The sequence below is a fragment of the Tasmannia lanceolata genome, unplaced genomic scaffold (assembly GCF_043159265.1).
Source record: "Tasmannia lanceolata isolate RefF3 unplaced genomic scaffold, GAP_Taslan_0.1 ptg000015l, whole genome shotgun sequence".
NCBI lineage: Eukaryota > Viridiplantae > Streptophyta > Magnoliopsida > Canellales > Winteraceae > Tasmannia > Tasmannia lanceolata.
This window is the reverse complement of record NW_027518692.1, coordinates 63731713-63848574: the sequence shown is the minus strand read 5'-3', so window position 1 is coordinate 63848574 and position 116862 is coordinate 63731713. Positions and strand designations below refer to the sequence as shown.

At 38.8% G+C, this 116862-nt stretch overlaps 9 protein-coding genes, 1 long non-coding RNA gene and 6 other non-coding genes across 18 annotated transcripts in view; 12 read left to right on the top strand and 4 right to left on the bottom strand.

Annotated features, from left to right (window-relative positions):
• Positions 1-3699: 3699 nt before the first annotated feature.
• LOC143893005 (double-strand break repair protein MRE11-like) lies at positions 3700-26896 on the bottom strand. 3 transcript variants are annotated; one of them, XM_077397929.1, is made up of 24 exons: positions 26686-26896; positions 26098-26227; positions 25682-25733; positions 25268-25403; positions 19366-19523; positions 18194-18284; positions 17637-17756; positions 17483-17551; positions 17284-17375; positions 16959-17061; positions 16770-16877; positions 16608-16670; positions 16467-16538; positions 16266-16343; positions 13336-13398; positions 13179-13242; positions 10600-10682; positions 10306-10419; positions 10000-10077; positions 9852-9923; positions 9436-9689; positions 7276-7396; positions 6750-6938; positions 3700-3999 (listed from the first exon to the last, which is right to left on the bottom strand). In XM_077397929.1, the coding sequence occupies exons 3-24, from the start codon at positions 25696-25698 to the stop codon at positions 3961-3963; spliced, it is 2184 nt and encodes a 727-aa protein (XP_077254044.1). In that variant the 5' UTR covers positions 25699-25733; positions 26098-26227; positions 26686-26896; the 3' UTR covers positions 3700-3960. The 3 variants fall into 3 exon arrangements, with proteins under 3 accessions (XP_077254044.1, XP_077254046.1, XP_077254047.1); XM_077397931.1 differs by having other exon boundaries at positions 26098-26223; XM_077397932.1 differs by lacking the exon at positions 26098-26227.
• A 2004-nt stretch (positions 26897-28900) lies between these two features.
• Positions 28901-31653, top strand: LOC143893004 (uncharacterized). The gene is made up of 2 exons (XR_013255677.1): positions 28901-29473; positions 31252-31653. It is a non-coding gene; the product is annotated as an uncharacterized LOC143893004 (long non-coding RNA).
• Positions 29344-29488, top strand: LOC143847665 (small nucleolar RNA snoR134). Its single transcript, XR_013235187.1, has one exon. It is a non-coding gene; the product is annotated as a small nucleolar RNA snoR134 (small nucleolar RNA).
• Positions 29753-29839, top strand: LOC143847664 (small nucleolar RNA U36a). The gene has a single exon (XR_013235186.1). It is a non-coding gene; the product is annotated as a small nucleolar RNA U36a (small nucleolar RNA).
• Positions 29974-30059, top strand: LOC143847617 (small nucleolar RNA Z223). Its single transcript, XR_013235144.1, has one exon. It is a non-coding gene; the product is annotated as a small nucleolar RNA Z223 (small nucleolar RNA).
• Positions 30459-30575, top strand: LOC143847619 (small nucleolar RNA Z278). Its single transcript, XR_013235146.1, has one exon. It is a non-coding gene; the product is annotated as a small nucleolar RNA Z278 (small nucleolar RNA).
• LOC143847620 (small nucleolar RNA Z278) lies at positions 30698-30813 on the top strand. The gene has a single exon (XR_013235147.1). It is a non-coding gene; the product is annotated as a small nucleolar RNA Z278 (small nucleolar RNA).
• Positions 31023-31128, top strand: LOC143847645 (small nucleolar RNA snoR97). Its single transcript, XR_013235170.1, has one exon. It is a non-coding gene; the product is annotated as a small nucleolar RNA snoR97 (small nucleolar RNA).
• A 5835-nt stretch (positions 31654-37488) lies between the features above and the next one.
• On the top strand, positions 37489-51819 carry LOC143893001 (external alternative NAD(P)H-ubiquinone oxidoreductase B2, mitochondrial-like). The gene is made up of 10 exons (XM_077397927.1): positions 37489-37680; positions 39658-39934; positions 44109-44315; positions 44574-44824; positions 46698-46917; positions 47090-47194; positions 47768-48040; positions 48218-48339; positions 51164-51283; positions 51453-51819. Exons 1-10 carry the CDS (start codon positions 37592-37594, stop codon positions 51538-51540), a joined length of 1752 nt encoding a protein of 583 aa, XP_077254042.1. The 5' UTR covers positions 37489-37591; the 3' UTR covers positions 51541-51819.
• Positions 51820-53891: 2072 nt separating this feature from the next.
• On the top strand, positions 53892-58014 carry LOC143893003 (sugar transport protein MST3-like). Its single transcript, XM_077397928.1, has 4 exons — positions 53892-54545; positions 54635-54957; positions 56263-56892; positions 57342-58014. Exons 1-4 carry the CDS (start codon positions 54413-54415, stop codon positions 57828-57830), a joined length of 1575 nt encoding a protein of 524 aa, XP_077254043.1. The 5' UTR covers positions 53892-54412; the 3' UTR covers positions 57831-58014.
• Positions 58015-58763: 749 nt separating this feature from the next.
• Positions 58764-63615, top strand: LOC143893000 (uncharacterized). Its single transcript, XM_077397926.1, has 2 exons — positions 58764-59380; positions 63055-63615. The coding sequence occupies exons 1-2, from the start codon at positions 58949-58951 to the stop codon at positions 63412-63414; spliced, it is 792 nt and encodes a 263-aa protein (XP_077254041.1). The 5' UTR covers positions 58764-58948; the 3' UTR covers positions 63415-63615.
• Positions 63616-71514: 7899 nt separating this feature from the next.
• Positions 71515-74691, bottom strand: LOC143892999 (vesicle-associated protein 4-1-like). The gene is made up of 7 exons (XM_077397925.1): positions 74139-74691; positions 73184-73257; positions 72765-72846; positions 72511-72629; positions 72073-72150; positions 71865-71984; positions 71515-71778 (listed from the first exon to the last, which is right to left on the bottom strand). The coding sequence occupies exons 1-7, from the start codon at positions 74395-74397 to the stop codon at positions 71716-71718; spliced, it is 795 nt and encodes a 264-aa protein (XP_077254040.1). The 5' UTR covers positions 74398-74691; the 3' UTR covers positions 71515-71715.
• Positions 74692-79489: 4798 nt separating this feature from the next.
• LOC143892998 (receptor-interacting protein) lies at positions 79490-96066 on the bottom strand. Its single transcript, XM_077397924.1, has 3 exons — positions 95825-96066; positions 95490-95659; positions 79490-79836 (listed from the first exon to the last, which is right to left on the bottom strand). Exons 1-3 carry the CDS (start codon positions 96051-96053, stop codon positions 79669-79671), a joined length of 567 nt encoding a protein of 188 aa, XP_077254039.1. The 5' UTR covers positions 96054-96066; the 3' UTR covers positions 79490-79668.
• A 1398-nt stretch (positions 96067-97464) lies between these two features.
• LOC143892997 (protein THYLAKOID FORMATION1, chloroplastic-like) lies at positions 97465-104001 on the top strand. Its single transcript, XM_077397922.1, has 5 exons — positions 97465-97822; positions 98792-99059; positions 101246-101462; positions 102566-102681; positions 103592-104001. Exons 1-5 carry the CDS (start codon positions 97627-97629, stop codon positions 103683-103685), a joined length of 891 nt encoding a protein of 296 aa, XP_077254037.1. The 5' UTR covers positions 97465-97626; the 3' UTR covers positions 103686-104001.
• Positions 104002-109143: 5142 nt separating this feature from the next.
• Positions 109144-116862, bottom strand: part of LOC143892996 (uncharacterized) — a 16553-nt gene continuing 8834 nt past the window's right edge. The window contains exon 3 of the mRNA XM_077397921.1: positions 109144-109428. The gene's annotated coding sequence lies outside the window, so the exon portion shown is untranslated. The remainder of the gene's footprint in view (positions 109429-116862) is intronic.
• On the top strand, positions 111684-112250 carry LOC143892159 (uncharacterized). Its single transcript, XM_077396605.1, has one exon. The coding sequence runs from the start codon at positions 111684-111686 to the stop codon at positions 112248-112250; it is 567 nt and encodes a 188-aa protein (XP_077252720.1).

Here is a 116862-nt window from a genome sequence, read left to right as displayed (position 1 = left end):
ATCACCAACTAGATAGTCGTTCAGCTAGAGCTTCTATGCAAGTCATCAAAACCGAAGGAACCTCCTCCATGCTATGCTGTATTTGGGACAGTGGCAAGAAAAGGAGAAAAAACTCTAGAATCATGTTCAGGACTTCCGGAGGTTCCCTGGTCGTAGGTTTTTCTTCCACCCGCCGGATACCCACCACCTTAGCCTTATCCCATTTTTGCCACCACCAACCCTTTTCTCCGAACCCAACTATCTTAAAGAGAGAGTGCCTGAATAATGGTAAAAAGTTGTCCGTGAACAGAATAATCCCACAGAGTCTATACCCAATGAACGGCCCGGCTTGAGGCTCTAGCCTGAGAAGCCGTCTTCGAGGGCAGGATGAGGATTCTCCTGAATCATCAGGAGATGCCATATTTCCTTTGCTAATGGTAGCCAGGAGTAAGAGATCCTTGAGTCTCTTCAAAAATGAGGTTGGGGGTACCTTTTAATACCAAACCCAAGACCTTGAAGCCTCTGCTCCTAGAAGAGAGCGCTAGGAGACTAAAAAGACAACTTCCTAACTACTGAGGAAGGTAAGATAATCAATGCATCCATAAACGCTTTAATCGCTATAATCTCCTTCAATCCTAGGGTCCACGGCTATTGAGTTAGCTATAGATGAGACCTATCCTACCAGACTTGGAATAAAATTTTAGGAGCTTCAACAATCTGTTGTTTATCTTCCCTGATCCTGATTTTAAAACCAAGATATTCCCCAATATATTCATAAGGAAATTTTCTTGTGATCTTGACCCCCTGGCTACAGGATTTAATCCATCGTAAGAACCGCCAAGGGCACGATAGTCAAAACTCTTTCTGGCTCTAGGGTGAAGACAAAACGTATTGGTATTAGTGAGAGGTGTAGCCAACGAAATAGTTTTTTGCCTAAGTGCAGGGTATTTAGGCTTATAGTTCTCGAGACTCACCAACATTCCAGAATGGTCTGAATTCCTCTCTTCATGTCCCATCACCCCTTTTTCAAAGCAGACCAACGGCACATTCTTAGGCATCCCGACATGAGGATTTGATTGGTTAGATTTAAAATTTGAATCTCATACGGGGCCCAACTGCTCACCAGACAAAGGCCTGTTACTTGCCGGAGATCGATCTGCCGGCGAAGAAGGATTTCCTTCGAAAGTTGAACCCCAATGGTATAAGTCTGGTTTAAAATTCTAAGCTTAACACCGGAATTAGGGAAAAGCCAGCGGGGGGCTAGAATCTTGGCCGAGACGTAACTCATACGATTCTCGTGGTTGCCTTCCATCTTAGTTTCTACAACCTTATCAAAAAGGCCCCCTAACGCCTCCACCGTTGAAACAGCCCAGGCGTGCAATGGGATGCCATAAAAATGAACCCAGAAAGCTTCATCTCCTTGAATAAATTCCTTTTTCCATGGTGAGAGGGAGAGCAAATGGTTATCCAAGGCCGTAGGTCTCTTAGCGAGGATATGTAAGGCTTGTGATTCTGATTCAAACATAAAAAGAGCTTCATTCTTTGCCAACATAGAAGGACAATGTAAATATGGGATTTCCCAGGACTCCTATGCCCATTTCTAGAGTTCCTGTAGGGTCTCATTATGGTTTTTCTTTTTCCCTATCAGGCAGGCTCTTAGGGAACCCATTCGCACATCCTCTTCCCTGCCCGAGATAGATAAAAGTGGAGTCCATGAACGTTTGTGACGATAATCTTTTCCCGAATTAGGCCAAAGACCACCACCACTGTTGGATTCTACTCTAGATGATGAGCTAGCATGAGGAACCCATTTTGAGGGGATTCTGGTCCTATGACACCAGCGACAATCATCCCAGCATGTAAAGTTAAGATATTGACAGGGAGAGCAAAACCATGCTCGTGATCTATTATCTCGATTATGCTTAGATCTCCCTAAGGGTCTCCCCTCCCCTCCCCTCCCCTCCCCAAGATGTACGGGATGAGGGCGGGGGAGATTCAATCTAGCTTGCGGGCACCTTCTACATCTGATTGCGCCATCCAAAATTATGATAGCGACAAAGTAAGCACTGCCAATCCTCCTTCCTTCCCCGCCGATCATCCGCCATCATGATCCCACACACAGGTTGCAAGGAGGTGTTTTTAATTGCAACCTTGGCATGAGATTGCTGTGAAGATCTTGTTGTGGTTGGGAGCTGACAAACCTAATGGCATTGCTTATGAATGACTTTCGGGTGATATTGGGGATGAAGATTTCAGTATCTCGGAGAACATTGTTGTGGTGCAAAAATCCTACACATTATTTATGTTCGAGAGAAACTCCTTCGATCAAAGGTTGAATGCCTTTTTCAATTAACAGATGTGACTCGTTTTCGACTAACGGACGAACTACAATCAAACAACCGCCCATTTGATTGCGTTATGAAAGCATCCATCTCTCAAAATCAGTCGATTAATGAGAACCAAAATCATCAGAAACGCAGAAGGGGTGTATAGACAGGCATGGAGTTTTTAAGGTTTCCTGTAAAAATAAAACAATAGGAAATGAACAGAGGGGAGAAAATGAAGAAAAAATAGATACGACACCCTACACTATGATTTGGCACATTTGGTCAGAGAGAAACATGAGACTTTTTTAAGACAGAAAAAAGCATCGCCATGATCATATATCAGACATTAAGCTAGACCTCGTAGCTTGGGCAAAATCAATCAATCTTTTGGCATCATATTTAGTGGCCGACATTTTGATAACACTGGCAGCCTATAATATGTGAGAAACGAGTCGAGGCCCGACCTTCACCATTTTGGAAGCCACCCTCATGTGGATAGCTAAAACTCAATTTTGATATTTTCATATTCTGGTCCAGCTGGGATATGTGAATCAAATGAGGCAGAAGCAAGAGCTTTATCGCATGTTCTTATATGGTTCATGACCCACTGCGTGGGCTCCCTATTAGTGGAGGGAGATTCTTCTAACATCATCTCTTGGGCTAGTGGCGAAGCCCCGGGCCCATGGAAACTCAATAACATCATTTTGAAAATTCAGGACTGCTGCAAGGTCATTCGTCCGAGTTTCTCGCATGTCTATAGGTCCACAAACGAAAAGGCCGACGAGCTCGCGAAAGCTGGTGTTGAAAGCAATCTTGTGGTCGAGTGTGCTCCCGTTGCATCGCAGGACAGTTCGGTTTCGGAAAGAGAGTTTTTGTATTCCCTAACACTATTGTTTTGTACCTTAACTAGGGATTGGGGACAACTTGTCCCCTATATTCACATGTAATGCTCTTTCAAATCAATAAAGTCACCTTTCTAAAAAAAAAAATGATGCAATAAATTCTAATAAATAGCCAATAATAGGCCAACTTTGCCTATTTCTCATATAGGCAGCTTGGAGAATTAGCTGCAAGATTACTGGAATAATATATCAAATACTCACTGCAATCACCAATCTGAGTAATGTAGTAAACACCAAAAAATAGCACACAAGTTTTGATAGCTTGCTCAAGAATTTCTAGGGAAGGGTGCACCTGTGGATATTTTTATTTTTATTTTTATTTTTTGGAAATTTCGGGTTTATACTGAGAAAACTGGAAAAATAGAATGTTTAAGATATATAAAAATATAAATTTAAGAAGAAAATTAGAACAAATAATATCGTGAATTTATCGCGATATTTTAACAGTAAAAAGAGAGAATATGGAGATATCTCAATGATTTTTCAAAATCCGGAGAAAACTTCTAGATTGTGTCGTTTTATTAAAAAAACCACACGATACTGTGATCATTTTATTAAAAGATCACAGAATATCACGATAATCTCGAAAAGATAGGAGATATTTGTGACTGGCTCTACAACAATTGATCCTACTATAGAATATTTGAAACCACTTCCACAAAGGTTCCACTATATGTGACATACAAATTACATACAGATCTGTATTTGCATACGGCAGGAGAAACCAACCTCGATGGCCATCATCTGTTCAATCATTTATTCCTCAGAAGAGAACCATAATTTCGGGTTACCTGCAAATTTAGAGACCAATCTAGTCAGGTCCAATTAAGCTACATAACAGGGGTATCCAACTAAAAAGGGAAAAAATAATAAGAAAAATCTCCTTGACACATCAGACATGCATGTCAGACACAGGGGCGCAGGTATTGAGAGAACTTTCATGTCTCATTTTTCTACTTCTTAGGGTTATTGTATGTGTATTTGTATTTAGGGAGATGATATTTTCAACCCCCTCCCCTCCCCTCCCCTGCAGTACGCATGCACCCCCCATATAATATGATTTGACGTGAACAGGGGGCAACTTTAACGCTTTTTGGCGTCAAATCAAGTTAAAAGGGGGGCACATGCGTACTGCAGGGGGTGAAAATATCATCTCCCTTGTATTTATCCTATACAATTTAACTTTATATTATATATTTCCTTCCTTGGAATTTAAAAGTTCATCAACAAGTTAGCAAAGTCTTCTCACAAAGATAGAAAAAATAAATTAATAAAATGTTTTAGGTTCCACAAATGTGAGTTGCATGCTAGTAATGCTAGCTTTAAATTATTTCGGGAAAGATAGCTGTCATTCCAGCTGGAGATATTCATGATCTTGAAACAGAAACAGAAACAGAAACATAAAGAAATGACGTGAGATTAAAAAGATGGAGTTACATCAGAGGCCGAGATTGCCTGATAGCCGCCAACTCGCTAATATTGCCTTAGTGAAGAATAGGCAATGCCATTAAACTCTCTACAAACACGGAAATAGAAATGGGTTTCCCCTGAAATATGCCATTAAGCTAATCCAACATGGGTCGGGTACCAAGTACTTGGGCTCCTATGGTTAGCCCCCGAAATGATGTCATATTAGTCAACTTCAATGTATCAGACCCATGTCAAAGCCGATAAGAAAGCTCGAACCTCAGCCTTATTTGAGTCCCCAAGGCCAAATGGACTGGCAAAAGCCTTTACCAGTTCTCCTTTACCATACACCGCCAACCCCTGCCAACTCTGGATTACAACCATTGAAAGTCAACTTATCACATTTGGAGGAGAGGAATGCCACCTAGCCATCTTATTCTCTTTAGGACGTCTCTTTTAATAATCTCTATCGATTTTCTAAAAAGACCTTTAGTGTTATTTATATAATTTTTGGGAAATTTTCACTAGGTTTTGCCGTTTTGGCGGGCTTTTAACCTAAAATGTGAGTAGTGTTTTTTATTGAGTAGGGAGTTAATTTTAAGAGTTTAATAGTTTTAGAAGTTGGTATTCTAGGTTTTCTAAGACAACAACATGCAATACACTTAATATTTTCATTTTGGGATGCTCTAAAAATAGAAATTAACCTTCATTTAGAATGATCTACGAGCTGAAATTTATCATGGCCAATGATTAGGACTCCTATATACATATCTCTGCATGTGTATATGTGAAGTTTTGATATACTTTTCAAAAGATTAATGAATAATTATGAGATTTCCCCTTTGAGTTTTGGGTTTTACCCAACTTTAATCCTATCTTGATCAAATATATTTTTCATCTTAACTGTCTAGCATTGTTTGTGAAGATTTGTTGGATTTTTTGTGTGATCATTCAATTCTCTACCTTTGGTATATTCATGGGAGTTTGCCTACATCAAATTGGTCTTAGAACAAGGTCAATTCGAGAAACCATTCAAGGATTCGTGATGGCATCGAAGAAAACTATTAATTCACATGGAAGGATTGATCAATTTCAGCAAATTTTCCAAATAGTGTTGCAAAGCTAGATCGGCTCATATCAATTATGGATCCACCACATAGGGGGGAATTTAAGAAAGGAGATGATCAATAAGTGTTGACTGACGACATCATACCCTTTAATTGACATGGATATCCAGTGTGAGTTTGAAGTCGAGATCATGACGATCAAGATTGGAGCAAAATTATGGCGAGAGTCAATTTATTCAAACGCAATAATCGGACCAAGAGTCAGGAATAAAGGTAGAAATACCAGAATTGATAAATTGTGTGGAAGTTTCTCCCCACCAAGATCATATACGGGATGATTCTATTACCAAAAATAGCACAGTTGATCAACCGGAAATCAGGTGAATCAAATGAAGAGTGGAGTGTTGATTAAAAAAATAGTCTTGTCGCCTTCAAAGATCACCAACGAAGTGGCATGACAATGATCTAACATCTTCCAGACTAAGTGCGCCTCATGAGGGAAAACTATGCATTATTATACATTAAGGATCAAATAAATTATGACGAGAGATGGTGGACATTACAATTGAAATAAGCATCCTCAATTGTAGAAGATACAAATCATCAAAGAAGGTGTGGTATTTGTTACTACTCACTGCATAGTTTTGTTTTCTATTGGACCCTAGTACAAATAGAAACTATGGTGTGATGTAGACCTGATGGATGCATGTCACATATTGCTTAGGAAGCCGTGGAAATATGATCAGAGAGAGGTAAACACATTCTTTTGTGAAGGAGAAAAAAATAACAATTGTACCAATGAAGATACTAAACCTAATCTTTTAAAGAGAATTTTAGCCTTCCTCACCACCAAGAAATTTTATGTTCATAAATTCAGTCAAAGATATTGTGCTTATCAACATGCAAACTGCGGCACACTCGTTTTTAAAATATAAAGTTAACGTGGCCAAGGATCATCTACAAGTGCACATTAACCTCTAGGAAAAAGAGTGCCTGCAACAAAATGTTTGGGTCTTAATCTCATGCATTGAATGAATGCTTAAGAGTGCGTAAAGAGTTTCATTTACCCGAGGTTGAGCTTTCTTAAATCTGTTTGACATGTCGTCGTCGTCGTCGTCGTCATCCTTGTTCATGAACATGTTTTGGATTGAAGAGTCACTCGATTTCCTTCCCCGTTTTGTGGATGTTGAAGAGCCTCTGCCCCTACCCCTTGCAACTCTTTTGCGTCCTTTACTTTGTGCAATTTCTTCAGGTTCCTGAAATACAAAGCGGAAAAAGAAACGACAAAATAAAAAAAATTACTTTGAAACTAATAGTACACAAGAAAGAAAAAGATAAAATCTTAACGGTAATAAATGAAAAACTATTAAAAGTAAAACAGGTGACATTTCTTTGATTTTGAGTTAGGAAGGTTAGTGTCAGGATGAAGTAATGTGTGCCAAAATGCAACTGCTCTTTTAGTGTCAAGATTTGCTCCAAGACCACAAGGGTGTCTGTCTATTTTCACCCAATTACCTTTAATTCTTTCAGACATATATAATGGGTTAATGCTAAGAAACCATATGATCTTTGTCCCTATAGGATAATTCATACCGAACTGTCAACGACTTCATTTATCTCATATTTCTCTGATCCATCATTTGAAGCAGAGTCCACATTCTCATCATCAGCTGCAATACTTCGAAGAGAAGCTGACGCAGCAACTGATGGAGACCTGCAAAAAAGAAGAGTGTCAAGGATAAATACTGGATTTAGGTTAAAAGAAAGCAGTTTAGATAAACCTCACACAGTAAGCCCGCATGCATAATTCACAAAGCCACCTGCATATGATGTCCAACAAAGTGACTTACTGGGAGAGCTTTAGATTAGGGGTGCAACTTGGGTCGGGTTCAACCCGAACCCAACGGGTTGAACCCGAATTTGGGTTGGGTTGGGTTAAGTTTCTTTAAAAATTGGGTTGGGTTGGGTTGGGAAAAATCAACCCGAATTGGAAATCGGGTTGGGTCGGGTTAGGGTGTCGGGCAACCCGACCCGACCCGAAACCCGATTTCCAATTCCGATATGTATAAAATTTTTACTTCTATGTTTGTTTTGTCATTATATACCTCAAATCTAGAAAGAAATAAAAAACTTGGTGAAAGTTGTCCTAATTAACCCTATTGTTGGGGAACATCTAATGACTAGGATGAGATGGAAATACAAAAATAAAATGGAGAAATCAAACAAATGGTGAAATCGGGTTGGGTCGGGTTGGGTCCAGTCGGGTTGGAAATCGGGTTGGGTCAGGTTGGGTTGGAAAAATGGGTTCCTCGGGTTGGGTCGGGTTGGCCTCAACCCAACCCAACCCGAGTTGCACCCCTACTTTAGATGCACACTGGAAGCAAAAGACCAAACATAGAAGAATTTATTTTTATTTTTTTGAAGAGCATAGAAGAATTTATTGATAAACAGAAAACAGATGACGAGATGATATATCAAAAAGCCTATAAAAAGTTTGTGGATTATGATAGGGATTAGTGCTAATCATCAGGTAATGGCATATATGTAATTCGTATTAACACCTATAAATTTAGGCATTTTCATCATGTCTACACACACACACATGTGTGTGTGTGTGTCGTGACTCTCTCTGGATATGTGTGTGTGTTATTAGAAGGAAGTGATGTTCACAATGCCTTGTTATAATTTCACTCATCACATTTCAAAAAAAAAAACAGAGAGAGGGAGAGAAAGAGATCGGATGTTGACAGTATTTTGGGAATTGTAAATAGCCTTTGCAAGTTATTTAGAAGAGTGCAAAATAAAGAGAGGAGTGCCAATATTAAAAGAAGGGAGTGCAGATAGCACTACCCATGCTACATATGTGTGGGTGGGCGCGCACGTGCGTGGGTGGGGGGGGGGGGGGGGGGGGGGTTTGCAGTATTTATTATCATCCATCTCTACATATACAAACATACAAAGAGGAGTGACCCCATGCAGTTGGGTGAATTGCATTACCATGCTTCTCTGTTTCTACAAATATGGAGCCAGTCATGATTTACTAAACATTTATGTGGTAGACCTCGCCTTGAATGATTGACTATCCAAGTAATGTCATGGTCGAAGATCCTGACTGTCCAATCAAGATTCACAAAAAGAAAACACAAAATATACATATGCAATGATCCAAATTCAATGGCCAAAAAAAGACATCATTAAAAATATTGATTATTAGGGCCATGGCCAATCGAAGGTGGATCATCAATCAAGGTGGGCCCCATTGCATAGTAGAAGGAAGCATCATAATACAATATATCCAGGTAGCATTGGATTGTTCTCCATAGTATATTGGGAAAGTATATTGTGCAGTCCTATTTTCTCAAAGAACAGCAAGGGCGGATAAAAGAAGAGGTGGGGACCAAAATGATCCAAACAATCACCCACCAGTCCACATGGCTGTGCCTAAAAAATTTCATCCATCTGAAAGATCCTAACCATTATTATTGTGTTGTGTAAAATGGAATGCTCAGAAAATTAAATAACAACGTTACAGAAACATTGAAAAATTGGAGGGTCAGGATTGTTGATGCATGAGATTTTTGGTCTATGACACATTTCATTGTAGGGCCCAGCAGATTAATGGTTAGGATCACCAAACTGCTGGACCCCACATATACTTCTGCTGCCAGTATTTTTCATAGTAAAAATATGCACAGAGATCATATAACTCCTCCGAACTAATTCAGGCCAAATTCAACAATAAAACATACAAACCTCTCAGATCGGCGGATTGTCATAGTTGCATCAAGTGTTGTTTGCTTTAAACTACTAGAACCTCTACCCCTACCTCTCCTAGAAGCTCCGGTTCTTCTAGCTTCAGAGGGGTCACGAGTGGACTTAGAACTTTCATACAACCCTTTTCTGCCTTGACTGACGGACTTTGAGCTTGAGAAAACATTCCTTGTATCTTCGTCGTCACTAAATGAATTTGAACTTCCAAGACCTGCTGTACTTTTACCTCGCCTATCCTACATAAAATTGCATACAGAAGTTCAGAACACAGCATTGGAATGTAATACTGAAGAAGTTTTTTTTGTTTTTTAAAAGAAGGTCTTGACAAAAAAAATCTAAAGATAAAGATCTCTAATAAAATCTATATAGAAATGAATTTAGAAATACAGTAAATTCACCTGTAAGATCTGCGAACTGGATGCAAGTTGCATGGTTTCCTTAGGGCGTACTGATCTTTCCTTTACACGTTCCTGCAGCACTCAAATTCTTTGACTAATAAGTGTCTAAATGTAACGTAAATGCAAGTAAATATCAAAAGCTCCATGCCTGCATGAATTGTTCCACTTTAACAATAAGATCCTCCGCTTCAATCTTTGCAGTATCTGATTCCTTGGAAATTTTGTTCTGTTAAGAATGAGAGAAACTTATGGTCAGCATAGATGAAAAACTTACCGCATCACAGAAAGTGCCATGTGGAATAACTCAAAATTATCAGAATATAGAAATTGTAACAGGAAAACTAATGGTTAATATAGAAGGAAATTTTACCTTATCTCTGACAGCGGCTTTGGAATAAATCACAGCTATCTGAATATTTCATAGAGATTTTAATAGAAGATAACAAAAACTTACACGTGTTTCCTCAAGATTGTACTGCAAGCAAGAGTAGAAAGCCATTTTGTCATCCTTGTTAACAAATTCATGTAATGCAACGTCTAAATCATTAACTGGAAGGATCTCCATTTTCTGCAAAAGAATGGAAGAACAGTGCAATCCAAGTATTATTTTGTTGGGTGTATTCTTTTTAATCATAAGAATTAGAAGTATCATAACCCACTCTTCATTCTAGTCACTACTTGTATCCAATGAAATGATAAAACTGTATTAAGAAAGGAACAGAAAATGGAAAATTTCGAAGTAGATTACCAAATTACTTTCAGCGACTAAAGCCTCTATATTTTGTTGATTTAATTCTTCTGGACGAAGTCGTTCTGAGTCGTCAAGCTTATCTACAGTCCGGAAAGGAACAATTCAAGCATCATGTCTCATTAATCAATATGGATTAACAAAAGTGTCTAGATCATATATGCATTAGCAATGCACATAATACTAAGTGCATGGGAGTTCATTATGTCCTAAAAGCTAGCTAACTCCCCACAAAATGGTAGTCTCCTCACCAATTAAACCACAAAGAAAACTAGGGACTAAATTCCTCAAGAATACAGCAACTCGAAGAATAGTACGAGGTAACATAGGGTCTACGTCGTGTAATTTAATTCTGGAATAAAAACTATATTGACATGGAATAATGGAATATTATAGGTTTTCAAATGCCAAAGCAGAGGAAGATGATGACTGCTACAAAAAAAATGCATGATTTTCCTTTTTTTTTTCCTGATCAAGATAAACATATAAACATTAATACTAATCATGAATATAATTTCTTATAATGGCGTAGAAATTTTGTATTTTATATGAAGTTCTTTACTCCCAGCAAGATATTAGTATTAAACATCCCAATTAAAAGCCAGATCAGAACTTTAGTTGAACAAGAACATTCCAATACTTGATCCATATTCCCTCATCGGTTACCATTGCTATCTTTTCACCAGTGCTGAAAATTTTCTTCCTTCAAGGATATAGAAAAGGCAGAAAATGTGATTTTGGTTTCACTAAAGGCAAGAGATTATGGAAGCTATCAGGCTTGAGGGGTGGGATACAGAAATATTGTAATAGGACTGAGAAATCCATACCTATGCTAGGGTCTTGACAAATACTGTTAGCCACCAGACCCAATCAAGGAAGTTAGGCCTAGAAGCGGTATACAACTAAAGTCTAAAATAAAGATCTGCCCTCATCTTAAATCAGACACATGACAAGGGAGGGGTGGTAGAACGGAACGGAGGGAGAACATAGCAAGGAGTCAACATCTGGCGATGTGCATGTTCCAAGCAAAGAGAAAGCAGAAGAAAGGCATGGGCAGAAAGCAAACTTGAGATAAAAAAAAGGCAAACTTCGAAGAGTACAGAAGGACACATGGTGGGAAAAGAATGACAACAGAAAAGAAAAGGATAGGAAAAACTTCCAGAATGAGAACGGGGCAAAGAGTGATTTCTGAAGAGTTGTAGACGAGATTTTAAAATACAAGTAGATAAAAAGAGTAAACCAACAGGAGACAGTGGATGAAGAGTGGATACAGAAAAGGAACAGGCAAAGAGGGTTCTGTCAACTGTTACAAGTTCATCCTGGCAGAGAAACCAGCAGACATCTCGGAATGGCAACCAGCAGAATCCAAGCCAGTATGGAGAGAATGAATACCAACAATGCATGGCATTCTTGTAGTTATGCAGTTTTCATTTTTTTAATATAATATACATAAGGAGTCATGGGGTTTTACTTTGCTCACGAGCTTTCTTTTCCTCTCCTCTTTCTTCTCCTTCATTCTTCCCTTCTCTCCTCTCTTTCTTGGTTCGTTTTACAGGATTGAATTACAACTATAAGAACTATCACGACCCTTTCATTAGTAAGAACCACTCAAACCAGCTAATAAGTTTACCCATGAAAGATCTATGATAAATTTCAGCCATTCACTACTAAGCTGGGATTTTGGATTTAGACTAGAAGGGGTAGTACTAGAATATAAAAAATAGGTATGGTGTACTTTACCCATTCCATAACAGTATTTCTATCATGTGAGATTCTTGAATAAGTTTAAGTTGCACGTTATATAAGATGAACAAAGTACTCAGTTCATTGTGACCTGAAATCTGCTTATGCACTTCTATATATATGATTAAAAACTTGTTTCTCAAAGTAGCCGATACATTTAAACCATGGTTGTTGAATAGGAGCATAAGTGAACAAAGTTGGAGTATACCAGTAACCAATCCCTACTTTCAATCATTTTTTTCTTAACCCGTATTGGGCTTTGATCTTCTGTGGCTTAATATCATAGCGAATGCCATGTTCTTGTCCCAGTTGAAACTTCCTAATCCTTAGTTCCTTACAAGCATCCTTGGTTCAGTTACTTCATAATTAGGATCAATAGACTAGTAGTGTTTGGTTGAACTTAGTGTCTTACTTTTGAAATCATAGTCTTTTAGGGAGAAAAAATTCCATCCCATCCACTATAATATGGAAATGATCTGCAGTTTCGTGTGTGCCACATCTTCCAAGTACACCATCAAACAGCATGGCTAAGATTTGTTTGTGAGCTCTTCCATAGCACAATGGATCAAAATATTCATAGGCACCATACCTTCTTATTTCCTAAGCACAATAAAAGTATCTTTTAGTTTCTCGTACAATTTAATGATGATGGAAATAATATTTTCTAACGATTCAACCTATCAATTTGTCCCACAATGACCTAGTTCTCTCCATTGAATACAATATTGTTTCGAAAAATGCAAATCATACTACATTCAAAGAAAGCATGATCAAGCATTTGGTAGCAAATGCAATAAATAAACAGTACTAGCACCCAAATAAATGGCTTAGATTACCTTCAGGAAACTGACGCTTTTTTGTGGCCTTTGAAAAAATAAGAATGTCCTGTGGATTTGCAACCTACAGAATTTAAGCATTACCATCCACTTTAGAATAGTATCCTTAGAAAACAGAGACCAACTCCATACACTACTGATCACTGATAGGAGGTACCTTCCCAACATACTTTTGGCCAAACCTTTGAGGATTTATTGTCATAAATCCGGAGTAGTCTACCTGCCAAATCAAATAGAAAAGCTATATTCATGTGGTCGGGGAAAATTTTGACAGTTGTGCACAAAATTCTTTCCCATGGTACATTAAGCTATGTTACAGGTGCAAAAAATAAGCATGCTGGCACTAAGTTTATTAAGTTAGAGAAAAATGTTAATAAAGTGAGAACGAGATCAATTCACAGGTTTGACTGATTGTTATCATAGCTTTAATTAATGTCGTGGTAAAAATGATATTAAATAAAGAACTCCCAGAGGAGAACATATGAGTAAAAACCAAAAGCATGTAGAACAGTGAAAGCAATAAAGGATCCAAATACAATACCCTCGATGCAGGAGAAGCAAATAAAGAGTTAAATGAAGAGGAATGGAGGCAGAGCCGGAAAGGCGAAAAAAGGCGATTTTGAATCTCTCCCTCCCTAGGTCGACAGATGCCCTAGGGAGGGAGGCGCTCTCTCTCTCTCTCTCTCTCTCTCTCTCTCTCTCTCTCTCTCTCTCTCTCTCTCTCTCTCTCTCGTGGAAGCCGGATCTGAAGCCATGGAGGCCGTGAAGCTGGATCTGGAGCCGAGGAAATCCGTGGAGGTTGCCGAAGGCCATGGGTTGCTGGACCTAGAGCCGTGGAAGCCGTGGATTATCGGATCCGGAGGCCGTGGGAGATCGGGGAGGCTGTGGACCGCCGATGTGGCCGTAGGAGGCTATGGTCTTCGGAATCAAGATCGTGAGTGGTGGCTTGAGGACAGGCGTGATGGTCAGTGTTTGCCGATTTCTTGTCGACGGTGGTGGTGGTTGAGATCCCCCCGGCAGAGATAATTTTGGTGGTGGAGACGTAGGAGGGACTAGAGGTGGTGACCGTGGAGAAGGTAGTAGTCGTTGGCGGGGAGGATGACCTGTTGGGTTTTGGTGGTGGTATGAGGTGGAGGCTGCTAGAGATCCGACGATGTTGTTGGGTGGTTGGCTATCGTGCACGGTTAGGGGCGCACAATAGCTCTGGGCTTTCGAGCAGGATTTTTGAAAATCGAATTCGGAATGTAATGGAAAAGTCTGTGTGACGTGGCAGGTCACGATCTTGACTTGGTGGTCCCCACAATATGGCACTTTTTGTTGGATTCGATACAATTGAGGCTAGCAGGTAATGTAAGGGGTAACGGGTTTTTCTTTTGGGCCAAGGAGAATGCTGTTAGGCAATTCATATTATGTAAATCGGGTGGGACTACTGGTCCCCATTGTAAATTTTGCTGGTATGAATATATTTGTCAATTTTCAAAAAAAAAAATGAAGAGGAATGGATGAAGCGTAAACAGCTTGGTTAGTCAAGGATGACATGGGGGAGTTTAAAAACTATGGTTTATTGCATAGTTTCATCGTGGACTCCCCCGAGTTGACTCCCTTTTCCCTTGGCCGTGTTCCACGTTTTGCCCTACAGAGTCAATAAAAACTCCTTTGACGCTCCCGAGTTATGACCGTGTCAACCGAGTACTCAGCCGCATCAACCGAGATCTTGGCCGGGCCGTACCAAGTCGACAAGGATTTTACTCGGCCGCATTTTGACCCGCATCCATGTTTTTAAACACTGCAATAAACACAAAGAAGATAAAGTGCTAGGGTTTCTAGTAGAATTACAATTGACGAGTAGAATTCGGTTTCTACCCTGAGATTGGTAGCAATTGAAGGTTCAAGGACTAGGGTTATGGTTCCAAACAATTTTATGTCTATGGTTCTTAATTAGGACAGAGAAAGAATTAGGGTTAGGTTATCACACATGAATCAGATTAGGGTTACAACTAGGACTGGGGCTAGGGTTTCTACTTTCTAGTGCTAGGCTTAGGATTTTGAAGGAATCATATGAGAAATTTAAACATAGCTAGGATATTAGGGTTTCGGACACAAATAGGATTAGAAGAGAGATGAAATTATGGTTAGAATTGATGGAATTAGGTTTCGAAATAAAAGAAGGGAATATAGGTTCAAATGGAGTTTAGGATTCGAACTAGGATTGGAATTAAGTACTCTAATAGAATTACGAATTAAACAAAACAAGAGCTACCAAGAAAAAAAATGATGGGCAGGCATTAGATTTCGAGTTGAAAGTGATGATTAAATAAGTCAAAGTCCATAATTACATAAAGTGCCACTAGGGTCATTATATGATGGGCCTCACCCTACTAATGTGAATCAGATTTTATTTTTTTTGAACCAACTAATGTGAATAAGATTGAGAATTAACAGAGTTATTCCAAAACATTAATATAAATCTACCTATACTAAATTTAGCATTTTATTTTTTTTGAAATGGAAATTTACACTAACTTTATTGTAAACCCTTTGCACAAAAAAACATAATGTAAATTCTAGTTCAGATATTTTAAGAAAATTAATAAAATATAATGTGTGCTTAAAAATCTGAAAGAAAATAAGTGACGAAATCAACAATATTTTAACATTTTGCATAAACAACATTCCATGCCATTTCGATATAGGCTTAACGTATTTGAAATTTGAGTATATTACACCCTAAACACATTAGTAATACAAAAGATCGAGAATTTACGAATTAAAAATGGGAACATCACCAAATACGTCACCAAAACCAGTGTTTCAAAATGCGGATGTGGATCAAAGTGTGACCAAAGAAAATCCTTGTGGACTAGGTGGGACACGATCGAGTACTCGATTGACCCGGCTGAGTACTAGGTTTGATGTGGTCATAACCCAGGAGAGTTGAAGGAGTTTGATTAACATTGTAGGGCAAAAATGCAGACCCAGACAAGAATATGCTCGGACGAGTCCGCGATGAAGCGGGAGAGTTTTGAAACTATGACCAAAACCATCCACGAAAAGACACAAATAGTAGAAATTGAAGGAAAGAATCACCTTTATTCGAACTAACGGAAGCTTGAGCTCCGATATACTAACAGCCTTTTTGCTAGCTCTGTCGATCAGATTTCTCACCTGAAGCAATTTGAACTAATTATGCTGCAACTAATAACACGTTGCCACCATTTATATTATCAAGAAGCTATCGAATGGAAGTTGAGATTTGTAGTAATCCAAAAAAGAGGAAACGAATCTTACAACTTTGTCCAGGTGTTCAAGAACAGATGCTTGATCATTGGGGTCAATGTCGGCCTCATCCTTTAACACGACCTACAAAGCAGGCATTGCATGGTTTTAAAAAACCCACTAAGGGAACAATTATTCCGTAGACTTCCTTACCTCAGCATACTCAAAAGGCCTCACGGACTTCAAAGGTATTTTAGTTGGACGATATTGACTTCCCTATATACAAAGCGTCATTTGCATTATACACTTGTATGACCATTAATGAAAATGATAAAAACTTAAATGAGATAAACAAGGATCTTTCATGGAAACAACCTTAATTTCTAAAAGAAGTGCATGCTTGGGCTTTGCTTCCCCATCAATCAATGATGTTGCAACAGACGAGCCTGGCTGAGTGATATGAAAACCCATCCCAGGAACTTCCTGTGAAAACAGAAGGTACCTTCAATAAGATGCTTCCAAAAAGAATTTGAATTCATGGACAAAAGCGAATTTATGCGACACCTGCGGGTCAACAAGGCATTCATGTTCGTGCCCCCATACAATAAAATCCAGGAACCGTGGCAGAAAATGTTCATTTATTGCATTTTTGGGATTTGTCTTGATTCTGCAGAACATGGAATAGGGAAAATCAGCAGCTGCAAATAGGTGTGCTTTTTAATTCCCCGTTACAAACATGTAACTCAACTCAACTCAACTAATTCCCCGTTACAAACATGTAAATGCACAAAAAATAGATCTTTAAGTTGCAGAAAGTTGAAGACATGGATTTGTTGCTATTACTCTTTCTTGTTTCTCTAAAGTCATTTTTCAAAAGATAATAAATAACCTGTTTTGATGAAGTACAAGAATGTTGAACCAGTCTGACACATGACAGCCATCTTGGGCCTCAGGGCGCATCCATTGTACCGCATGTGGTGTCTGAGAAACAAACAGTAAATCCCGATAAATATGCTATTAAAATAACCCGAAAATCCTTCCACAAACATTTACCAAGGATCCATTTCAGATTTCAGACCAGAAAAAACCTGAAACATTCTGTTGAGACGTTCATCTCTGATGTTACCAAGGCCGTACAAAGCCACTGATGTTGAACCCTGGAGTCAGATGAAATAAGAGTTCTGGTTCATTCCATAAAGAAGAACGTGCATGCTTTTTTTTTCTTAAAAACAACTAACTGACCTTCCTGATAAGTATTGGATGGAGAGCGATCTGACCAACACCGGAACCACCAAGAACCATTTTTCCAAAATAGTTCACAAGATTGCATGCAGAAAGGATATCAATTGCAGATAGGTTGTCCTGTCAACACATCATACAACACAATATAGAGAGTGAAAGAAGAAAGGATATCAATTGCAGTTAGGTTGAATTACATGCTGGAGAGAAAAAAGGAGAACGAAAGAAGAAAGGAAGAGAGAGAAGAGAGGGGAAAGAAATCAGGGGAAGCTTCCATAGTATTAAGCTATTATAATTCGAAGCCAAATTATTATTTCTACTAATTTTCAATATAACTTATAGTTTTTGCTGAAGATGAGTTCATAAGTTTCCAATGACGATAATATAATCTCAAGGAATTGAGATTAATGAAATGTGCATATTAAGTTGAATATTCATTGAGATGTGGGAAAAAATAATTAAAACTGTTTCAAGGAAAATTGATAAAACATGAAAGAGGGATAATATGGTTGTGATCAAATCAACATAGAGGTACAATATTTTCATTTTTTTAACCATACCACTCCAGCAGGATCATCATGATTGCCATGAATACTGAATACTGGCAAACCAACATTAAAGTGAGGATCTTCATAGTTCACAACACCAAATCTGGAGCACCAAAATGAAATCAAATAATTATTCAATTAATTATTTAAAAAGAAAAATTCAATTAATGCAGGCGGCATGCTGCTAAATAACTTCCCAATTGAAATAGGAAGAAAATGTTAAAAGCTGATAGAGCGAGTCAGTACATCACTAATAAGACACAATGCTGGCGAGCTTAAATGAAAATAAAAGTATTTAAACGAAACCAAATTATACTAATATTTCTGATGATCTAAATATTAAAAAAGTTAAAAGACAAATCAAAATATACTAAAATGTTTGGTAAGCTAAATATTAAAAATAGACATACCTTAATTGAAACCAAACTATGCTAAAACTACCAAGCATCCATTAATACCTTATATTTTTATCCATTACTTTGGAGAACTGAATGTAAAAAGAAACAACAACAGAACAAGGTCTTACTAACTCATCAACGAGGTCCGACTCAAATGGAACACTTGCTTGAAAAGTGAAATGCATTCACGAGATGTGACAAGTAAAAATTTGATCAATGATGAAACAAAACATTGAACCTATCATTTGATAGAGATTATTTGGGGAAGCAAGCAGCTCTACTTATTAACTGATCAAGATTCTGAAAATTGGTTTAGAACGGGGTCTAGTCCTGAGTCAAGCATGTCCCAATTGACTACCAAATCTGTGCAGGAGATGGAATCAAGTTCACTGAGTCAAAAAATCAAACTGAGTTTTTAAACCATGATCTGTGCCATAGTTGTAAATTTCATTTCGGTGGCCATTTCATTTTGGCCACCGACACGAAATTTCGGACAATTTCATTCGAAACTTTTCGGTAAATTTCGTCAAATTTCTATAAATTTCAGTCAATTCCGGTCGATTTCGGTTGATTTCAGTCAATTTCGGCCGAAATCCGGAACGAAACAAAATTTTCGTCATTTCGTTCGGGTTTTCAGCCGAAACCGAAACGTTTCGTCCATTTCGGACGAAACGAAACGAAATTTACGTCATTGTGTCTCTGCAGATTATTTACATCCAAAGGGAACATTTGGTGTAACTTGTAACATTTTAAAGAAGGATATAACTACATAAGCGGGGATTTTACATGTTTGTGAAGTTCACAGTTTGATCACTGACAACTTGGAACTGCACCGGTCGATCATTAAGACAATAGCGACGGAGGATCTCGATGGCTTTTACTAAGGTCGACCTTGAAGGCTTATTCTCATGGAAAAGATCACCACCAAGAAGTAAGAAATCTACCTGCACCCAGGTTAAAATCAGGTAAATGTAAGGCCGGTCAAATGACAATTTCCTAATAAGCAATTTATAATTTATTTCTTATTAAAAAGATATGAACTAAAATCAGGTAAATCCCATAGTTTGACCTATTGATTCTGGATTTGTTGGTTAGGCAGAAACTTAAAGGATGGAAGAATCTATCATCAGGTGTCATGTAAAATTGAATCAGATTAGTAGTTGTGGCCCGAAACTCTTAGCTCTCAAATGAAGTCAAGCGAGATAAAAAAAAAATATTTGGCATGTGTCACAAGACTAAAATAACTCTTTCCTCGCCCCAAGTGGAACTTGTATAAACCCTAACATTCTACGCTCACTACTTTGGTATTTTGGTAGTACCCGCCAGAAGCATGATTTCTCATAAGTCATAACCAAGGTTATCAACACAAATCCCAAGAAAGGACTTGATCTGATACTGTAAGCCCAATGGTTCCCACCTTGGCAATTCACATCTTATTTTGATGATTCCAATACACAAGTGATTTAAGATCACTAATGTGTTTGATTGCCTAAGTTGTAGATCATAAATTGCTTAAAGACAAGATTGCTTGGATTGGAGCCAAGAAGCTCTCATCGGACCACATTATGAAGGCTAAAGACATCGGAGATCCAAGACGAATGAAGACTTGAAGAATCGCAATTGAAGATCGAAGTTATTTTAGAATGTATAAGATCCAATCTTAGTTTAGATTTTAAGAGGCATAAATTAAGTTAATCTCACACACCCCTAAATGATTATGTGATTGTCCTTGTGGTGTTCCAACACTTTGGAACCCTCATAACAATCCCAACTTGGTGTATAATTGGAAGCCCAAAAACCAGAATTGAAAATCTGCTTGACATAGGCTTCTCGGAACTCCGAGAGAATTCTCAAAACTCCGAGATTCGGTCCAGTAGCTTTTTTCCAACTTCTGTTTACATTCCCGGAACTCCGAGAAAATCTCTCGGAACTCCGAGACCACTATTTCGGAAAGAAAAAAGAGCCGTTGGTAACTTTGCCAGATTTATGACAATGCCACCAAACAATCATATTTTAGTTCTTCTATATATATGGGTATTCTAAACTTCCAAACCATCAATCCTAACACTCAAAAACTCCATTTAAACATCCAAAGAGTGATTAAAGCTTGTTTATGCCTCTCTCATCCTCTTGAATTAGGATTTGGATCATTAGGCTCAAATTTGTACATCTTCTACAATTTGTAAACCCTTGTGAGGGATTTTTTGTTTCCTTCTTTCTTATTCAAGAACATTGTCTTCGGGCGAGTGTTCGGAGAAGCGGAGCCCACTCTCCGTGGTGAGGATTGCCACCAAGGTTAAAGCAATTGGAATTGTAATCGGCATCGATCTTCGCCGGAGTTAAGAAGATCAAATAGTGAAGCCATCAACGGGTTTGGTTGGTGGAGTGGAGTAAGCCTCGCGTTTTGAGGACAGAACCACTTTAAATCTCGGGTGCACTCTCTCTTATCTCTTGCTCTATATTTTGCAATTGCACTTAGGATTTAAGTTGTGTGCTTATAACTTCATCTTTGATCTCTTAATCTTCTAAAATTGGGTTAGAGTTTTCAAAAGGTTAAAACTTGTTAGGAACCTAATTTTTACCTCCTCTTAAGTTGTCATTCGGGACCACCCTTGGAATTTCACTTGGTATCAAAGCCTTGGCTCTTAAAAGATTTTCTTTTCTTGAAGTCTTTGATAAATTTGTTTTAAAAATTTAACAAGGGAAAGATCATAATCTTTGGCAACTTTCTATTATGAAATGGCAAATATAAATGGAACCGGACTTCCGGAAGGCCATTCCACAACTAGACCTCATTTCTTTGATGGGTCCAACTATGGACATTGGAAGACAAGGATGCGCATCCATCTTCTTTCGATAGATGTGGAGCTTTGGCATATTGTGGAAAATGGATACACTTTGCCTTCCAAACCATTTGAAGAATGGAATGTTGTAGAGAAAATGCATGCAAATTTAAATTACAAAGCTATAAACTCTTTGTTTTGCGCCTTATCTACGGAGGAGTTTAATAGAGTAGCTCTTTTTTATTCCGCCAAGGTTATTTGGGATACACTTGCCGTTACCCATGAGGGAACATCACAAGTTAAGGATTCCAAAATAAACTTATTAAAAAGCAATTATGAAATGTTTAGAATGGGTCAAAATGAAAGTATTTCCGATATGTATACCCGATTTTCTAAAATTTCTAATGAATTAGCTAATCTTGGTAAATCTTATCCTACTGATGAGCTTGTGAGTAAGTTGCTTAGGTCACTTCCTCCTTATTGGGATCCAAAGGTCACCGCCATCCAAGAATCAAAAGATCTCAAGACGCTAACTATGGAGGAGCTTGTAGGATCTCTTATCACTCATGAGATGCTCCTCACTAGCCGTCAAAAAGAGAAGAAGCCGAAAGAGAAAGTCGATCTCTAGCTCTAAAGGCCTCCAAGACGGACTCATCATCATCAAGTGATGCGGATAACGATGAGGAAGAAGCATTAAGAAAATTTAAAAGCTTATGGAGAAAGAAGCATAAAAAGGATAAAAAGAAGAAGAAAGAAGAAAATGTAGTAGAAGGAGGATTAAGGTGTTATAATTGCAAGAAGAAAGGACACAAGAGACCGGAGTGTCCACTTCTCAAGTCATCTTCCTCAAAGTACAAGGGAAAGAAGGATTGGAAGAAGAACAAGGTTCTTGTAGCCGCTTGGGATGCCTCTAGCACATCGGGCAAAAGTTCAAGTGAAGGGGAAGTAAATAAAGATGACATTTGCCTCATGGCACTCTCCCATGAAGTTGAGGTAAACTCTAACTCCTCTTGTAATTCATCAAGTAGTGATAGTGGAAACATATCTTATGATGAATTGTGCTTAACCTTGCATTCTCAAATTTCAAAAAATAAAGTTCTTAAAAAATCTATTTCAAAATTAGTAAATGAACTTGATGTTTTGAAAAATGAGTCATCTTCCATATCTAAATCTCAAGCACAAATTGAAAATTTTTAACTTGAGATTGAAACCCTTAAGGGTTGTTTGGATGAGAAAACTTGCCAAATTGTTAAACTTCAAAATGTGGCAAGCTCTTCCAAATCTTATGAAGATGAAATTAATGATTTTTTAAATCAAATAACACATCTCATAATGAAAATGAAAGGTTAAGATTATGTCTCCATGGATTCCTAAATGGTGATAAAATTATTGACATAATCTTGAAAAAGACTAGTCATAGACCTAATCATGCAACCTATAATAGGACTAGTCTATCTAACCCTCATGTTAGATGCCATTATTGTGGAATCAATGGTCATTACCAATTTCAATGTGCATCTAAGATTAGGGATTGTGGTGGAACCAAGAAAGCTTGGGTTCCCAAAGCCCCTATATGATTATCTTCATATGTGCTTAGATTAGGGGCTAGCACTTAAAATTGAATATCTTTTTATGGTTTGTTAAATATCCCCTCGTGTAGAATAAAAACTCTAAATAGGGGGAGTTCTATGTATGTCTTTTTCCTTGAAAAAGAGGGAGCTTAAAATTTTGTAAATTTCATCCCCTTGATTTTCTTTTACCCCATTTTTTTTATAGATGCCAAAGGGGGAGAGAAATCTAGTGTAAGGAAATATATGTGTAGGGGTGTAAACGAGCCGAGCCGAGCTTGGCCAGGCTCGGCTCGGCTCGTTAAGCTCAAAAGCTCGGCTCGGGCTCGGCTCGGGCTTGAACCAGGCTCGGGCTCGGGCTCGGCTCGATCAGGCTCGGCCAGGCTCACGAGCCTTACCGAGCTCGAGTTAAATTAAGTTCACACCCCTCATCTTCCCTGGACAGCCCTACTAGTGTAATTTGACTACTTTTTTTACCCTATGGGGGGTGGTCCTAGTAACAAATGGGGTTCCAAAAATGAAGTGACATATTTTGCCCCTCCTTTCACTCCCTAGACAACCTTTTTAATGTATATATTAATATATAATATATATATTTAAATATATTAAATTCTTAACGAGCTGAGCTGAGCCGAGCCTGGCCTAAATCGGGCTCGGCTCGTTAAGCTTAATGAGCCTGGTGAGCCGGCTCGGCTCGTTAAGGATTCGAGCAGAGCTCGAGCGAGCTTCCGAGCCCGAGCCAAAATTGACACCCTTATATATGTGTGCTTTTATTGGAAAATCTATTGTGCTTGTCATCATAAAAAATGGGGAGATTGTAAGCCAAATGGTTCCCACCTTGGCAATTCCCATCTTATTTTGATGATTCCAATACACAAGTGATTTAAGATCACTAATGTGTTTGATTGCCTAAGTTGTAGATCATAAATTGCTTAGAGACAAGATTGTTTGGATTGAGGCCAAGAAGCTCTCATCGGACCACATTATGAAGGCCAAAGACATCGGAGATCCAAGACGAATGAAGACTTGAAGAATCGCAATTGAAGATCGAAGTTATTTTAGAATGTATAAGATCCAATCTTAGTTTAGATTTTAAGAGGCATAAATTAAGTTAATCTCACACACCCCTAAATGATTATGTGATTGTCCTTGTGGTGTTCCAACACTTTGGAACCCTCATAACAATCCCAACTTGGTGTATAGTTGGAAGCCCAAAAACAAGAATTGAAAATCTGCTTGACATAGACTTCTCGGAGCTCCGAGCTCGGAACTCCGAAAATTCCTCGGAGCTCCGAGATTCGGTACAGTAGCTTTTTTTCAACTTCTGTTTACATTCCCGGAACTCCAAGAGAAATTCTCGGAACTCCGAGCACACTATTTCGGGAAGAAAAAAGAGCCGTTGGTAACTTTGCCAGATTTACGACAATGCCACCAAACGGTCATATTTTGGTTCTTCTATATGTATGGGTATTCTAAACTTCCAAACCATCAATCCTAACACTCAAAAACTCCATTTAAACATCCAAAGAGTGATTAAAGCTTGTTTATGCCTCTCTCATCCTCTTGAATTAGGATTTGGATCATTAGGCTCAAATTTGTACATCTTCTACAATTTGTAAACCCTTGTGAGGGATTTTTTGTTTCCTTCTTTCTTATTCAAGAATATTGTATTCGGGCGAGTGTTCGGAGAAGCGGAGCCCACTCTCCGTGGTGAGGATTGCCACCAAGGTTAAAGCAATTGGAATTGTAATCGGCATCGATCTTCGCCGGAGTTAAGAAGATCAAATAGTGAAGCCATCAGCGGGTTTGGTTGGTGGAGTGGAGTAAGCCTCGCGTTTTGAGGACAGAACCACTTTAAATCTCGGGTGCACTCTCTCTTATCTCTTACTCTATATTTTGCAATTGCACTTAGGATTTAACTTGTGTGCTTATAACTTCATCTTTGATCTCTTAATCTTCTAAAATTGGGTTAGAGTTTTCAAAAGGTTAAAACTTGTTAGGAACCTAATTTTTACCTCGTCTTAAGTTGTCATTCGGAACCACCCTTGGAATTTCAGATACCAGATATGATGTGGCCTCCAACTCAGTTAAAAAAATAAAAAATCGATGAAACTGAAAACACCTTCATTGAATGTGGAAATAGTTTGTTTTCAAAGAAAATGTGGAAATAGCGAGTGCATGGGAATAATGACTAATCCCACAATACAAAGCAAAGATGATATTGCTCTCTTTTTTTGATTGGTAAAAGATGAAATTGCTTTCAAGACTGAAAATTTAGAATTTAGTTTTCTGCTGCTACAGCCAAGTAGTTTAATGATAAACCAACCTAATTATTACCTGTTTCTGCTCCGCTATTGAGCATATCTCTTCAAATGCCTGAAATGAATCAAATCGGCGTATTTCATCCTTCTCCATATAACCCAGATGACAATCAGTTGCAACAAGCACTCGAAGTGTATGGCTGGAATCCTCTCTGAAAGTTTTTTTGGTTAATCAAAATATAAAATTGTAACAAAGATTGCCCAATAAAAAATGTCCAACCTACATCTAACTGCCTATTAGACGTATCTTTACAAGCTTTTTTGGCATTGGAACTGTGAAATAGGAAAGCAAAGCTAACCTTGTGGGACAACCAATATAAATTGTGAGAAACAAAAAGTACAAACAGGCATTTTCAAGGTGTAATGTAATAAAACACAAAAGGCGGTCATTTCTGCAGAACCCAGGAAATTTTGAGAAAACGGGCTTTACCTGGATGAGTCTTCCATGTCCTGTGACCTCCACACCAGAATCGACTGCGCACCTAGCAAGACCGTGATATATGTTTTAGTCGAAATCCTCTATTTTAAAGCGTTAGTTGAAAATGAGCATGCGAATAACTCAATTAAGTCCATATAAGTCTTCTCCATGCATTCCTCAAGCATCTAAATATGAACTTTACGCGTACCCATGCCCCACATAACAAAGAGAAGAATTGTCACAATTTCTTTTTCTGATACCATTTTCATCCAATATAATGATAAGATCAACTCAGTTTACACAACATGAGCATATTCATTACTTAAGAGAACATGGTACATGGCTTACTGTGATCCACTAGAGAAGAACATATGAACAAACATAAGATAAACCAATTCATAGAAAAGGGTTTCTTTCTTTACCATTACCTGAAGAATTCTTTCTCAGCAACACTCAGACATGAGAATGTGTGGAAACCAATCGAAGTGAGTTGAACACCTAAGAAAAATGGTATCCCATTCTAATAAACCGGTAAGGTCCCCGCCAAACCCCAGCTTACTTATTAAAAAAAAACGCAATGTTAGATAAGTCTATTCAATCTTCAAACCATTCGACATGGCAATTATCTTTCTGTTCACTAACCAAGAGGAAAATAGACGGGCTCGAGGAATTCTACCGAAAATTGCTTCAGAAAATAAACGGGAAAATAAGGAAAGATTTAAACGAAATCCGACAACTACAATAACAAAACCCTAGAATATACGAAACAGGGAAAGACGAAGTGGGGAAAAACAAAGAAAATTATAAATCCAGAAACTGCAGATTGCGAAGAGAACGAACATGAAAGAACCCATAAACAAAGAAATTAATTCTTATAGAAAAAAAAAATTTAATAATTGAACATCGAATTTTCCGAATGGAGCGGAAAATGGAGAAAAACGACAGATGATAGCTATAAGGGAAAACCAGGAACAGAAAGGCGAAGATATAGAAAAAAAATGATTAGCAGATGTTACCTTTTTTTAATCTTCTCGGGCGGATGGAGAAAACCAAATCGGAGACGATTTTCTGCGACAGGAGGAGTACAAGGGGAGAAACGAAGAACAAAATGCTGGCGGGAATCTAAAAGAGAGGAAAATGAAACTTATATATACTCGACATGCTTTGGGGTCGACTCGCATCGACTCGACCGAAAATAACATGGATCGGCTACTCGGGTTTAGAAATCTTTTTTTTTTTTTTTTTGAAATGGAAACATTAAATATATTAATATACAGAAGAGAGATGGTCCATAAAGATTACATTAGGCAATAAAAAAAAAAAAAAAATGGGTCTTAGGCAGGGTCGGGTTTCATATTAAAAAACCCAACTCAATCTTGATAGAGTGGGTTTAAATAAAAAAATCCCCATACCTAAAACCCGACTCAACTCGTGTAGGTGTACATGACTTTCTTAAATATCTAGGGGTGCAACTGGGGTTGGGTTCGGGTTGAGGGCTTGGGCAGCCCGACCCCGAGTGAATCCCGGCAATTTTTATCATCTTTTATTTTAGCGAGCTTAAAAAGTCAGGTTGGCTCGGGAAAAAAGGGTTCCTCAAGTTGAGTTGGCTCAAACCTCATCAGGTTAAAACTCGGGTTGGGTCGAGTAAATGGTTCCTCGGGTCAGGGTCGGGTTGGCCTCAACCCGGCCCGGCCCGACCGGAGTTTCACCCCTATAAATATCTCTTGAATACTGTATCATATTATTTTCCAATGCACTAATATAATTTTCTTCGTTCTTTGAGGTGATCATGTTTGTGATGTGAAAGTATATTTAACTTCTTGAAATTATACACTTGATGACATAAATTTAGAGATTTTTGGTGTGAATATTTGTCCTTTTTCTGCTGTCTTTAAAATTAGTCACTATCATACACTAAAAAATTAAAAACCGACATTTTTTTTTATGAGCAAGCTGGGGTTAGGCAAGACCCCCACCTAATTAAAATTAAAACCTACATGACCCGGCACGACATGAGAAACTATCTTGGGCAGGGTCGGGTTTACAAATCTTGGGCTTTCTTATAAAAAGTTAGACCAGACCTGATAATTTCTCAGCTCGGGTAAGGTTTTCAAAAACCCAACCTGCCCGTCTCGAGTTGCAACCCTATTGCCAAGCATGTAGAAATGATTGAGTCCGTTGATTCAACAACGTGCCACTCATTGCTATCCACTCCACATTGAATGGATGATCCTAGCCCCCTACTTTAGTCCTCATTTGCTGTTTTATCATTTGGGCACAAGATGGTGTGCGATAGCTGAAAAGCATAAAAAAAAAAAACTCTATTTATTTTCCCTGTATTCACCTACTTCTCTTTCTCTCCTTGTTATTGCCTCTGAGTTCTCTCCTATTCACATCACCCTTGCCCCACTGCCACCATTCAATAAACACAGGGGTGTTAACAGATCCACCTATGCTCATTCACAATCCATTCAAATCTCTTATCGGTCGGATTGATTCACAGGGTTCTTCAAATCCTACTTCCTTTGTGTCTTAGTCACTAGCCATCCATAATTGCACCGTCCAACGGAGTGTCTCAATAGGTCCTACTTACATTTTACACAGTTAAAATTTTCAAAAGTGTGCGAATGACGAGTAGCTGCTACGGTGAGCCGCAACAACTGACAATGCAATAGGCTAGGGATGTAGAGTCAATGGTTTGAGAAGGAAGAGAAGAGGAGATTAATGAAATTTTTTTTACTAAAAACAATAATCTTTCAAAAAGAAAAGGGAAAAATACAGATACACCCCATTGACTTTCTGATATTTTCAACTCTAATACTGACTTTTAAAAGTCACCAACTACACCCCATGAGGTTTCAATTTGTATGAGGTAGAAACTCTCAGATCAAAGGGTTAGGAAGATCCTATGGAGATGATTTTTTGGACACACACCTTATCCATGTTAAGGGCCATCAAAATGAACATTTTGGATCATCCAAACAACGTGGGTTCATTGTGTTTTTGGTAGTGTTTTGATTCCGGTATGGGTTTGGATCAATTGATAATAATTTCGGTTCATACGGTAAATGTGTCCATGGATTCTAGTAACTTGTCTAGATCTCTTTCGTTTTAGGTTCACATTGAAAAAAAAGACAAGCCACAGCAAAACCCTCGTCTGTGTTTCAATATTTTAAATGGAAAGAAAGTAACAAAAAAAACTGCTAAAAAAAGTTGTCTAGGGTACCTTAGAAAATTTAAGGATTCGTCGGATCGATATGGTGTGATTTAGAGTTGTCTAGGGTACCTATTAACCCATTCCAATATCTGTAATTACAAACTCATCCTTATCAAAATTATCACAAAAATAGAAACTAACCAGCTGGCATTTTTAGGGTTAGGGTTACGGGTTCAGACTTAGAGTTCTATAAATACCGAAGCGCTACCCTCACTTCCTTCACGCCTCATTTGATTTCCTTCTCGTTTGGGCCCTAATGGTCTCTCTGATATATGCTTCGTACTCGTTTATACTTTCTCGTGTAGGGTTTATGGTGGTTTAGGGTTTTATGGGTCAGAGATGCTTGGGTTCCTGTGTTTTACCCTATAATTTGTGCATCGTTTCGATCCCGTCAGAGGGTCCAAACGACGATTCCCTCATACTTTCTAAGGTTTCTGTTACTGTATTTTATTCTGTATTGCATGAGCACCCCAGGCTTCTCCTAGTTTTTGATGATGAAGATGAAAGCCCCAATGCTCGTGCTAAAGCAATTCGCCGTTCAGTGTTGCAGTTTAGCATCATTTCTCCAATGGCTGATCTGTGTCAATGTAACGGCTATATTTTGCTCATCCCTCTTCTTTTTTATTTCTCTATGCATCTTACTGCCTCTCCTCACCTTTAGCCTTTTGCGATTTTAATGCACAAAGAGCTTAGTCATGGAGGCAAATATTGAAATCGGTGGGTTTCACGTGGGGGCTTTCTCTTCCTATGACTTTGCCTCTAAAATTCTCCGCCATATCCAAGATTTCCAACATATTCCTAAAATTTCGGTTCTTAAAAGATCGTTTATTTTTCAGATCTCAAAGTAGTACATTTGCATCTGATATTGGCAATGATTAAATATTTATCCGCGCTTCTGAGAATGATCTATGAAGCATAAAAGAAACGATGGTTGAATTTCTTGATATGAGCCAAATCTAATCACTCACATACTTTTTCTTATATAGGATACTGCTGTTTAACTTTCAGCTTGATTTGAACATTTGAAATTCTCTTTCCAATTCTTGTTTTAGGTTCTCTCTCTCTCTCTCTCTCTGCAATGTTTGTGAATTGGCGGTGATGATTTTTACAGCTATGCCAGTTCTGCTTCAGAAAATTCTTGATTGAGAACGCTGATATAAATCTGAGCCATTTTTTCATTTGGGTTCCATGTTATTGTTCCATTTTCCGTTTTTCATACTGCTTTTTGTAATTAATCTAAAATTTGCTAGAAACATCAAACATACATGTTCCTTCTTTCTGTGACTAAATGTCTAAATCAAAAGTCACCAGGCAAAAGATTTTCCTTTACATTTGAAATTAATTGTCCATTTAAGTTAGGGATTCAACTATCGGAAGTTGATAAGGAAGGGTATCTCAATCCCCCAAAACATATTTTATATGTGACATCATATACACTTTTCTTCTTTTATCTTCTATTGCTTGGTTCCAAAATTGGTTTTTTTTTCCTTCCTTCCAAAAAAAATTGTTTTTCCAATGTAATTGTTATTTCTTATCTTCATAGATTGATTTAGAACAAGTTTTTTCTCAGCTGCTGGTGATGATACATCCAAGTTTTTTAGGTGTAGCTGGCTTCAAGCCCCTGTTTTTACAGGGAGAACCTACTTGGAGCTACTACATTCATATGACATCATTGGATCCTTCTGAAGCACTAGCTTTATTACTGTTTTTCATTTTATTTTTACATTCATATGACATCATTGGATCATTCTTGCTTATGAACTAAAAGCTTTAGAGGTTTTTTCACCAATACTCTTTATCTCTTTGTCAATGCCAATGAGGATATGTCCATGTATTTGGAGGTGTAGTAAATCCAAGACCCTGTTTACAGGGTGAACCTACTTGGCCTAGCTACATTTCACTTGACATCAATGGATCTAGCTGAGGCTATTGATTGAAGAAAACCCTTCATACATGAGAACTTTTATGTTGAAAGTTGATTGTATGATGGTGAAATTAGATTTCTTGCTTAAATATAATTCAGTTTTATCCGTACTTAGTTTTTCATCTTGGAAAAATGTTCTTCAATTCAGCTGTATAATTTGCCGTTTGTAAGCTGTTTTCTGTCACATGAGTTTTAACTATTCTTCTGCCCTAAATGCCTGGTGGGCATGAAGGCTGAAAAAACTCAAAATTGCGTGTTGTCATCAGCTTCTTCTCTTATCTATCGACGAGATTGGAGTTAAATAACAGCACTAGATTGTTTAATTAATACAAGTCAAAACTCAAAAGTGCTAATTCCAAAATAAAACCATTGGTGTGCTTCGCCAAGGTCACACCGTTTGTTGTCTGCTGTAAACATTGTTGTTCTTTTTTTATTTTGCAGGTGTGTGCTTGTTAGTCTGTGAGATTGGACCTATTCTCATTCCTTGGGATGAGGCTTTCACAATGATCACTCAACTGTTGGTTCTGGCGAGGTGATAGGAAGAAATTTAGCAATAGCATACTCGGTTATTGCCAGGGTTAAAATCTGTCCTTTACCTTTTAAGAATAAAAATTGACATGGAATCTGCACTGCATTGTAAATTAGTAATATGTTTTCCTTGTAATTTGTCATCGTGACGAATGTACAAATTGTGTTTTTTGCCTTGGAGATTGAATGTACAAATTGTGTTTGTACCCGGGATTCACTTTTTACTTGTAATTTGCCTTGATCTAAGGTGCCTGTTTGGCTTATGATCAAGATCCTGTACTTCGACTGATGCTATGCTAAGTATAATTCGTAGAAGCAATGCTCTCGAGTGCTGTAGGGGAAGCTCTGTAGTTCAACTGATGCTTTGTGTAACGGATTAGAATTAATCTACACCTAACGTCTGGTAGCAGCTGTATGAATCGACTATGTTATAAGCGATTCGGAGTTGGATCAATAGAACGGATAAAATTCATTCCAAATTCTTGAAAGATTGCAGTTCAGTAACCTAGAGTGGGATTCTCAAATCTAGAACACATTTTATGTAGGACTTAGGACAGAATATAACCTGAGAGCACTCAGTGTTGTCTAATAAGGTTTTACAGTTATCCTTCTTAACTTAAAAAAAAAGATTTTACAGTTCTGAGCGAATTTTGATCAGGGGGTTGTGGGGTATTTCTCTAAATGGTCCTTCTACATTCAGGTAATCTGCAGGACTCCAAAAGGATCAGGAAATAGAAAATTCGACAACATGAAGAAACCGTGAGCTTGTATTGGTTTTGTTAAATCTGAGACAAATCTCTCAAAATGCTAGATTGATTTTTTGATTCTTTTTTAATTAATTCTCCTAGGGCTTGAAGAGAATAACCCGACATTTCTGATGAACCTACGGAAGTAGTTCTAATTGAAATTTGAAATTACAAGATCAGTCGATAGGTCTAATGTAGCAGAATTTCCGGGCTGAGAAACAAATCCGGAGATTTGAATGGTTGTTGGATCTTTACTCTCAAGACACATCTTTGTAGAGCCTTTCACAAATCTACTAGATCTAGATGAGAGGAAAACTCAGGAGGGTATTTTGGCTACAGTTTTGAAAGGATTCGAGCCAGGGATTTTGGCTCCAGGTTTGTAAGGATTCGAGGAAGGAAAAAGGAAAAACCTATTCGCATTTGGCTAACCATTATATGTCAGCAAGTTCGGAATTCTGAACTTTCCTGACATGTGTTCTCAGTTTGAACTGATCTGAATTAAAACTCAGCAGAATTTGATTTGATCACATTAAGAACACTTCTGAAATCATGTTAGGAAGCCTCTTGAGCTTCAGATCTGAAAAACACACCACAAACTCAGATATGTACCACAGATCTTGCTATTTTCGTGTATGAGGGAAACAGTAAGCCGTGGAGTCACTGATCTTGCATAGTTCGAGCAGCATTTGCATATAATTTTTCACATCATCTGAACTTCGAATTAAAGGATTGAAGATAACATACAGAACGAGAATTTCCATAGAAAATTCAGTTGAAAGCACCATGTAATCATATTGATCTTGCAACAGGATCTCAATCAAGGATATATTTGCATTGTCCTTGATCCTTGATTTTCTTTAAGTAAGCTTCGAATCTTCCGTGGAGACGCAAGAATGAACAAATATCTGATAAATCTTATATGAAACGAGGACAGGATAGAAAGAATATGAGAGAAAAGGTATGATTTCAGCCTGCCACTCTCTTCTCCAAATGAGAATCAAAAGAAAATTTTGCACAAGCAAAAAGATTCCCTCCAAGAAGGAATCTCAAATCCAACTTCAAACAAATTCAAATCTCCAAAAGAAAACTACATAAATGAAGACTTAAGGGCTTTATATCTGCCCATTACAATACCAAATGACTAGATTACCCCTTTTGTGCAAAATGACCATTAATGACTCTAAACTCTAAAAAATGAACAATTAAACAAGGAAAGTGATATTTACACCCCTTTTGATCACCAGGGACACCTAGCATCAGTGTATCAATGACTAAAAGGAGGCTAATGTACTTGCCGTCAGAAGAATCCAGAGGGTTTGATTGCCATGTACGCTGGCGCTAGGTGTCCCTGGTGATTGAAAGGGGATTGATGCTGTATCAAACTCCCGTTCTTGGAGGAACTCGTTATCAAGTTTCCTACTAGCTCATCGAAGTAGTGTGTCTCCCATGGTAAAAAACATAGATGCCCCCCCATGCTCTGTTTATGATGGTAACTACATAGTAATGTCCGTCTGTTCTAATGCCCACGATGCCCGTGGCCATGGCACGAAATGTGGGTGGAACAAGAATATGCAAATCATCCGTGAAGAACTATAAATATGCAAGTTGCTCCAGGATACCAAAGAAGCTAGATACACCTCATAATACTCCTCCTTGAGGGGTGTGATAGTTGTGGGTAGCACCAAGCCGTGATTATCCTCAATAAAGTCCTCTTCTTTCCTATATGCTCTGTTTTGTTGCTTGTAGATAGCTGGGAGATTAGGAGAAGAAGAAGTCAAAGAGAAAAAGACAAGCAAGGAAGATGGGGAAAAGATTAGAAGGGAGATTTGTGAGCAGTGTTTGGTTGCATGAGAAAATTAGAGGAAGATGTAGGGTGTCGTTATCAAAATATAAGGTGGAAGAGAGAGAAAGAGAGAAAAAGAATAAGACAAGAATCTTCTCCTAATTCCCCACACAAATTTCTCCATTTTGGTGAAAAAAGGGGAGAAAATTATGGGGGGGGGGGGGCATCTCCGCCACGTAGGAGCCACCTAGGATAAAAAGCAATAATGACGTCTAGAAGTTGTCTAGTGGTCAAAGGTTTAAATGACAACCAAACATGCTTAGGGGAGATCTTTGGAAGATCTCAAGCATTTGAAACTCCTACAATCCCCCCAAAATGAGCAACCAAACAGAGCAATAGGCATTCTTGTACTCATCTTCATTCGCTTGGCTAGTCTCAAGTACAGAAGAGTCACGTTCACCTTGAATTTTCATCCTCATAACAATGCAAGCCTTGGACAATAGCTAATACTTTTTGAATTAACTATTGACTGAGTAATAGTCCTACTGGATTGATGGGACCATCATAGGGTTCGTATTTTAATTTTTAATTAATTGTCTTTTAAGCTCCTAAAGTTGTAGGATGGATACAATCTCTTTTCTCGGCAATTGACGTTTAAAAATTGTCTCACAAGTGCATTAGCAAAATATGAAGTGATCAAGGCATTTAAGTTATTTGTAACTAATCGCTTAAGATGATAAGTGACTTCAAGCGCACACCTTGGAACTTAGTGTATTTGTTGTAGGAAAGGTAGTCTTAAGTCAATACGAATTTGAGATGAATTAGGATTTTTTCTGAAAAAAAAGTTGTTTATTTATAGTAATGCGAATATTATTTCTGTCTATATAGGCTATCGAGATTTGTGCCATCATGTATTGATAACGGGCCGACCGACATTGTTTTACACTTCTTTGATTGGATGTTGAGACTTGTTTGGGTATTTTAATAGCCTTTGAGAGCTGGTTAAAGCATATAAACAAGGTGAGTTAATCTCATTAACAAAACATGTTTGCATAGATAGCCGCGCATATAGAGTAGATATATGAATTGTAAATAGAAAAAGGGAAATGAAAAAAGATAGAGGGGGTGAATTTATCCTCAAGCAGTGATCCATTCTCACAAAGAAACCTTGAAAATGTCGGGGGGAATATCATTTCCCTAGAAAAAATGTGGATTGATAGAATATTTTGTACAACCCTTCCAATTGTTATTATGAATTTTCCAAATATTTGCTTCACTGGTTTGTTTCGAAGGAAATTATACAATGAACAAGCACACATGCTCGTATGCATTGTACGGCAGAAGTATCAAGGGCAGGATTATGAATACTAGCATATCCACTCGTTCATCATGTAATTTCTCTTATTTCGGAATCCAAATTTTGAAACGATTGTTAACATTTGGTTGAGCGAGAAAGGTAAGTGCTGTCTAGAAGGGAAGGGGTGGAAGGTCCGAATACAAAGGGCTGAAAAAATGACCCAAAAGCATTCTCGAGTCTCGACATAGGAAGGGGTGGGAGGTACCAAAACTAAAGGGTGAAAAAAATTGCCCTTTCTGTTATATTTTCATTTAAATCTTTTTGAGGACTAGTAAAAACGCACATGCACTGCACGTGCGTGAACAAAGGATTATCATCTGGAAATTATTTTTTGGGAACAATCAATTTATATTGTGGGAACAATCAATTTATATTGTGGCCCATTAATTGGACGGTTTGGATCATCCTATGGTGTAGGCCGTAAAATATTCAGTACAATTTTATATTTTTTGATAGGTAAGTTGGGGTTTTGCAGGGACCCCTACCGGCTTATTAAAAAATACTTCACTACATGGGCTTACACCATATATATTCTAATAAGAATTTTGTGACAAAGTCTGCAAACCAAAAACATATTTCTTACACTCCCTATTAAAAAAAAAAACAGTATTGTATACTGTATAACTTACACCATAGGATGATCCAAACCGTCCAATTGATGGGCCACATCGTAAATAGGGTGTTCCCAAAAAACACATTTCCATGCGATGATCCTTGCCCTGCAGTCTATAGAGGAATGGCATATTTAGGAAACATTTATTGGTTAGAGGTTTGTAATGATCCTATGGAAATGTATTTTGGCACACAACCTACTTACATTGTGGCCCATGAAATAGACAGTTTGGATCATCCTACGATGTAAGCCATGCAGTACTTTTAAAAAAAAAAAAAAAAGGGAAATGTTATCCGCACTGCTGTATTTTGATGAGGGCACTCCTTACTGTATTAAAAGTACGGTATGGCCCGCACCATAGGATGATCCAAACCATCCATTAGATGGGCCACAACCTATTTCACAACCTAAATAGGTTGTGGCCCAAAAATTATTTCCATAGTTTGATCATAACCCTCTGATCTATAGTGGGTTCGGATCAACCCTCTAACATTCAGATCGGAGGGTTAGGATCAACCTATGGAAGTGAATTTTGCGGCACAAGCTATTTAGGCTGTGGTCCATCTAATGGACAGTTTGGATCATCCTATGGTGCGGTCCATACCGTACTTTTAATAAAGTGAGGAGTGCCCCCATCAAAATATAGTAGTGCTGATAACATTTCCCAAAAAAATAGGAGTGCTCTCATCAAAATATAGTAGTGCTGATAACATTTCCCAAAAAAATACTCACTATCAGGAGTTACAGTATATAAAAACTCTCATAACCACAATATTTCCCTGTAAATCATGGGGAAACGGGTCAAACAAGCTGGGTCAAAATCACGGTGGGAATTTTATGGGTCATTGGGCTTGGACCCGCACCTGGCCCGCACACCCGCGGGTCAACCGGAATTTTGACGTTTTTTTGAAGAAATTTTATATATATATATAGATTTGCTAGCCACCTTTGGTAGTCTACTTGTCTGCTTTTAGCACATCCTTTGGAGTTGTGCGCAAAGGTGGAAAGGTGGCTAGCAATAAATAATAATCATGCAAAGTTTTAAATGAAAAATTACTAGAAAAAGTAGGAAAAGTAGCAAAATTATGAAAAAAATACCGAAAGAGTGACTAAAATATGACAATTACGGGAAAAAGTATAAAGAAAATTAACAAATTATGACAATTAGGGCAAAGAGACATAATATCAGTATGCTTCGAGAGCTTTTTGTGAACTGTAATAAACTTTGACAGCTGTTTAATAAATAATAAAACATTATAAGCTAGTGCAATTATCAAAACACCTTAGTGCCAATATCAGTATGCTAAAAAATCAGTTGATTAAACCTTGGTTTAAGCCGGTAATTTCGTTTTGAATTGGAAGCGAAGAATAGGCTCTTCACACGTTAGCGCAGTTGCTCCTTGTTTTTTTGGTTTTTTTATGTTTACAATGGCATAACTACCCTCGAATGCCATGTGGCATGTGGGGATTTGTTCGGTTGTTTAAAAGTAAGACCCTAAACCACAGGTTGGACACGAAATTAGGGAGGAGACGCCCACGTGCATGAACGTGGTTTGTTTAGACTCCATAAAAAAGACGTTGCGGACTTTCCTTACTCTGTTGACAAATCAACAGAAGAAAAAGGCTTGGTGGCCAAGTCACGTCACGTGAATCGTGATTCGCCAACTTCTCGGAGGTTCAGTTGCTACACATAAACCTACCCTCGCATTTCTCTTTTCATTTGTCTTTTCATCTGTTTTCAGACAGAGAGAGAGATGCGTATTTTCTCCTTCTTCGAGCGATCTGCTCGAACATTCCAACATTCCCCTTCATATGCAAAGCTCATCGTCATTTTCGCCGTCAGGTACTTCTTTTTTCATATCTTCGTTTTTTTTTTTTTTTTTTTCTGTAGATCTATCTTCCTCTGTTTCTTACAAAAATCGTTGTTTCTCTTGCTTTATTTGATCTCTTCTTTATGTTTTGATTCATGTGTTTCGATGATATGTGTGTGTTCTGTTCATCTATGTTTTGTCTGAATGGAACTTTTCGGAATTGCATTTTCTTTCTTTGATCTGCTTTGTTGGATTGGATGAGCGGTGCTACTTAGTCCACCACGTCTCATTTTGCACTATTGCTCACTGTTTTACATGTGCCACATGTTTTATGGTGATCCGGACTGTTGATCTGGTGAGTCACCACATGGATGGGTTATGGTCCAAAAATAACAGCAATCGGATGTGTTTCAGATGCCGATCGATGGCTTCTGAATGGACAATCGAGAAAATTTGCGAAAGAACAATCAGTTGTTGCCACAATTCCACATTTATCTGCAGAAAGTCTCACCTAATTGAGTGATTTTTGGCATATGGCCGATTCCCATAGAGCACCATTGGATATGTTAGGACTTAGGAATACACCCTTGGTGCGTTTATATGGATTTACAATTTGTTTCTTTATGATATGTTGTGATCCATTAGCCATAGACTTGATTTTAGCTGCATCAATTTGGTATCAGAGCCTAGGGTTTGCATTATTACTTTACCATTTAATTTCGTAACTGAGACAGAGTACCCTAACGATCACCTTCAAGATTTGATCCTAACAATCATAACCTTGGTTCCAACTTGGCACACGTCTGCGTGTCTGTGTAGTTGGAACGGTTGGTTCAATGCTAAATGGAAATCTCATCTGTATGATCATGATTTAACATCTGGGTGAAACCCTAAAAAACCACTAATTAGTAAAGCGACCATGATTATCAGATCATAGCTCTGGACTTTGTGGTCGTCCACCAGGTTAATTTGGTCATTCGTGGAACACGTGCGGGCCTGCTTTATTGCTAAGAAATCCTAATCATTGGGATAACTATTTTATTTAGGAATCCATACTTTAATGATTGAGACTTGTTCCGTATCGGTCCTTTTCATTGTTTATTAGACATTTTAATGCCTTCGCTGTACATTTTAATGCCTTCGCTGTTTATTTTGTTAAAAGCACAGCAAATTGTAAAACATGGAACCATTTGTTAAGCTGATGAATGTTAGCACTTTTCCTAAAGCTGGTGGGTAGAGATGAATCAAACTCAACTTTCAAGTGCGTATTTCCAATTTGTCATCCTGGGACTAACAGTTAAATCACCAATGACCTGATAATTGCTGTTGATGTATCGAGTCTTGATAAATATAAATGTTACATTTTCTGAATAAAAAGGCAATAAATTGGCATATGTTTTTGTTTGCTCATGACAACTAAATTTGAGTCTATTTCCTTTTTTTTTATCAGTAAGCTGGGGTTAGGCGGCTTGAGTCTATTTCCTGATGTATTATCAATGATATTATTATAATACATCTTCATTGGTCTGGCTGCTTAAAGCCCAACACCCAAGTCTCGAGTAATTGATGACTGCTTGTTAAATCACTTGAAGTGTTACCACTCTCCTGTCTCAGTTTCAGTCGAAGAGTGAGAAACTGTTTTTTGCTTTTTACACCTTCATCTTGCAAAATCTCCATGAAAATACCTAGGAATAGGTGGTCCCTGGTATTTAACATTTTCAGTTGTTCATTATAATTTTGATCATGGATTGGTACTTTGAAAATGCTCAATTGATTTGACTTGTGCTTATCATGAAACTTGTATTTTTTATATTTCATTTTAAACTATATACATATAGTCATCTCCTCCTTTTTCGAGCACTTTATTTGATCTCTCTCTCTCTCTCTCTCTCTCATTTGTTTCATTCGAACTGAAAAATTATAATTGTGTTATTCCTCGTTAAAATTTAGTAAATCTATCATCTTTTCTAAGTGTCTAACTTGTACTTGCTTTGCTGGTTATATTGCAGTGGTGGGGGCCTTGTGGCATATTCTGATGCAAGATCAGACACTGGGGCTTATGATGTCAAATCATCTCAAGTGGACACCAAAAAGAAGAAGGTGGTAGTTCTTGGAACCGGATGGGCTGGCACAAGTTTCTTGAAAAATCTAGACAGTTCCCAGTATGATGTTCAGGTGGTGTCACCCCGTAATTATTTTGCATTTACCCCTTTGTTACCAAGTGTCACATGTGGTACAGTGGAAGCACGCAGCATTGTTGAGCCAATTCGTAAGATTATTAAGAAGGTAAGAATAACAGTAATTGGAAATAATTGATATTACATGGTGTTTATATCTCGTGTGTGTGTGTGTGTGTCTCTGTGAGAATGGGCAGAACTCACCTTGTTTTACACCATTTAATTGGCAGCTGAGATTTGTGTGTGTGTGTGTGTGTGATAATGGGCAAAACTCACATTGTTTTACACCATTTAATTGGCAGCTGAGATTTTTGTTTTTGTTTTTTTGGGATTGAAATAGCTTTTGAAACTGGTTACACAATGTAAAAAAAGGTGAGTCGGTGAATTCGCACCATTATCAAAACATGGTCGGTGGATATCGGTAGCCAATTAAAAAGTGTAAAACAAGGCGACTTCTCCTCGTTATCAAACATGGTAGTGTGGATATCAGTAGCATAGACACGCACACACAAATACGCACGCACGCACACATACATATGCATAGATTTACATCTATACATATACACAGATGACAAATCCATCTATGCATGCATACAGACATACGCACGTATATATTTACACATTTCTGCATTTCACTCTCTCTCTCTCTCTACACACACACACACAATAAATATTAAGAATACTAGGGTCTGATAGAGAAAATGGGAAATCAAGAAAACAATTAAGGAATATAAGTGGGGAAAACAGGAAGAACAGTTGAAGAATACAAGTCCCTCATCGAGACCTACTTCAGCAAGACCTGTAAGAAAACCGATAAACAATTTGTGTATATGATCTCAAGGACTGAAACATTTAGTACCATTAAAAAAAAAACATTTAGTCCTTTATGGGTCAGAGGTTGTGCTACTACCTGACAAAGAACAAGTTTAATGCCTAATAATGAACTTGTGATAATTATTATTTATATTGAAAGCCTTGGCCTTGTAGCATGGACCCACCAGAGTCAGAGTTGAGGTCGATGATATTGTCTTCATTGATGGTGCTAAGAGAGACCGTTTTTTTCTTCTTTGAATATTGAAGGATATTTTTCAAGAATCGCTGAATTAAGCTTCTTTCGAAGAAGCTTACAAGTTGATCGGTATGTAGAAGGTAGAAGAGAATCAACCAATACTTATTAGAGCTGTTTGTATCACATGAGAAGAAAAGGAAGAAAACACAGAGGCCTCTGAACACCTATATAATCAGTCTGTAGAAGGTCTCTGTACTCAACTCAACTCAACTAAGCCTTTGTCCCAAACTAGTTGGGGTCAGGTAATGAATCCTTTAGCTGTAGAAGGTCTCTGTATATGTAAAATTTCAATATGAATAAAAACACGACTCCCAACTCTAAATCCAATCCAAGATACTAGTTTTAGGCATCTTTCCGGACTCAAAAGTCTAAATCAAGCAAGGATTTGGATTTCTTATTCCCCAACGGTGTTGCGGAATTTCTTATTCCACAATGGTGTTGCGGAATCAGGGCTGTAGAATTGATTCAACTATACTTATACTTATTCGGCCATTTAAATAACATCTAAAATGATCCAGGAATCTTGCATCATCATTGGGTTTCAAATTAGTATCTATTACCCATTAAAATGTTGAGCAAAGTGCTGAGTTTCTGTTTCCAAAAAAGTGTTGCGAGTTTCCAAATGATAATTACTGTTGTTGTATTCATGATCTATCTTATTCTCTTATTTCAAAATTTTATACTGTTAGTACGAACTTACTCATAGTTTAGAGAAAAAAATCACCCCTAATCATTTTTATTAATTTTGTATCACATACCAAATTTCATCTTGCCAATTTGTATCCCTATAGCTTGAGTTTGCTCCCACCAAGCTGAAGCATAACTCTGGAGTTCGGTGGTTATGACTTTAACCTTCTCCTTCTATTCTCCAAGGTACCCAAATACTTTCTCTACCTTGTTCAATCAATTATGTACTTCAGTGTGACCATCACCTCAGAAGTATCAAATGTCGCCTAATGCACAACTTGAACATTTTGGTTTCCGACAACCTAGTCTCCACTAAAAATTATAACACTTCAATCCTTTATGACTTTCTCTACCTTAAATTGTAGTGTGAGAAATAGAAGGGTTTCATTAACCCAGGATACTTTCTTTCTTAGAGCTTCTTTGGGACCTTTTGTGTTTGTTGGATCGTCTTCCTTTTCTGAAGAGGATTCCAGTGAGGAGGGAACCTCTTCAGGGTCGGAGTAGTCCTTTGATTCATTCAGTGTCCTCCTCACTCTCTATTCCTTCCTCCTCTCCGAGTATAGCATAGGAATTGCATGCTTGGGTCTGATTTAAGATCTCTATGCCCTCCTCTGGGTCAAAGGATTCGAGAATGTTGGAGTTGTTTCCCAGCTGGGTTTCATTTTGGCCGGTAGAAGATTTGCTGGTCTTGTCAATGTTTTCCTCCAATTTTTGAGTGACAGTCTCTGTTCCTTCTGAAATTTGATCTATTCTGCTTGTTTCATGGTTTTGTATTGCTTCTCCATTTTCTTCTGACTCCAAAGCCTCCTAATCATCTAGGAGACTAAAGGGGTTTGTGAGAGAGAGATTACCTCTTTCCTGGTTGAAGTTGCATTTTCCACTTAGTGTTGCACTTTTGTATCTTTCTGACGATCAGCATTATCACCTGGTGGTGGAATGTGAACATCCCCTTTGCTCCTTCCATCAAGATGCAAAACATCTTTTGTTTGATCTTTCTGATCCATTCTTGCCTTGGATGTTTCTATTTTTTTGATAGGCGCCGATTTTGGACATTTCTCAGGGGAGTGGCTGAAATCCATTGAGGTGTTGCATGCTGATGGCGTCCAATCATACTCAAAACTCTGTATTTGGATTCCAGAAGATGAGTGGATGAGGATTGTGTCCGGAAGGGTTTTCCCTGCAGTGACTTCAATACAAACTCGAGCATAACTTAGTCTGGATGCTTTTGTGGTGGGAGTATCCATATATAACGGTTTGCCAATAATGCTCGGAATTTTGCTGAGGCATTTGTGTGTCCAGTATTTTAGATGAAGCCCTGCGAACCTTACTCAGATTGGAATGTGAGTCAGTTTCAAGTGCTCAAGGGAGTAGTTTGGAAACCATCTCTATAGGATGAGGGGTCTACCTCCAAAGTTTGCAGTAGGGGCTTCTAGAATCCTTGTGCAATCTTCCTCATTTTGGAATTTGAAGAGGAAGAAACCCTCTGGGAGGGCGAAGAGTTGCAGATCTCCTTTGGGGTTCCATGTCCTCTGCAGATGGTCTCTGAGGGCTATGAAATATGGCCGTCGTCCTAAGAAATAGCCCACAAGACAGTTTCTCCATCTTTCTGTAGCTTCCATGTGGTCCTCGTCTTCAATGTGGACACTCAGGGAGTCTTCATCTCCTGGCTTGGGGGAGTCTTCTTCTCCTGGCATGGGGGAGAAAGTATTCCAGATTTGATGACTGGGGTGTTTCAGAATTTCTTGAAAATAGATGACAAAAACTCAGAGATACTTAAATTTGAATCCTGTAAGACCCTTAAAAATCTTAAAAAATGGAAGAGTCTAAAGAAACTAAAATCCAAAAAACTGCCTTTCTAGAGAATTTTCACTTCAATTGGTGTGCCTTGAAAGAACTTGTGGCCTACTTAATTTGGATTAAGGTCAAAAGCATTCATACAACAATAATTCTAGGCTACTTATATCTTCTTCTTTTTTAATTTGAGAAGATAACAGAAATTTATTTAAAACTATTAAAAAACAGAAATTTATTTAAAAAGTGATACAGACCTACACAAGTTACAGAAGTCTTTCTAACATAACTAAAGAGTGAAAAAGTGAAAACCCTCTTAATTATGATGATGCAAAGAGTTGGAAAAGAAAAAATGGGTCATCATATGTCATTATTAGACAAGGAAAGGCACAACATTATGCACCAAAAGTCGAGCCATTACTACCAAAGTACCAAGTGATTGTTTTCTAGTGAAATTTTGTATATTTGGGTGTTCTTGTTAACATATATCTCATTATAATGCTCTATATATTTGTGGTCTGATTCTGTCATGGCCCTGATTGTGCAATCATGGCACTCTGTTCTGTTATCTTGGTTTTGTTTTATTGTTGCTGTGGAAGTGGCAATTCCTTTTTTTCAACCCATGGTTGCAGAAGTAACAACTTTTTCCTTGAAAGTTCTATTGTTTTTCTTCATAAAGATGTGATTTACTCTGGTTATGAAACAGTATCATACCTTCTTTTTGCATTTTTGGCAGAAAAGTGGAGAAATTCAATTTTGTGAAGCTGAGTGTGTCAAGATTGATGCAATAAATAAAAATGTTCATTGTCTCTCTAACCGGGGCATAAATTCAGAACCCCAAAAAGAATTTCTTGTAGACTACGACTACTTGGTGATAGCATTGGGAGCCCAAGCAAATACGTTTAATACTCCAGGTGTGGTTGAGAATTGCCATTTTCTGAAGGTAGAACATCTCACTGTCATTTTTTAGAAGTCATGCATTGGAAGCATTTTATCACTCGTTTATGGTGTTTCCCAGACATTTGTAGATGCTCCAAGTTGTCCTTGGAAGTTTCTATTAATGTTTGGGATATTGTTAGTAGGATTAAAGTTGCTTCCTGCTTTCCTGCATGGAATATGAGTTTTATCATGCCTTCAGGAAAATCCAGTTAAAAAATAAAATAAAATTATGCCTTCAGAAAAATATATATCTTCCATGCAGGAAATAGAGGACGCTCAGAAAATCCGTAGGAGTGTGATGGACTGTTTTGAAAAGGCCAGTCTTCCAAACCTAAGTGATGAAGAGAGGAAGAAAAAACTTCATTTTGTAATTGTTGGTGGAGGCCCAACTGGTGTGGAATTTGCTGCAGAATTGCATGATTTTGTCTCTGAAGATTTAGTCAGGTTGTATCCTATGCTTCAAGGCCTAACAAAAATAACAGTCGTTGAGGCAGGAGATCATATCTTGAGCATGTAAGGAAACAGTACAGTATTCATATACCCCTTTACAATTTAGAATATTGGTAATGTTATGAGATTTTGGCAGGTCCCATGAATCATAATACGTATCTTTTGATATTTCTGTACTTAAGGTATTTTGCTGAAATTTTTATGTTACACATCAAGTTCCTCTTGAATATTTTGCTGATGGTAACTCAAATAATTACATAAACTTCCTTGTTTCTTATATATTATCACAATATAAGTGATATGGTATTCCTGATAATGTTAGGCATGGTCGAGAACCACTTTATTTAGTGCAAGGTCCATCCTCTCTAAGTTGTTTCCATTCTATTAAAAACCAGTGGGTGAGATCTCGTTTTGTATATTTTGTACTTAATGGATTAGTCATGGTATTTGAATCACATGTAATTAAATATTCATTCCTATTCTTTGTTCATTATAGAAATGTACCAGCATTCAAATGCTGGTGCATTTCTATATGGATTAACGGAATTGGAACTTAGTGTTTCAACTTTCAAGGATAGGAGTCTATTGAGGAGAAGTGGGAGCATGAACAGCAAAAGTTTGGAAAATAAGCTATTTTATGACCTTGGCATCTAAGAAATCATGATTAGAAGATTTTGTAACCACACATTGAAGTTGCCAGAACACATGGAGAAACTTTAAAAAATTTTGTGGGCAAAGTTGTTGGCACATCATGAGACAGAGAAAAAATTCTTGCAATTTTGAGGCATGAAAAAAAGTTTGAAGCATGGCCGCACACTCTATGGCCCCCTTGTTTTCTCCCCTTTTTTTATCTGAAGTAGAAGAGAAAGCTTCAAGAGCCCCAAATTGTCTCTCAGCCAATGCTCGTGTCAACCATCGAGTTGCCCGAGTCAAATCAGTCTACCGAGTTCTTGTTGAGTCCACGTTTGGCCCTACTGAGTCAATAAAAAATCCTTTAACTCGCCTGAGTTAATGAAAAAATTACCTGCCAATCATTAACTCACCCGAGTTGACTTGGTTTTATGTTGGGTGAGTTTTTGTCTCAGTCTAAGATTTTGAACACTGATCTCTACCTAGTTAATTTCTTTCTCTCAACTCACATTTTTCCTATCCTTTATTTTCCTTTTCCTTTTTTTTTTCTTTTTTCCATCTTATATTTATTTCCAACACATCTTGAAGCTTTCCCACGTTATCTGAATGCCACAAACTATAGTCAGTGTGGACTATGGAGGCAGGCATCTTGAGCCATACCCAAGTCCACTTTTAATTTGGATCCATTCTTCATTTGGTAGGAGGCTTTCTCTCGAAGTTATTATTCAATAACTTCTTTGAGCATTTAGGCATTCACCTTTATGAAAAATCCTTGAAAGCTCTTGCTCCTCGGTCCTTTCCTCCATGCATTCTTCTGGGTTATATAATCTTAGAAGGATTCTAACTTGTTTTGGAGTGTTCTAGAAGTATCTTAAAGTTAGAAAGTGGGTGGGAGCGGTCTAGTGGTGCTTGTGTGTAGGAGGGGAAGTGTTTCAGAGGTGAAAGTGGTCTATTGATAAGCTGTAAAATACTATTTTTAGGTAGCTTTTGTTAATTATGTGAATTTTAAGTTTATGCAAATTATCTTTTCTTAGGTGTTGGTTTCCAAATTGAAAATAACATGTAATATGCTTGTCTATATCATATTTTTTTTTTACTAAAGTATTTTGTTGTGTATTGGTTGGGTTTGAACGTCTGCTTGTGGTTTTGAGATTTTATCTTACTGGCATTGGAGCAGGTTAATTCCTGCATTAGTTATGGTGGTCAGAATTTGAAATTTTCGAATTAATTGGCTGATTGCATTTGCAGATTTTATTGATTCAATTTACAAATCTTGTTCTTATGCCTTAGAAGTACTCTTTTATAGGTTTGATAAAAGAATCACTTCATTTGCTGAAGAAAAGTTCCAAAGAGATGGTATTGATGTGAAAACAGGGTATATGGTTGTGAGTGTATCTGATACGGCCATTACAATGAAGGTAAGGCCGAAGCAAGAGATTACTTCTGTACCATATGGCATGGTTGTGTGGTCTACTGGTATTGGAACCCGCCCTGTCGTAATGGATTTTATGAAGCATATTGGTCAGGTCCGTTTTTCTAGTTCAATCTCTCTTGCTCACTAATCTCTTCTTTCAGATTGACTGATTGTTAAGATTTGGATAATGCTGTGACTAGTTATTATTTAGGTGTATTCCAAATGTATTTTCTTCTGGGAAAATTATAATTCCTATTGACTCAACTGTCTTGCTTCAAGCACAGACTAATAGGCGCGTTTTAGCAACTGATGAATGGCTGCGAGTTGAGGGATGTGATGGTGTATATGCACTTGGTGACTGTGCCACGATACAACAACGTAAAGTCATGGTATGTTGATCAATCTCCAACTCAAACTCAGAAATGATATTCTAGTAAGTGATACATGGAATCCTAGAGCCAATTGCCCTTTCTTTCTTCGTTTTCATTTTCACCTTTAAAAGTTGAGGAAGAGAGAAGAAATTAGTGAAATCCCCATAAAGTTTTCTTATACAAAATATAGGCAATCCAAGGAAAAAATTGTAAAAATTACCATTGCCACTATGAGGAATTGGGATTCTTCCAAACAATTTCTCAAGCAGCCCGTGGTCCACACTCCCTAGCCCCCTTGAAATGACTTTGTAATGGGGAAATTATAAATCCTACTCTTTGGAATATATTAGTTTGTTCATTTCAGAGAATAAATCTAGAGAATTGATCAAAATCACCATGAGTGCATTTGCTAGTGAAAAGTATCCTCTAGTCTCTACATAGGTTGGTGAAAGTGTGAAATATCAACCGTGCTAATACTAAATTGAGCTTGCTCAAAATCTGATCATTTCTTGCATTTCTTAATGTAGTCCAGCACCTACTTACGGATTAATTTAAATTTTCTGTTAATCTTTTATGTAAACATGTTTTCAGGAAGATATTGCAGCAATATTTAATATTGCGGACAAGGACAAATCTGGTACTTTAACAGTTAAAGAACTCCAAGATGTTCTTGATGATATCTGTGAGAGGTACCCCCAAGTGGAGCTCTATTTGAAGAATAAGAAAATGAGAGATGTTGTGGATCTGTTGTATGCTTCCAAGGGGAATGATAAACTAGAATCCAAAGAACTGGATATTGAAGAATTCAAGACAGCTCTTTCTGATGTGGATTCCCAGATGAAGAATCTTCCTGCGACTGCTCAGGTGACTTTCTTTTAAACTTTTCATTCAAGTAATTAGTTTGGTGGTGAAGCTTAGATTTTTTATATGTTGTTTCTAATACATGTGGAGCAGAAATATAAAGTTTACAGGAATAGAATGTTCTGAAGAACCATATGCTTACATTTTTTTCCATTTTGGTGCTTAACTGTGACATTCCAGGTTGCTGCTCAAGAAGGTACATATCTTGCTAGGTGTTTTAACCATATGAAGGATGCAGAGAATAATCCTGAAGGCCCTCCCCGTTTTAGGGGAACGGGTCGTCATCGATTTCGACCCTTTCGGTAAACTCGACATCGCTAAAATGTCTCTTTGATCTGTCATTTTAATTGCAGCATTTCTTTTAATTTAACTGAGCATCCAATTTTTGGTCCAGTTCCTTAAACTCCCATGTACAACATTGCGCATGACAATGCACACCTTCAATATGTTTCAGCTTTATGATTTTCACTCACCCTTGCCCCTGATGTGGGGTATCGACCTTGTTAGCCATTGCTGAAGGTGGATAGTTTGACATGAGGAGATCCTACGGACTTTGGAAGATATTAAGGCACCTAAATGGAAACAAAATACAATAGTATGCAATTGACACTTAAATAAGCTGATAGAGATTCTAAGACCTAAAGATGCCCTCATAGACAAGATTGACTAATCTAGACTCTAAAGGAAACTAAACTGTACACTTGGTGTGTGCTGGACTAGCTACCTAAAGACTAACAACTAAGGAGAACTCTATTAGAAATTTCACCGAATACTTGTAGGGCTGATAGTGACGGAACCTTACAAGGGATCTAAGGAACCCTACAAGGGATCTAATCTGGAGAACCTTTTGGTTCTCTGATACCACTTTGGTGCAAACCAGGAGGTTCACGAATGAATACTGAAGAACCTTTTGGAGCTCAATGGGTTATTCTTCAAATTTAAAAGTGTTACAACAGTCCGTAAACAAGTTAAGCATTCGATAAACAAACCAATCACACTAGGATGTTTACTTCAAGCTAGCCATTGAGATAGTTCAACAATGAAATTAAAATTCTGCCTAAACATGCATTGCAAATAATGAATCACAACAATCGAAAGAGAATGTATAGATATGGCAGGAATAATACAAGGCCTGATCATAATCTCAAATAAATAAATAATTGAAAATCTTAGGTCCAAAACCTACCAAACAGGGGTAAAAATCTATAGGCAAATGCGTATAAGGTCTAGGGGTCAAAGGGTATGAAGAAAATCAAATCAATGTGGATATGACTGAAAAGTAACCAAGGAATGATCTCACCCAGTAGGTAGGCATGTTGTCCTCAAATATCACATGAAAGGCCCAAGAGGAGTGGTGGAACAGCTGGGAAGTCGATCGGATAAAAAAACTGCAGCCGTCACCAAATAGGAGAGTAAAAAGGCAAAAACATGGTGTGGAGATGATCATGCATCCCCCAGGCAGCAAGGGATAGAAGATAGAAGAGAATCCAATGAAAGTTAAGAACAAAGCAAAAGTTGGAGAAAGGAAACTTTTATGAGGAGCAGCCCCAAAAGTTGCATGGACAACAAATAAGGTATGGAGGAAGAGAGAAAATAAGAAGGAAAAGGAAACCAATAGATTGAGGAGAGGGGAAAGAGAGAAAAGAACTAGAAAAGAGAGGGAAGGAAGAAGAAAGAGACAGAGAAGGAGAGGAGAGATGAGGGAGGAGGAATAAGAGGTAAAGAAAGTAGAAGAGTAGTTGGGGATAGAAGTAGTAGACAAGAAGAAGAAGGATGGAAGGAGAAAATATTCTACCTTGAAAGTTGCGTCAAAATGCGAGGGGGAGGAGTTTCACGATTTATCAAAAAAAGAGGGAGGGAATGAGAAAACCTTCTACCTTGAAAATTGCATCAAAATACAAGGGGGGAGGAGTTTCACTATTTATCAAAAAATTCTGTCCCCCCTCCTTTTGTACTTCTTTTAGCTGGTTAGAGATGGTCCCTAGATGACGTGGACAACCCCCACATCTAATCTCTAAAATAGTAATATACTAAAATGAAAGGTCATAGATACAAAAACAGCAATAAAACCAATAGTCTCTAAAAATAACATGTAGTCATGTTCGGATCACATCATTCTTCTCCTTCCTCTCTCTTCCTCTTTGTCTTCTTCCTCTTCCGAATTGCAGCAGTAATCAATGGTGCAAAGTGGAGATGAACTCAACTAAGCCTTTGCCCCAAACTAGTTGGGGTGCAAGGTGGAGATGAAAAAACAGAAAAAAAAGGTTACAAAGTGAGAAGACGACAAAATGGTATTTTGGGGTACTACGGCACCAATTGGGTTGAAACTACCATCCATCCATAAATTCAGACTCAAAATGTAATTAATTTGTCTTTTTACCTTCTTAATTTTTACCAAGTCAGACAACTTCAGTTTTCAATGGTGTTATTCATATATTTGTGTCTTTTATTTTTATCAAACCATGTCCATATGGAACATTTGAAACATTGTTAAAGACTGTACATAGTTGCACTTACTTTCTGCTCGGGTGCTGATCCCACTCCAGAATCTAATACTGCTTTCCATGGGGCTCAAGTTATTTTCTATTTTTCTTGCTGCTTTTACCTCTGTTCCCACTCCTCTCATGTTAACTAAAATCATGACAAAACGAACTCATAAGAACTTTAGAGATCATATTTTGATGTTTGAAATAACTCCTCCTTTTGGCCAAGTATCTGCCTTGCCTTGGCTTAAATTGTGTGACCCGGGCTCGACCACAATCATTGATTCTGACTGATTTTAGCTGTACAGTGTTATAAATAAATTTTATTCAATGTGATGCTCTCAAATCAGACGGGCTGTGGAATATCACTAGAATAGAATTGGTGAAGCACAGTTGCAACAGATGATCTAACAAATTCCAACACCCATGTACAAACCCCATATAAATAGTTTGTTTTCTCCCGAATGGTAACCCCTCATAAATAGTTAGTGTAAGAAGAAAAAAAAAGACAGTACATCTTCCGCTGATCTATCATTTTAGGCAAGTGATATCATATTACATCTTTTTTTTTCACCATCTATCATTGTGTTCGCAACTTCTCTCTGTGCTATCTTGTGGGGTTCTGACAAATTTCTGATATCAGGTATAGGCATTTGGGTCAATTTGCTCCATTAGGAGGAGAACAAACAGCTGCTCAACTTCCTGGAGATTGGATTTCTATAGGTCAGAGCAGCCAGTGGCTTTGGTATTCTGTATATGCAAGGTATTTTCTGCTTTTCTCCTTTGCACATACAAGTTCCGATTTTCCATGATAGGCCAGCCGGTTTATGTTTATTTGAATTCATGTGTATTGGGGTGTTCTGGGTTCAGATTTTTTGATAGCTGAATGTCTGCATGGATTCTGATTCCTTAAATGCTGTGTATAAATTCAGCAAGCAAGTCAGTTGGCGCACGAGAATGTTGGTGATATCCGACTGGACAAGAAGATTCATATTCGGAAGGGACTCAAGTCGTATTTGATGCAGCCCTGGATCTTGCAGAAAAGCTCAGATTGGTGGCTTTGTCTATCGTTTTCTGCATCTGATTCCTTATGTATGTTTTCTTTATTTCCTATTTGTTTCACGGCCATTTTACGTTGAAAGAAACAGAGCCTTTGCAATTGATTTTTCACCATGATCATTGGGGCTTTTTTTTTTGTTCTCATATGAGTAAATTTTAACAATTGGATGCTTTATGCTTTAATAATTTGAAGAATGGTGTGAGAGTTGATCTCTACCATGGTGCAAATGAGTTGTAATACACTTTGTCAAGTGAGTCTTACACACTGGCACTTAAAACAGCATTTAGAGTGTAATTTTCAATTAATTCTCCTTCAAGCCTTTCTCCTTTAGAACTTAAAAATACCTTAGGGGCCCGTTTGGATGCTGAGAAGATTTGGATTTGGATTTCTCACATTTGCTGCCCTTTTTGCGTTGTGATTTGGATTGACAGTGAAAAAAATAAGATTTCCAAATATGCTGTGGAAATAAGTAATTGGAAATCCACAAATCTGGCAGTTTCATTCACCCTCTTTGCTCCTCAACCTCTCCCCTCCACTAGGAAGTACCCCCTTCCCTCTCTCTCTCTCTCTCCCTCAACATGAGCTGCCGGATCTATTCATTTTGTATTCAAAACTCAATTCTAAATCCAAATACAAAATATGAGGCATCCAAACGGGCCCTAAAAGAGTTCCATGATAACTTTACGTAGAATGCAATAGTATGAAGAACTCGACAAAAGGTTAGAATTATTGGATATCTCTGATAAGAAAACCAAAAAAGAGAGCGAGAGGATGAATAAAAGAAGAAGTATGAGCGTGTGGTCCGGACAGAAAAATGTGGATGGAGCAAAATAAAGTGTTTCTCCTACAAGTTATGGCAAGTGATATATTCGCCCCTCTTTCTTCCCTCCCACCTCACTCTATTTATGACTAGAGGTGGGAGGGAATGTATCATTTCCCTGTACCATCCATGATGAGGGCCCACCAGTTGACAGCCTAAATGCCCCCCTCTCTGTCAATGAGAAATGATTGTGTGAAACACTCGCCGCACCAAAAAGTACCTGCATCTGGTCTTCAACATACTCGCCTAGGAGCAAATCTGCCTAAATCTTCAACATACCCGACCCAATCCAACCCGAATTGGAAATCGGGTTGGGTTGGAAAAATGGGTTCCTCGGGTTGGGTCGGGACCCGAGTTGCACCCCTAGTAAATCATAGCTTTAAGTAAAAGATCTGGTGCCTTTAGCAAACACTAATCGAATAAAACTTCGTCAAATAATGGCTCATTCCATGAGTTAAAAGCTTCCTTCCAATTACATCGAAATTGGAAAAAAGAAACACAGTGTGTATACAGAGCTGAAATATGTGGACTTTATATAAACAAAGAGAGTCAGTGTGTATACATAGCGGCATGTGCGTTTGGATGTAGGTGGTTAAATAGACAGTCATGAATGGCCACTTTGAATAAAACAGTGTGCATATATAGACATGACAATCAATGTTTTAGGAGTCTCGCATTTGCGTATAGCACCGAGAACAATCCTTCAACAAATGAGGGCAAAGTTCACACACACACACACTTGATACTGACATAGCAACTTGATTCTCAAAATTAAGACACCACGTGCGATGCTAGTAACTTTCTTGGGATGGGTCAATGCGGGCGCCTCTTGGTTGCATCACTCCGTTATTAGCAGAGAGAGGGAGAGGATTTGCACAGAACTTCTTTTCAGTTGAATAGAGATTTTATTGGTTCAGATGATTTTCTTTACTAGTTTTTTTATTAGGAAACTGCTATATGGAAATTTTATTGGTTCATATGATTTTCTTTAGTAGTTTTTTTCAAGGTTGCTAGAGCAGGAATAAAAGCGGGAATTAAAACGGGAATCGAAAGCCGGAATCGAAGGCTCCCAAGGAAGAATCCTACTCAAGGTTGCTAGAGCAGGAATCGAAAGCGGGAATCGAAAACAGGAAAGAGAGAGAGAGATTTTAGGGAGACTACGGCAAAAGAGAGATTTGTTTTATGATTTCTGTTTTTTGAAAAACAGAGAGTGCCACATAGAATATTGGGAGTTCTACTTCTGAAAGCATCATAAAATCTTTCTCAACAAACTACTCTCTACCTAGTAAAACCTCCTAAAATCTCTCTCAACAAACTAGGTGTTCACGTGATGTGTGTGTGGGTAAAGTCCAGTATTTTCAGAGTAACAGTGGGCCCACTTTTTTAGGATGATCCAAGCCTTCCATTTGTTGGGCACAACGTAGAAATCTTCTCCGTGGGATTATTGAAACCTCTTCAGTTCGGAGGGTTAGTATCATCCCACGTAGATGATTTTTGGGGTACGGCTTATTTACATTGTGGAAAGTGGGTCCCACTATACTTAATTTCTGAAAAATAATATAATTTACGCATCTACTACAATAAGCTGGAATGAAAAGAAGAGAGTTTTTTCCATTTTTTTGAAAATTACATGAGAATTACACATCACATATAATGCCGCCTTTTTAGCAAAAGGGAGCGTTGACATTGTTTCCAGATGACCAGGTAGGCGATTTGGTTGTTGAGTTGAACTGTTTAACTACTTTATCCCCATAAAAAAGGCAAAATATCTTCTCAAATCAGGATCGATATCGAAATAAGAGAAAAAAACTCCTTATAACTCTCTACTTTCAAACCTTTATCAATTATCATCTTCTTCTAGGCATCAACATAACAGACCCACCATCTCCTTCTGCATTTATCACCTTTTCCTGCACATTGATGAAGACAACATAAGCACACGGACAGAGAAGATCGAGCACAACTAAATTTATCAGTTTTTTTTGTTTTTTTTTTAACCTTCAAACTCATCAATGGCGGGTGGTTTTATTGCCTCTGGCGGGGAAAGGAAAGATTACCCGGGAGGGATGAATGCGTTTTTGCTTTTAACTTGTTTCGTAGGGGCCACTGGTGGTTTAATCTTCGGTTATGACCTGGGAATTTCTGGTAACTATTTCTTAAAATATAGGAAGAATTTCTTTCTTTTTTTCTTCTTTTCTGATTTTAGTGACACAAAACTCTTTTCTTCATCTTAGGTGGTGTTACTTCAATGGATCCTTTCTTGGAGAAATTCTTCCCATCTGTTTATCGTAGACAGAAATCAGAAGTGGACACCAATCAGTACTGCAAATTCGATAGTCAGATTCTCACGGCTTTCACTTCGTCCCTCTATATTGCAGCATTCATCGCGTCCTTCTTCGCGTCCACCGTTACTAGACGTTTTGGCCGAAAGATTTCAATGCTGTTTGGTGGAGTAGTATTTGTAGTTGGTGCGGCACTTAACGGTGCCGCCAAGGATGTGGCGATGCTTATCATCGGACGGCTTTTTCTTGGTATTGGCGTCGGTTTCGCCAATCAGGTATGCTTGGATACAAATAATTCTCTTCTGATTATTTCTTTTATTCCAATTTGATTTGCTTTGGAAACAATTCTGTTCGAATACATTTCACTACTTTTTCTTTTTTTCTTCTTCTGTATTTAGATCAGTTGAGAGTTTTTTTGTATCCTATGATTGTAAGGTAGGAGTAGATCGCTTTCATTACAATTTTTTTCGGTATTTAGATCGGTTGAGCGAGTTTTTTTCTGTGTTCTATGATTGTAATATAGGATTAGATTATTATTTTTCTTGACATTCTTTCTGGATATTTGTTTTTGCAGTTGTTGCTACATAGTTTTCTAATTAGATATCTCAAAGTATGTGAGAAAGGTTCAACGTGAAAAGCAAAGCTACATCTTATACATGTTAATAAAACACTCCCCAAAGTATATAAATTAACCAAACAACACGTATGTAAGAAAGCAAATCATAAACCCATCTACCATAGATCAGACCTTTTATCCATCGATGTAACATAAAACCAGCACCAAGATGATTACCTGTCCATCCAAACTGACGCTTTGTATGTTAGGCTAACAATCTGCCACTTCAACAAGAGGTCTCCCTTCTCTGAAACCAATCTTCTGATTCTTGAAAAAAAATCTAACTCAAAAGACCAATCTACCACTCACAAGAAGAGAAAACAGTTCTTTTATTTTTTATTTGGTGCTTACAATCCTTCTATCCTCTCCATTGGAAATCTAATCACTGGAATGTCACCAATGTCACCCCATCATGTAATAGAAGAGATAACTCCGGGTAGACGGGTAGAAGTAATATAGACCACGCGATTGAAATGCTTGATTCCAGCTGTAATCACATAATCTTCACTCATTCATTTAGGCCCTTTAGGCCCCGTTCCTGTAAGATTATGGCAACCTACTGTGGGTGCTAAAAGGATTATTGGACTCAAATTTAAATGTAATTTTGAGTCCAATAATCGGTTTGGCACTCACAATCGGTTGTTTACGTATTTCACCGGTACACCTTGAAAGATTATTCTCATATTTTTTCCTTTTTTCATCCGTGCTATATAGATTTCAATTTTTTTAGAACTGTAAAATTTCACTGATATGTTTTATTTCCGCAATTTTTCTTACCATAGCAAAACATGCTGTATGTTTTAAAATTTCAAAACCATTTTTTTTCTGCTTGTCTTTATTTCTGTAATTTTTCTTACAGAATTTGAATGGGTTTTTTTTTGTAATTTATTTTTAATACTAGCAAGTCCTAATTTTAAATTCAATCTTTATTTGACATCTCCATTGTTATTGAATATATTTGCAGTCTGTGCCTCTCTACCTGTCGGAGATGGCTCCCGCGAAGCATCGTGGTGCTCTTAACATGGGTTTCCAGCTTATGATCACGATCGGAATCCTCGTGGCCAACCTGGTGAATTACGGCACCAACAAGATCAAAGGCGGATGGGGCTGGAGGGTCAGCTTGGCTGGTGCTGCCGTCCCTGGTTTGATCATCTCCGTTGGCTCGCTCTTCCTCCCAGACACTCCTAACTCTCTCATCGACCGTGGCAAGCCCGAAGAAGCCAGGAAGATGCTAATGCGAATCCGTGGGACTGACGACGTGCATGAGGAGTTTCAGGACTTAGTGGCTGCTAGAGAAGAGTCAAAGACAGTCACAAAGCCATGGCAAAACATTCTCAAGAGGAAGTATCGAGCCCAGCTTGTCATGTCCATCATGATACCTTTCTTTCAGCAGCTGACCGGAATTAATGTCATCACGTTCTACGCCCCGGTCCTATTTAGGACAATTGGGTTCGGTAAAAATGCATCACTGGTGTCTGCCGTGATTACCGGTTGCGTCAATGCTTTCTCAACTCTGATTTCAATCTATAGTGTTGATAAGTTTGGGAGAAGGGCTCTCTTCATAGAAGGTGGGGTTCAGATGTTGTTTTTTCAGGTAAGAACAAAATTCCCATGAACCCCTTCTTCACGTATCATTTCTATTTGCTTCTTTATGTTATGTTTTGTTCTGTAATTCACCTGTTAATTGCGAAAACAACCAATTATTCCAAAAGCTTAGGCGGTTAGAGTTGATGTTATTTAATCAATCATCCTTCAACACTCCCCTCACGTGTAGCCCCTCTTTTTTTTGGGTTGGCCAGACACCTGAATTTTTAATATTTAAAGAGTTGTTGGGCTTTGAACCCTGACCTGCTGGGAGGCAATAGCTCTGATACCACGTGAAAAAACCAATTACTCCAAAAGCTTAATGTAATTGCTTGTTTTCACACCATGGCCCCCTTCTTCATTTCTATTTGCCTTTTTATGTTAGGATTTGTTTTGTAATTCACCTACTAATGACTAAGGCATGGCTTGTTTTCCCTCAATTGCAATCTCTTGTTGCAGATCTTGATTGGAATTTTCATCGGTATAAAATTCGGGTTATCAGGCGTGGTGGGTGGAATCTCCAAGGGGTATGCAGACTTTGTTGTAGTCTGCATCTGTGCCTACGTATCAGGGTTTGCTTGGTCATGGGGTCCACTAGGATGGCTTGTTCCGAGCGAGATCTTCCCTCTGGAGATCCGATCTGCAGGACAAAGTATCAATGTTTCAGTGAACATGCTCTTCACCTTCGTCATAGCACAGGCCTTCCTCTCCATGCTGTGCCACATGAAGTTCGGCATGTTCTTCTTCTTCGCATTCTTTGTTTTTCTCATGACCGTCTTTATGTACTTCCTCCTACCGGAGACTAAGAATGTTCCCATTGAGGAAATGGTGTTCGTTTGGAAGCGCCACTGGTTCTGGGGCAAGTTCATTGACGATGCCGACATTCCAAAAGGGTTGGCCGGGATCGAGATGGAAGGCGGCCGTGCAAATAAGAATGCAGGAAGCTAATCACTCTCATTATTTTTCCTTCTTCCAATAGATACTCTTTTTTTGAATGCTTCTACTAGAGAAACCCTTTGATGCAGTATTTCTTTTTGAATAATATGCAGTTCATTCATTGAAATGAAAATTATCTGATGTGTAGGCAAGGGATGTCTGGTTATGATGGCAATGGAAAAGGTTTTAACGATTATGTGTGCAAGGATATAACGATTGATATGCTTTCTGTTTATATCATCCATGTAGCATGGAGGGAAAATTGAGTAGCTTCCAGCATATCAACGGTCTCGATCCCCACATGCAATGTGGGTCATATCTTAACGAGAAGTGAAATATTCCGCCCCTTTTCTTCCTTGGGCCACCCCACTTTTACACTTTAGTGCGTTTCAAAATAAGGGGCAAAGGAAGACGGTTCTGTGCCGTATTTAATGGTATTTGACTAATGGGGGCGCCCTTTGCCTCTTAGTTTTGCAAGGCCGCCTGTGAATCTAGCATTCCTCTTCCCCCATAATTTAACTTTTAAATAAAATTATTCTTATCTGTTAAGTAGAACATTAAACCAACATTGGAAGACATTAACTGTACCAGCCCTTGATCTAACGGATGAGATTTCCAGTCAGCATCGGCATGCGGGCCCCATCTGACAGCTGTTGCTAACCAAAACGACACGCGGCAAGATTGCCCTCCACCGCCCACGGTGCGTGTCGGTCACGAAAGAACCCACGGGAAGCGATTTCGACCCATCCTCCCGTTAGATCTCGCCACGTTCACAATAAACAAAAAACAGAAAAAAAAATTGGAAGGTTACATATTCGTCCCCTTCTTTTACTCAGAACAGCCCCTCTAGTGTATTTATCACCACACTTTTACACCAAAGGGGGCGGTCTGAGGTTTAAAAAAAAAAAAAGATCAAACACAAAGATTCATATAAAAAGAGAAGCGTTCAGGCCGTTGTTTGTATACTCGTCCTAGGTCGCCTCCTTTCCCTCGCCACCTTTCTCTCTCCTCCACTCCCATTACCTTTAAAAAATAATAAATAAATAAACTCTCCCTTCCTTTGCAAAATCCCAAATCCCTCTCTGTGACATTCTCCCTTCATCTGACCCACCACCACCGTTTCTCCGGCGATGGCGCCCCGTCTCTTCTCGTGTTTCGGCAAGAAACTATCGCCGGAAAACGGGACCACCGATCAGACGGTGGAGGACCAGCGGCGGGGAGGAGCCGTTTTGGTGGAGCTGTTCTCATCGCAGGGCTGCACCACCTCGCCCGCGGCGGAGCTCCTCTTGTCACGGCTTGAGAGGGGAGATTTTGAGCTGGAGATTCCGGTGATTGTGCTGACATACCACGTGGACTATTGGGATTATCTGGGGTGGAAGGATCCTTTTGGATCGAGCATGTGGACCGTTCGACAGAAAGCCTTCGTGGAGGCTCTGCGTCTCGACACGTTGTACACGCCCCAGGTTGTGGTCCAGGGCCGCTCCCAGTGCTTGGGCACCGATGAAGATGCGCTCCTCTCCACCGTCCGATCCGCCACTCGCTTACCCGCTCCCACCTTCCAGGTTCGTTAAATATCAATAAACACCCTCATTTTTTATAACATCCCACAGAAGAATCTATGTACAATCGAGACCGTTGATCTTATTGAGCGCGACCATGGCCAAAGAGAAAGACACGCGTAAAATAAATGGTTAGTGGGGTCGGATAGGGAAACTGATGACATACACGTGGCACAAGCGAGCCAAATCCACTCATTCGCCTCGCCCCCAGCTTAAATAGGTGGATCCCCATTAATCATCTCTAAAGGATGATCCTAAGATCCTAATCTTTTGATACTATAATGTGACGATCGGAGGGTAAGGATCATAGACCACCCCTCCCCAACCTTGGAGCAATCCAAAGGAATGGTTTGGATCTTCGAACAAGGTGGGCATCCCAATACATTTTGAAAAATACGCACAAATAAACATCTTACAAAATCTCCACACTTCTATTCTAATTTTGTGAGTTTTTATTATATGGTATCTGCACGTAGGTGCATGTATTTTTAGAAAATACAGTCCCACGGAATAAATAAGCCAACGTAACGTAAACAAGCTCTGGGCACCCTGTATATTTTTTTCAAAAAAAAGAAAAGACACGAAAATCTACCTCCGCAAACCTTTTTAGAACTCCTATTTCTGCAATTTCTGAATTGGCTCCTTGACTCTATTATTTTTAGGGAAAAATACACTTAGACCCCTGTTAACCCCACAAGTTTTAAAAGTTACAAGCAGTGTGGTTTCAGAGCGTGACAAGTACACCCCCTCCGTCAACTGTCCGTTAGTTTAACCTGACCTGACGGAAAGACTAAAACTAACCATAGTTAATATTTTGAGGACAGAAATACCCTCATTTGCAGAGGGATTACAGTTACGCCATTTCACACCGCCGCCCCTTCGGCTACCGCTTTCATCGCCACCTTCGGCCACCTCGCCATCTCCGGCCACCGCCATCACCTCCAGCACAGACCATCGAACCCCACCCCATGGCTACATTAAACCCACATTTCAAGAAAAAGAAAGAACTTTGATAAAAATAAAAAATAAAGCCCTAAAACATAAGGGTTTTTGTGCAAATCATTATAATTATGTGAATGAAGACAAATAAACCAGGGTTTGAATCAAACCCCAATTTTTACTTTTCAAGTATGAAAACCCTAATTTACGGTTGGGGAAGACCAGGGCATTTTGGTCTTTTTCCCCACACCGTCAGCTCCGTCCAGTTAAAAAAACCCAATAAAACCACAGGAGGTCTACTTGTAACTTTTTAAACTTTAGGGGTTAAGTTGAATGTGTCAGAAACCATATGGGGTCTAAGTGTATTTTTCCCTTATTTTTATTATTTATTCGTCTTTTCTTGTTGGAAAGTTGGCCTCTCAATTGTTTTAAGCTAATTTTGACGTTTCAACTGAGGTTGGTGGCAAGTTACTGTCCCTTAGCTGTACCTTACCTAAGCCTAACCTAACTGTTACGATCATAATGTTTTTACTTATTTATCGATAATATATTTTTGAGTCCGATAGGATGCGATCTAAACCGGTATGTATTAAACTCGGGCCACTGATATTGCCATGTTATCTATCCCGGTATATAATGAACTTAGGCTAGTGATATTAGCATGATTTAATGATTGAAATGATTTCAGCGCTCCAATGTTTTGATAAACATGCGCTCACTTGTTTACCGTGTAGTATTGAAAGGGTTTTAACTTTTAAGCGCTTTTTGAGAAACAAAAACCGCGCATATTTATCAAAACACTGAAGTGCCGAAATCATTTCCCTTTAATAATTGTACAAACTCATGTCGTTTTTTCCATTATTAGACTATTCTGGTTTGTCTATGGCTGTCTCAATCTCGACATCTATGTGGAGATATAATTTCTGCGGTGATATTTCATGCGCCTGCGCCTGCCTTTCAATGTGATGTGTTTAGTGTTCTCGGCAAATCACATTATAAGGGGGCGCATGCATTATAAGGGGGCGCATGCGTACTGCAGGGGGTGAAAATACGATCTCCCTATAATTTTACCCTCTTTTTTGCAAGGCTTCCTATGAGTCTAGCAATCTAGCATTCCTCCTCAACATTATGCTGCAGGGGACTCCATATATCTTAAATCGACCCCATATAGGGCAGCGCGCGCGCGCCCACACACACACACATATATATATATATATATATATATATATATATAGGAAACTGCTAAACTTATGGTGAGCTAGCTTGCCTAATCACATGGGAGCCCACTTTGTTAGGATGATCCAAACCATTCATTTAAAAGTCCCTTACATACATAGATGGGGGGTGTACCAAAAATCAGTTCCATAGGATCATCCTAACCCCTCCATTTGTGGAGGACAAAAATGGACAGACACAAATTTGCCCCATTTTTGTCCTCCACAAATGGAGGGGTTAGGATGATCCTATGGAGTTGATTTTTGGTACACCCCCTATCTATGATAAGGCCTTGCAAATGAATGGTTTGGATCACTCCACAAAATGTGGGACCCATGTGATTGGGCAAGCTAGCTCATCATAAGTTTGGTGAGCTTAAGCTCACCAACAGTTTTCTCATATATATATATATATATATATATATATATATATATATATATATATATATATATGGGCCCACATTGTTTGGATGATCTAAAGCATTCATTTGGATAGTCCAAAGATAGATAGAGTGTGCACAAAAAATCTGCTCCACAAGATTATCCTAACCCTTCGATTTGTGGAGGTTAAAGTGGATGGGTATAAACCTCCACAAATCCGTTCATTTTTAACCTCAAAAAATCGAAGGGTTAGGATGATCCTATGGAGCTCATTTTTTGGGCTCACCCTATCTATGTAAGGGCCTATCAAATGAATGCTTTGGATCATCCAAACAATGTGAACCCACATGATTTTTTGAGCTCTTGCTCAGATAACTTATCTAAGGTATTGCGCAGAAAACGTTCCCTATATATATATATATATATATATATATATATATATATAGAGAGAGAGAGAGAGAGAGAGAGAGAAAGAAATGGATGGATGGATGGGGTCGATTTAAGATATTAGGGGGTCATTTATAACTGCCCTATGTTGTATATTTGGCAAACTCTGAATGAATAAGTCAAAAATCTGAGCCAGTGTGGCTGCTGCATGAGAGAACAGCCACCTCAGATTAATTAAATGAATAAGACAAAATCTGCTTAAAAAATGAATCACACAACCGTCTCAGATTAATTAAATGAATAAGACAAAATCTGCTGAAAAGTGAACCTTCCTGATCTCTCATGCAAAAGTGAGCCGGGAAATGCCTTTTCACGAAATTCCCCAGCAAATCCGATTAAAGAAGAATTTACTTTTACCATCAATGTTAAAAAGGTAAGTTCCTACGATGGGGCATATGGAGGCATGTTTGTGAGATAAGACCGTTGACCTTGTAAAACATCATGATTCATGAAGCAGCCGGCACGATCTTGGTTCATCCGAACGTACATTTCATGCGTCGCATAAAACTTACTTTCTTGCACGTGTGCGAATATCAGCTCAATTTAAGCCCAACTTAGTTCTAATGATCTTAATCATCCAATCAGCTCGACGGTTGGTTTTAGTGGAACTTTGCCTCTTGTTTTCATCCGACGGTTATGATAGTTCCATCAAACATCCTCATCATTTTGATATTTTTCACCCCTACTGTGTAACAGGCGACTTTCCAACGACCTTCACCGGACTCTCTCCAGGTCTGTCTAACGGGAGCCCTGAGAACCAAAGTGGACAGTCATGGCGCGGACGTCATGGTCGCACTCTACGAGAACGGGCTCGTGACTGACTGCACAGCGGGTGAGAATCGAGGGCGTGTTCTTACCAACGATTTCGTGGTTCGGAAGCTGGAGAAGCTGTGCACACTCAAAGACATACCCGCCAGGAAAACGGTAACGGGGTCCGTTAACTTCTCTCTATGGCCCGGATTCAACAGCAGCAAGTCCGGTGCTGTGGTTTTCGTCCAAAACCGGTCCTTACACTCGTTCGGATCCCAACAATTCCAGTTGCCTCAAAATCTTTGAACACTACACTCTTTTTTTCTTTTTTGCGGACTATTTTGTACAGGGCTTTGCTTGGGTTGGAGGGTATTCTGTAGTTTTCTTCCTCCTTTTCCTTTTTTGGGATGTTTTATGATGAAGTGAGGGGAGACGGGGGGATTTTCTGTTCTTGCTTTTAGAATTTGGAATGAAAATACGATTTAAGAGTTTTGATTTTCTAGAAAATCGGTCCGATTTCCACCACTGGAGAAGTGATTGTTGTGCTTCAAGTCATTGGATTTGGATGAAGGACTTCCGACGCTCAACAATCTAAAACCCTAACAATAGAAAATGCAAACCCCGTTTACCCTAATCTTCAGATCTAGGAAAAGCAGAGCTAAATTGCTAGTAAAGCTCAACTCTAAGAAGAAACCAACAGATCTCATTTTATTCCGCAACCATATATTACAATTACAAAAAGTTTTACACACGGAAAAGCAACAAAACAACTTGTGTTAATTACAATTCAACCCTCCCTTCTTCCCAACAATTTCATTCCAGTCCAGAACTCTATGATTCCCAACGCCACGTCTCACATACCTACACTCCAGAATTTCGGGTCTCGGCAGACCTGTTTTTGGCCTTCATCTTCTTATTACTCTGTTCCAACCCTCAAAGTTCCTCGAAAGCATACCCCCCTCTTTCAACCTCCGATTGCCGGCCGATGTATCCTAACTCTGTCCCCAACAACTCATGTACATGACCTTCTGCAGCGATTCGTCAACCTGCTTCCTCTTATCGCCTCTCGTGCTCCCGAGAAATTGACCGAAATCCGAGCCGGAGATCCCCGAAAACGGCAGAAACCCGGCGCAGAGCCGCTTTTTACTCAATTGAAGAGAAGAAAAGCCGGAATTCCAATTGAATCCCTGATCTGTGTTGCCTTGCACCACCGCCACACTGGTTGCCATCCAAAGCCTGCTCAGATAACTCATCTTCTTCTTTTTTTTCCCCCGGCCGTTAGCCAAATTTCGGAAATCCGATGTTAAATTCCGGCAAGATGAAGGTACTAAATTCAGGAGAAGATGTAATAGAGCCACGATATTATCTATATAGGAACCGATGCGGTGTATAAGTGGTTTTGTGAAAACCGGTTTTATAAACCAGTGTTGGTTCTGTCAGTATCGTAGGGATGGTGGTTTGTCCATATCCGAGAAATCGACAGAGCGTGTTGATCGTCAATTTGTCGGAATTGATTGTAAGTTCTTCTGAGATATAAATTTGTTGATGGGAAGTGATACCCTTTTGTTGCCAGAGTCAGCCCCTGAGTGGGCGAAGATTAGTAGTATTGAGAAAAGTGGGGCCTAGTCGATCAAAGATCCAAACTATTTATCTGTCGTTTAGAGGGGCCATGAATAAAGATCTGTCCGTCCATCTAGCCACGTCGATATGGGCATCGTTTTCTACGATAAAATCAAAAACGAGAAAAAGAGATGGGTATGAATGAATGAAATTAAGTAGTTTTTGTCGTGTTGCGATATGGATGGAAACAGGTGGCGAGCTTATCTTCACTCTTCATGACTCATCTTACCTCTCCCAAGACACCTTCTCTAGGGGTGGGCCCGCTCCTATATTATTCTCTTGGCTTTTTTAGATTTTTCTTTTCCTAAAATAACCACTTATAACCTTACCAAAGAGACAAAAGTGATCGGATGTGGCTTTGCACCAATCTAGACCCTACACGTGTAATGTGGAGATTGGATTAGAGAAACAGTATGCTGCGGATCATCATCCACTCATGGCGCAATTGAGCAAAGGCACAGCTATTCAGGCTACAGGCTACAGGCTACAGCAGGATAGGATGGGGTTCCAGTATTCAGGCTGACGCTGACAGTCCCCCAGCTAGCTTTTGCCACCCACAAACAAAAGATGCAAAGAAAAACAGAGAATCTGTATCGATTTTCTATTCCGGCTTGTTTTCCTAATTTCATGCTTTTTAAAAAAATTTAGGACTCTCTATTGCGTTAACAATCGCCAGTTTTTATTTAGGACTATGGGTTTTTCTAGAAACCCCTCAGATTTAATGGGTTTCTTGTTTTTTCATCTCTCTTTGTTTTTTAATTATTAGGGGTCAAATTCCCACTCTTTGCAGTAGTTCATTATGTAAATATGATAGGAGTAGTTCAGGTGCCGGAGTAGTTCAGGTTTTCTTACTTAAAATCTAAGAAACACTGCCGGGAGCAGCAGATCATGACCCTCTTTTACACTGTTTTCAAAGTAAAAACTTAGATTCTAAAGTCTGTGTATCCAAACGGCCCCTTAAAGATTTTTTTTTCACATTCTAATGCAGAGGAATGGCTCAACTATGATGAGAATAAAAGAAAAGGAAGCAACCCTTGCATGGGTACACATTCCACTTGATTTAGTACATGATTAAAGTACAATATCCACTCTCTAGAAGAGTTTCTTATGGGTAAAAAGAGAACCACTTGAACTTGTCTACTAGCTTCAGCCCACATCATCCAAGTGTCTACGGAGAAAATATCCTAGCTTTTATCCTACCTCTTCCTTAGCATTGAATTAATAAACCCTAGCATTAGCAAAGAGTGTCTACCTATCAATTTCATTTCAACGTGACAGAGAGAGAGAGAGAGAGAGAGGAGCATTAAATTAAGTTCAGGGGACCACAAAACGTATCCTTTTTATTATTATTATTTTGAATGGCACAAAACGTATCCTGATCACTGCTGATATTCCATTAACCTGATTAATAACTAACTAAATAAGATTCTCCTCCTAATTAAACAAATCTTATACTACCGTGTTTGCTTTCAACTCATCTTAGAAATGTTGGGACCAGGTATAACTCACCCTTGAAAGGTAGCCGTTAACTGGAGGGCACCGAAGTCATCCACATCCATCCACTTTTCCAATGTGGGATCTTTGCTTTCACGTGGAAGCCCCGCCCAACAATCTTCCCAACAACACAGAAGCAACGTCACTCTCCATCCCAAGGGATTTCTTCCATCCTCGAGGCTACACAAGGGTTACCGAGATCTTCTCCAAGGAATTTTCACAGGAATTTTCACAATCTTAGAAGGCACACAGGGGTTACCACGCAACTCTGATACCACTTGTTGGATCTCACATTCTCACCCTTGAAAGCTACCTTTTAAGGGGAGGCGGTGGCAGACGTGGTGGTTGACGCAGCAAAGGAGGCAGGGAGGTTGTGGTGGCAAAGGAGGGGTGGAAGAATATTATTCAATTAAGTGATATATTTGTCCCCCTTTCTTCCCCGGGTCACCCCCCTTCAATTTATTTATGAACTGCCCTTTTTACACTGCAAGGGGTGGACCAGGATACTCTCTCCACGCACATTTGGACTGATTTACACTATTGGTGTAGTTTCTGCTATACCAATTCGACCAAGAATTTTGTAGGCATCTCAGCATCATGGGACCCAGGCATTTATCTGGCGCTCAACTACTTAGATTGTAAATCATGCACTAGAAAATGTGCCCACAAGAAAAATTCAAACCAGTCAATCATCACCAGATAGATGTGTGTCCCAAGATTTTGGTCCTACATTGCAAATACTATTATTCTTCAAGCCCAAACAAAAAGGCTGACTAGTGTTTTAATGGAAGGAATCAAACACCCAAGTCATCAAACACCCAAATTCTCCACAAAGACCAACGATGATTCCATTAGAACAACAAAGGGAAGTCGCCCTTTGAAAGTACCCAATTGTCGACCACCACTCATTTTACCAGAAACATCCAAAATTAAATCTCAATTTCTATTCAACACCAAAGATCAAATCATTTTCAAAGTCCACAAATTGAACAAAAGAGGTTCTTCAATAACTGGCAATGGAAATAATCGAACATCTGCACGATTAGTTTGGGTGATGTGGAATATATTAAGACATTGAAAAATCTGGTTCTTGGCTGTGCAAACATTCTAATCAGTTCACTTAATCCCACCTTTTTTCTATTTAGTAAACATTGGAATAAGCACCCTCCATGATAGAGGCAGAAAAGCCATAACAAGCTCATTCTAGACTTTTACCCATGAGCAACCCAGCAAGCTATTTTTTTTGTCCAAAGGTTGCAGAAATCAAGAGGCACCCCAAGGAGACCAATAAAAGCCACCAATCAGGACCACGGCCACCTCTCTACCTCTACACCTCCAAAACCTCTGTAGTACACAATTCTAATCTATATTTAATGTCTCTATGCTCAAACTGACTTGGCTTCCTATGAATTTTACTATTTTAATAGTAAGAACATCAGTAACAAGCACTCTATGCAATGATTATTTGATTTTGTAATACAGAAAGTGCTTCATAACATGCAATTCCTATCATTCCCTAGACCAAACCTGGGCATTGTAACTATGGGGTAGTGAATTTAGAAGACAATCTCCAAACCTTGGCCCAAACATGGGAATTATTGAATAGCCAACTGCACATCCTGATGTAAGCAAGGAGCCTGATTTCATTTTTGGTCCCCATGGTAATGTATAGTTAGTTTCTAGTATGCAAACAAAGATTCAATCATGAAACTCAACCAAGCTGCCTGTGTACTTTATGTGAGTTCATGCAGAATTGTGCTCTTCTATCACAACCACATCTACTAAGCAGAACAGATAATATTGGTACAGATAGCTAGCTTCTACTTGTGGCCAGAGCAACATAAACTAACCAAAAACTGCTGGAATATTACATAGCATGCATGTTAGATTTTGGCATTGATGCATGCATGTGTTAAATATGTAAAAATACCATGAGCAGCAACAAAAATCTCATGACACAGAAATTATACTGTTTGCCATGATCCAATGAACGTTCACAACAGTCCTGGCTGCAATAATTCTTTATACAACATGTTTAAAAATTAGTTAATCTCCTCACTTAGAACCGTTCTGCTTCTTATTCCTTTAGACTACAAATGTACCTGATTTGTTTTTTTGTTTTTCGAATTGCCAGTATTTATATATCAAAGGGGTCATTAATCTAAAAATATCAGTAAGATTAAGTTGTCAATTTTACTTCCTGAGCATGCATTACCATAGGAGAAAGGAAACAGAAAGAATGAACAATTCAGCAGTGAAGTCATCAAAACCCCAGTATTGCCTATATAGCCATTTAAATTAGTGAGTTTGATTTAATTTTTCAAACCCAATATTAATAAATTGTCACTACCATAGTTTTACATTTCTACCGGAACCAAACTACTGGAATGTTGCCATTTTCATCCCCACCGAAGCACATACTGAAACTGAAATGCAGAGTGAAACCTAAAATGCATAGTGTACCACTCAAAAATTTTAAAAAAGGTCAGCCCGGTGCACGAGGCTCCTGCCGTTGCGGGGTCTGGGAAGGGTTAAATGTAACATAATTATATTTGGGATTTGCTAGAAACCATCGCACAAGCCATTTCTTGGAACATCTGTTGCATGAGAGAGAAGCCACATAGGCTCACTTTTCAACAGATTTCATCATTATTCATGAGCTGGCTGCTCTCTCAGACTTTCATGCAACAGCCATTCCACGAAATGCCTTTTGCAATGGATCCTAGCAAATCCCATTATATTTATATGAATTGCATGTGAAATGTAATATATGTATTGTGTATAAATATTTAGGGAAAAGGTTTATGAGGTATCGCTCACCCTGAGCAGCCCTCTAAATACACCATCTCCCATAGTTGCTTGAGTCGTCCAACCCATTCATTCTGTAGGTTATAGGTAGGATTATGGTTATGGCTATGGTTAGGGTTATGGTATGGAGATGGTTTCTTAGGAACACCCTATCCATGTGAGGTCCTATGTAATGAATGCATAGGATGAGTCACACAACATGGGAGATGGTGTTTTATAGTGGCTTGCTCTGGCTGCGCGATACCTCAGAAACCTCGCCCCCATAATATTCATATGAATTGCATGTAAAATATGATATTTACTAAATTATCAAACATGCATATGCATGACAGCACATGTCACTATGTATTTGATGTCGTTACACCATTATGAGTAGATATTTTGCCAATGTGATAATTTTTTAGGGTGTGTATTTGTGCTTGTTCTACGACTACCAGAAGTTCCATTTTAAATGTTGCAATCATTTGCATATGTTTCTATAATTTTACAGCTCTATCGAAATTTCCACCTGAAATAGACATGTTTCCAGTGTTTCCATTTTCATCACAACCGAACACACAAAGCAACCAAAATCTGAAACCTTGGCTACTACTAATCAACAAAATAAAAAGAGATGAGTATTTAATAATCATTAAAAAGATAACGGCACTACCAATCAACAAATACAAAGTCACAAGATATGTAATGGTCATTATACTGATGAAACAAGGAATAGGCAGAAAACACAATTGATAGGCACGGAAAGATACCCAAGATGAAAGGAAAAGGCTGTGACAAGGTTTCAAAAACTTGAAAAACTCTGGGCTTAATGACTGTGAAACCTGAATTGATTCAAGACTCACTCAAGTACTCACCAAGTCAATAAATTTCTTCGAGTTTGCTAAAATAGTACAAACCTTACAGAAATAATCACACGCAATTGTGATATGAACTCTAATTGCTTAGTGTATCAGAAATGAATCTTAATATTAGGAGCATTAATGGAATGTCTTGTGCGAGTTTTCTCAAAGCAAAAGTAATAAATTATTGATATATGAAAACTAAGCTCTTAAACTTCAGAGTGTTCATGTGCAGGTGTTAATATCCGGGTTTTTATTAACCTTTTCTTTTTTGAAATGATAACAAAAGCTTTATTAGAAAAAAGGGCAGAGGTTAATGCACACCTTGTTAATTGTCTCAACATATAACAAGTTGTCCTTTAATTCATTACCACTGAACTATTCATTAAAACTTCATGTGCTGCATTTGCTACTACATCTCAAAGTGAAGGAGCTGTCGCATTTAGAGGTTCTAAGCTGCTTCATCTCACTTAAAGCTCCTGAATTACTCTTAGACTTCTACAAAATGTGATGGCTCCAGCACTAGGCACATCTTCAAAGTACTTTGTCAAATATTTCTTAGCTTTTTAACACATCGAGTAGTAGAACTCAGCCAGATTTCAACAAGTTGAATTGACCAACCAGATTGTTTGAAGTTTGAACAGAAAGGAATTTTCAAACCATGGCTATAGCTACGAGAAATCCTTAGTTTATGAATAAATATCTCCAACCTTTTTAACAAAGTGTGTATTCTCCTCTCTAGAGTAAGCTCAAATGGAATGCAGGTAAGCCAAGAAGATTCATGGAGAAACATCTCTATGTGATAAGCGTGATAAATTAAATGAGGTGAGGTGGCGCTCATGGAGCAACCTCTGGGATGTACATAGAATGGACACCATGCCATTTTGCAAAAAAAGGACCATTCATAGACAAAAAAACGGCATGCACTTTGTATGTAAGCTTGGGTGTGCTGAAGACAGAATTTCTCGAAGTCGAGCGGTCAAGCCTATATAATACTATTTCACTACACCAAACTTCCAATACATAATACATTTTTACAAGGATGGGATTATTGCTGCCAGTTGGTGTACCCATGGGACTGAAATTATAGACCCAAAAAAGAACAGGCTGAAGGAAGAAGTGGCTACAAATAGCATTGGTCAGCAAACCTTTTTCTTTTCGAGGAAAAGGAGAAGACCGAGATGGTCGAAACTCCAAACCAAAATACAAGATAGGAAATACAAGAAATAGAAAAGGTAACAGAAAAAACAACTATGGGGGAAGGAAATCAAAATTTTCCTCTTTTCTTTAAGGCGGAAAGGCAGAACCAGGAGGCAGGACAGGGCGTAAAAACTTAAAACCCATTGGAAGCTGAGAGGTGCATTGATGAGCTGTATTCACATAAAAATGCCTATGCTGTTGCCATGACCCATCAAATGAATCACCCCATCAACAGTTAATTGAGAGTTTGAGACAGCAATGATGTCAATGGGCTGAAATCTCTCTCCACGTGAAAGATATACAAAAGTAATTGGGGAGACATTCCTGATCTCTCTTGCACCGAAAATCTTAGACATCTAAAATGTTTTTGGATGCCTTCAATGGGAAGCAATTTTATTCAGAATCAACAAAATTCAATTATCTACAAGTAGGATGCAAGCCTGAATAAAGTTAACTCCAACCCATAAGTTTCATACCACACCTTTTGACATCAAAACGCGTTATTGTTTTCATGATAAACCTTTAAACGAACCCCAGAAAATCTGGAAACAGAAGGGGATAGAGAATGATACATTCTTTGTCCACAATACATAACAAAATCATTTCATTCAAGCAAAAGGAAGCTTACAACAATGGCAACTGCACTTTACACTGAATCAACCACTCCTTCAACCTGTTGCCGAGCAAGGTATCTTTCCCTTCGTTCCTTCTAAAAGAAAAACAGATATAAACAATATAAGCAGAACTTCAATGAAGCAACAACAACTAAATCAAAATAATAGAAAATTAGTTTACCCATTCATCTATGACGAGTCCTTCACCAACAATACGTGGACCAGTGTCTTCAGGAGGTTTTTTCCTTGCCTCCAGTGCAGCTTCAGCCTCAGCCAACTGGCGTTTCAGTTTCTCCATTGCCTTATAGAGACACATCCAGTTAATATGTTAGCCAAATTAAAACCTAGAAAAATCCCTAACAACGGCAGCTATTGAAAGGCCTACTTACAGGGCTAGTGCGATCTGCATCTAAGAAAACAACCCGCAGAATTTGCTCAACTGCTACCTGTTCTTTCTGCTCATCAAACTGTTAAAAAGGGTTCAGTTTTCAAATTCCGTAAGAATGGAAAGTTAAAGAAAGACTTCCCTTCAGTGAAGGTGATAACATCTAATCAAAATACCCTATGTAACAAGGACACTCCATTTTTAAATAGTTTTGTCAGACAAGTACCGAAATGCCAGCACATTAGCTTTGCTAGTTGCTGTGTCTGGAACTACACAGACAGATGTCTCCTTCCCAATTTGCACATAAAATACCAGACGGGATATGGCAGTAAGAAAATACATCAGGAACAAAATGGTTCCAAACAAGCCTTAAAAAACAATAATGTGCGCACAAGGTAACGCATTAACAATAAGAAATAAATGTTGATTTAGCATGACTCACCAGCTCTGGTACATACTCGATTCCTCCTTTCACCTTCAAACTCACAATCTTAAATTTAACCTTGCTCTTCTGGTCTATTTGTTTCTCATTGTTTTCTGGTTGCTCGACAAACTTGAACACTAGTGATCCAAAAGAAAAACAAAAAGAAGATGCCTTAAAGAAATAGTGCAGGAGTATCAACTTACTACACAAAAAAAGAGAGAGAAAATTGCACCAATAAACAATATCATGAAACAAGCAGAAACATATTATACCAGTTGCTATAATACTTTCACCAGGAGAAAGTACACCCCCTGGAGGACGCATAAAACAGCTTTTGGGTGCAGTTGTTTGAAACTAAAAAAGGCAGACGAGAAATGATTCAGCTCATGCAAATAGATGATAAGAATGCAGATGATAATAACAACAAGAGGAATGCTAGACTCGCAGTCGCCCTTGCAAAAAGGGGTAAAGCGCGCGCCCCATTGGTCAAAATCCATTTATGATGACACAGAAAATTATGATCATAACTGTCATAAATGGATTTTGACCAATCGAGGAGAGCTTTACCCCTTTTTTGCAAGGGCGCCTTTGAGTCTAGCGTTCCTCTAGCAACAATAACAATGATACAACAAAATTAAATACAAAATTCACTATAGCCTAATGACCTAATCCAATATATGTTCTCCCTTACCTTAAAGGCTACATGATGAGATCTGCTGGTATTTTTAATCCTGATCGCACTTCTAACCTGTTTACCAGGTTCATCTTCAACAGAAAACAAAAGAATTAATCAAGCAAAAAGGAAATCCCAGTCACAAAAAATCAATTAAACTACTCAAGTCCACCATTCACCATCTAGAGGTGAAACTCAGGTTGATTTTGGGGGTTTTATGTTCGAACTGTTACCTTAAATCAGGTTGGGCTTGTTTTAGATCAAAATTATTTTTTTTAGCAAAATCTCAACTGAACCCAACCCCAAGTTGCACACCTACCATACCACCAAAAATAGATAGAATAGATAATTGTAAACAATCAAATCAAACCGAACCCTAGCCCAAACATTGAAAGTCCCAGTATGGTTGAGAAACCAAAAGGGAGAAACAATAGAAAGTCAACCCATTAATCAATATCGATTAAAACATTCAAACTAACAAACGGATTATAAAAAGAAAAGAATGCTCCTATCGTGTTAGGTGAAAGAAAACAAAATAACCCAATTCAAAAGCTAAAAGTGTGGGATAAAAAGGAGAAGCCAATTAGCTAAAGGAATTAAAAATCCATAGTAAAGAAATCTGCAGAAATAAGAAAAAGTAAGTGGTCAAATTTATGATGAGGAAACAATTACCCAAATCGATTAAAACATCCGAAGCCAACAAACCCAGCAAAAAAATATATAGGGTTTTACTAAGAATCCATACAGCTCAATGGGAAATAGAAAAGGACCCATATCAAAAATCAATTAAACAAAATATAGAGATTTCCAAATTGAACAAATGATCCAAAATCAACAAATCCACAGTAAAACAAAAAAACAAAAAAACAAAGAAAGAAGAACATACAGAGAACCCTCTCATCCACAAACAACAGAGAACAGAGAAAAACAAAAAACAAAGTCAACAACACAAAACCCTAATCCCAAAACTCACATGGAAAGTAGAGCTTGCTTGAGGGATCGAGGCGGAGCCTGCGTCGGTTGGGCAGAAACGACCTTGCAACAGAAGAAACAGAGGCCTGTTGAGGATTTGAACCCTCAATTTGTTGTTGATTTTGACTGTGCTGTTGAAGACTCTGCGTAGAAGAAGACGAAGAAGTATTCCCTCCCGTCTGCCAAAATGGTATCCTACAAAAACGCCAAACCTTCCCACCACCACCAGCAGAGGCGGATTTATCCTCCGCAATAGCCATCTCTATCGCGAATCCAAATCAATGAAATCCACTTTTCAGTCCATCAAAACAAAGCAGATGAGATTTGAAGATTTCTTTCTCAGATTTCTCAAAAACCAATATTTTATCAGATCTATTTTCCTCTCTATTCTCTTCGGTTTTTCCCTCCCTCTGTATACGTCGCTGTACTGTTGGGAAATGATGAAGGCAACTTAACTTTACTCTCTCTCTCGGAGAGGGTTGGGCGGTGGGTTGACAGGTCGGATCTTAAATGAGGAATTCATCATATTTAACATGTGGGGTTCACGTCCGTAATTTTTTTGTTTTCGTTGTTCTCATTTCTCCGTGTATTTTGTGGTTTGTGTTGGACTGTTGGCTGTGGTTGACTCCGAGAATTAGTAGTTGGCGTCTGGAGAAGGGTTTAAAATTTTGTATTGAGGATTGGTCACCTGCGTAACTACCAATTACTGACTTAAGTGAAAATTACAAGGAGTAATACACTAATACCCTCTCTCTCTCTCTCTCTCCAAATTAATGATTGTAGTGAAAATTAAGAGTAGTAACACTCATTATGAGAAAGTAGCACTTGACCCTCCACCTTGCCAATAGGGGTGTCAACATATCCACTCCAGATCCGATTCACATGTGTCTTAGTCATGATCCATTCAAATCCATTATATCCAGTCGAGATCGGATTCACCTATGTCTTAGGCTACGTTTGGATGATTTAGATTTGAATTTCTCACATTTTCAGTTGAGATTTCGAACTCGATCAGATCCTTGGATTTCCAAATCAGCTACAATAGTTAAAAAAATATCCGATTTGCAAATCTGTTGTGCAAGACATTATTTGAAAATTAATATTTGTGGCAATTACCTTCACCCTCACTGCTCCTCGACCTTGCTGCAATAGCATCCATAAATCCCTCCCTCCTTCTCCCTCGTACAACGTGAGCATGGGGATGACTAATGTATTTTGTATACAAAACTCAAATCCAAATCCAAATACAAAACCTTGAGATATCCAAGCATGGCCTTAGTCATTATCCATTCAAATCCATTATCGGATTGGATTTGGAGTGTTATGATATCGTACATCTCATGTCCCACATTTATGATTGTCCCATGCGCTCATAAATAACTTTGGACCCTGTGATAGTGATCCAAAGGCCTTGTTCATTTATGATTATGATTATGACAATCGATTGTGAGTGGTAAAATGATTATTGGACTCAAATTTAAATGTAATTTTGAGTCCATTAATAGGTTTGGCACCTACAATCGATTGTAGTGATCTTAATTGAACATGGCCTAAATGTGTCCATGGATTCTAGTAATGTTAATGTGTATAGATCTTTCCGTTTAAGTTCTTAATGGGATGGTCCATTGGGCTGTTTGGGTCCTCTTAATGGGATGGTCCATTGGGCCGTTTGGGTCCATTGACACACTAGTTGCCCATCTCTCTCTCTCTCTCTCTCTCTCTCTCTCTCTCACATACATTCCTATTGGCTCTGTTCACTTCTTTTCCCCGGAAAGGAAAATGCCTTTCCAAGTGACATGGCAGAAGGGAAAGGAATGAAGAGGAAAAGGCTTCATTTTTCATGGAAAGCCTCTTTCCGATATATTTAATCAGAAAGCAAATCTCAAGTAACAGGGAAAAAGTCAATTTCCACGTCATTTTTAGCCTTTAAATAAGAAATTCCACATCTGATAATAGTTTTCCCTGAAAAAGAAGCGAACATAAAAATTCTGTCTTGTCAGGGAAAAAAAGGCTGTTTTCCAGGAAAAGCAGCTCCAGGGAAAAGAAGTGAACAGAGCCATTAAGTAAATGTCTCTATTATGATCAATCCTAACAATCATCACTGGGTACTACGTCGGGACATGTGTGTGATCATGACCATTGATTTAGTGTAACATCATTAGGCAAACCCACATGGTGTGAAGTCATGACATAAGTAAAATTAAGGCCTACCTAATCCAAGTTGTAGCTTCTGTTGGCAGAACCCTAAACCCAACAAGATATATATACTTTGATGAAAAACAAAAGAAAATGGGATATTATTTTTTCACTTCCCTGTAGGATTATGCGACCCACTCTAACGTGATCTGACACAAAAAAGCGTTAAAGTCTGACCATAAATCAGTTAAAAGGGGGGGGCGCATAATCCTACAGGGGGGTGAAAAAACTCCCAAGAAAATAATGAATTCTTTCATAAAAGGACACTGATGTTGGCCGTACCGTGTTTTGATAATTGCACTGACTCATCTTGTCTTTTCTTATATAAAGAGCTGTCAAAGGTAGTCACAGTTCCCAAAAAGTTCTGAGGAGGCAATTAAAAAGGAAAGGAAAAGACAAGCTGAGTTTGTACAATTATTAAACAATAGTAGTGCCAATAAGGAATCTAATCGTACAACCATTGATTGCAAAAAACTAAAAGTAGATGATAGATGGGGAGAGAATGCTAGGATTCCTTCCAATAAGAAATCTAATTGTATCACGATTTTTAGTAGGCTTCCTCTATTACTAGATTTATTGTGCTTGTCAAATTTTGCCCTCGTTGTTCATATGAGAAAAATGTTTTTTTTTTTTGGAATGGTATGTGAGAAATACGATTATCATGTACCATCTCTATAATGTTGACACTACCATGTTGCTCTCGATAACCAAATAGGTTCATTGTTTCGGCCGAAAAGAAAAGAAACCAAGCGAAATTGACATCTTAGGTTTCCACTCTGGTAGGTATTGGTAAGCTAGGAGATAAAACAAGCTTTGAGATTTATTTATGACTTGATTTAGAAATGAGTGAATGCCCATTTATTAGTTGTAGTTAAATCTACTCTTGGTTTTTGAGAATAAGCGAGAAAGGAGGGCTGAAAGAAATGGAAGCCCTATTCAGCACATTGCTTGTCACTCGCACAAGTGAGAATCTCCACACCAGGATGATGGAAACATTGACAGAGTCCACGGAATGACGAAGAAAATAACAAGCGCAACAACTCTTAAACAGAATAGTGGAAAACTAATTTTTTCTCATTGGTTGTTAAAATTCGGAACATGTCAATAAGGCCACGTTTGGATACTCGCAAGATTTAGATTTGGATTTCTCACATTCACAGTTCAGATTCGGACATGGATCAAATCCTTAGATTTCCAAATCAGCCATAACAGTGAAAAAAAAACGATACAACTAATTAAAATCCTAGAAAATAAGTACTTTTATGACTAAATTTTTATGAGGTAAAAATAAAGATAGAGCTTAACGATTATAGTAAACTGGGAATTTCTAGCGTCCATAGCAAAAGGCATTTCGGGGCTGGTCTGACGTGCACCTTGTGCATGGAGACAAATGCTATTGTCTTCATTGATGAGGTGGTTAGTCTGACATGCAACAAACCAGCTGCAGAATGCCTTCTGCGATGGACCCTAGCAAATCCCTAGTAAACTTAATATGTATAAGATAACTAATCGTGAAAGATGATATCTGGAACACAAAAAATGACCATAACTTGGTAAGATCAAGTCCAAATCGCATAATCTTGGGCTCTTTAGATAGGTAATCGAAAAACCTTTCTAAAAATACCAAAATTAAGCTAAATAAACAAGTTTTGACAAAAAAAAAATACTAAAAATAAAATTACGAAAATGGAAGATAAAAAAAATAAAAGATTTGATCCACGCCGCACGTTCTGCATCAGGAGCCCCTGCATAAAGAGCCGCAAAAGGGCTCTTAATTGGATCCATGTCATTTTCAGTTACAATTTTAAATTGGTTGAAAAAGTAAAATCTATTACCTTTGATGATGTGGATCCACTCAAGAGCCGTTTTTTTAGCTCTTTATGCAAAGGCTCCCTTGTATCTATCATTCCTCTATTATATTATATACTACAGATTACAGGAAGACATTTTTAATAGCTAATGAATTAATTACATTCATAAGGTAATTAATAGTTAAAGGAATCTTTATCTTTGCAAGATTTTAAATGACACACGGGGCACCCAGGTTTACCCATTTCGGTATAGATGGAATGATGGATAGATATAGATAAATCCGGTCCCACATGGATTAAGGTGTCTTATGGAAAGCAGCGAAACCATTTTGCATTATTATATTACACATAAAATTGTTAATAGAGTATTTTGTGAATGAATTCTAACTAACTCGGGCCAACTTGTCTGGATAAAAAAAGAATTATGCAAATGTCTTGCAGGGTCACATTAAATTAGAGAGTAGAGACCATTGCTTTGGGTTTTTCAACGCAGATGAAGCTTAAAGAAATGTAAAATAAGTGCCCATATCACATCAAGTAATTCTAAAGAACATATGGTATGCTTTTATTTCCTTTTTTAAAAGTTGGTCCACTAGCCCCAAACTTGATGATGTATTATTTGCTTCATTGTTTGTGTTTCTAGAACATTTCTCTCCTCATTTTTCTCTTCACATCTTTTATTACCTAATTAAAAGAATTAAATATAACTTAAAATTTATATTTTGGAACAGGATGCAAAAGTCAAAAGATTTAAAATTTACCAACTGTACACATGAAGGATAATAAATTCTGGGAAATGATATTTACGCCCCTTTCCTCACTAGGGACACCCATTTGCGAGTGTACTTTGCAATCAAAGCCACTGGATTTTTTTGACATAAAGTACATCATCTCCCTTTTTGCCATTAATAGACTGACGCTGGGTGTCCCTGGTGATCAAAAGAGGCGTAAATATCACTTCCCTAAATTCTGAGTTATTCTTTAGTATATATATTTCTTTTCTTATAAAATTAGGGTGGCCAAGGTTGTCGGGCTGTGTGTGTGTGTGAGAGAGAGAGAGAGGTACATAACACCTAGGGGTTGTTAGAATCCAGGATTTCTTCAAAATTTGAAATGAGAGACAAGAGAAGAAGCGAACCAGCCGTCGTCAGCGAAAAATAAAAATAAAAAGATCATCCCATGTTTCCAGGTTTTAGATATCTCAGGATGCGGGAGAGATTACTAAAACCTGGATTTCTTACTTAAAATCCAAGAAACGTTGTCACGACAGCCTATATACATCAGCCTAATCATGAACCTTCTTTTACACTGTTTTCAAACTAAAACTTGTATTTTAAAATCCACGTAACCAAATGGCCCCTTGGTATTAATGCTGTTATTTTTCCTAAAGACTTCATTGTCATTCCTTTTTGTTCATAAAGCCCATATTTTCTACATGAATAGCATTCAGGCAGAGTGCATGCCGTTTTTCTTTTGTACGTATAAAAAAAAAGGTGCTAGCTGCCTAGTTCACTATCCGGGAGCTTACATGGGGAAGTCAGAATCATCCCATTGAAGGACTGCTGTTCCCAAATTTTGTTCTCTCTTGAGCTTGTCCTTCATGAACCAGTCGCAAATCCTCCCGGCGTTTAGTTCCTCTATGGGAAAACCTTCTTGCTCTGATATCACTCTCAGTAGATTCAAAGATGATATCTGGAACACAAAAAACAATGATGAAACTTTAATCAACAAGTTTTCTAATTTGAAATCATTAATCCACACATGGGAGATCACAATGTGTTGGAAAATTGTGCTAGTTTTGTGACCTCGAGGTTCTTTTTCTTCTTAAGCTGGGATGAGTTCATGACCCCTCGAGGTTTTTTTGATTGAGCACCTACCAATAAGGTATGGCCCACTAATACGAAAATACTCTTTGGGAGGTGGTATTTTTACTTCCCCCCCTCCCCCCGCATTGCGCATGCGCCCCCTTATAACGTGATTTGACTTGAAAAGTGGGCAACTTTAACGGTTTTTGACCTAAAATCATGTTACAGGGGGCGCATGCGTACTGGGGAAATATCATCGCCCTACTCTTTTTATTCCCCAGTATATTTTTTTAGAAAAACTTTTTAAAGTGAAGTGAAGTGGAAGTGCTAATGGGGGTATTTAGTAGCGCAAATTTCAAATAAAGTGTAATGGAAATGTAGTGTGTGTAACAATATGCTGAAGTAGAGTCTATTATCAAAATAAGAGAGTTAGATTGCTTTTTCCCATAGAAAGTTGCCAGAGTGTGAGAAATCCCTAAAAACAGTGAAAAGCAATATGCTACTTCTAAGTTGTTTTTTTTCCCCCATGTTTATGAAGGGCTTTTCATGCTCCCCTCACTTGCATCCTCTCCCCCCATCTCTCACAACTGGCACCACTCTAATATTCCAAGGGATATTTTTTCATGTTTCCCAAACATGCCTTATAATTAAGGGGAGTGATAAAGCGACTCCCCATGTCTCTTTCTTTCTCCTCTGGATTAGAGAGAGAAAGACACATGGGGAGTTGATTTATCATTTTGGGGGTCGATTTATCACCGGCCATAATTAAGCATCTATATCATTCCCCCACATGCCAGTTTACTCGGAACCAACCCACAGACAGATTGTTATGGAAAATGATCATTGTACAACATGTATGCCGCACTATCGGTACGATAATTGGACTCGTAAATCTTTTCAGCCATCACAAGTCTAGCTCATTGCCCTTGGTCTAATATCTCATCATATGATCTAAGGCAGTCATCAAGTGTGTTGAAAAAGCTCTTCTTTTCGGTTTCTGTGCATCACAACTGAGGCAATAGCATGTGAAACAACCAATTACTCCAAAAGCTTAGGCTGCAAGATATTTTAATCATTTATACGTCCAATAATCAGCTTTGGACACAATATCAATTAATTGTTAAAATCCAAAACAAGCAGGCCTAGATACGGTGCACACGGCAAACATATGATCAGATAGGCCACCACAAGGTGACAAAGTGGGCCCATATGTCATGTCAAATGAGACCCATTCCCAAGATTGAAGCAAGCAAAGAATTAATTAAATGAGTTTGGAGACATCTTAAAGAAGGTGTCTATCTCATTACCCTTGAACCATACGGGGTAGGATCATCTGATGAGGCTTGAACCTTGGGCAATACGCTAAGCAAACAATGCAACAGGATTCATGGGCCCACACCGCATAGAATTGTTTTCCTTGATTAATCAAAAATACGATTTTCTTCGATCAGTCCAATATGAAAGGGGGTCATCTCTCTCACCTAATGTTGCTAATGTGAACCATCAGATGTTACTGGAGGGCGAGTTCTCTCGAAGTGGAGGAGATAGGACACTAGGAATTTAGTATTTATTTTTGTAGACACCCACATTTTGCTTTACTTTAACCAACAATAACCTAATATATTGATCCGTAGAATTTCATTGGTAAAGTATGCATCCTCAAATTTTTTGAAAAAAACAAAATGATAAAGAGATGTACCTGGTGAGATGATTAGATCCGAAAAATTGAAAAATACCCTGATTGGTGAATTTAGTGTGTTAAATCCATGTGAGAACCCCCTCTATCATTGATTTATATGTTTTAGGTCATTAATATCTTGATCTGACATTACGGATCATCAATCGGGACAAAATAAGCTAGGGTCACTTCATAGCCCGGACCCTGATTCCATTCCGAGACCCGATTTCCGTAAATCGTTAGATCAATGGCAGATCTTGACCTGGGTCTAACCATCCAAAACCACCTAACCTCTCCTCTCATCCTAACCATCCAAACCTCACCTAACCTCACCTAACCTCTCCTCTCATCCTAACCATTCAAACCTCACCTAACCTCACCTAACCTCACCTAACCTTACCTAACCTCACCTAACCTCACCTAACCTCCTATCCCATTCTCCTATAAATACCCTCTCATCCCACCATCCAAGAGAAGAAGAAAAAAGAACCCCTCTCTTAGAAAATTCATCCCTCTCCCTCATCTCTTCAAGGGTTCGGCCATCCTTGCCGGATCGGGTGATTTTATACGTTGGGTGATATATATCAAAAGCAGTCATTATCAAGCAAGGAATCATCTTCAAGGAATTAACATCAAAGAAAAATCAAACACAAAGTGGGTTTCCAAAGAGGTAGGCATTTATTTCAATTCTATGTAGGGTCTGTTTTCATGCATATCTTTTACTTTAAAAGAAAAACCATGTTAGGAAGCATGTAGGGTCCGTTTTCCCCTGGTTAGCCTCTGGTTAGACCCTGGTTGCACCCAGGTTCGCTGCTGGTTGCACCCAGGTTCGATGCTGGTTGCACCCTGGTTCCCTACTGATTCGCACCCTGGTTCCCCTGCTGGTTGCACCCTGGTTCCCTACTGGTTGCACCCTGGTTCCCTGCTGGTTGCACCCTGGTTCCCTACTGGTTCGCACCCTGGTTCGATATTGGTTCGCACCCTGGTTCCCTGCTGGTTCGCACTCTGGTTAGACCCTGGTTGCACCCAGGTTCGCTGCTGGTTGCACCCAGGTTCCCTCCTGGTTGCACCCTGGTTCCCCTGCTGGTTCGCACCCTGGTTCCCTGCTGGTTCGCACCCAGGTTCGCTGCTGGTTGCACCCAGGTTCCCTGCTGGTTGCACCCTGGTTCCCCTGCTGGTTCGCACCCTGGTTCCCTGCTGGTTCGCACCCTGGTGCACCCTGGTCCGCACCCTGGTTTGTACCCTGCTTCCTCCTAGTTAGACCATGGCTAGTCTCGGGTTTGCTCCTAACTTAGACCCGACTCACTTGACCCTAACCATTAACCCAATCCAACCAAGTAATATCCCAACACAATCCGAGTCGCATGTCTGAATCCATTTGGCCGAATCTCATAAGCCCGCCCACTTTGAATTCCGAAAATTCAAACCCTTGATGATTCCTATATGCTCAATTCTTTGATGCAAATTCCCAATTCCAAAATCCCATTGCTAGATCAATGTTTCTGAATCTCAAGTCCAATGCTCAAATGCAAACCCGATTCCAGATACAAATACCAATTCTGTCTTCCAAAATCCAAGCAACCTCGCCAGCGGAACTACGTGTGGCTTGATCCCCATCGCGGGGTACGTAGGCAATTTGGCACTCCCAAGTTCAGTCGCACCTTTCTCTATCTTTCTCATTCCCTCACACTATTTCATCATCTCTTCCATCCCTTTTTTCACTAACCTCAAGAACTGAAATCGATTCATCTCGTGTCTCTCGGAACCGTTGGATTACGGTTTCCGTCGTAAGGACCCTTAGAGCCCAATTTAGGAACACCGGTGTCGTGTCGTGTCCTAAGTTTTAGGGAGTCTTAGGTTTTAGGGAGTCCTAGAGTTAGGAGTCCAGCCTCATCACAGACGCTTGCTATGTATAGCAACCGTGCCATAGGTCTAGTTACACTAGTCACCAACTCTTTCCCTAGGACAAGCCTAGTAAACTAGGATGTAGGCAAACCTGCATTAGTCTAAGGGACAACTTGCATTTAGATAAGAATCATATAGCATCTTCGATGAAATCCTAAGATAATAAAATCCTCAACTTGAATTAAATAACTTCTCTTAAAACTGTTGAAACAGTCAATCCCGTCTAGGTCGGTGTCTTAGTTGAGTTAGGCATATGTAACTTAGCTTAGGTGCACCGAACTACGTCGACTCTGATCCCAGTGAGGCTTGGGTACGTAGGCAGCTTGGATGTCTGATGGCATACCACCCGCGAGTCGGCACCACAAACAAATTGTGGTGTTTTGTATATTAATATTCTTGTAAATGCTTAATCAAATCACTTAGGACTTTCCATTGAAATTAGAATTCTAGGATGCATGTCACTTAGTTCGCACATAAACATAGAGTTGAATGAGCCATTTAAAATAAATTTAAAAGAGTTAGCTTTTGGAATCGAAGACCGATTATCGGGCAGGAATGGTGCATGTGGTGGATAACTCCCCATACCTTCCATTCTCGTAACCAGGTAGCGAGTCTAGATTTCTGGTTAATTATGGGTCCTAGATCCCACATCTAGGTGGCGACTCTGTCAGTCTCTTTCGTGTGGAATTCGGATTGCCTTAGTGATCCCAAGTTCACATGAAAGACGAATTCAAATCAATAATTAAATGCACACGCCAATCGCGTGGTTACGAGAGACCAAGAGAGAGAGCGCGGCGGCTCGCGCCCACACCCCTCTCGCGGGATCAGGGTACCACAGTCTGGCGACTCTGCTGGGGACCACCTAACTTCATTAAAATTTCAAAAGATAATTCATTTGAATTTAATTTAACTGGCTCGTAAAAACTCTATACTTGTTAGATTAGTTTGTCTTGTTTTATTTTCTCATCACACTTTACTCAAACTTAATTTAACAAAACCTGAAGGCATCATAGATTGCGAGAACATATTGCACACACCTACATCACTTGCATCTAAACCCTTGCATCTCACGTGCACACATGTCCTATTTTAGGAACCCGAAGTGTTATCTAGCATGGTTGACTGGGATTTCATCACCTGGTGCCTCTGTGCTAGAGAAGCATTCCACCCTTAGCCTAGTACCTTTATGGTACGTAAACGGATCTCTTGTTCACGTACTGATACGCCGGACACTGGTACAGTATATCGAACATGGATTCGCGCTAAGGGAACTCTCGGCCTTACCCCTAGATTAACCCACACATGCATGTAGTATACGAACACATGTGCATCACGTGTGTGAGCCTAGTTTAGGATATCCTACCCATTGGTGTCTAGATTAGGCCGTGGTCCATCTTCCAATGGTCACGATCGGTCCTTATATACACGAACAAAGTCATGAGTCGAGATTCTCTCTCCACTCCGATAGATTAGGATTAAGGTTGATGCCTTCAGGTAACACTGATAAAATGTGAAAAAAAAAAATTCCCTTTGAGTTAGGATATAAATCCCATCATTTCCAAAGATCTCATAGGATTAGTCATTCATGATCTATCCGTTGAAAGCAATCTTATGCTATCTCATCTAATCTTTTGATCGTGCGTCTTTCGTTCTTCTGTCATACGATTCGATCGTATCTTCATGCCATCCCCTAACTGGCAGATGCAGAATCTCACAATCTTTCGATTATGCGTTCTCATGATCTGATCATGCCTGGTCCAGATAATCCAATCTTGCTTGTACCCCTGGTCTGTTCCTCCTCTAGGGGCTACCTTTTTCAAGATTATTTTGCTAAGTCCTTCAGAGTTCACTCTCAGAATCCTTGAGCTAGGGGCATTTCCCTATGCGAATCAGTCATCATTGTCCAAAATTGAAAGTATCAGCCATGATGATGTTCAGAACGAACCAGCCTTCGCCGAGCCTTCAACGCCAAACAGTTGCAGCAGTTAAAGTTTTAGTCACTTACTATTTTATGTTGAGTCAGTCATCATGGTCAGTATAATTGTTGAGTCCGGTCTTACAGTTAAAGGTCAATGCCTAGTCCAGGCAAGTTATCTTCTGTTTCCCTTTCTTATTTAGAGTTGTGAATCCTGAGCATGTTCAGGATAGGTCGTCTGATGTAATAGCTTTTCTTTAAATAAAATTTCGGTCAGTTCCAAAAAGTTCACTTGTGTCTGTTCTTAAGTGTGCTTCTGATCTTAAAATAAGACTCCCTCTTCAAATGAGGACAAAATTGACGAAACTCCACTTGAGTCACAGCAATTACTTGAACGAGAGGAGGAGCGCCAATCCCAACCTTTCAAAGATGAAATTGAAATGATAAACACTGGCACTGAAACTTTGATTCAGTGAATGCCGATTGAAAATACATTACCCTCTAAAGAGTGTGAAGAATTGATAAAATTATTTCAAGAATAAGAAGATTGTCTAGAAAAGCTACAACCGATACCAGGGGCAAGACATAGATGGAAAGCTCAAAGAAAATGAATGAAGTGAATATCATATGCTATGCAAGGGGCATGGAGTAGAAACAACTTTCATATTTCCAATCGATGACCTTGGTTCTCAAATTCATAACATGAAGCCATCAAATTCGAGATAAGAAGTTCAAGAGCAAGCATTGAAAAGTGATCATCAGATATCAAGAGTTACAAATCCATAGATGGAGGATGTCGAAGAACAAGTTTCGCTCTATGAAAGCCGAAAGCACGCATTAGAATCTTGAAAGAAGAAAATCCATTATCTTACCTGGAAATGCCGTCAAACTCCGTGAAAAAATAAAAAAAAGAGAAAAAAAAAGAAATAAATAATCAGTACCAGACAGACTCTAGTAACCTAGATCGATTCCCAATCTGAACATCGAAAGGCCTCCTTTGGCCGATTAAATCCCAAAATCAAAACCCAATGTCAAAAGAATACCGATTTGCAAACCCTTCGAGCCTAAATCAAATTTTCTTGAAAACCCATCAAACTTGGGGCATTCCCCCGAACTACACGAGACCTGATCCCTACACTGGGGTACGTAGGCAGCTCGGTTAAACCGAGTTCGGTCGATTCAAAAAAAAAGAAAAAAAAAAGGAAAAGAAATTCAATCCTTTCAAAAAAAAGAAAAAAAAAGAGGAACAAGTTTCAAAAGAAGAGAAGTTAATTATTCCAGAAAGAAAAGAAAAAAGGAAAAAATCGACCTTTAAGCAATTTATCTTCAAACTAGGGGCATTCGCCCTGAACTACACACGACCTGATTCCTACCTTGGGATATGTAGGCGACCTGTTCACAGGTTCGGTCGAAATCTTTGTTGAGCCTTAAGCCATTCTTTGAAAAGCCCTATCCTACCTATAAAAGTCCTTCTGGTGTTCAGAACTAATGAGCTAGGTCCCGAGACACAATAAAAAAATGAAATGATGATGAATAAGAAAAAGAATGGAGTTTGAAGATCTGCTAGACTGAAAACCTGAAAGGGCGGTCTAGGCAAAATTTAAGATCATTCCCCTGCTAAGTTGAAAACCCGAAAGGGCGGCTTAGGCAAAAGCTAAGGGGATAGCCTGCTGGATCAAAAACCTAGAAAGGTGGTTCAGGCAAAAGTTAAGGCTAGCACGGTCCGCCAAGTTAAAAACTCCGAAGAGGTGACTTGGTCACGGTAAGAGAATCATTATAAGAAGGCTACAGCCGGTATCAAGACTGAAGATCAACTGAAGTTTAAGCAAATTCAAGTGACATCCTCAAAACTGGGGGCATTGAAGCTAAGCAATCTTAGGGGGCGTAATTAATCCTTGAGGCATTACTGTTTTAAGGAAAAAGTCCAGTGTTTACCAATTGAAAAACTATTCCTCGAAAGGATAGACTTACCAAACAAAATATTAACTAAGTCAGAAGCATCACTGTGTTTGTCAGTATAGTCAGTCAATCTTTGTTATTCTAAGTTCACTCCTTCAGGGCTGCTCAATCCTTTGAGTAGTGCCTTTCATCTAAGTTTTCTCTTTAGAAAGAGTCAATCGTCGTTCCTATGTCCAAATGATGTAACTGTCTTGGTGAAGGAGGCCCGGCCTAGGCAGCTCCCTGCAATTATACCTGAAAGGGTTCGAGAATCTAGTCAAACAGCTACATTTCAAAGAAGATCAACTCAGAAGAGTTCAGAAGTAGAAACATCAGAAAGCCCAGCTTCCGTAAAAATATCATACCCCAGGAAGGCACCTTAAGCTTGGAAGAGCCCCAGATGCAATGGTGGTTGAGCCAATTTCTCAGAAAGATGAACCATTAAAATTCGGAATCTCCTTCCAGTTTGTTAAATACTATCCTGGTCAAGAAATGTTTATCTAAACACCTGTCAAGAGGCAAATCCCACTTTTCCATGATTATATCCAAGAGAGCCATTGTTCTAAATTACCAATCTCAAATGTCTTGTTCAAGGTTTCAGTTATCAAAATCCCCAGAAGACAAGACCAACAGTCTCATTGAGAAAAATCTTGTTGAAGTTTCATAAAAGTGTTCCTAATCCATTCTTGTTACTAATGGTTCTTCGTTCATAAGGTTGGTCGTCTCATCATTCGTCAAAGTCTTGGTTTCCAATATCTTTACTGGGCACGATCTATAATGTCCCCGATTTCATTGAGTTCAAAAAATAAATAAAAAATAAAAAATCCAAAATTCATCAAATCCAATTCTACGTCAAATTCAAATTCATGAAAACCTCTAAATTCTTCGAGCCCGTTTGTGAACGGTGCCTCTTTTCTCGAGGCCATTTGTGAATGGTCTCGTCTTCTCCTTGAGCCCGTTTGCGGACGGTACCTCGTTTCCCAAAAATAAAAAATTCATCAAATCCAATCCCCGATTCAAACAAATCCAATCTTACGTCAAGTTCAAGTTCATGAAAAATCTCATGTCCTCTTTGAGCCCGTTTGTGAACGGTGCCTCTTTTCTCGAGGCCATTTGGGAATGGTCTCGTCTTCTCCTTGAGCCCGTTTGTGAACGGTGCCTCATTTTCTGAGTCCATTTGTGAATGGTCTCGTGTCCTCTTTGAGCCCGTTTGTGAACGGTGCCTCAATTCTCTGAGTCCATTTGTGAATGGTCTCATCTTCTTCTTGAGCCCGTTTGTGAATGGTGCCTCATTTCTCGAGTCCATTTGTGAATGGTCTTGTCTTATCCTTGAGCCCGTTTGTGAATGGTGCCTCTTTTCTCGAATCCATTTGTGAATGGTATCGTCCTCCTTGAGCCCGTTTGTGAACGGGGCCTCATTTCTCGAGTCCATTTGTGAATGGTCTCATCTTCTCCTTAAGCCCGTTTGCGGACGGTACCTCATTTTCCAAAAATAAAAAAATTTTTTATCAAATCCAAATCCTTAATTAAAAAAAATTAAAAAATCCAATCCTACGTCAAATTCAAGTTCATAAAAAATCTCTAAATTCTTCGAGCCCGTTTGTGAACGGGGCCTCATTTCTCGAGTCCATTTGTGAATGGTCTCGTCTTCTCCTTGAACCCGTTTGTGAACAGTGTCTCATTTTTTGAGTCCATTTGTGAATGGTCTCATGTCCTCCTTGAGCCTGTTTGTGAATGGTGCCTCATTTCTCTAGTCCATTTGTGAATGGTCTCGTCTTCTCCTTGAGCCCGTTTGTGAATGGTGCCTCATTTTTTTGAGTCCATTTGTCAATGGTCTCGTCTTCTCCTTGAACCCGTTTGTGAACGGTGTCTCATTCTCTGAGTCCATTTGTGAATGGTCTCATCTTCTCTTTGAGCCCGTTTGTGAATGGTGCCTCATTTCTCGAGTCCATTTGTGAATGGTCTTGTCTTATCCTTGAGCCCGTTTGTGAATGGTGCCTCTTTTCTCGAATCCATTTGTGAATGATATCGTCCTCCTTGAGCCCGTTTGTGAACGGTGCCTCATTTCTCGAGTCCATTTGTGAATGGTCTTGTCTTCTCCTTGAGCCCGTTTGTGAACGGTGCCTCTTTTCTCGAATCCATTTGTGAATGGTATCGTCCTCCTTGAGCCCGTTTGTGAACGGTGCCTCATTTCTCGAGTCCATTTGTGAATGGTCTTGTCTTCTCCTTGAGCCCGTTTGTGAACGGTGCCTCTTTTCTCGAGTCCATTTGTGAATAGTTTTCTATCCTCCTTGAGGCCGTTTGTGAACGGTGCCTCATTGTCCAAGTCCATTTGGGAATGCTTCTTATCCTCGTTGAACCCGCTTGTGAGCGGCGTCTCATCTCCTTCTAAAAACTGTTTGAGAACGATCTTTGTCCTTTCCCTTCAGAATCCATTCAAAAATGATATCTCATTCTCTAATTGCCCGTTTGTGAACAGCGCCGCATCGAGTTTTTTTATTCTAGGATTTCATCTAGGGTCTTGCATTATAGTAGGTTGCACTATGTCTAGGGAGTCATTTGTCGATTAAAGCTGCGCAAAATGGTTCTGTCATTTTGACTTTGGTATTCGATGACTACGTCGTCTCTACCAAAGAGGGGCATCTGTAGACACCCACATTTTGCTTTACTTTAACCAACAATAACCTAATATATTGATCCGTAGAATTTCATTGGTAAAGTATGCATCCTCAAATTTTTTGAAAAAAACAAAATGATAAAGAGATGTACCTGGTGAGATGATTAGATCCGAAAAATTGAAAAATACCCTGATTGGTGAATTTAGTGTGTTAAATCCATGTGAGAACCCCCTCTATCATTGATTTATATGTTTTAGGTCATTAATATCTTGATCTGACATTACGGATCATCAATCGGGACAAAATAAGCTAGGGTCACTTCATAGCCCGGACCCTGATTCCATTCCGAGACCCGATTTCCATAAATCGTTAGATCAATGGCAGATCTTGACCTGGGTCTAACCATCCAAAACCACCTAACCTCTCCTCTCATCCTAACCATCCAAACCTCACCTAACCTCACCTAACCTCTCCTCTCATCCTAACCATTCAAACCTCACCTAACCTCACCTAACCTCACCTAACCTTACCTAACCTCACCTAACCTCACCTAACCTCCTATCCCATTCTCCTATAAATACCCTCTCATCCCACCATCCAAGAGAAGAAGAAAAAAGAACCCCTCTCTTAGAAAATTCATCCCTCTCCCTCATCTCTTCAAGGGTTCGGCCATCCTTGCCGGATCGGGTGATTTTATACGTTGGGTGATATATATCAAAAGCAGTCATTATCAAGCAAGGAATCATCTTCAAGGAATTAACATCAAAGAAAAATCAAACACAAAGTGGGTTTCCAAAGAGGTAGGCATTTATTTCAATTCTATGTAGGGTCTGTTTTCATGCATATCTTTTACTTTAAAAGAAAAACCATGTTAGGAAGCATGTAGGGTCCGTTTTCCCCTGGTTAGCCTCTGGTTAGACCCTGGTTGCACCCAGGTTCGCTGCTGGTTGCACCCAGGTTCGATGCTGGTTGCACCCTGGTTCCCTACTGATTCGCACCCTGGTTCCCCTGCTGGTTGCACCCTGGTTCCCTACTGGTTGCACCCTGGTTCCCTGCTGGTTGCACCCTGGTTCCCTACTGGTTCGCACCCTGGTTCGATATTGGTTCGCACCCTGGTTCCCTGCTGGTTCGCACTCTGGTTAGACCCTGGTTGCACCCAGGTTCGCTGCTGGTTGCACCCAGGTTCCCTCCTGGTTGCACCCTGGTTCCCCTGCTGGTTCGCACCCTGGTTCCCTGCTGGTTCGCACCCAGGTTCGCTGCTGGTTGCACCCAGGTTCCCTGCTGGTTGCACCCTGGTTCCCCTGCTGGTTCGCACCCTGGTTCCCTGCTGGTTCGCACCCTGGTGCACCCTGGTCCGCACCCTGGTTTGTACCCTGCTTCCTCCTAGTTAGACCATGGCTAGTCTCGGGTTTGCTCCTAACTTAGACCCGACTCACTTGACCCTAACCATTAACCCAATCCAACCAAGTAATATCCCAACACAATCCGAGTCGCATGTCTGAATCCATTTGGCCGAATCTCATAAGCCCGCCCACTTTGAATTCCGAAAATTCAAACCCTTGATGATTCCTATATGCTCAATTCTTTGATGCAAATTCCCAATTCCAAAATCCCATTGCTAGATCAATGTTTCTGAATCTCAAGTCCAATGCTCAAATGCAAACCCGATTCCAGATACAAATACCAATTCTGTCTTCCAAAATCCAAGCAACCTCGCCAGCGGAACTACGTGTGGCTTGATCCCCATCGCGGGGTACGTAGGCAATTTGGCACTCCCAAGTTCAGTCGCACCTTTCTCTATCTTTCTCATTCCCTCACACTATTTCATCATCTCTTCCATCCCTTTTTTCACTAACCTCAAGAACTGAAATCGATTCATCTCGTGTCTCTCGGAACCGTTGGATTACGGTTTCCGTCGTAAGGACCCTTAGAGCCCAATTTAGGAACACCGGTGTCGTGTCGTGTCCTAAGTTTTAGGGAGTCTTAGGTTTTAGGGAGTCCTAGAGTTAGGAGTCCAGCCTCATCACAGACGCTTGCTATGTATAGCAACCGTGCCATAGGTCTAGTTACACTAGTCACCAACTCTTTCCCTAGGACAAGCCTAGTAAACTAGGATGTAGGCAAACCTGCATTAGTCTAAGGGACAACTTGCATTTAGATAAGAATCATATAGCATCTTCGATGAAATCCTAAGATAATAAAATCCTCAACTTGAATTAAATAACTTCTCTTAAAACTGTTGAAACAGTCAATCCCGTCTAGGTCGGTGTCTTAGTTGAGTTAGGCATATGTAACTTAGCTTAGGTGCACCGAACTACGTCGACTCTGATCCCAGTGAGGCTTGGGTACGTAGGCAGCTTGGATGTCTGATGGCATACCACCCGCGAGTCGGCACCACAAACAAATTGTGGTGTTTTGTATATTAATATTCTTGTAAATGCTTAATCAAATCACTTAGGACTTTCCATTGAAATTAGAATTCTAGGATGCATGTCACTTAGTTCGCACATAAACATAGAGTTGAATGAGCCATTTAAAATAAATTTAAAAGAGTTAGCTTTTGGAATCGAAGACCGATTATCGGGCAGGAATGGTGCATGTGGTGGATAACTCCCCATACCTTCCATTCTCGTAACCAGGTAGCGAGTCTAGATTTCTGGTTAATTATGGGTCCTAGATCCCACATCTAGGTGGCGACTCTGTCAGTCTCTTTCGTGTGGAATTCGGATTGCCTTAGTGATCCCAAGTTCACATGAAAGACGAATTCAAATCAATAATTAAATGCACACGCCAATCGCGTGGTTACGAGAGACCAAGAGAGAGAGCGCGGCGGCTCGCGCCCACACCCCTCTCGCGGGATCGGGTACCACAATTTTCCCTTTTTTTGTGTTTATAAGAAAAAAAAAAGAACTAAAATCCTAGCAACTACAACTACCACTAGAATCGAGACAGATGGTGAATCGAGATCCCTCTCTATGGTTGAGACATTCTAATATTTTTCATTAAGCTCGATTAAAGAACTAGATTGATGGTGGTGGTGCTAAGGGCAATATGTCAGATTTGTGACCACAAATTATATATAGTGACTGACCTTATTAACACAGGGGCGTATATCGATTCAAGGGGCAAAGAAATATGAGCAGCAGATGGCTCAATTGAAGAACAGCAGATGGCTCTATAGTGGAGGATCAAAGAGAGCAGCAGATGGCTCTTCTTGTGCGTTCTCCAAAAGCAATAAAAGGCAACAAAAGGCAACCAAATTTTCAATCAATAAAGTTGTAAATAATTTACAATGGTGGAGTACTTAAAGAGTTTACATGGGCATTTTCCTATTCCTACTAAAACTCAAATTCCAATCGACTTTGGACGTTTAAACCAAAAGAACTCCTATAATTTTGCTAAATCAAATCTCTAAAAGATCTCCCAATTCATCTAAATCTACTTTTCCTACAATTTCTCTCCTAAGCAAAACAAACTACTAAAAAGAACCCTAAAACGTCCAACTCTTACTTTTCTTCTAACACTAAAATTCCTAATATCTCTCTAACTCTCCTAAAATATCTAAAAGTATCCAAAATCGAAGATACTTTTGAACGACTATTCATAAATTCGTCCCAATAAATTAGAAAGAAAAAAGTCTAATAAATCAAACACTAGCGATTAATGCAGGCCGTTGATTTAGATGCCATGTCTTGGACGATCCAATTAATGTTCAGATGATCTTGACCATTGATCTCGTGATAGTGCGAGATGCACCTACATCAGACCCCCTTTCTTGAAAAGAACTCGACCACGAGTTCAGATCAAGCTAGATAAAACCGTACGCGATTCTCGCTCCGACTTCGAATTTGAGGCCTTTCCAATGGATCAAATATTTTCATTGGGCAATTATTCTGACATGCTTTGACTGGCGGCATGATTTGATTCAATCGGAAAGCAGGCCCTCGATGTAGTGACTGTAGTCTTTGAATTTTGGCGGCGAAGGCAGAAAGTAGCTTTCACTTCGATCGGGATCAAGGGCTTCGTATTCATTGAGGCAGACACGATGTTTTTCTGGTGTGAGATCGTTTTTAATCGATTCGTGATCATCGGCATCTTGAAGAGATTCATCTATTTTCGGTGGATCTTCTTATTGAATTTTATCTTCTTCAAGGGAATCTTTAATATCCTTTGTTGACGAACTGAACGTTGATCTTTCCTTTTCATCAAGATGTTCATTCAAACGTTGGATCACTCCTTGAAGCTGTTTAATCATATTTTCTCGTCTCTCGTACATCTCTTCCCGCTTCTGATACATATCTTCCGGCCTCTGATACATCTCTTCTTGGATCTTAAGAATATTCTCCATCTTCTCCAATATTAGAACTAATTGAGATCGTGGTGAAAGCATGATGGCGGCTTTATTTTTTTCCCACCCCAAGATTACAAAGGAGATGGAATCATTTGATCCCTAAGCTCCGATACCAAATAATGCGGGGGCGTATATCGATTCAAGGGGCAAAGAAATATGAGCAGCAGATGGGTCTTCTTGTGCGTTCTCCAAAAGCAACAAACAGCAATAAAAGGGAAGAAAAGGCAACCAAAATTTCAATCAATAAAGCTGTAAATAATTTACAATGGTGGAGTACTTAAAGAGTTTACATGGGCATTTTCCTATTCCTACTAAAACTCAAATTCCAATCCACTTTGGACGTTTAAACCAAAAGAACTCCTATAATTTTGCTAAATCAAATCTCTAAAAGATCTCACAATTTATCTAAATTTACTTTTCCTACAATTTCTCTCCTAAGCAAAACAAACTACTAAAAAGAACCCCAAAACGTCCAACTCTTACTTTTCTACTAACGCTAAAATTCGTATTATCTCTCTAAATCTCCTAAAATATCTAAAAGTATTCAAAATCCAAGATACTTTTGAACGACTACTCCTAAATTCGTCCCAATAAAATTAGAAAGAAAAAAGTATAATAAATCAAACACTAGCGATCAATGCAGGCCGTTGATTTAGATGCCGTATCTTAGACGATCCAATTAATGTTCCGATGATCTTAACCATTGATCTCGTGATAGTGCGAGATGCACCTGCATCACTTATCCCTGCACACGTGGCGATAACTCATTGTGGTACGGAGATTAGAGTTTTTATATGGTGGCCGGCGTCAAAAGGGTAGAGAGAGAAAAAACCCTCCCCCTTGACTTTTTATCCAGGTCAAACTCCCCTTTTCGGCTTTTACCTTCACGTTGATTTTTTCTCTCTTCGCCCTTTATATGTAAATGGCGGCCACCATATAATTTCTCCGGAGATTCTTCTCACCAAAATGGCGTGAAACAAATTTTACGCCCATTTTATAGTTGTTGGAGCCCAAACAAAAATAATGGCTGTTCAATAAGATTTTCCTCCCTCATAAAGAAATCTGGAAATTAATAAAGAAGAACAGAAGGAAAATAAAATGAGAGAAAAAGAAGATTGAGAGTTTCCCTACTCACGGTTAATCGACATAGGAACCGCTCGTGACTGCTCAATCCTGAAATCTCAACTAGACCCGCTTCTTCAAGACTAAGAAAGCTTCTCTTTTCGTTCTTCTTCTCTTCTCCTAGTGATCCTCTCACCACAAGCCTCTTTCCTCTCGTTCCATCCATAGCTTTCCTAGCTGCAACTGTACAGATTTTCAACACATGATTTACATATTTCAGCATTTGAAAGATACATTACATTTCTGGGTCTTAGGTTGGACTCAAAATATTTACATTAGATTTTCCACAAAGAAGCAGATGAGAGAGAGAGAGAGAGAGAGAGAGAGAGAGAGAGAGAGAGAGAGTACTTTGATGGAATGATTGAGCCGGGTTTGGAAGCTTTGGAGGGTTGAGAGCAAGCGGAGGATGAAAATGGTGCTTGTAAGCCTTTAATAATACCATACTTGAGAAGGATTTTAGAAGAGTTGATGGTTTTGTGGAGATTGGTCGAGAAGAGGAAGAGAGATGGGAGTAAGGTTTATCTCTGTTGAGTTTTTTTTTTTTTTTTTCTGTGGTGGAGAAAGACGATGCTGACATGCCTGTATTCTACCTCCATTCAACATATCTATGGGATACCACTTTTCCCTTGCTTGGTGCTTTAACATGGAAAACGCTTGGAAGAGGGGCTATTTGGCTTCTTCGTAAACTGACACTTATGGCTATGGGGCCCCGCTTGTGCCTCACGTTTACTGATCAGATCCATTAATCCGAAATAAGGCCATAAAGTCCCACCTAATGAGAAATATCTTGATCGGATGATCGTGGGCCCTTGATCCATTAAGTCACGTTTTCTTCAAAAAAAAAGAAGCTAAAGCACTGATTTTTGTTCGTCTTTATCCTAAGCATGTGATATGCGCAGGGAATGGGACCAAAACCACGTGGATGGTTAAATCATGTTCTACAAGATCAACGGTCTTGATTTCACATAGATTTACCCTTTTGGGAGCCAAAAATTATATGTTTACTATCGGTTGTCTTTTAATCGAGTGCCACATATATTAGCAAAACCCTTTATTTGGTTGCAAACATAGCATTGGCATCCTAATGCTAAGAGACTCCCAGGAATGTCCCGTACTAATTATCACCCTCTTGGCCTCCTTCTGATATCCAACCTAAAAACCACAAAAAAAGTTGAATCTTGCCTGGATTGTTTTTAGGAATGATGCCTTCTCTCTCGTCCTCTCTTCTCTCTCTATAATGACACATCCTTGATCCTCCCACAACTCTACGGAGTTGATAACCAAACATTACTTACCGCTACTCTGAGGAAAGTACCAGGCAAAACCAATTCCTCCCCATTGACTGCTTATTCCACTAAGTAAACAAGAAGACTTGTAGCGCGGTGCAGTAGAGGTAGAGGTGACATTTATGTTGATCGGGCTGCACTGATCTGATGGACCATCATCAGTCCAACTCATTGCCCGATGCTGATAGGATGATCCAAAGCCACTCATGATCAATATGTCGACCAAAAAACAAAGGGAGTGATAAATCGACTCCTCATGTGTCTTTCTCTCTCCTCTGCGTTAGAGAGAGAAAGAAGAGAGAGATAGACACATGGGGAGTCGATTTATCATTTTGGGGGTCGATTTATCACTGCCAAGAAAAAAAGAAAAAGAAGAGATGTCTATTTGTGAATTTTTAAAATTGTTAAAATCATGCATTACTTTATAGAGGTGATGATAAGGAGGGAAGGTTACATGATCATAGTTGGACCAACGGCAATGTGAACCAGTGGTAACCCAAAAAATCAATGGACAAGATCACTATAGTGTGCAACATGTACGGTGGGCTAGATCATAACATGTGAAAAGTGCGTCCTTCACTGTAGCACTCCACTAGAAATAAAAAGCGACGGTTGGCCAGTTTGTCCTATTTGCAACGTGTCAAAATTGTATTGGCAGAAGAATGTTTAAGATTGCGTAATTTTTATATACTGGATAAGCCTCTCTTTCAGTTTCAGGCCTCTCCCTCCTCTTCTCCCTTATTGTGTTTTTCTTTTCGAAAAAATGGGCCTCTGCGCGATGAGGAAGCAATAAAAACCCTAAATTCTTCTTCTTCTCTCCTGTTATTATTTTTGATCTCTCTGAAAAATTCATCTCTTTCTTTAATGGCGTCCATTTCCTCCTTATATTTCTCCGCATTAGGGCAAGCGTTGGAAATGAAAGGATCCGGAAAAGCTCCGTCTTTCTCTTCCAATTTCAACGCTTTTCGATCACGAGCGAGCTTCTTTTCCGACTCGATCGGTGTTCGAACCTCCAATTCGAGCTCCCGCATGGTTGTTCAGAGCATGACAACTGTATCAGGTGATTTTTTTTTCTCCTTGTGATTTTCTTCTCTAATTTTGTTTTTTATAGGATTTGTTGGGGTTCTCTGTTTATTTTTTTGTCGTAATTTTGGCAATTTGCTTAAAAACTTTTGATTTGAATCGTTTCTCTGACATGCTCACATGCATTTGTTTTTCTCGATTCTCTTTGGTTTTTCTGTTTGTTTCTTCCTTTGAAATTTCCTTGAATTTCAACAAAAAATTTTCAAGGCCCTCTTCGTTTGAGATTATGACAACCAATGGTGAGCCCGAGAACCGATTATTGGACTCAAATTGCATTAATTTTGAGTCCAATAATCAGTTTGAGGACTCACCATCGGTTGTCACAATCTCAAACGAACAGGGCCTAAGTAGTGAGTTGGAAGTTAAGGGGAATGCATCACCAATTACATGACATTATGGTTACTTACGCAGCAGATGGGTCACTGCCTAAACATCACACTGATTGGACGATCCTAGCCGTTCGATCGGCGGTGTTTATGCCGTTTGAATCAAACATTTTGTCCACATTTTTCTTAACCATCCATTTGCAGATGACGAAGTGGAGAATGGCTTGGATTGTCCATTCCTGTATACTTTGAACCAATGGCCATTCTTTGGTAAGACCACCTGGATGATTGGTTCCAATCACCTGGTGGTGATTGAGATGGAATTAAACCAATTTTTGTACTCCTCAGATATTCGTAATCGGAGAGCTTTCAATGCTTACAATCCTGCAATTGATCCAGGGATCAAAAAATTATGCTGGTTATAGAGTAACTTTAGACATTAACAATTACCATACCAAAAATGTATTTGTTTGATATATTAACAATTACCATACGAAAAATGAATTTGTTTGATATATTAACAATTACAATAAGAAAATGCATTGGTTGGATATTTTTGGCCTATGATCGAATGTTGAACTAGTGAAGTAATTATTTACCGGGTGGTGATTTTTTTACAGAAGTGCCCACTGTATCAGAAACAAAGATGAATTTTCTCAAGGCATATAAGCGGCCCATTCCTAGCATATACAATACCGTATTGCAAGAACTAATCGTACAGCAACATCTGATGAGGTACAAAAGGACATACCAGTATGATGCGATATTTGCTCTTGGTTTCGTCACTGTCTATGATAAACTTATGGAGGGGTACCCGAGCAATGAGGACCGAGATGCAATTTTTAGAACTTACATCCAAGCTCTAAATGAGGATCCTGAACAATACAGGTCTTGAGTCTTGACCATTACAGTACAGTTTTGCAGTTTTTGTCAGTTATGAGTCAAATCCTTAGAAAATTCACATCACTGCTTTATTTCTCCTTTACTTGTTCTTCACGGGCCTATAGCCATGTGGTGTTGAGCCTTTTGTCTTGGACTTTAAGATGTAATATTGTAAGGGTTGCAATGTTGAGGCAATGGATTCAATTCAATACCAGCCTTTTATGGTGAACGGTAAGATGCAATCGGTGATTACATTGCTTATTCTGCATCATGTAATCACTGATTATCCTGTTGGCTATCAGAGCATGTGTCTATAGGCTCCATATCTGTAATCACATATCAGATACGATTCTGGGTGTTTTTATAACAAGTCAATAAAAACTCCTTTGACTCATCCGAGATAATATAAAGTTGATGTTATGAAAAACTCCAAATACCAATATTCAATTTCATTGGCAAAGCAAAATGAAACAACAAACACAAGCAATCACACAAAAGACACAAAGATTTACGTGGTTCGGCAAAGCCTGCTCCATGGCAGAGGCGATGTAAGATTCAGAGATTACAAGAGAAGATTAGTGTCTATCTCACCATACCCACTAGAAACCCTAGCACACCCTTTTCCCCCCTCTTGAGCTCTCAACCCTCTTTCAAGACAAGAATCCGAAAATAAGTCCTAAAACTAGGACTGTCAATCGGGCCGAACTTGGGCGGGCCTGAGGTGCTCAAACTCAACCCATGTCTATACAACAGGCTACGAGCCGAGTTCGGGCCTGACTAAATTAGAAAATGTTTTTGCCCAAACTCGGCCCAAACTCCACAACGGGCTTCGAGCCGAGTTCGGGCTTGCCCATCACCTCTTATTTTCAGCACGAGAAAAGACTATAAGCCAAGCACAGAGTAAGGAGACCAGGTACCAGCTCAAAGACAAGTTAACAACCAAAAACCTGTTGAACATTCCATCCAAAAAAAACATGTTGAACGTATTCCTGTTTAAGTGTTGAACTAGAAAACCATTTAATATCATAAAGAGACAGAGAATGTCTAAGTACCTATTTAATTAATATCTACTGTTATTTTTAAGGTATAAAAAATCCTGAAAAATTATATAGTAAATATTTATCGGGCCCGGGCCTATAACGGGCTGGACGACCCTTGATCAAGCTCAGCCCAAATTAGAGTTCGGGCTTCAACTTTTGACCAAGCTTGGTTTGGCTTGTTCTCATTTTAATTATGCGATTCTACTCTTTTCACCTTGGCTGACTTCTCGTCTGACTCTGATTTTATAAATTGCTAAATCTTACATGCAAATAAATGTTTGTTTCATATTTAGATAATACAAAGTGTCGTTAACTTCCTCTGCATTTGTTCTGAACTATCTTTGTTGATGTTCGCATGGGTCATTCATCAGCTCTCAACACCTAAAATGTAAGCCCTTTGGTCCGCTCTTCAAGTCTTCAAATTATGCAAGGATTCCTATCATTCAAAAGAAAAAAGAAGTTATGCAAGGATTCCTTGTGATATCCCTGGTATGAGTTGAGAATGTCAGAGGAAGTCTCCTCTTCTAGGGCCAAATCTCTGTTTTAACATAATATGATTTGTTTCCCAACTACAGAATTTTGTTTTCTTAAAGGGTTATTGGTCATCTTGCTGATTTTATAAGATTGATTGAACCCATTTTGGTCTTTGGGTCACAAAGAAATGAAGAATGTTTTGGTTTTACAATAGAATACGACTTAAAGGGATGAGAACCTGGTTCAAAATTGGGGTTGCTTGGCTCCTCTGTTAGTCATGCTGTCAGCCAGAGTGTTGGCCTCCATATAAACATTATTGATCTGAATTTCCCTCCAGGGTCCCTTATTGGTATCAGATGTAACCAGACATACAATAAACACTCAAGGTTTGGAATTTGTTTTGACTACCAAATGAGGGCGTGCACCCCTTTGGTCAAGCTTATCTTACAAACTTTTCTCATGTGCCATCAATCTCCTTTTTTTAGGCTCAACTGAGTAGATATCCTTATAGTAACTATTGAGAAATGAACTATATGTTCATTGTCTATATTTGATAACTCTCAAGTATATTCTGCAATAATGTACTTCACATTGTTTTATCAATTTTTTCAAATTTACATTAGGATCTTTTGACCTGCAAGAATATGCATTTGCCTTTGATGATTGTTTTTACTGCAGAATTGATGCACAAAAGTTGGAAGAGTGGGCCCGTGTTCAGAATGCCAGTTCATTAGTTGAGTTTCCATCTAAAGAAGGAGAAGTTGAGAAGATTTTAAAACTTATTTCTGAACGAGCTGGAGGTAAGGGGAATTTCAGCTACAGCCGTTTCTTTGCAATTGGGCTGTTTCGTCTTCTTGAGCTAGCGAATGCAACAGAGCCGACTGTCTTAGAAAAGGTTTAGCCTTCTGCCATTACTGGATTGCTCAAGTTCTTATAAAAATTTAGTCATATTTTATGAATATTCTTTCATTTCATTTTTTTCATTGAAGCATTATTGCTGTTTTCTTTTGCCTCTGTTGGACTTTCCTTTGAGAGATCGTATACTTTTTATGTTAGTGTTGTCTGCAGTGTTAGAGAGTATTTGTCTTGCTCTTGTCTCAATACTTGGCAATATTTTCATTATATTCTGTATCACATTTGCTTTATTAGGTCAAATTTCTGTGGCATTCCCTACTTTCAGTATCTGAGACTTATTAGAGGTTTTTTTATTTATTTACTGTGATTTATGATGTGCTATCACAACATAGCCATTCTTTTCTGGTTTTGAAGACAAGTTTATTGTAATAATACTTTGAAATTATTGGTTTTCACTGTAACTTTAATTCAGTCCATATATTAGGTTAATTTTTTAATGGCTCCATATAGTAGGTTAATGAATGATCTATTGCATGACCATTGTTTTCCATCAAGTTAGGCAATCTGCTAATGAAACCACATTCGTGTTTCCTTTAATCACATAACATTTTATATATTTTGTACTAGATACATGCTGTCATTTCCTACATTTTCAACTAATGGTTTTAAATGCTCAGGACCTTACATACTAATAGTTCTCAAATACTACAGAACACACATTGTTGCATTTCTTGTTTGATAGAGAGAACGTTTGACGTTCTTGACAAGACATGAAACAAAGTTTTAAGTTCTGTTGTCCCTATCTGATCATGCTCTTCAAGTCGAACTCTTTTGGCAACTGCTTTGTTTCTTCGACATATATTTTATTTATTGATTGGCTGTAATTGTATTTTTTTTTCTCTTCAGTCTTACATGTTCTTATCTCTTCCAATCCATAATGCATATATGATTTAGTAATGCAACGCTCAGATTTGGTTCATATAGTTCTACATAAATGCAAATAAATTGAACTTACATGCGGCTGCCAGAGCTCTTCATGTAAACTTGTTACTGAACCATTTTATCACCAAACCATGTCCTCAAAGAACTGTAGTTTCTATAGATACGTGGCTTGACAATTACTAATCGCTTGTCATCTAACAGCTTTGTACAGCCTTAAACATCAATAAACTAAATGTGGATAGAGATCTTGATGTATACCGAAACCTTCTCTCCAAGTTGGTTCAAGCTAAGGAACTGCAAAAGGAGTATGTGGACAGGTACAAAACACGCCCTATAAAATTAGTTACCTCCTATTTTCTCTGTCATGGTAGAAATCTTCATTTTGTTAAGTTGAAATAAATGTTGCATATAGTTGATGTAAATAAATGATATCATAAAGCGCCTTTGCCTATAACCTTATGGATTCCACAGCAAAAGTCCAGTGCTTCATGTGACTGTGGAATGCAAGGGTCAGAGCCTTGAAATGTGGAAGATTTTAGCCTCATAAAAGAAAGTTGAAATTTACTGTCACGGGTCCTCCAGGAATTTGAGTTATAACATCCATATACTTCAAAATGGGTTGTGCGTCCGTGTTTTTTTTAATAGTATCATATTTTATTTATCAGTCAAAAAATAACATATAGTCCTCAATCGTGGTGATCAGGCAACAGCTACATAATCAGGACTGAAAACGATAAATCTCCAATCAAAGTACAACACAACAAGGACTTAAGACTGCAGTGAAAGCTAGTACTCCAGCATAAAGTCTCTAGTGATATTATTGATTCATGACACTCTTTCCAAAACCCACCATCCCATTAAGCTTTCCAAAACATTGCCATTTTCATCTTTTTCTTGAGGCTAACTTTGGCAACATGCCAAAGTTAAAACTTCATGCCCAGGCTCTTCCAAAACCCCGTGCACTTGCCAATGCAAGGCCACTTAAATTAGAAACTTTCTAACATATTTATCTCCCACTAGAGTAGTGTCAAAGTGAAACACAGTTCAGGACCCTTTAACTGCAACTGTCCACTCAAACTATTGTAGCTGCGAGGTTAGGATTTAGTACACATCCCTTGGCAGTCATGCATGAATACTTGATAATTGTTCCACTATGCACTTTTGATATTCACCTCTGTCCTGATATGAGATAACAACAAACCTTTCCACATTGTTTTTCTCTTGCAGAGAAAAGAAAAAAAGAGCCGAAAGAGCTGAAACTCAGAAGGCTAACGAGGCTGTTACAAAATGCATAGCAGACTCTCGATATGCAGGTATATAAGTGTGCAAGCTAGCGGATCAAACTCCACGAGTTTTTCAGGAAGCTTTGACAAAATGAGTTTTTTATTATCTTTGGGGCATACTGGAGCCCCCCATGTTTCATGTGCCTCCTATGAGGACAGGGTTTAAGCTTCAATTGTAGTATTTCAGAGTATGGGATGGGGTTCAAACTTCAATTGTAGTATTAGTGTGGGGATCCAGATACATCATGCGTTTAGCTGTTTTGTTCTCCCTTTTTGTTTTCTGTTTCAATTGTATTATCAATGTTCTTATTTGTGAAATATAAGATGCATATGGATGTGCATTTTCCACAGTAACCCAAGTTTTGAAATCCCCATGTCCATTGAGTTGCACCATTAGCTCTGCCCTTTTAGTTTTAGATGTATGTGACCTCCTTGGTCATGTCCTAATAATCAAAGAAAACCTTGAAAACTAGGAAAAGAAATTGCATATGATTTTCCTTTCCCATAATTTTTGGGCCAAGAAAGGGTGCACCCTGTTTGGCATTCTTCAAAGAGATGGATAGATAAGGAAGCCTCAATTAGCAATTGTGTAATCAGGATTCCCAAAAACATCAATTATTGTTTCCCATTGAAACTAAGAAACTGTTTATGGTAAAGTACACTCCGTAATTAAGAAAGATAAATTAGTTTGTAGTATTAAAATGCTCAAAGCAACAGCTGCCACAGCTTTGCTAAGTTCAGAAAGATAAATTAGTTTGCCGCCGATTTTTACAAGGAGCCCTTCAGTTTAGCACTCCTCTACAAACTTTTAGTGAACTTTTTGTGACACTGCATTAAACCTCTAAGGCCCTATTTGTTTTGGATTTTGAGTCCAAAACTGATGTCTAATTATCAGTTTTAGACTGAACTCTTAAGTGGCCTTGGCAAAATACAATGGTTGAATATTTCAGTACACTATTGACATGGGCATAAATTAATATTAACTTTAGGAATGTCATCGTCGTCAATGAAGAGTGGCGCTTCCAAACGAACACCATTTCTTCGATGGGAACGTTCTTAGTCTCTGGCAGGTAGACGTAGACAAGAAATACCGCTCCAATGATAAGCATTGCCACATTCTGGGCGGCACCATTCAAAGCCGCTCCAACAAGAAATACCCAATAAGGGATGTTTCCCACTTCCGATCTTTTGGCTCCAATTCCTCATCTTCGAACTCAATGTCTCAGTCTGCTTCTTCCTCTTCCCAGTCGCTCTAGTTTGTGTGAGTTTTGAACCTCTCTATTATCAAATAGGGAGCTCCAAGCATGTCCAGGTGTTAGGATTTCCTTTGGCCCTTGGTCTGATGGTTGCAATGGAGGCCAATTTGTGTGAAAATTATTTTCCGGCTCCAAATTTTCATTTGAAGTTTGGGTCTTTTCTCTCTCTAGGCACGGACCATGTTTTTTGAGCTGACAAACCCAGCTGTTTCTCGAGACGCCCACCCTGTAATATTTTTCCCTGTTGAGAAATACCACCGTTGGCCCATTTGCTTTCTCCCAGTAGGGTTTTGTCCTTTTCCATTTCCTTTGACAAGTCAGAAAGGCTATCTGCCTTGCCAGCCCTCCTTGGACCTGACTTACCATTTTCATGCTCATCCCGAGGCGTCTTCAAGCTGGATGTTGACGGAATTTCCACATCTACCCTCGTCTTCAACTTCACTCCTGTACATACAGGTGAGGATTCCGTCTCCGTTTGCTCGCCCACTGATGGGCAAATGTATTGGTTCACTGTGGGGCCGGCGGGGGAGAGAACTCCTTTACCGTTTCAGGATCATAAGGGATAGTGGGCCTTTGATTTTTCTTCTTCTTGTTTTTTCTTTTCTTTTTCTACGAGGGGGAAGAACCCAACATTGAGGGCTCACAAGATGTTCTTGGATCCTGTATCCGTTTCTGATCTGAATCATCCAGTCTGCATCCCAGGGGGTTATCTTCCTTGCATTGTCTGCTTTGCAGGGATTCAACATGGTTGAAAAGGCTATCCTCTGGATTTATGTGGTGTAAGTCCTTAATAGTCCCTTATTTTTCAAAAAGTACTGTACGGACCACCCTATAGGATGATCCAAACCGTCCATGTGATGGACCATAACATAAATAAGCTGTGCCCAAAAAATCATTTCTACAGGATAGTCCCAACCCTCCGATCTATAGTATAGAGGTTTCCATAATATGTAGTTCCTCTGTAGATAAGAGGGTCGGGATCATCATACGGAAGTGATTTTTGGGCACAACCTATTTAAGTTATTGCCCATCACATGGACGGTTTGGATCATCCTATAGTATGGTTCGTACAGTATTTTTTGAAAAAGTAAGGGACTATAAGGGCTTACACCATATAAAATCTCATTTTTAGGCTATTGATATTGGAACTACCATCTTTTATAATTGCACAAACTCAGGGTTTCCTTCATTTATAATGGGCTTCGAGAGTTTTTTTTTTGGGAAACTGATAACCTTTGGCAGCTGTTTAAAAGAGAAAAAACAAGTTGAGTTTGTGCAATTATTAAAAGATAGTCGCGCTAACATCAATAGCCTTTTTTTTTAATGTGAGAATTTATACGGGGATGTCGGTGCATGCAAGTGCAGCCAAAATAAACAGTGGGGCCCACCTTGTTTGGATGATCCAAATCATTCATTTGTTGGGCGTGGCGTAGATAGGGTGGGCTCAAGAAATTGTCTCCATAAGATGATCCCTAACCCTCTGATCTGTGGAAGTTTCTATATTGTGCCGTCCATTTTAAACCTCCACAAATCGGAGGGTTGTGATCATCCTATCGAGAAGACTTCTGGAGCTCACCCTATCCTCGTTGGGGCCCAACAAATCAATGTTTTGGATCACCCGAACAAGGTGGGCCCCAGTGTTTTTTTTGGGCTGCACATGCATGCACGGCCGTCCACTGTATAATATCTCTTTTAATGTAACTCATGAAATAAGTGTGTTTGAAGATATATTTTCATCGTACTCACATAGGCAAGTCTTTCCTCTTGAATCGGTAGACTATTCATTAATATTCGTCTTTGGATGGTGTAATTTAAACACCTTTGTTCTTCTATCTTTTTACTTTTGTTGATTTTGTACCGGTTTTGAAAAAAAAAACAATTAGGCACTTTTGGATTGCAAGAAACACATTTCTGGTGGAAGTATATTAGGGTTACATGGTGCTTTTGGTGAGCAAATGCGTGATTTATAAAGAATTTTAGGGGCCGTTTGGATACGTGGGTTTCAGAATCCAGGTTTTAGTTTGAAAACAGTGTAAAAAAAGGTTCGTTAGAACAAAACTTGGCTGAGGTCGGGGTCTGAGGAAGAGTGTGGGGGTGTGGAAATGTCAATTTGATGCTTGCCTTTTATTTTCATAAGTAATTGATATTTCCACACCCCAACCTGAGCCAAGTTTCTTTCGTTCATAAGCAAGCAGATGTATGCTGTTGTGACGGCGTTTTTTGGATTTTAAGTAAGAAATCCAGGTTTTAGGAACCTCTCCTCCATCCTGAGATTTCTAAAATCGAGAAACATGGGATGGTCATCTGCTCTCTTGCTATTTGAAAGAATGGTGAGAAATCAGAAAACGACGGCTGGTCTCTTTTTTCTCTTGTCTCTCATTTATAATTTTAATGAAATCAAAGATTCTAAAATCTGCGTATCCAAACAGCCTCTTAGTAATGTTTCGATTCTCTGTAACTTTCATAGCAGTCTAGAAGAGCGAACTTTGTTTAGAGCAGGATTGAGGTGGTGATTTTGGTGGAGGAATGTGGGATTTTCGAAGGTGAGAGAGAGAGAGAGAGAGAGAGAGGTGATATTAGGATTATGGTGGCGCTTTTGGTGAGCGAATGCGTGATTCATAAAGAATTCAGTTATGTCTTGTTTCTCTGCAACTATCATGAATCATAGCGGCCTTGAAGGGCCAACTTTATGTAGAGCGTTCCCATCGAAGAAATGGTGTTCGTTTGGAAGCGCCACTGGTTCTGGAGAAACTTCATTGACGACGATGACATTCCTAAACGGTTCAACGACATTGAAAATTCTCTTTTGTATGGGAATCTCTGGATATGATGGAAATAGAAATGACTTTCAGTGATTATGTGTGAAATGTTGATTATTTTGAGTTGGGTTTTAAACTCTATGATACCCCTCACAAATAGAGATAAATGAAAGAAAATATAAGGGGTATTTTCATAAATTGCATCCCTCCATTTTGATCGGCCACAATCTGAAGTTCATATTTGTGCCCATGTCAATACTGGTTTTCTTTGATTACTAACTTTTAAAACCTTTTCTTTTCCTAGTTTTCAAGGTTTTCTTTGATTATTAACTTAAAAAACTTCTCACTCTTCTTTGACTATTAACTTAAAAAACCTCTCTCTCTCTCATAGATATTAAATCACATTTTTTGTGCCGTCTTCACAAAATGAAAATCTCCACCAAACCTCACCTTCTAATCTCTCTCATTTGCTGTTGGAATCATGATTGTTTAAGTTTATTAGGGTTTCAGTGGGTGCTTGAATGGTGGTATTCCTTGAATGTATGCAATTGAATTGTTTTTAGTGAAACAGTTAGTCTACATCTAAAAAATAAAAACCAAGAAGCATAATAGAATTGTAAAACAAAGTTTGTATAGTTGAATAATTAATCTACAACTTGATATAATGGAAATCTACCTCTATATTTTTCATTTTGGGGATCCATGTTCAACAATGTGCTACATGGATATAATCGGATCAGCTAATCTCATTAGGAATCACAAATGCAGCCCATTGCCACCGGCCACAACTTGATTGAATGATCTTTTTAGAAATATCAAAGGGAATCAAGGTCTCCTGAGCAAAAAGTGTACCCACAGTAACATGAGGAGGCACCCCTCCACTCATCCTTTTTAATGAGTACGCCTCTATGTCGAGGGAAGGAAGGCCTCATCCATTAAGTAGAATTAAGGCCTTGTGCCTTAGCGGATGTGCACAGGAAAGGCCCAGATTCATCCCATTCCCGTGAGCAAGAGGCAAAACACCAAGAGTTTTTAAACTCTTATTTCTCTTCAAACAAATTGCATCAAAACTCTTAATTACATTGATCGATAGTAAATCTCATTAAAAATAAGAGTATACTTCTATCTTTTTAGAAATCAAAATCAACTCTTGTCAAGCATCATGTCTGGAAACTACCCGTCACGATTTTATTCGCAAAATATGACCAAAGGTAACAAATTATTTTGAAAATGAGCAAACCACACTACTCTTTTTAGAAATATGGCATAGTAGGAGACTCTTTTTTTTTTAACAAAATGGCAGAGTAGGAGACTTCTTTTGCAAAAAAACCCTATTTTATTTTAGGGATTTGTTAGGACTTCCGCATAATTAAATCGGCAGCATTTCAACCGCTCACAGGCGAGGTTCATCGACCACTGGTTTGATCACTTGCCCAAATCAAGCAATTAGAGGTACGAGTTTCCCTTCTACAGGACCCCTCTAGAGCAAACGTTTCAACAACATTGTTGAGCTTTTGAAAGTTACTGATTGTCATTTGAATTATTTCAAGTGAGCAATGGACTAGTAATTACATACTAGACTCAAACTTACGTACACAAATGAGATGCAAACGGCTCAAGTTAGACCTATGCTCCCCTAGGATTAGTTGCTTTCCAACTTCTGGAATGAAGAAGAAACTCGAATAGGTGGGAAACTGCTACATGCAAAAGCAATACAGTTGCAAGTCCTATGCGCCAGAAGCAAAATTAACCATCCCAAATTCTACCTGTTACCAATGAATAATAGTTCAAAATCCAAATCCAATTCAGATTGAAAAACAAGATACACTGAACAACGTGCAAACAACAACATAAGGTTAACCCGCTTAAATTTCAGTTAAGAATAAAATACGAGAATTGTAGGGAAAACAAAATAAGGTTTTAGAGCCTCCCAGGAATGTAATGCCCAAAGAAACCAGTACATATTCTATAAAATCATTTTAATTCCTCTTTTTTTTTTTTTTTGAGATGATAAAGAACACTTTTCAAAGATAAAAGCAAGAATACAAACTCTATGACCTCTAAACTCACCCACCAAGCAAGAGAATTCGCCATCTCATTAGAACATTTTGACATACGAGAGGAAGTATTATTTTCAGCACTAAGCTCTTTGATCTCATCAATAATCCCCACCAACTTCTAAGCATCACTTAGCCGACAAGATGTAGGAATAACCTCCCCCCACCAAAAGGATCTCTCCAAGCTGATTCCTCTAAAGATAAATGATTAACATTTTTTTATTGCTTGATTCTCAATATCCCGTCTTCTTGAAAGATTTTCTCTTTCCCTCCCTAAAATGCAAATTGAAACTGGACCATGAAAACCATAAAATGCAAAAGAACAGCCTTTTTTGTTTCTGATTGTCCAACCTTCAGTCGACTTATTATGAACATGACAGCCATTTGTAGTTCTACACATCCACATACATACTTTCCACCCAATTGACACTTACGTATTGCGCATGTTCATGTTTCTCTTTCACATGAGGCCATGTAAATCATTTTAACTTCCTCCTCACATCTTCAATGGAAGAACTTTTGCTGGAAATTTCAAAAAATTGTAATGCAACTTTTTCATAGCTATCATTCAAAAAATAAAAAAATAAACATAGCTCCAGAATGGGTTTTGGACCATCGTATAGGATTGTGTTCCTTGCTTTCTATAATTCCATCCCATGCAGTTAAGATGATGGCTGAAGTTCATAAACAACTCCCAGGCCCATGATATTGCTTATTTGAGTCACTGCCTCATTTACAAGCATAAAACAAAATCTCCCATTAACTACATGCCACACCAACATAGTTTTAAATTTCCTCCAAAACTGACACGAAACGACAATGATGTTTCTGTTTCCATCCCCGCCCAAAGCCAACCAATCGAAATGCATAAACCAAAATCACAAGTGTAATAATAGAATACTATATCTGCATGTATTACATAATTATATTTAAATGAATCGTATACTGGGGTGCAAGTATTGTGTATAGATATTTATATGAATCACATGTGAAATTTATGTACTATATCAGGCATGCGCGACAGTGCATGTCACTATACTCAACTCAACTCAGCTAAGCCTTTCTCCTAAACTAGTTGGGGTCGTCTAATGAATCCTTTAGAAAATTTTCATGAAGAAGGATTTTCTATAGGATTCATTTCATAGAAGAGTGGCAAAGTTTACGTCACTGTCACTGTCATAGTGACAGTGCATGTCACTCTGTGTTCGATATTTTTAAACTGTTATGGATGGTTGTCTTGCTTATGTGATGATTTCTAAGTGTGTATTTGTTCTTATTGTAGCATTTCCCGAAGTTTCATCTTTAAATTCTATCATTTGCATATACTTAAATATGTTTACGTGATTTTACAGGATTTCCACCAGAAGAAAAAGAAGAAAACACAAGTAAAATATTTTGTAAGCATTTTCTTTTCTTTTATCTTTAGCAACTTTCTTAAACTAGGAGATCCTCTCCTCTAGAAAGAGAAAAAGAACTCTCCTCCAATAATAAAACAGAAAATTTCTGGTAGGAAAATCTAGGAAGATGAATACCAACATAAGAAAAGGATAATCACCCACAAAGAAAGTTTAAAGAATTCTATCGAAGCTAATCAATCAACCTTTGGAATAAAGCTCCTCTAAAATAGAGGATTCTCAAGCCAATAGATTTAGGGTCACAAGTCACAACACTAATAGATCTACAAATTATGGCACCATTCTTCCTCAAAATAGTTTCTCTGGTCAACTTGCTAGTGGATTCTCTGCTAATTTTCAATTCACACCAATTAGCCTTCAAGTAACAATGTCCACAAAGCAATAGGACTGATGATATTGCAGACCCTCATCACATCTTTAGATTTACAGGTGATCATAATTGGTTAATTTTTATTTATTTTTGAATGATATTATTGGTTAATTTTTCCACGATGAACAAGATCAGAGTCTAGAGGTAGAGGCAAGACCAGGTCTTCTGGTAGGCTGGCGATGGAAATCAAGGTGGAGATTATAACTTGGGCTAAAGTGAAAAAGAAAATCCCTTATGGAGTAGAAGATCTTATAAAAAATTGGTGGTCCATAATTTGGGACAAAACAATTCGGACCAAACCACAACCGAAATGGAAGGCACCGCCGGCAGGATGGCTTAAGCTTAATTTTGATGGAAGCTCAATAGGCAACGCTGGGATGGCAGGTATAGGAGGGCTAATAAGGGACGATAAAGCAGCTATAATTATGTCGTTCTCAGGACTGGTGGGAATATGCGATGCTAACGAAGCTGAAGTGAGAGTTCTGCTTTTTGGTCTACAGTGGGCATATGAGAACAATCAACGGCCACTAATAGTGGAAGGCGACTCGACCAATGTAGTTGCATGGGCATCTGGGCATTCGAATGGCCCGTGGAAACTCCAAGATCTATTAGCGGAAATCCTGGACTTAATCCGAGTTCTGGATCCCAAGATTGAGCACCGGAGGCAATCAGCTAATGAGGCGGCGGACATATTGGCAAAGGCTGGAGTCCTCAGGGATGAAATGATGATTGTATCTTCTCTGTAACTCTTACATGTTTTGAGTTATTCCTAGATCTTTGATCCACTCTCTGTAATTGGAAGGGACAGCTTGTCCTGTCCTATTTTACTTAAAGATTAATAAATTGTCAATTTTCCAAAAAAAAATATTATTAGTTCAAGTTCCATCCAAATGACAGAGTAGTTTTAGAAGAGTTTAATATTCTGATCGGTAGCCATATCATGAGTAGGAGCTAAATCTTTAAGAGGAAATGATAATTTTTCAATAATAACATTGTCAATCTATTCAGCTAAGTTAGGTTGCACTCGGCAACCATAGTAAGGCTTTTAGTCCTTTTTACTTAAACAATTAAAAAAACAAAAGAATGTTGTCCGTCATTAATTAAAAAATGCATTTAGTTAATTATTGGGCTTCTTAACCCAGAAGTTATGGAGTGGATAGTTGTCGCTTCCAAAATGCTATTTAATGAGTTTTCCGGGCTACATCCCTAACTCGTTTTTTTATCTCTTCCACGTCACCTCTCTCTAGACGAGATCCGATATGAACACCCCCACTAGCTCCCTCGTACCGGATATGCCTCAACCGACGCCATGTCAGAAAAAATTCCACCGTGTTGGACATCTCAATTTTCGACCATAGTCCCCTCCAGAAGATTATCGATCTGATCTTCTTGGTCGCAACCACCAGCAGTTGCGACATCGAATCACAGGCCTGTTGTCACTCTTGCTTCTTCCTGCTGCTCAAGACTGCTGATCCACCAATGCTCTTGCCCCTCTACGGTGCCAACTGGGGTTCGTTCCATCTACCTCTCTGTTGACAACAACGAGCCTCCTGGTTACACTATTGGTGTTACTTTAATATTTTTTACAAGAGGAATGATAGATGCAAGGGCTCTCTTTATGCAAGGGCTAGGGAAGGGCCCTTGAATAGATCCACGTTGTGTTTAAAGACGGTTGAGAAAATGAATTCGGTTGCACTTAATGATGTGGATCTATTCAAGGGACCTTCTTTAGCCCTTGCATAAAGAAGGCCCTTGCATCTATCATTCCTCTTGTTACAATATACATTGACACAATAGTCGAGGCATTTTCTTGATTTTCATGTGAGTGGAATCGGGAGAGGGTGAGGGAAAAGAAAAAAAGGTGGTTGTTTTTGAAGGAACACTATGACAAGTGTCTAGACAAGGGAAATTCTTCAACCTTTTATGGATTGGAATGGAGTGGGATATCGAGTGATGGCGGTGTTATTTTTTTTTTGAAAGAAAACATTTTATTCCATAAAATAAAAGTCATACAATAGAGAGGGGACAAGATGTCCCCAGTAGACAAGACTTTAATCACTGGCGACCCAGAGGGTCCAACGATAACAGTGCCGTGCGGAAACCATCAAGAAATGATGCCTCGCATATTACGAGGGGGGAAGCCCGATGAGTACCCTCTTACGCCAGTCCATCCAATCAGTATTTGCGGATCGCCGCATATGCACCAATCGAGGAAGATAATACGGACCAGATCTCTGGTTTCATCTAAGAGAGGATAGCCGCCACAGACCCGCCGAATCGTTGGATGCCCAAGCGATGGCATTGGAAGAGTCTCCTTCCATGATGAGCGGACCAAGATTGTATTTAACATACCACCTAACACCAAAGAGAAGTGCCCTTGCCTCAGCCTCGTTAGCATCGCAGATGCCGGTAGGTGTTATGAATTTATGCTTGTTGGGGGTTCCAACAGATGATTCATTTCAATAACATGGTGGCCTCTACACCGCCAAGTTAAAACGTTTGGCCGATGAGTGTTCAAGATCTTTTCTCTCTTCTCCCCATCACTTCCTCCACGGACATCATCTTGGTTGATCTGTAATTTTCCTTCTCTTTGGCAATTTCTTTACTTTTTTTATGTTATTTTCTGTTTTCTGATATTGAGATTGGAAATGGTTGGCTTATGTTTCCCAATCCATTTATACTGGGAAGCATATCAGTTATCTACATACTTGAATTAATTCAGTCTAATATTTAAGTAAAAGATATATGATGCCCCTTGTGTCTTTAAGGGTTCTCTTTGTTTTTTATTCAACTGCATTGGGTGTAAATGGGTCCGCACGGTGAAGTATAAAGTATGGCTCCATAGAGAGGTACAAGGCCCGGTTGCATGCCAAAGGCTGTGTGTGGACATATGGAATTTGAGTACTATGAACTCAATCCTAGTTGGAAATATAAGCTTGACCACTTATCCACTTGACCTTTTGACCATCCATTGTCTTGGAAATTGTTACTTGCACGGAGCTTGCCATGCACCCATTGAATGTTCCAACATTAGGACTTGGCTACATTGGTTACTACATTGGGAGCTTGCAACATTGACTTGACTACATTAGAAATCTACTTTTTGGGAGTTGATGTTCTAGGGACTTAGTTTATTGTTTTGGAATTGTACAAGTCATTTACTTTACACTTGTTAATGTGTTAGCGGCAGCTTAGGGAAGCTAAGTGTAGTTATGACTTATGAAATTGCCATTAAAAAAAAGTGTAGTTATGAAATGTAAATTTTGGATTTCACATGTAGCCTATATTTTGGGCCTTGTATCTTCTTCTTTTGTAAGCCATTTTAGTGAAATTTGGTGCAACAACTTAGGCTTCATTCTTTGCGTGTTTGTCATCAAAAGAACAATTTTCTTCTCTTAAATCTCATCTTGTCCCTCCATCTAGTTGGTTTCATTCCAACAAAGTGGTATCAGAGCAAGGTTGAAGGTTAATCATGGCTTCCAACAATATGTTGCAATCTCAAATTCCTCGATTCAACGGCAAAAACTACAATCAATGGAGCATTCAAATGAAGGTGTTGTATGGATCTCAAGATCTATGGGATAATGTTGAGGCCGACTTTGAAGAAACAAATGATCAAATGGCTCTCAATCCACAACAACTCAATGAGTTGAAAGAGAATCGCAAGGACAAGAACAAGACGGCTTTTGTTCTTCATCCATCAAGCGGTGGGTAAAGTCATCTTTGAACGAATTTCATCGGTGACTTCGGCAAAAGAAGCATGGGATATTCTCTATACATCATACAAAGAGGAGAAAAAGTAATGTTCGTAAGATTACAAACTCTTAGATGTGAGTTTAATTTATTAAAGATGAAGGATTTGAAATCGGTTGAAGATTTTTTCAATCGGTTTATTTCTCTTATGAATCAATTAAGAGTAAAAGGTGAAGATATTCAAGATCAAAGGATATGTGATAGTTGGTTATGGTGATAGTAATCCAGCTATGTTTTTAATATTAGTTCAGGTACAATTACATGGGCATCAAAGAAGCAATCGGTTGTTGCTCTTTCTACGGTGGAATTGGAGTACATTTCATTAGCTTCGGCGGGTTGTCAAGCTCTTTAGCTACGATGGGTGTTAGAAGAACTCAAATATCCACGAGAAAGTGGTACAAATTTATTTTGTGATAATAGTTCGGCGATTTCATTCACAAAGAATCCAGTTTTTCATGGAAAAGCAAGCACATAAGGATCAAATATCATTTCATTCGAGACTGAGTCAAGGATAGAGTTATCAACCTTCGTTTTTGTAAAACTCAAGATCTAAGTTGTGGATATTTTTACAAAGGCTTTGAAGTTTGATACATTCATCAATATGAAGATATAACTCAGCATGGTAGTGGTCCATCTTAATGGGGGTTGTTGGAAATATAAGCTTGACCACTTATCCACTTGACCTTTTGACTACCCATTGTCTTGGAACTTATTACTTGCATTGAGCTTGCCATGCACTCATTGAATGTTCCTGCATGAGAACTTGGCTACAATGTTTACTACATTGGGAGCTTGCACATTAACTTGACTACATTGGAAATCTACTTTTGAAGAGTTAATGTTCTAGGGACTTAATTTAATGTTTTGGAATTGTACGAGTCATTTACTTTACATTTGTAAATGTGTTGTGGTAGCTTAGGGAAGCTAAGAGTAGTTATGAAATGTTAATCTACTTTTGAGGAGTTAATGTTCTAGGGACTAAGTTTCTTGTCTTGGAATTGTACAAGTCATTTAATTAACATTTGTTAATGTGTTGTGGTAGCTTAGGGAAGCTAAGTGTAGTTATGAAATGTTATTCTCTGATTTCACATGTAGCCTATATTTTGGGCATTGTATCTTCTTCTTTTGTAAGCCATTTTAGTGAATTTGAAGTCTCTCGACTAGTGTAACAACTTGGGCTTCATTCTTTGTCTGTTTGACACCAAGAGAACAATTTTCTTCTCTTGAATCTCATATTCTCCCTCCATCTAGTTGGTTTCATTCCAACAATCCTCTCCCTTGCAGCCAACCTATCTTATTCGTTGCACTAGATGGAAGTAAATAACACGGCTACCGAAAACTTTCTAGTTGGATGAGAGCTCACTTTGAAAGTAAAGCTCCTCTAGCTTCCCAAATGTAGGGGAAACATCCTCTAATTAAGAGAAAATGCATAGGAAGCATGTGGGGATCCCAAAAGCTCGTTTCACTAAGTTTTTCTCGCTTCCAAATTTTAGGAGAAGGGCAACTTCCCCCATGCTTCCTACACATTTCCTCTTAATTAGAGTACGCTCCCCATTTAAGTGATTATTTTTTCCTAAAAGAGTATTTTTCTCCTTTTGATAATGT

What these genes read in the sequence shown, in the direction of transcription:
- LOC143893005 (XM_077397929.1), bottom strand. An exon ending in CACTTCTTTTAGAAATTAAG is followed by an intron (nt 16,671 to 16,769) that starts GTTGTTTCCATG and finishes CTTTGTATATAG; the next exon opens with GGAAGTCAATATCGTCCAAC. An exon ending in TTAAGAAAGCTCAACCTCGG is followed by an intron (nt 4,000 to 6,749) that starts GTAAATGAAACT and finishes CTAAATTTGCAG; the next exon opens with GTAACCCGAAATTATGGTTC.
- LOC143893001 (XM_077397927.1), top strand. Translation starts at nt 37,592, where the DNA reads ATGCGTATTTTCTCCTTCTTCGAGCGATCTGCTCGAACATTCCAACAT. An exon ending in ATCGTCATTTTCGCCGTCAG is followed by an intron (nt 37,681 to 39,657) that starts GTACTTCTTTTT and finishes GTTATATTGCAG; the next exon opens with TGGTGGGGGCCTTGTGGCAT. An exon ending in GGAGATCATATCTTGAGCAT is followed by an intron (nt 44,825 to 46,697) that starts GTAAGGAAACAG and finishes ACTCTTTTATAG; the next exon opens with GTTTGATAAAAGAATCACTT.
- LOC143893003 (XM_077397928.1), top strand. Translation starts at nt 54,413, where the DNA reads ATGGCGGGTGGTTTTATTGCCTCTGGCGGGGAAAGGAAAGATTACCCG. An exon ending in TTATGACCTGGGAATTTCTG is followed by an intron (nt 54,546 to 54,634) that starts GTAACTATTTCT and finishes TCTTCATCTTAG; the next exon opens with GTGGTGTTACTTCAATGGAT. An exon ending in GCGTCGGTTTCGCCAATCAG is followed by an intron (nt 54,958 to 56,262) that starts GTATGCTTGGAT and finishes ATATATTTGCAG; the next exon opens with TCTGTGCCTCTCTACCTGTC.
- LOC143893000 (XM_077397926.1), top strand. Translation starts at nt 58,949, where the DNA reads ATGGCGCCCCGTCTCTTCTCGTGTTTCGGCAAGAAACTATCGCCGGAA. An exon ending in TACCCGCTCCCACCTTCCAG is followed by an intron (nt 59,381 to 63,054) that starts GTTCGTTAAATA and finishes ACTGTGTAACAG; the next exon opens with GCGACTTTCCAACGACCTTC.
- LOC143892999 (XM_077397925.1), bottom strand. Translation starts at nt 74,397, where the DNA reads ATGGCTATTGCGGAGGATAAATCCGCCTCTGCTGGTGGTGGTGGGAAG. An exon ending in AAGCAAGCTCTACTTTCCAT is followed by an intron (nt 73,258 to 74,138) that starts GTGAGTTTTGGG and finishes TTTCTGTTGAAG; the next exon opens with ATGAACCTGGTAAACAGGTT. An exon ending in TGAAAGTATTATAGCAACTG is followed by an intron (nt 72,630 to 72,764) that starts GTATAATATGTT and finishes TTGGATCACTAG; the next exon opens with TGTTCAAGTTTGTCGAGCAA.
- LOC143892998 (XM_077397924.1), bottom strand. Translation starts at nt 96,053, where the DNA reads ATGTCAGCATCGTCTTTCTCCACCACAGAAAAAAAAAAAAAAAAACTC. An exon ending in GGCTCAATCATTCCATCAAA is followed by an intron (nt 95,660 to 95,824) that starts GTACTCTCTCTC and finishes AAATCTGTACAG; the next exon opens with TTGCAGCTAGGAAAGCTATG. An exon ending in GGTTCCTATGTCGATTAACC is followed by an intron (nt 79,837 to 95,489) that starts GTGAGTAGGGAA and finishes TTTGTGTTCCAG; the next exon opens with ATATCATCTTTGAATCTACT.
- LOC143892997 (XM_077397922.1), top strand. Translation starts at nt 97,627, where the DNA reads ATGGCGTCCATTTCCTCCTTATATTTCTCCGCATTAGGGCAAGCGTTG. An exon ending in GAGGATCCTGAACAATACAG is followed by an intron (nt 99,060 to 101,245) that starts GTCTTGAGTCTT and finishes TTTTTACTGCAG; the next exon opens with AATTGATGCACAAAAGTTGG. An exon ending in AGCCGACTGTCTTAGAAAAG is followed by an intron (nt 101,463 to 102,565) that starts GTTTAGCCTTCT and finishes GTCATCTAACAG; the next exon opens with CTTTGTACAGCCTTAAACAT.
- LOC143892159 (XM_077396605.1), top strand. Translation starts at nt 111,684, where the DNA reads ATGGAAATCAAGGTGGAGATTATAACTTGGGCTAAAGTGAAAAAGAAA.